The sequence below is a fragment of the Hypanus sabinus genome, chromosome 19, assembly GCF_030144855.1.
Source record: "Hypanus sabinus isolate sHypSab1 chromosome 19, sHypSab1.hap1, whole genome shotgun sequence".
Lineage (NCBI taxonomy): Eukaryota > Metazoa > Chordata > Chondrichthyes > Myliobatiformes > Dasyatidae > Hypanus > Hypanus sabinus.
The window spans coordinates 73,045,812-73,189,990 of record NC_082724.1 but is presented as its reverse complement, the minus strand read 5'-3'; the positions used below and the strand labels follow the sequence as shown (position 1 = coordinate 73,189,990).

The 144,179-nt window shown below is 45.9% G+C and overlaps 1 protein-coding gene and 1 long non-coding RNA gene across 2 annotated transcripts; one reads left to right on the top strand and one right to left on the bottom strand.

The window, feature by feature from the left end:
• Positions 1-35,077: 35,077 nt before the first annotated feature.
• On the bottom strand, positions 35,078-132,092 carry LOC132378055 (interleukin-17 receptor C-like). Its single transcript, XM_059944720.1, is given in 20 exon segments — positions 35,078-35,748; positions 35,751-36,326; positions 37,911-37,955; positions 41,197-41,292; positions 43,888-43,945; positions 47,434-47,484; positions 48,527-48,672; positions 51,015-51,060; positions 69,720-69,770; positions 70,405-70,589; positions 74,983-75,040; positions 78,425-78,481; positions 80,763-80,899; positions 81,184-81,228; positions 83,660-83,768; positions 88,861-88,973; positions 96,623-96,724; positions 97,726-97,863; positions 98,976-98,997; positions 131,959-132,092. Coding segments are annotated over 20 exon segments (2,247 nt in total). The 5' UTR covers positions 132,055-132,092; the 3' UTR covers positions 35,078-35,632.
• On the top strand, positions 128,932-132,603 carry LOC132378057 (uncharacterized). Its single transcript, XR_009506877.1, has 2 exons — positions 128,932-131,495; positions 131,969-132,603. It is a non-coding gene; the product is annotated as an uncharacterized LOC132378057 (long non-coding RNA).
• The last annotated feature ends 11,576 nt before the right edge of the window (positions 132,604-144,179 follow it).

Sequence of the window (144,179 nt, the reverse complement as noted above, 5' to 3'; positions counted from 1 at the left end):
TGCCACACCCACTGCCTCGAACCCTACAGTCCCATGACTCACCCACTGCCTCGAACATTACAGACTCATGCCTCACCCACTGCCTCCAACCCTACAGACCCATGCCTCACCCAGTGCCTCGAACCCTACGGTCCCATGCCTCACCCAGTGTCTTGAACCCTGCTGTCCCATGCCTCACCCACTGCCTCGAACCCTACAGTCCCATGCCTCACCTACTGCCTCGAACCCTACAGTCCCATGCCTCACCCACTGCCTCGAACCCTATAGACCCATGCCTCACCCACTGCTTCGAACCCTACAGACCCATGCCTCACCCACTGCCTCGAACCCTACGGTCCCATGCCTCACCCACTGTCTTGAACCCTGCTGTCCCATGCCTCACCCACTGCCTCGAACCCTACAGTCGCATGCCTCACCCACTGCCTCGAACCCTATAGACCCATGCCACACCCACTGCCTCAAACCCTACGGTCCCATACCTCACCCACTGCCTCAATCTTTACGGTCCCATGCCTCACCCACTGCCTCGAAACCTGCTGTCCCATGTCTCACCCACTGCCTCGAACCCTACGGTCCCATGCCTCACCCACTGCCTCGAACATTACAGTCCCATCCCTCACCCACTGCCTCGAACATTACGGTCCCATGCCTCACCGACTGCCTCGAACCCTACAGTCCCATGCCTCACTGCCTCGAACCCTACAGTCCCATGCCTCACCCACTGCCTCGAACCCTACGGTCCCATGCCTCACCCACTGCCTCGAACATTACAGTCCAATGCCTCACCCACTGCCTCGAACATTACAGACCCATGCCTCCCACTGCCTCGAACCCTACAGTCCCATTCCTCACCCACTGCCTCGAACCCTACAGTCCCATGACTCACCCACTGCCTCGAACATTACGGTCCCATGCCTCACCGACTGCCTCGAACCCTACAATCCCATGCCTCACTGCCTCGAACCCTACAGTCCCATGCCTCACCCACTGCCTCGAACCCTACGGTCCCATGCCTCACCCACTGCCTCGAACATTACAGTCCCATGCCTCACCCCCTGCCTCGAACCCTACAGACCCATGCCTCACCCACTGCCTCGAACCCTACAGAACCATGCCTCACCCACTGCCTCGAACATTACAGTCCAATGCCTCACCCACTGCCTCGATCATTACAGTCCAATGCCTCACCCACTGCCTCGAACATTACAGACCCATGCCTCCCACTGCCTCGAACCCTACAGTCCCATTCCTCACCCACTGCCTCGAACCCTGCAGACCCATGCCTCACCCACTATTTCGAACATTACAGACCCATGCCTCACCCACTGCCTCGAATCCTGCGGTCCCATGCCTCACCCACTGCCTCGAACCCTATTGTCCCATTCCTCACCCACTGCCTCGAACCCTACAGTCCCATGCCTCACCCACTGCCTCGAACCCTACAGTCCCATGCCACACCCACTGCCTCGAACCCTACAGTCCCATGACTCACCCACTGCCTCAAACCCTATTGTCCCATGCCTCACCCACTGCCTCGAACCCTACAGTCCCATGCCTCACCCACTGCCTCGAACCCTACAGTCCCATGCCACACCCACTGCCTCGAACCCTACAGTCCCATGCCTCACCCACTGCCTCGAACCCTACAGTCCCATGACTCACCCACTGCCTCGAACCCTACAGTCCCATGCCTCACACACTGCCTCGAACCCTATTGTCCCATGCCTCACCCACTGCCTCGAACCCTACAGTCCCATGCCTCACCCACTGCCTCGAACCCTACAGTCCCATGCCACACCCACTGCCTCGAACCCTACAGTCCCATGCCTCACCCACTGCCTCGAACCCTACAGTCCCATGACTCACCCACTGCCTCGAACCCTACAGTCCCATGCCTCACCCACTGCCTCGAACCCTACAGTCCCATGCCTCACCCACTGCCTCGAACCCTACAGTCCCATGACTCACCCACTGCCTCGAACCCTACAGTCCCATGACTCACCCACTGCTTCGAACCCCACAGTCCCATGCCTCACCCACTGCCTCGAACCCTACAGTCCCATGCCACACCCACTGCCTCGAACCCTACAGTCCCATGCCTCACCCACTGCCTCGAACCCTACAGACCCATGCCTCACCCACTGCTTCGAACCCTACGGTCCCATGCCTCACCCACTGTCTTGAACCCTGCTTTCCCATGCCTCACCCACTGCCTCGAACCCTACAGTCGCATGCCTCACCCACTGCCTCGAACCCTACGGACCCTTGCCTCACCCACTGCCTCGAACCCTATAGACCCATGCCTCACCCACTGCCTCAAACCCTACGGTCCCATGCCTCACCCACTGCCTCAAACTTTACGGTCCCATGCCTCACCCACTGCCTCGAACCCTGCTGTCCCATTTCTCACCCACTGCCTCGAACCCTACAGTCACATGCCTCACCCACTGCCTCGAACCCTACAGTCCCATGCCTCACCCACTGCCTCGAACCCTACAGTCCCATTCCTCACCCACTGCCTTGAACCCTACAGTCCCATGACTCACCCACTGCCTCAAACCCTACAGTCCCATGCCTCTCCCACTGCCTCGAACATTACAGACCCATGCCTCACCCACTGCCTCGAACCCTACAGACCCATGCCTCACCCACTGCCTCGAACCCTACGGTCCCATGCCTCACCCAGTGTCTTGAACCCTGCTGTCCCATGCCTCACCCACTGCCTCGAACCCTACAGTCCCATGCCTCACCTACTGCCTCGAACCCTACAGTCCCATGCCTCACCCACTGCCTCGAACCCTATAGACCCATGCCTCACCCACTGCTTCGAACCCTACAGACCCATGCCTCACCCACTACCTCGAACCCTACAGTCGCATGCCTCACCCACTGCCTCGAACCCTACAGTCCCATGCCTCACCCACTGCCTCGAACCCTATAGACCCATGCCTCACCCACTGACTTGAACCCTGCTGTCCCATGCCTCACCCACTGCCTCGAACCCTACAGTCGCATGCCTCACCCACTGCCTCGAACCCTACGGACCCTTGCCTCACCCACTGCCTCGAACCCTATGGACCCATGCCTCACCCACTGCCTCAAACCCTACGGTCCCATGCCTCACCCACTGCCTCAATCTTTACGGTCCCATGCCTCACCCACTGCCTCGAACATTACAGTCCAATGCCTCACCCACTGCCTCGAACATTACAGTCCAATGCCTCACCCACTGCCTCGAACATTACAGACCCATGCCTCCCACTGCCTCGAACCCTACAGTCCCATTCCTCACCCACTGCCTCGAACCCTGCAGACCCATGCCTCACCCACTGCCTCGAACCCTACAGTCCCATGCCTCACCCACTACTTCGAACATTACAGACCCATGCCTCACCCACTGCCTCGAACCCTGCGGTCCCATGTCTCACCCACTGCCTCGAACCCTATTGTCCCATGCCTCACCCACTGCCTCGAACCCTACAGTCCCATGCCTCACCCACTGCCTCGAACCCTACAGTCCCATGCCACACCCACTGCCTCGAACCCTACAGTCCCATGACTCACCCACTGCCTCGAACCCTACAGTCCCATGACTCACCCACTGCCTCGAACCCAACAGTCCCATGACTCACCCACTGCCTCGAACATTACAGACCCATGACTCACCCACTGCCTCAAACCCTACAGTCCCATGCCTCACCACTGCCTCAAACCCTACAGTCCCATGCCTCACCACTGCCTCGAACCCTACAGTCCCATGACTCACCCACTGCCTCGAACCCTACAGACCCATGCCTCACCACTGCCTCGAACCCTACAGTCCCATGCCTCTCCCACTGCCTCGAACCCTACAGTCCCATGCCTCACCCACTACCTCGAACCCTACAGTCGCATGCCTCACCCACTGCCTCGAACCCTACAGTCCCATGCCTCACCCACTGCCTCGAACCCTATAGACCCATGCCTCACCCACTGACTTGAACCCTGCTGTCCCATGCCTCACCCACTGCCTCGAACCCTACAGTCGCATGCCTCACCCACTGCCTCGAACCCTACGGACCCTTGCCTCACCCACTGCCTCGAACCCTATGGACCCATGCCTCACCCACTGCCTCAAACCCTACGGTCCCATGCCTCACCCACTGCCTCAATCTTTACGGTCCCATGCCTCACCCACTGCCTCGAAACCTGCTGTCCCATGTCTCACCCACTGCCTCGAACCCTACGGTCCCATGCCTCACCCACTGCCTCGAACATTACAGTCCCATGCCTCACCCACTGCCTCGAACCCGACAGTCCCATGCCTCTCACACTGCCTCGAACATTACAGACCCATGCCTCACCCACGGCCTCGAACATTACGGTCCCATGCCTCACCCACTGCCTCGAACCCTACAGTCCCATGACTCACCCACTGCCTCGAACCCTACAGTCCCATGCCTCACACACTGCCTCGAACCCTATTGTCCCATGCCTCACCCACTGCCTCGAACCCTACAGTCCCATGCCTCACCCACTGCCTCGAACCCTACAGTCCCATGCCACACCCACTGCCTCGAACCCTACAGTCCGATGCCTCACCCACTGCCTCGAACCCTACAGTCCCATGACTCACCCACTGCCTCGAACCCTACAGTCCCATGCCTCACCCACTGCCTCGAACCCTACAGTCCCATGCCTCACCCACTGCCTCGAACCCTACAGTCCCATGACTCACCCACTGCCTCGAACCCTACAGTCCCATGACTCACCCACTGCTTCGAACCCTACAGTCCCATGCCTCACCCACTGCCTCGAACCCTACAGTCCCATGCCACACCCACTGCCTCGAACCCTACAGTCCCATGCCTCACCCACTGCCTCGAACCCTACAGACCCATGCCTCACCCACTGCTTCGAACCCTACAGACCCATGCCTCACCCAGTGCCTCGAACCCTACGGTCCCATGCCTCACCCACTGTCTTGAACCCTGCTTTCCCATGCCTCACCCACTGCCTCGAACCCTACAGTCGCATGCCTCACCCACTGCCTCGAACCCTACGGACCCTTGCCTCACCCACTGCCTCGAACCCTATAGACCCATGCCTCACCCACTGCCTCAAACCCTACGGTCCCATGCCTCACCCACTGCCTCAAACTTTACGGTCCCATGCCTCACCCACTGCCTCGAACCCTGCTGTCCCATGTCTCACCCACTGCCTCGAACCCTACAGTCACATGCCTCACCCACTGCCTCGAACCCTACAGTCCCATGCCTCACCCACTGCCTTGAACCCTACAGTCCCATGACTCACCCACTGCCTCAAACCCTACAGTCCCATGCCTCTCCCACTGCCTCGAACATTACAGACCCATGCCTCACCCACTGCCTCGAACCCTACAGACCCATGCCTCACCCACTGCCTCGAACCCTACGGTCCCATGCCTCACCCAGTGTCTTGAACCCTGCTGTCCCATGCCTCACCCACTGCCTCGAACCCTACAGTCCCATGCCTCACCTACTGCCTCGAACCCTACAGTCCCATGCCTCACCCACTGCCTCGAACCCTATAGACCCATGCCTCACCCACTGCTTCGAACCCTACAGACCCATGCCTCACCCACTGCCTCAATCTTTACGGTCCCATGCCTCACCCACTGCCTCGAAACCTGCTGTCCCATGTCTCACCCACTGCCTCGAACCCTACGGTCCCATGCCTCACCCACTGCCTCGAACATTACAGTCCCATGCCTCACCCACTGCCTCGAACCCGACAGTCCCATGCCTCACACACTGCCTCGAACATTACAGACCCATGCCTCACCCACGGCCTCGAACATTACGGTCCCATGCCTCACCGACTGCCTCGAACCCTACAGTCCCATGCCTCACTGCCTCGAACCCTACAGTCCCATGCCTCACCCACTGCCTCGAACCCTACGGTCCCATGCCTCACCCACTGCCTCGAACATTACAGTCCCATGCCTCACCCACTGCCTCGAACCCTACAGACCCATGCCTCACCCACTGCCTCGAACCCTACAGAACCATGCTCACCCACTGCCTCGAACATTACAGTCCAATGCCTCACCCACTGCCTCGAACATTACAGACCCATGCCTCCCACTGCCTCGAACCCTACAGTCCCATTCCTCACCCACTGCCTCGAACCCTACAGTCCCATGACTCACCCACTGCCTCGAACATTACGGTCCCAAGCCTCACCGACTGCCTCGAACCCTACAGTCCCATGCCTCACTGCCTCGAACCCTACAGTCCCATGCCTCACCCACTGCCTCGAACATTAAAGTCCCATGCCTCACCCACTGCCTCGAACCCTACAGACCCATGCCTCACCCACTGCCTCGAACCCTACAGAACCATGCCTCACCCACTGCCTCGAACATTACAGTCCAATGCCTCACCCACTGCCTCGAACATTACAGTCCAATGCCTCACCCACTGCCTCGAACATTACAGACCCATGCCTCCCACTGCCTCGAACCCTACAGTCCCATTCCTCACCCACTGCCTCGAACCCTGCAGACCCATGCCTCACCCACTGCCTCGAACCCAACAGTCCCATGCCTCACCCACTACTTCGAACATTACAGACCCATGCCTCACCCACTGCCTCGAACCCTGCGGTCCCATGTCTCACCCACTGCCTCGAACCCTATTGTCCCATGCCTCACCCACTGCCTCGAACCCTACAGTCCCATGCCTCACCCACTGCCTCGAACCCTACAGTCCCATGCCACACCCACTGCCTCGAACCCTACAGTCCCATGACTCACCCACTGCCTCGAACCCTACAGTCCCATGACTCACCCACTGCCTCGAACCCAACAGTCCCATGACTCACCCACTGCCTCGAACATTACAGACCCATGACTCACCCACTGCCTCAAACCCTACAGTCCCATGCCTCACCACTGCCTCAAACCCTACAGTCCCATGCCTCACCACTGCCTCGAACCCTACAGTCCCATGACTCACCCACTGCCTCGAACCCTACAGACCCATGCCTCACCACTGCCTCGAACCCTACAGTCCCATGCCTCTCCCACTGCCTCGAACCCTACAGTCCCATGCCTCACCCACTGCCTCGAACCCTACAGTCCCATGCCACACCCACTGCCTCGAACCCTACAGTCCTATGACTCACCCACTGCCTCGAACCCTACAGTCCCATGACTCACCCACTGCCTCGAACCCAACAGTCCCATGACTCACCCACTGCCTCGAACATTACAGACCCATGACTCACCCACTGCCTCAAACCCTACAGTCCCATGCCTCACCACTGCCTCAAACCCTACAGTCCCATGCCTCACCACTGCCTCGAACCCTACAGTCCCATGACTCACCCACTGCCTCGAACCCTACAGACCCATGCCTCACCACTGCCTCGAACCCTACAGACCCATGCCTCACCACTGCCTCGAACCCTACGGTACCATGCCTCACCCAGTGTCTTGATCCCTGCTGTCCCATGCCTCACCCACTGCCTCGAACCCTACAGTCCCATGCCTCACCTACTGCCTCGAACCCTACAGTCCCATGCCTCACCCACTGCCTCGAACCCTATAGACCCATGCCTCACCCACTGCTTCGAACCCTACAGACCCATGCCTCACCCACTACCTCGAACCCTACGGTCCCATGCCTCACCCACTGTCTTGAACCCTGCTGTCCCATGCCTCACCCACTGCCTCGAACCCTACAGTCGCATGCCTCACCCACTGCCTCGAACCCTACGGACCCTTGCCTCACCCACTGCCTCGAACCCTATAGACCCATGCCTCACCCACTGCCTCAAACCCTACGGTCCCATGCCTCACCCACTGCATCAATCTTTACGGTCCCATGCCTCACCAACTGCCTCGAAACCTGCTGTCCCATGTCTCACCCACTGCCTCGAACCCTACGGTCCCATGCCTCACCCACTGCCTCGAACATTACAGTCCCATGCCTCACCCACTGCCTCGAACCCGACAGTCCCATGCCTCACACACTGCCTCGAACATTACAGACCCATGCCTCACCCACTGCCTCGAACATTACGGTCCCATGCCTCACCGACTGCCTCGAACCCTACAGTCCCATGCCTCACTGCCTCGAACCCTACAGTCCCATGCCTCACCCACTGCCTCGAACCCTACGGTCCCATGCCTCACCCACTGCCTCGAACATTACAGTCCCATGCCTCACCCACTGCCTCGAACCCTACAGACCCATGCCTCACCCACTGCCTCGAACCCTACAGAACCATGCCTCACCCACTGCCTCGAACATTACAGTCCAATGCCTCACCCACTGCCTCGAACATTACAGACCCATGCCTCCCACTGCCTCGAACCCTACAGTCCCATTCCTCACCCACTGCCTCGAACCCTACAGTCCCATGACTCACCCACTGCCTCGAACATTACGGTCCCATGCCTCACCGACTGCCTCGAACCCTACAGTCCCATGCCTCACTGCCTCGAACCCTACAGTCCCATGCCTCACCCACTGCCTCGAACACTACGGTCCCATGCCTCACCCACTGCCTCGAACATTACAGTCCCATGCCTCACCCACTGCCTCGAACCCTACAGACCCATGCCTCACCCACTGCTTCGAACCCTACAGACCCATGCCTCACCCACTGCCTCGAACCCTACAGTCCCATGCCTCACCCAATGCCTCGAACACTACGGTCCCATGACTCACCCACTGCCTCGAACATTAAAGTCCCATGCCTCACCCACTGCCTCGAACCCTACAGACCCATGCCTCACCCACTGCCTCGAACCCTACAGTCCCATGCCTCACACACTGCCTCGAACATTACAGACCCATGCCTCACCCACTGCCTCGAACATTACGGTCCCATGCCTCACCGACTGCCTTGAACCCTACAGTCCCATGCCTCACTGCCTCGAACCCTACAGTCCCATGCCTCACCCACTGCCTCGAACCCTACGGTCCCATGCCTCACCCACTGCCTCGAACATTACAGTCCCATGCCTCACCCACTGCCTCGAACCCTACAGACCCATGCCTCACCCACTGCCTCGAACCCTACAGAACCATGCCTCACCCACTGCCTCGAACATTACAGTCCAATGCCTCACCCACTGCCTCGAACATTACGGTCCCATGCCTCACCCACTGCCTCGTACGCTACGGACCCATGCCTCACCCACTGCCTCAAACCCTACTGTTGCATGCCTCACCCACTGCCTCGAACCCTACAGTCCCATGCCTCTCCCACTGCCTCGAACCCTACAGACCCATGCCTCACCCACTGCCTCGAACCCTACTGTCGCATGCATCACCCACTGCCTCGAACCCTACAGTCCCATGCCTCACCCACTGCCTCGAACCCTACTGTCCCATGCCTCACCCACTGCCTCGAACCCTACAGACCCATGCCTCACCCACTGCTTCGAACCCTACAGACCCATGCCTCACCCACTGCCTCGAACATTACAGACCCATGCCTCACCCACTGCCTCGAACCCTACGGTCCCATGCCTCACCCACTGCCTCGAACCCTACGGTCCCATGCCTCACCCACTGCCTGGAACCCTACAGTCCCATGCGTCACCCACTGCCTCGAACCCTACAGTTGCATGCCTCACGCACTGCCTAGAACCCTACAGTCGCATGCCTCACCCACTGCCTCGAACCCTACTGTCGCATGCCTCACGCACTGCCTCGAACCCTACGGACCCATGCCTCACCCACTGCCTCAAACCCTACTGTCGCATGCCTCACCCACTGCCTCGAACCCTACAGACCCATGCCTCACCCACTGCTTCGAACCGTACAGACCCATGCCTCACCCACTGCCTCGAACCCTATAGACCCATGCCTCACCCACTGCCTCAAACCGTACGGACCCTTGCCTCACCAACTGCCTCGAACCCTATAGACCCATGCCTCACCCACTGCCTCAAACCCTACGGTCCCATGCCTCACCCACTGCCTCAAACTTTACGGTCCCATGCCTCACCCACTACCTCGAACCCTGCTGTCCCATGTCTCACCCACTGCCTCGAACCCTACAGTCACATGCCTCACCCACTGCCTCGAACCCTACAGTCCCATGCCTCACCCACTGCCTCGAACCCTACAGTCCCATGACTCACCCACTGCCTCGAACCCTACAGTCCCATGCCTCACACACTGCCTCGAACATTACAGACCCATGCCTCACCCACTGCCTCGAACATTACGGTCCCATGCCTCACCGACTGCCTCGAACCCTACAGTCCCATTCCTCACCCACTGCCTCGAACCCTACAGACCCATGCCTCACCCACTGCCTCGAACCCTACGGTCCCATGCCTCACCCAGTGTCTTGAACCCTGCTGTCCCATGCCTCACCCACTGCCTCGAACCCTACAGTCCCATGCCTCACCTACTGCCTCGAACCCTACAGTCCCATTCCTCACCCACTGCCTCGAACCCTACAGACCCATGCCTCACCCACTGCCTCGAACCCTACGGTCCCATGCCTCACCCAGTGTCTTGAACCCTGCTGTCCCATGCCTCACCCACTGCCTCGAACCCTACAGTCCCATGCCTCACCTACTGCCTCGAACCCTACAGTCCCATGACTCACCCACTGCCTCGAATCCTACAGTCCCATGCCTCTCCCACTGTCTCGAACCCTACAGTCCCATGCCTCACCCACTGCCTCGAACCCTACAGTCCCATGCCTCACCCACTGTCTCGAACCCTACAGTCCCATGCCTCACACACTGCCTCGAACATTACGGTCCCATGCCTCACCCACTGCCTCGAACCCTACAGTCCCCTGCCTCACTGCCTCGAACCCTACAGAACCATGCCTCACCCACTGCCTCGAACATTACAGTCCGATGCCTCACCCACTGCCTCGAACATTACAGACCCATGCCTCCCACTGCCTAGAACCCTACAGTCCCATTCCTCACACACTCCCTCGAACCCTGCAGACCCATGCCTCACCCACTGCCTCGAACCCTACAGTCCCATGCCTCTCCCACTGCCTCGAACATTACAGACCCATGCCTCACCCACTGCCTCGAACCCTACGGTCCCATGCCTCACCCACTGCCTCGAACATTACAGTCCCATGCCTCACCCACTGCCTCGAACCCTACTGTCCCATGCCTCACCTTGGGCCTCGAACCCTACGGACCCATGCCTCACCCACTGCCTCGAACCCTACTGTCGCATGCATCACCCACTGCCTCGAACCCTACAGTCCCATGCCTCACCCACTGCCTCGAACCCTACTGTCCCATGCCTCACCCACTGCCTCGTACCCTACGGACCCATGCCTCACCCACTGCCTCAAACCCTACTGTCGCATGCCTCACCCACTGCCTCGAACCCTACAGACCCATGCCTCACCCACTGCTTCGAACCCTACAGACCCATGCCTCACCCACTGCTTCGAACCCTACAGACCCATGCCTCACCCACTGCCTCGAACCCTACGGTCCCATGCCTCACCCACTGTCTTGAACCCTGCTGTCGCATCCCTCACCCACTGCCTCGAACCCTATAGACCCATGCCTCACCCACTGCCTCAAACCCTACGGTCCCATGCCTCACCCACTGCCTCAAACTTTACGGTCCCATGCCTCACCCACTGCCTCGAACCCTGCTGTCCCATGTCTCACCCACTGCCTCGAACCCTACAGTCACATGCCTCACCCACTGCCTCGAACCCTACAGTCCCATGCCTCACCCACTGCCTCGTACCCTACGGACCCATGCCTCACCCACTGCCTCAAACCCTACTGTCGCATGCCTCACCCACTGCCTCGAACCCTACAGACCCATGCCTCACCCACTGCTTCGAACCGTACAGACCCATGCCTCACCCACTGCCTCGAACCCTACAGTCGCATGCCTCACCCACTGCCTCGAACCGTACGGACCCTTGCCTCACCAACTGCCTCGAACCCTATAGAACCATGCCTCACCCACTGCCTCAAACCCTACGGTCCCATGCCTCACCCACTGCCTCGAACATTACGGTCCCATGCCTCACCGACTGCCTCGAACCCTACAGTCCCATTCCTCACCCACTGCCTCGAACCCTACAGACCCATGCCTCACCCACTGCCTCGAACCCTACGGTCCCATGCCTCACCCAGTGTCTTGAACCCTGCTGTCCCATGCCTCACCCACTGCCTCGAACCCTACAGTCCCATGCCTCACCTACTGCCTCGAACCCTACAGTCCCATGCATCACCCACTGCCTCGAACCCTATAGACCCATGACTCACCCACTGCCTCGAACCCTACGGTCCCATGCCTCACCCACTGCCTCGAACCCTACAGTCCCATGCCTCACCCACTGCCTCGAACCCTACAGTCCCATGACTCACCCACTGCCTCGAATCCTACAGTCCCATGCCTCACACACTGCCTCTAACATTACGGTCCCATGCCTCACCCACTGCCTCGAACCCTACAGTCCCCTGCCTCACTGCCTCGAACCCTGCTGTCCCATGCCTCACTCACTGCCTCGAACATTACAGTCCGATGCCTCACCCACTGCCTCGAACATTACAGACCCATGCCTCCCACTGCCTCGAACCCTACAGTCCCATTCCTCACACACTCCCTCGAACCCTGCAGACCCATGCCTCACCCACTGCCTCGAACCCTACAGTCCCATGCCTCTCCCACTGTCTCGAACATTACAGACCCATGCCTCAACCACTGCCTCGAACCCTACGGACCCATGCCTCACCCACTGCCTCGAACATTACAGTCCCATGCCTCACCCACTGCCTCGAACCCTACTGTCCCATGCCTCACCCAGTGCCTCGAACCCTACGGACCCATGCCTCACCCACTGCCTCGAACCCTACTGTCGCATGCATCACCCACTGCCTCGAACCCTACAGTCCCATGCCTCACCCACTGCCTCGAACCCTACTGTCCCATGCCTCACCCACTGCCTCGTATCCTACGGACCCATGCCTCACCCACTGCCTCAAACCCTACTGTCGCATGCCTCAGCCACTGCCTCGAACCCTACAGACCCATGCCTCACCCACTGCTTCGAACCCTACAGACCCATGCCTCACCCACTGCTTCGAACCCTACAGACCCATGCCTCACCCACTGCCTCGAACCCTACGGTCCCATGCCTCACCCACTGTCTTGAACCCTGCTGTCCCATGCCTCACCCACTGCCTCGAACCCTACAGTCGCATCCCTCACCCACTGCCTCGAACCCTACAGTCGCATGCCTCACCCACTGCCTCGAACCCTATAGACCCATGCCTCACCCACTGCCTCGAACCCTATAGACCCATGCCTCACCCACTGCCTGAAACCCTACGGTCCCATGCCTCACCCACTGCCTCAAGCTTTACGGTCCCATGCCTCACCCACTGCCTCGAACCCTGCTGTCCCATGTCTCACCCACTGCCTCGAACCCTACAGTCACATGCCTCACCCACTGCCTCGAACCCTACAGTCCCATGCCTCACCCACTGCCTCGAACCCTACAGTCCCATGACTCACCCACTGCCTCGAACCCTACAGTCCCATGCCTCACACACTGCCTCGAACATTACAGACCCATGCCTCACCCACTGCCTCGAACATTACGGTCCCATGCCTCACCGACTGCCTCGAACCCTACAGTCCCATGTCTCACTGCCTCGAACCCTACAGTCCCAAGCCTCACGCACTGCCTCGAACCCTACAGTCCCATGTCTCACTGCCTCGAACTCTACAGTCCCATTCCTCACACACTGCCTCGAACCCTGCAGACCCATGCCTCACCCACTGCCTCGAACCCTACTGTCCCATGCCTCACCCACTGCCTCGTACCCTACGGACCCATGCCTCACGCACTGCCTGAAACCCTACAGTCCCATGCCTCACCCACTGCCTCGAACCCTACAGACCCATGCCTCACCCACTGCCTCGAACCCTACAGACCCATGCCTCACCCACTGCTTCGAACCCTACAGACCCATGCCTCACCCACTGCCTCGAACCCTACGGTCCCATGCCTCACCCACTGTCTTGAACCCTGCTGTCCCATGCCTCACCCACTGCCTCGAACCCTACAGTCGCATGCCTCACCCACTGCCTCGAACCGTACGGACCCTTGCCTCACCCACTGCCTCGAACCCTATAGACCCATGCCTCACCCACTGCCTCAAACCCTACGGTCCCATGCCTCACCCACTGCCTCAAACTTTATGGTCCCATGCCTCACCCACTGCCTCGAACCCTGCTGTCCCATGTCTCACCCACTGCCTCGAACCCTACAGTCCCATGCCTCACCCACTGCCTCGAACCCTACAGTCCCATGACTCACCCACTGCCTCGAACCCTACAGTCCCATGCCTCACACACTGCCTCGAACATTACAGACCCATGCCTCACCCACTGCCTCGAACCCTACTGTCCCATGCCTCACCCACTGCCTCGTACCCTACGGACCCATGCCTCACGCACTGCCTGAAACCCTACAGTCCCATGCCTCACCCACTGCCTCGAACCCTACAGACCCATGCCTCACCCACTGCCTCGAACCCTACAGACCCATGCCTCACCCACTGCTTCGAACCCTACAGACCCATGCCTCACCCACTGCCTCGAACCCTACGGTCCCATGCCTCACCCACTGTCTTGAACCCTGCTGTCCCATGCCTCACCCACTGCCTCGAACCCTACAGTCGCATGCGTCACCCACTGCCTCGAACCGTACGGACCCTTGCCTCACCCACTGCCTCGAACCCTATAGACCCATGCCTCACCCACTGCCTCAAACCCTACGGTCCCATGCCTCACCCACTGCCTCAAACTTTATGGTCCCATGCCTCACCCACTGCCTCGAACCCTGCTGTCCCATGTCTCACCCACTGCCTCGAACCCTACAGTCCCATGCCTCACCCACTGCCTCGAACCCTACAGTCCCATGACTCACCCACTGCCTCGAACCCTACAGTCCCATGCCTCACACACTGCCTCGAACATTACAGACCCATGCCTCACCCACTGCCTCGAACATTACGGTCCCATGCCTCACCGACTGCCTCGAACCCTACAGTCCCATGTCTCACTGCCTCGAACCCTGCTGTCCCATGCCTCACCCACTGCCTCGAACCCTACAGTCGCATCCCTCACCCACTGCCTCGAACCCTACAGTCGCATGCCTCACCCACTGCCTCGAACCCTATAGACCCATGCCTCACCCACTGCCTCGAACCCTATAGACCCATGCCTCACCCACTGCCTCAAACCCTACGGTCCCATGCCTCACCCACTGCCTCAAGCTTTACGGTCCCATGCCTCACCCACTGCCTCGAACCCTGCTGTCCCATGTCTCACCCACTGCCTCGAACCCTACAGTCACATGCCTCACCCACTGCCTCGAACCCTACAGTCCCATGCCTCACCCACTGCCTCGAACCCTACAGTCCCATGACTCACCCACTGCCTCGAACCCTACAGTCCCATGCCTCACACACTGCCTCGAACATTACAGACCCATGCCTCACCCACTGCCTCGAACATTACGGTCCCATGCCTCACCGACTGCCTCGAACCCTACAGTCCCATGTCTCACTGCCTCGAACCCTACAGTCCCATGCCTCACGCACTGCCTCGAACCCTACAGTCCCATGTGTCACTGCCTCGAACTCTACAGTCCCATTCCTCACACACTGCCTCGAACCCTGCAGACCCATGCCTCACCCACTGCCTCGAACCCTACTGTCCCATGCCTCACCCACTGCCTCGAACCCTACAGTCCCATGCCTCACACACTGCCTCGAACATTACAGACCCATGCCTCACCCACTGCCTCGAACATTACGGTCCCATGCCTCACCGACTGCCTCGAACCCTAAAGTCCCATGTCTCACTGCCTCGAACCCTACAGTCCCATGCCTCACGCACTGCCTCGAACCCTACAGTCCCATGTCTCACTGCCTCGAACTCTACAGTCCCATTCCTCACACACTGCCTCGAACCCTGCAGACCCATGCCTCACCCACTGCCTCGAACCCTACTGTCCCAAGCCTCACCCACTGCCTCGTACCCTACGGACCCATGCCTCACCCACTGCCTGAAACCCTACAGTCCCATGCCTCACCCACTGCCTCGAAACCTACAGACCCATGCCTCACCCACTGCCTCGAACCCTACAGACCCATGCCTCACCCACTGCTTCGAACCCTACAGACCCATGCCTCTCCCACTGCCTCGAACATTACAGACCCATGCCTCACCCACTGCCTCGAACCCTACGGTCCCATGCCTCACACACTGCCTCGAACATTACAGTCCCATGCCTCACCCACTGCCTCGAACCCTACTGTCCCATGCCTCACCCAGTGCCTCGAACCCTACGGACCCATGCCTCACCCACTGCCTCGAACCCTACTGTCGCATGTATCACCCACTGCCTCGAACCCTACAGTCCCATGCCTCACCCACTGCCTCGAACCCTACTGTCCCATGCCTCACCCACTGCCTCGTACCCTACGGTCCCATGCCTCACCCACTGCCTCAAACCCTACTGTCGCATGCCTCACCCACTGCCTCGAACCCTACAGACCCATGCCTCACCCACTGCTTCGAACCCTACAGACCCATGCCTCACCCACTGCCTCGAACCCTACAGTCGCATGCCTCACCCACTGCCTCGAACCATACGGACCCTTGCCTCACCAACTGCCTCGAACCCTATAGACCCATGCCTCACCCACTGCCTCAAACCCTACGGTCCCATGCCTCACCCACTGCCTCAAACTTTACGGTCCCATTCCTCACCCACTGCCTCGAACCCTAAGGTCCCATGCCTCACCCACTTCCTCGAACATTACAGTCCCATGCCTCACCCACTGCCTCGAACCCTACAGACCCAGGCCTCACCCACTGCCTCGAACCCTACAGAACCATGCCTCACCCACTGCCACGAACATTACAGTCCAATGCCTCACCCACTGCCTCGAACATTACAGTCCAATGCCTCACCCACTGCCTCGTACCCTACGGACCCATGCCTCACCCACTGCCTCGAACCCTATTGTCGCATGTATCACCCACTGCCTCGAACCCTACAGTCCCATGCCTCACCCACTGCCTCGAACCCTACTGTCCCATGCCTCACCCACTGCCTCGTACCCTACGGACCCATGCCTCACCCACTGCCTCAAACCCTACTGTCGCATGCCTCACCCACTACCTCGAACCCTACAGACCCATGCCTCACCCACTGCTTCGAACCCTACAGACCCATGCCTCACCCACTGCCTCGAACCCTACAGTCCCATGTCTCACTGCCTCGAACCCTACAGTCCCATGCCTCACGCACTGCCTCGAACCCTACAGTCCCATGTCTCACTGCCTCGAACTCTACAGTCCCATTCCTCACACACTGCCTCGAACCCTGCAGACCCATGCCTCACCCACTGCCTCGAACCCTACTGTCCCATGCCTCACCCACTGCCTCGAACCCTACAGTCCCATGCCTCACACACTGCCTCGAACATTACAGACCCATGCCTCACCCACTGCCTCGAACATTACGGTCCCATGCCTCACCGACTGCCTCGAACCCTACAGTCCCATGTCTCACTGCCTCGAACCCTACAGTCCCATGCCTCACGCACTGCCTCGAACCCTACAGTCCCATGTCTCACTGCCTCGAACTCTACAGTCCCATTCCTCACACACTGCCTCGAACCCTGCAGACCCATGCCTCACCCACTGCCTCGAACCCTACTGTCCCATGCCTCACCCACTGCCTCGAACCCTACAGACCCATGCCTCACCCACTGCTTCGAACCCTACAGACCCATGCCTCTCCCACTGCCTCGAACATTACAGACCCATGCCTCACCCACTGCCTCGAACCCTACGGTCCCATGCCTCACACACTGCCTCGAACATTACAGTCCCATGCCTCACCCACTGCCTCGAACCCTACTGTCCCATGCCTCACCCAGTGCCTCGAACCCTACGGACCCATGCCTCACCCACTGCCTCGAACCCTACTGTCGCATGTATCACCCACTGCCTCGAACCCTACAGTCCCATGCCTCACCCACTGCCTCGAACCCTATTGTCCCATGCCTCACCCACTGCCTCGAACCCTACGGTCCCATGCCTCACCCACTGCCTCATACCCTACTGTCGCATGCCTCACCCACTGCCTCGAACCCTACAGACCCATGCCTCACCCACTGCTTCGAACCCTACAGACCCATGCCTCACCCACTGCCTCGAACCCTACAGTCGCATGCCTCACCCACTGCCTCGAACCGTACGGACCCTTGCCTCACCAACTGCCTCGAACCCTATAGACCCATGCCTCACCCACTGCCTCAAACCCTACGGTCCCATGCCTCACCCACTGCCTCAAACTTTACGGTCCCATTCCTCACCCACTGCCTCGAACCCTACGGTCCCATGCCTCACCCACTGCCTCGAACATTACAGTCCCATGCCTCACCCACTGCCTCGAACCCTACAGACACAGGCCTCACCCACTGCCTCGAACCCTACAGAACCATGCCTCACCCACTGCCTCGAACATTACAGTCCAATGCCTCACCCACTGCCTCGAACATTACAGTCCAATGCCTCACCCACTGCCTCGTACCCTACGGACCCATGCCTCACCCACTGCCTCGAACCCTATTGTCGCATGTATCACCCACTGCCTCGAACCCTACAGTCCCATGCCTCACCCACTGCCTCGAACCCTACTGTCCCATGCCTCACCCACTGCCTCGTACCCTACGGACCCATGCCTCACCCACTGCCTCAAACCCTACTGTCGCATGCCTCACCCACTACCTCGAACCCTACAGACCCATGCCTCACCCACTGCTTCGAACCCTACAGACCCATGCCTCACCCACTGCCTCGAACCCTACAGTCGCATGCCTCACCCACTGCCTCGAACCGTACGGACCCTTGCCTCACCAACTGCCTCGAACCCTATAGACCCATGCCTCACCCACTGCCTCAAACCCTACGGTCCCATGCCTCACCCACTGCCTCAAACTTTACGGTCCCATTCCTCACCCACTGCCTCAAACCCTACTGTCGCATGCCTCACCCACTGCCTCGAACCCTACAGACCCATGCCTCACCCACTGCTTCGAACCCTACAGACCCATGCCTCACCCACTGTCTCGAACCCTACAGTCGCATGCCTCACCCACTGCCTCGAACCGTACGGACCCTTGCCTCACCAACTGCCTCGAACCCTATAGACCCATGCCTCACCCACTGCCTCAAACCCTACGGTCCCATGCCTCACCCACTGCCTCAAACTTTACGGTCCCATTCCTCACCCACTGCCTCGAACCCTGCAGACCCATGCCTCACCCACTGCCTCGAACCCTACTGTCCCATGCCTCACCCACTGCCTCGTACCCTACGGACCCATGCCTCACCCATTGCCTGAAACCCTACAGTCCCATGCCTCACCCACTGCCTCGAACCCTACAGACCCATGCCTCACCCACTGCCTCGAACCCTACAGACCCATGCCTCACCCACTGCTTCGAACCCTACAGACCCATGCCTCACCCACTGCCTCGAACCCTACGGTCCCATGCCTCACCCACTGTCTTGAACCCAGCTGTCCCATGCCTCACCCACTGCCTCAAACCCTACAGTCGCATGCCTCACCCACTGCCTCGAACCGTACGGACCCTTGCCTCACCCACTGCCTCGAACCCTATAGACCCATGACTCACCCACTGCCTCGAACCCTACGGTCCCATGCCTCACCCACTGCCTCGAACCCTACAGTCCCATGCCTCACCCACTGCCTCGAACCCTACAGTCCCATGACTCACCCACTGCCTCGTATCCTACAGTCCCATGCCTCACACACTGCCTCGAACATTACGGTCCCATGCCTCACCCACTGCCTCGAACCCTACAGTCCCCTGCCTCACTGCCTCGAACCCTACAGAACCATGCCTCACCCACTGCCTCGAACATTACAGTCCGATGCCTCACCCACTGCCTCGAACATTACAGACCCATGCCTCCCACTGCCTCGAACCCTACAGTCCCATTCCTCACACACTCCCTCGAACCCTGCAGACCCATGCCTCACCCACTGCCTCGAACCCTACAGTCCCATGCCTCTCCCACTGCCTCGAACATTACAGACCCATGCCTCAACCACTGCCTCGAACCCTACAGTCCCATGCCTCACACACTGCCTCGAACATTACAGACCCATGCCTCACCCACTGCCTCGAACATTACGGTCCCATGCCTCACCGACTGCCTCGAACCCTACAGTCCCATGTCTCACTGCCTCGAACCCTACAGTCCCATGCCTCACCCACTGCCTCGAACCCTACGGTCCCATGCCTCACCCACTGCCTCGAACATTACAGTCCCATGCCTCACCCACTGCCTCGAACCCTACAGACCCATGCCTCACCCACTGCCTCGAACCCTACAGAACCATGCCTCACCCACTGCCTCGAACATTACAGTCCAATGCCTCACCCACTGCCTCGAACATTACAGACCCATGCCTCCCACTGCCTCGAACCCTACAGTCCCATTCCTCACCCACTGCCTCGAACCCTGCAGACCCATGCCTCACCCACTTCCTCGAACCCTACAGTCCCATGCCTCACCCACTGCATCGAACATTACGGTCCCATGCCTCACCCACTGCCTCGAGCATTACGGTCCCATGCCTCACCCACTGCCTCGAACATTACAGACCCATGCCTCCCACTGCCTCGAACCCTACGGTCCCATGCCTCTCCCACTGCCTCGAACATTACAGACCAATGCCTCACCCACTGCCTCGAACCCTACGGTCCCATGCCTCACCCACTGCCTCGAACATTACAGTCCCATGCCTCACCCACTGCCTGGAACCCTACAGTCCCATGCGTCACCCACTGCCTCGAACCCTACAGTCCCATGCCTCACTCACTGCCTCGAACCCTACAGTCCCATGCCTCACACACTGCCTCGAACCCTACTGTCCCATGCCTCACCCAGTGCCTCGAACCCTACGGACCCATGCCTCACCCACTGCCTCGAACCCTACAGTCCCATGCCTCACTCACTGCCTCGAACCCTACAGTCCCATGCCTCACCCACTGCCTCGAACCCTACGGTCCCATGCCTCACCCACTGTCTTGAACCCTGCTGTCCCATGCCTCACCCAGTGCCTCGAACCCTACAGTCCCATGCCTCACCCACTGCCTCGAACCCTACAGTCCCATGCCTCACCCACTGCCTCGAACCCTACTGTCCCATGCCTCACCCACTGCCTCGAACCCTACGGACCCATGCCTCACCCACTGCCTCGAACCCTACTGTCCCATGCCTCACCCACTGCCTCGAACCCTACAGACCCATGCCTCACCCACTGCTTCGAACCCTACAGACCCATGCCTCACCCACTGCCTCGAACCCTACGGTCCCATGCCTCACTCACTGTCTTGAACCCTGCTGTCCCATGCCTCACCAACTGCCTCGAACCCAACAGTCGCATGCCTCACCCACTGCCTCGAACCCTACGGACAATTGCCTCACCCACTGCCTCGAACCCTATAGACCCATGCCTCACCCACTGCCTCAAACCCTACGGTCCCATGCCTCACCCACTGCCTCAAACTTTACGGTCCCATGCCTCACTCACTGCCTCGAACCCTGCTGTCCCATGTCTCACCCACTGCCTCGAACCCTACAGTCCCATGCCTCACCCACTGCCTCGAACCCTACAGTCCCATGACTCACCCACTGCCTCAATCCCTACAGTCCCATGCCTCACACACTGCCTCGAACATTACAGACCCATGCCTCACCCACTGCCTCGAACATTACGATCCCATGCCTCACCGACTGCCTCGAACCCTACAGTCCCATGCCTCACTGCCTCGAACCCTACTGTCCCATGCCTCACCCACTGCCTCGAACCCTACATTCCCATGCCTCACCCACTGCCTCGAACATTACAGTCCCATGCCTCACCCACTGCCTCGAACCCTACAGACCCATGCCTCACCCACTGCCTCGAACCCTACAGAACCATGCCTCACCCACTGCCTCGAACATTACAGTCCAATGCCTCACCCACTGCCTCGAACATGACAGACCCATGCCTCCCACTGCCTCGAACCCTACAGTCCCATTCCTCACCCACTGCCTCGAACCCTACAGTCCCATGACTCACCCACTGCCTCGAACATTACGGTCCCATGCCTCACCGACTGCCTCGAACCCTACAGTCCCATGCCTCACTGCCTCGAACCCTACAGTCCCATGCCTCACCCACTGCCTCGAACCCTACAGTCCAATGCCTCACCCAGTGCCTCGAACATTACAGTCCCATGCCTCACCCACTACCTCGAACCCTACAGACCCATGCCTCACCCACTGCCTCGAACCCTACAGAACCATGCCTCACCCACTGCCTCGAACATTACAGTCCAATGCCTCACCCACTGCCTCGAACATTACAGTCCAATGCCTCACCCAGTGCCTCGAACATTACAGACCCATGCCTCCCACTGCCTCGAACCCTACAGTCCCATTCCTCACCCACTGCCTCGAACCCTGCAGACCCATGCCTCACCCACTGCCTCGAACCCTACAGTCCCATGCCTCACCCACTGCCTCGAACATTACAGACCCATGCCTCACCCACTGCCTCGAACCCTGCGGTCCCATGCCTCACCCACCGCCTCGAACCCTATTGTCCCATGCCTCACCCACTGCCTCGAACCCTACAGTCCCATGCCTCACCCACTGCCTCGAACCCTACAGTCCCATGCCACACCCACTGCCTCGAACCCTACAGTCCCATGACTCACCCACTGCCTCGAACCCTACAGACCCATGCCTCACCCACTGCCTCGAACCCTGCAGTCCCATGCCTCACCCAATGCCTCGAACCCTACAGTCCCATGCCACACCCACTGCCTCGAACCCTACCGTCCCATGACTCACCCACTGCCTCGAACCCTACAGTCCCATGACTCACCCACTGCCTCGAACCCTACAGTCCCATGACTCACCCACTGCCTCGAACCCTACAGTCCCATGACTCACCCACTGCCTCGAACCCTACAGACCCATGCCTCACCCACTGCCTCGAACCCTACAGAACCATGCCTCACCCACTGCCTCGAACATTACAGTCCAATGCCTCACCCACTGCCTCGAACATTACAGTCCAATGCCTCACCCAGTGCCTCGAACATTACAGACCCATGCCTCCCACTGCCTCGAACCCTACAGTCCCATTCCTCACCCACTGCCTCGAACCCTGCAGACCCATGCCTCACCCACTGCCTCGAACCCTACAGTCCCATGCCTCACCCACTGCCTCGAACATTACAGACCCATGCCTCACCCACTGCCTCGAACCCTGCGGTCCCATGCCTCACCCACCGCCTCGAACCCTATTGTCCCATGCCTCACCCACTGCCTCGAACCCTACAGTCCCATGCCTCACCCACTGCCTCGAACCCTACAGTCCCATGCCACACCCACTGCCTCGAACCCTACAGTCCCATGACTCACCCACTGCCTCGAACCCAACAGACCCATGCCTCACCCACTGCCTCGAACCCTGCAGTCCCATGCCTCACCCACTGCCTCGAACCCTACAGTCCCATGCCACACCCACTGCCTCGAACCCTACCGTCCCATGACTCACCCACTGCCTCGAACCCTACAGTCCCATGACTCACCCACTGCCTCGAACCCTACAGTCCCATGACTCACCCACTGCCTCGAACCCTACAGTCCCATGACTCACCCACTGCCTCGAACCCTACAGTCCCATGCCACACCCACTGCCTCGAACCCTACAGTCCCATGACTCACCCACTGCCTCGAACCCTACAGTCCCATGACTCACCCACTGCCTCGAACCCTACAGACCCATGACTCACCCACTGCCTCGAACCCTACAGACCCATGACTCACCCACTGCCTCGAACCCTACAGACCCATGACTCACCCACTGCCTCGAACCCTACAGACCCATGCCTCACCCAGTGCCTCGAACCCTACGGTCCCATGCCTCACCCACTGCCTCGAACCCTACAGTCGCATGCCTCACCCACTGCCTCGAACCCTACGGTCCCTTGCCTCACCCACTGCCTCGAACCCTGCTTTCCCATGTCTCACCCACTGCCTCGAACCCTACAGTCACATGCCTCACCCACTGCCTCGAACCCTACAGTCCCATGCCTCACCCACTGCCTCGAACCCTACAGTCCCATGACTCACCCACTGCCTCAAACCCTACAGTCCCATGCCTCACACACTGCCGCGAACATTACAGACCCATGCCTCACCCACTGCCTCGAACATTACGGTCCCATGCCTCACCGACTGCCTCGAACCCTACAGTCCCATGCCTCACTGCCTCGAACCCTACAGTCCCATGCCTCACCCACTGCCTCGAACCCTACGGTCCCATGCCTCACCCACTGCCTCGAACATTACAGTCCCATGCCTCACCCACTGCCTCGAACCCTACAGACCCATGCCTCACGCACTGCCTCGAACCCTACAGAACCATGCCTCACCCACTGCCTCGAACATTACAGTCCAATGCCTCACCCACTGCCTCGAACAGTACAGACCCATGCCTCCCACGGCCTCGAACCCTACAGTCCCATTCCTCACCCACTGCCTCGAACCCTGCAGACCCATGCCTCACCCACTGCCTCGAACCCTACAGTCCCATGCCTCACCCACTGCCTCGAACATTACAGACCCATGCCTCACCCACTGCCTCGAACCCTGCGGTCCCATGCCTCACCCACTGCCTCGAACCCTATTGTCCCATGCCTCACCCACTGCCTCGAACCCTACAGTCCCATGCCTCACCCACTGCCTCGAACCCTACAGTCCCATGACTCACCCACTGCCTCGAACCCTACAGTCCCATGACTCACCCACTGCCTCAAACCCTACAGTCCCATGCCTCACACACTGCCCCGAACATTACGGTCCCATGCCTCACCGACTGCCTCGAACCCTACAGTCCCATGCCTCACTGCCTCGAACCCTACAGTCCCATGCCTCACCCACTGCCTCGAACCCTACGGTCCCATGCCTCACCCACTGCCTCGAACATTACAGTCCCATGCCTCACCCACTGCCTCGAACCCTACAGACCCATGCCTCACCCACTGCCTCGAACCCTACAGAACCATGCCTCACCCACTGCCTCGAACCCTACAGTCCCATGCCTCACGCACTGCCTCGAACCCTACAGTCCCATGTCTCACTGCCTCGAACTCTACAGTCCCATTCCTCACACACTGCCTCGAACCCTGCAGACCCATGCCTCACCCACTGCCTCGAACCCTACTGTCCCATGCCTCACCCACTGCCTCGAACCCTACAGTCCCATGCCTCACACACTGCCTCGAACATTACAGACCCATGCCTCACCCACTGCCTCGAACATTACGGTCCCATGCCTCACCGACTGCCTCGAACCCTACAGTCCCATGTCTCACTGCCTCGAACCCTACAGTCCCATGCCTCACGCACTGCCTCGAACCCTACAGTCCCATGTCTCACTGCCTCGAACTCTACAGTCCCATTCCTCACACACTGCCTCGAACCCTGCAGACCCATGCCTCACCCACTGCCTCGAACCCTACTGTCCCATGCCTCACCCACTGCCTCGTACCCTACGGACCCATGCCTCACCCACTGCCTGAAACCCTACAGTCCCATGCCTCACCCACTGCCTCGAAACCTACAGACCCATGCCTCACCCACTGCCTCGAACCCTACAGACCCATGCCTCACCCACTGCTTCGAACCCTACAGACCCATGCCACTCCCACTGCCTCGAACATTACAGACCCATGCCTCACCCACTGCCTCGAACCCTACGGTCCCATGCCTCACACACTGCCTCGAACATTACAGTCCCATGCCTCACCCACTGCCTCGAACCCTACTGTCCCATGCCTCACCCAGTGCCTCGAACCCTACGGACCCATGCCTCACCCACTGCCTCGAACCCTACTGTCGCATGTATCACCCACTGCCTCGAACCCTACAGTCCCATGCCTCACCCACTGCCTCGAACCCTATTGTCCCATGCCTCACCCACTGCCTCGTACCCTACGGTCCCATGCCTCACCCACTGCCTCATACCCTACTGTCGCATGCCTCACCCACTGCCTCGAACCCTACAGACCCATGCCTCACCCACTGCTTCGAACCCTACAGACCCATGCCTCACCCACTGCCTCGAACCCTACCGTCGCATGCCTCACCCACTGCCTCGAACCGTACGGACCCTTGCCTCACCAACTGCCTCGAACCCTATAGACCCATGCCTCACCCACTGCCTCAAACCCTACGGTCCCATGCCTCACCCACTGCCTCAAACTTTACGGTCCCATTCCTCACCCACTGCCTCGAACCCTACGGTCCCATGCCTCACCCACTGCCTCGAACATTACAGTCCCATGCCTCACCCACTGCCTCGAACCCTACAGACCCAGGCCTCACCCACTGCCTCGAACCCTACAGAACCATGCCTCACCCACTGCCTCGAACATTACAGTCCAATGCCTCACCCACTGCCTCGAACATTACAGTCCAATGCCTCACCCACTGCCTCGTACCCTACGGACCCATGCCTCACCCACTGCCTCGAACCCTATTGTCGCATGTATCACCCACTGCCTCGAACCCTACAGTCCCATGCCTCACCCACTGCCTCGAACCCTACTGTCCCATGCCTCACCCACTGCCTCGTACCCTACGGACCCATGCCTCACCCACTGCCTCAAACCCTACTGTCGCATGCCTCACCCACTACCTCGAACCCTACAGACCCATGCCTCACCCACTGCTTCGAACCCTACAGACCCATGCCTCACCCACTGCCTCGAACCCTACAGTCGCATGCCTCACCCACTGCCTCGAACCGTACGGACCCTTGCCTCACCAACTGCCTCGAACCCTATAGACCCATGCCTCACCCACTGCCTCAAACCCTACGGTCCCATGCCTCACCCACTGTCTCAAACTTTACGGTCCCATTCCTCACCCACTGCCTCAAACCCTACTGTCGCATGCCTCACCCACTGCCTCGAACCCTACAGACCCATGCCTCACCCACTGCTTCGAACCCTACAGACCCATGCCTCACCCACTGCCTCGAACCCTACAGTCGCATGCCTCACCCACTGCCTCGAACCGTACGGACCCTTGCCTCACCAACTGCCTCGAACCCTATAGACCCATGCCTCACCCACTGCCTCAAACCCTACGGTCCCATGCCTCACCCACTGCCTCAAACTTTACGGTCCCATTCCTCACCCACTGCCTCGAACCCTGCAGACCCATGCCTCACCCACTGCCTCGAACCCTACTGTCCCATGCCTCACCCACTGCCTCGTACCCTACGGACCCATGCCTCACCCATTGCCTGAAACCCTACAGTCCCATGCCTCACCCACTGCCTCGAACCCTACAGACCCATGCCTCACCCACTGCCTCGAACCCTACAGACCCATGCCTCACCCACTGCTTCGAACCCTACAGAACCATGCCTCACCCACTGCCTCGAACCCTACGGTCCCATGCCTCACCCACTGTCTTGAACCCAGCTGTCCCATGCCTCACCCACTGCCTCAAACCCTACAGTCGCATGCCTCACCCACTGCCTCGAACCGTACGGACCCTTGCCTCACCCACTGCCTCGAACCCTATAGACCCATGACTCACCCACTGCCTCGAACCCTACGGTCCCATGCCTCACCCACTGCCTCGAACCCTACAGTCCCATGCCTCACCCACTGCCTCGAACCCTACAGTCCCATGACTCACCCACTGCCTCGTATCCTACAGTCCCATGCCTCACACACTGCCTCGAACATTACGGTCCCATGCCTCACCCACTGCCTCGAACCCTACAGTCCCCTGCCTCACTGCCTCGAACCCTACAGAACCATGCCTCACCCACTGCCTCGAACATTACAGTCCGATGCCTCACCCACTGCCTCGAACATTACAGACCCATGCCTCCCACTGCCTCGAACCCTACAGTCCCATTCCTCACACACTCCCTCGAACCCTGCAGACCCATGCCTCACCCACTGCCTCGAACCCTACAGTCCCATGCCTCTCCCACTGCCTCGAACATTACAGACCCATGCCTCACCCACTGCCTCGAACCCTACGGTCCCATGCCTCACCCACTGCCTCGAACATTACAGTCCCATGCCTCACCCACTGCCTCGAACCCTACTGTCCCATGCCTCACCCAGTGCCTCGAACCCTACGGACCCATGCCTCACCCACTGCCTCGAACCCTACTGTCGCATGCATCACCCACTGCCTCGAACCCTACAGTCCCATGCCTCACCCACTGCCTCGTACCCTACGGACACATGCCTCACCAACTGCCTCGAACCCTACAGTCCCATGCCTCACCCACTGCCTCGAACCCTACAGTCCCATGACTCACCCACTGCCTCGAACCCTACAGTCCCATGCCTCACACACTGCCTCGAACATTACAGACCCATGCCTCACCCACTGCCTCGAACATTACGGTCCCATGCCTCACCGACTGCCTCGAACCCTACAGTCCCATGTCTCACTGCCTCGAACCCTACAGTCCCATGCCTCACCCACTGCCTCGAACCCTACGGTCCCATGCCTCACCCACTGCCTCGAACATTACAGTCCCATGCCTCACCCACTGCCTCGAACCCTACAGACCCATGCCTCACCCACTGCCTCGAACCCTACAGAACCATGCCTCACCCACTGCCTCGAACATTACAGTCCAATGCCTCACCCACTGCCTCGAACATTACAGACCCATGCCTCCCACTGCCTCGAACCCTACAGTCCCATTCCTCACCCACTGCCTCGAACCCTGCAGACCCATGCCTCACCCACTTCCTCGAACCCTACAGTCCCATGCCTCACCCACTGCATCGAACATTACGGTCCCATGCCTCACCCACTGCCTCGAGCATTACGGTCCCATGCCTCACCCACTGCCTCGAACATTACAGACCCATGCTTCCCACTGCCTCGAACCCTACGGTCCCATGCCTCTCCCACTGCCTCGAACATTACAGACCAATGCCTCACCCACTGCCTCGAACCCTACGGTCCCATGCCTCACCCACTGCCTCGAACATTACAGTCCCATGCCTCACCCACTGCCTGGAACCCTACAGTCCCATGCGTCACCCACTGCCTCGAACCCTACAGTCCCATGCCTCACTCACTGCCTCGAACCCTACAGTCCCATGCCTCACACACTGCCTCGAACCCTACTGTCCCATGCCTCACCCAGTGCCTCGAACCCTACGGACCCATGCCTCACCCACTGCCTCGAACCCTACAGTCCCATGCCTCACTCACTGCCTCGAACCCTACAGTCCCATGCCTCACCCACTGCCTCGAACCCTACTGTCGCATGCCTCACCCAGTACCTCGAACCCTACAGTCCCATGCCTCACCCACTGCCTCGAACCCTACAGTCCCATGCCTCACCCACTGCCTCGAACCCTACGGTCCCATGCCTCACCCACTGTCTTGAACCCTGCTGTCCCATGCCTCACCCAGTGCCTCGAACCCTACAGTCCCATGCCTCACCCACTGCCTCGAACCCTACAGTCCCATGCCTCACCCACTGCCTCGAACCCTACTGTCCCATGCCTCACCCACTGCCTCGAACCCTACGGACCCATGCCTCACCCACTGCCTCGAACCCTACTGTCCCATGCCTCACCCACTGCCTCGAACCCTACAGACCCATGCCTCACCCACTGCTTCGAACCCTACAGACCCATGCCTCACCCACTGCCTCGAACCCTACGGTCCCATGCCTCACCCACTGTCTTGAACCCTGCTGTCCCATGCCTCACCAACTGCCTCGAACCCAACAGTCGCATGCCTCACCCACTGCCTCGAACCCTACGGACAATTGCCTCACCCACTGCCTCGAACCCTATAGACCCATGCCTCACCCACTGCCTCAAACCCTACGGTCCCATGCCTCACCCACTGCCTCAAACTTTACGGTCCCATGCCTCACTCACTGCCTCGAACCCTGCTGTCCCATGTCTCACCCACTGCCTCGAACCCTACAGTCCCATGCCTCACCCACTGCCTCGAACCCTACAGTCCCATGACTCACCCACTGCCTCAATCCCTACAGTCCCATGCCTCACACACTGCCTCGAACATTACAGACCCATGCCTCACCCACTGCCTCGAACATTACGATCCCATGCCTCACCGACTGCCTCGAACCCTACAGTCCCATGCCTCACTGCCTCGAACCCTACTGTCCCATGCCTCACCCACTGCCTCGAACCCTACATTCCCATGCCTCACCCACTGCCTCGAACATTACAGTCCCATGCCTCACCCACTGCCTCGAACCCTACAGACCCATGCCTCACCCACTGCCTCGAACCCTACAGAACCATGCCTCACCCACTGCCTCGAACATTACAGTCCAATGCCTCACCCACTGCCTCGAACATGACAGACCCATGCCTCCCACTGCCTCGAACCCTACAGTCCCATTCCTCACCCACTGCCTCGAACCCTACAGTCCCATGACTCACCCACTGCCTCGAACATTACGGTCCCATGCCTCACCGACTGCCTCGAACCCTACAGTCCCATGCCTCACTGCCTCGAACCCTACAGTCCCATGCCTCACCCACTGCCTCGAACCCTACAGTCCAATGCCTCACCCAGTGCCTCGAACATTACAGTCCCATGCCTCACCCACTACCTCGAACCCTACAGACCCATGCCTCACCCACTGCCTCGAACCCTACAGAACCATGCCTCACCCACTGCCTCGAACATTACAGTCCAATGCCTCACCCACTGCCTCGAACATTACAGTCCAATGCCTCACCCAGTGCCTCGAACATTACAGACCCATGCCTCCCACTGCCTCGAACCCTACAGTCCCATTCCTCACCCACTGCCTCGAACCCTGCAGACCCATGCCTCACCCACTGCCTCGAACCCTACAGTCCCATGCCTCACCCACTGCCTCGAACATTACAGACCCATGCCTCACCCACTGCCTCGAACCCTGCGGTCCCATGCCTCACCCACCGCCTCGAACCCTATTGTCCCATGCCTCACCCACTGCCTCGAACCCTACAGTCCCATGCCTCACCCACTGCCTCGAACCCTACAGTCCCATGCCACACCCACTGCCTCGAACCCTACAGTCCCATGACTCACCCACTGCCTCGAACCCTACAGACCCATGCCTCACCCACTGCCTCGAACCCTGCAGTCCCATGCCTCACCCACTGCCTCGAACCCTACAGTCCCATGCCACACCCACTGCCTCGAACCCTACCGTCCCATGACTCACCCACTGCCTCGAACCCTACAGTCCCATGACTCACCCACTGCCTCGAACCCTACAGTCCCATGACTCACCCACTGCCTCGAACCCTACAGTCCCATGACTCACCCACTGCCTCGAACCCTACAGTCCCATGCCACACCCACTGCCTCGAACCCTACAGTCCCATGACTCACCCACTGCCTCGAACCCTACAGTCCCATGACTCACCCACTGCCTCGAACCCTACAGACCCATGACTCACCCACTGCCTCGAACCCTACAGACCCATGACTCACCCACTGCCTCGAACCCTACAGACCCATGACTCACCCACTGCCTCGAACCCTACAGACCCATGCCTCACCCAGTGCCTCGAACCCTACGGTCCCATGCCTCACCCACTGCCTCGAACCCTACAGTCGCATGCCTCACCCACTGCCTCGAACCCTACGGACCCTTGCCTCACCCACTGCCTCGAACCCTATAGACCCATGCCTCACCCACTGCCTCAAACCCTACGGTCCCATGCCTCACCCACTGCCTCAAACTTTACGGTCCCATGCCTCACCCACTGCCTCGAACCCTGCTTTCCCATGTCTCACCCACTGCCTCGAACCCTACAGTCACATGCCTCACCCACTGCCTCGAACCCTACAGTCCCATGCCTCACCCACTGCCTCGAACCCTACAGTCCCATGACTCACCCACTGCCTCAAACCCTACAGTCCCATGCCTCACACACTGCCGCGAACATTACAGACCCATGCCTCACCCACTGCCTCGAACATTACGGTCCCATGCCTCACCGACTGCCTCGAACCCTACAGTCCCATGCCTCACTGCCTCGAACCCTACAGTCCCATGCCTCACCCACTGCCTCGAACCCTACGGTCCCATGCCTCACCCACTGCCTCGAACATTACAGTCCCATGCCTCACCCACTGCCTCGAACCCTACAGACCCATGCCTCACCCACTGCCTCGAACCCTACAGAACCATGCCTCACCCACTGCCTCGAACATTACAGTCCAATGCCTCACCCACTGCCTCGAACAGTACAGACACATGCCTCCCACTGCCTCGAACCCTACAGTCCCATTCCTCACCCACTGCCTCGAACCCTGCAGACCCATGCCTCACCCACTGCCTCGAACCCTACAGTCCCATGCCTCACCCACTGCCTCGAACATTACAGACCCATGCCTCACCCACTGCCTCGAACCCTGCGGTCCCATGCCTCACCCACTGCCTCGAACCCTATTGTCCCATGCCTCACCCACTGCCTCGAACCCTACAGTCCCATGCCTCACCCACTGCCTCGAACCCTACAGTCCCATGACTCACCCACTGCCTCGAACCCTACAGTCCCATGACTCACCCACTGCCTCAAACCCTACAGTCCCATGCCTCACACACTGCCCCGAACATTACGGTCCCATGCCTCACCGACTGCCTCGAACCCTACAGTCCCATGCCTCACTGCCGCGAACCCTACAGTCCCATGCCTCACCCACTGCCTCGAACCCTACGGTCCCATGCCTCACCCACTGCCTCGAACATTACAGTCCCATGCCTCACCCACTGCCTCGAACCCTACAGACCCATGCCTCACCCACTGCCTCGAACCCTACAGAACCATGCCTCACCCACTGCCTTGAACATTACAGTCCAATGCCTCACCCACTGCCTCGAACATTACAGTCCAATGCCTCACCCACTGCCTCGAACATTACAGACCCATGCCTCCCACTGCCTCGAACCCTACAGTCCCATTCCTCACCCACTGCCTCGAACCCTGCAGACCCATGCCTCACCCACTGCCTCGAACCCTACAGTCCCATGCCTCACCCACTGCCTCGAACATTACAGACCCATGCCTCACCCACTGCCTCGAACCCTGCGGTCCCATGCCTCACCCACTGCCTCGAACCCTATTATCCCATGCCTCACCCACTGCCTCGAACCCTATTGTCCCATGCCTCACCCACTGCCTCGAACCCTACAGTCCCATGCCTCACCCACTGCCTCGAACCCTACAGTCCCATGACTCACCCACTGCCTCGAACCCTACAGTCCCATGACTCACCCACTGCCTCGAACCCTACAGACCCATGCCTCACCCACTGCCTCGAACCCTACAGTCCCATGCCTCACCCACTGCCTCGAACCCTACTGCCCCATGCCTCACCCACTGCCTCGAACCCTGCGGTCCCATGTTTCTTGCTCATCTTTTAAACTCAAGTGGTTTCCATTTCCCATCCTGATAAATCACTGTCAGGTCCTTTGAGCCAGCACAATATCATTCTTGTTGGTTGAAACACGAAGCTCCACACAATAGAAGAATTTTTCATTCCATGTTCTCTAGATAAAGCTAGTTTCTATTTAATGGGGTAAGGCTTTAACCCCTTATGAATGATTTCTCAGATCCATGTCGCCCTGAACAAAATTCAGTCTTTTCCGAGTGAAACACTTCCAGCCTTTTCTTTAATCCCTACTCTGAAATGCAGCAAATGAATATTGCGTGCAGACATGGTTCAGATCTGGTGTATTGCTGTTCCAGTATTAGACCTACACTCATCCCACAGTTACACACAGAAAAGACTTTCTCACAAGCAATAACGACACAACCACTATAAGTTTTTTTTTATTTCACATTATCCGAATAACACAGTTGACTTTTGTTTCTATGTTTGCAATGAAAGAAAATGCATTCATTAAGTACACCCCTGAATGAACAACTGATAGCCTCCAAATGGGTATTTCCAAGACCGCATCTTAGTTACTCCATTTCAGGACATGATTGTAGTTCATTTTACAAGGTTAAAGTGTTGCGTGGATATAAGTTATTGCAATTCTTGTACTCTTAAGTTAGATAACTTGCAGTCAGTGTACAATTGCCTCAAAGTAATCTGAAGCAACTGCTATTTAGCACTTTAAGCTTACAGTATTACACTGAGTATAGTGCACTCTTTTTGTATTAAGGCAAGAGAAATGTGTATTTATTTATATATATATATATACATATAGAATAATTTAATAGAACAGGTAAATAAAATCTCAGCATTTGCTACTTTGTCCACATGTATCCTTCCTGATCCACCACTGGCCGTTTACACTCTTTGAAAACTTATTGCTACCGTCCAGCCCACCACTGACAATTTAACACTTCATACTGATGTGCAGCAGCAGTTCTCCGTGGTCAATATGGAGGCTGCACACAATAAAGAGTGTAGAGAAGGGAACAATAGCAGATCAGGAAAACAAGAACATTGTTGGATAAGGTCACTTTTGAGAATAATTGACTAAGTTATGTTGACAAATTACATTTTAATTTAATTAAATTAACATAAATGTAATCAAAAGGCAAATAGGTGGGCTTCTGGGAAAAAGTGAACTAATAGTGGATCGACATCAACCAAAAGGTGGCCACACCCCTCAGACCACATAAATTATCCCATCTCAAGCTTAGATTTCTGTGCAAACCCAAGGAAATCTGTAGATGCTGGAAATTCAAACAACACACACAAAATGCTGGTGGAACACAGCAGGCCAGGTCTCGGCCCGAAACATCGACAGTGCTTCTCCCTATAGATGCTGCCTGGCCTGCTGTGTTCCACCAGCATTTTGTGTGTGTTGTTGTTTAGATTTTCTGTGACTGGTTTACAATCACATCTAAGAAATAATGGTATAATTATATTGCATACAAAATATTCAAAGTTATTTACATTGATGGACTATACACAAACATTTCGGTCACAAAATAACTCCTGTAGAAGAATGAAGAGGTCCATTTGTTCATGTTGGATTTTTTTTGGGAGTGAATGAAGTCTTTCTGAAGTCTTTTTCTATATTGCAAGCCTGAGCACCCTGAGATTGAGAACAGATTTTCATTACCTAGTACATGTACAGTTTATTTATTAACAAAATCTAGAGGATAAACAAATATATCTTCATTTCCAAAAGAACATATTAATTCTTTCAGTTTGTTGGTCCCTTCATTAAAGAATCAATCATTTAACATTGCATCACGTTGAAGATTGTTTCGTTTTTCAGATTGATGAGTGCTTTAGAAAGTATTATTTATCAAGTATTGGTTTAAAACATTCTAGCTCAGTAACCTTACCAAAACGAAGGTAGCCATCCCAAAGCTGCAGGAGTGACATCATCAGAATATGCTTATAGTTCTTACTTTTTGTATAATATACTTTATAACAACCTGCCTTTGCTATAATCTTTCACTCTTGGGTAATGTTAAGAAAGATTTTTCCTTAAGGGATCTTCAGACTGTAGAAAGCTTCTCAATTTTCATAAGTGGGATATTTATCATCGCATTACTTTCATGTTGTTCGTTGGATATCCCCTCTAATGTCTTGCATTTAAGGCACCCAACTGAGAACTTCGTTCCCACCTCTGACACTCCTTAATGACATCCCTGAGAGATCTGCTAATTGTTGTTAGAGAGCCATATTTCTTCTGCTCAGAGATGTGTTTGGTTGATAACCCAATTTCTTGAAGGAACTCAGAGATTTGTGAAGGTAAACTGTAGATGGGCATTTTATTAAATATCTCTGGTATGCATGTTCTGTTCAAAAGACCTTCGAAGTATGCGACAACGTATGTTCCAGAAATATTCCCTTTAGTGATATCAGGAAGCACACAGTTTAAGGAGGCCATAAATCCATCATATGGGTCATGCATGGTTTCAGAATTCCCTGTGGGGTTTAAGAATTCATTATATTTTATACTGGCACCCTTGGAAAAAAGGATGATGATTTTTCCACCTTCTTCTGAAATCTTAATCTTTTGAGAGTGGAACCATGCCAAAGGGCCTTGAATGCCGATTTCTCCATATTTCCATAGGTCCACAACTACTTTGACATTTATGCTGACCAGTGCAGAGGCAAAAGTGTTGACTAGTTCTTTAAACCTCCTGTGATCTGCTGAATACAGTAGAAGGATACTATCTCGAGAACCTGGAAAGAAGAAAGCATTATATTACTACAATACAATCAATGTGGAAGTGTATCTGCACTTCCAGCCAGATTTTGTTGGGTTGGCATCTGTGAAGGAACTTGTCTGGGTTCTTTCCTGGGTATGGTTAGACTCACCTTCCAATTTACTCCAAGCCCTTTGAGTCTATAAAATGAACACTATATAAAATATATGTCTTAGTTACGTGTGACACATCCTAAATATATTTTCTGTACAAATGTGGTCAATACTCTCTTGCAAGTTAATTTACCTAGAAAGAAATTCAATTTTTTGCATATCACAAAGTGTATTTATTCAGATGTGTTAATTGGCTTTGCTAGTAACCTTTTGGAATAACTTAATTGCAAAAGTAAATGGAATTGAAAGGCTCTAAGTTGCAAGGGTATGGGGAAATAACAAACACAATAAAATCTGCAGATGCTGGAAAACCAAGCATCACTGGGGGAACTCAGCAGACCAGGCAACATCTATGGAAAAGAGTACAGTCAATGTTTCAGCTGAGACCCTTCATCAGGACTGGAAAGGAAGGGGAGAAGTCAGAGTAAGAAGGTGGGGAGAACAGAGGAAGTACAAAGTGGCAGGTGATAGGTGAAACCAGGTGAAGTAAAGAGCTGGGAAGCTGATTGGTGAAAGAGATAAAGGGCTAGAGAAGGGGGAATTTGATAGGGGAGGATAGAAGAGCAAGGAAAAAAGGGAAGGGGTTGGTACACCAGAGGGGGATGATGGGCTGGTAAGGAAATAAAGTGAGAGAGGGAAACAAGATGGGGGTGGCAATTACTGGAAGTTCGAGAAATCAATGTCCATGTCATCAAGTTGGAGGCTACCCAGACAGAATATGAGATACTGCTCCTCAAACCCGAGTGTGGAGGTTGGGACACTGCTTCTCCAAGCACCTACACTCCACCTACCAGAGAAAGTGGGATCTCTCTGTAGCCACATTTCAATTTCACTTTTCATTCCCATTTTCATATGTCAGTCCACAACCACCTCTACTCCCACCATGAGGCCACACTCCGTTTGGAGGAGCAGCACCTCATGTTCCATCTGGGTAGATTTCAACTTGTTGACATGAACAACGATTTCTTGAACTTCCAGTAACTGTCCCTTTTCCCCCTCTCACCTTATCTCCTTACCAGACCATCCCTTCCCTCTGGCACTCCTCCTCCTCCCCCACCACTTCCCTTTCTTCCATGGTCTTCTATCCTCTCCTCCAGCCCTTTATCTCTTTCACCAACCAACTTCCCAGCTCTTTACCTCATCCCTCCTTCTCTCCTGGTTTCACCTATCACTGGCCACCTTGTACTCCTTACTCCCCTCCTCACCACCTTCTTACTCTGATGTCATCCCTTTCATTCTAGTGCTGACGAGGTGTTTTGGCCCAAAACATTAACTGTACTCTTTTCCATAGATGCTGCCTGGCCTGCTGAGTTCCTCCAGCATTTTGTGTGTGTTGCCATGGAAATAACAAGATAGGGAGTGGGTCTAATGGGATTTCTCTCCTGGAACTCGTACAGACATGATAGGCCAAATGGCCTCCATCCATATTGTTTAAGCATAAAATTTACCTGAAGTTGTTGCATTATAATCCCACTTGATCATCTTTGTGCAACCTGCAGGGAAAAGATCAGAATCTAGGTTAAGGTAGCTGGCACAAAGGGACCAAAAAGCACTGAATATAACCAAACGTATTTTGTGTTAGATGGAGGAGTCATTGTGTGTGTTTGTAATAACTACCATTGGTTGATATACAATATTAGGTACAGGGTAGTAAGGCTAACAACTAGATAGAGATGGATGAACCACTATTTCAATGAATGTGAAGTTACCTTGGAAGGGATTAAGAAGAGAACTGTAACACTAACACTATAAACTAAAGACAAGGTCAAAACAGATGTACTCTGAAGCAAGCGAGTGACATGGTCAGCAAAACACAATAAAATATTAAGATGGGGCCAGGAATTTTTCCCAACTCACTTTTCTTCTAACACATGACCACCAGCTTACAGCTACATTCTCACAATATGCAAATTTGCTCTGTTTTGTGTTACTGCACTGAGTTTCACAACGGATTGTTTACATTGTATGTTGTGGACTATCTGCCTTAGGTTTAGATTAGGAGATGGGATAGCAATCCCAGCATTTATTTATTTTCACTGATTGCTGTGAAGTAGCAATTCCATATTTATATACAGTGGATTCAGATTAATTGGAGCAGCCATTTATTTGGGACCCTACATAGTGCTTAAGTGAACCGTTCTTAAATAGCATCAGTTGTGCGTGTTTGTGTTCAAAAAACAGTGATTTTTGTCACTGATAGTTGGCGAGAAATAAGCAGTAAAACAACTTGGACAACACACACAAAATGCTGGTGGAACACAGCAGGCCAGGCAGCATCGAAACACTGTCGATGTTTCGGGCTGAGATCCTTCGTCAGGAATTGTTTTGCGCTCTACAGTTTCAAACACGCAGGCTTGGAAATACCAGAAGCAGCCAGGAGTGAAAATGAAAAGATTTCACTACTTCAACAAGTTAGGAACTATGAAGGTATTGGCGATCATTTTGAATGTTACAATGAAATGGAGATTTGGAGAATGCAATTGCAGATGGCATTGTATGAAAACAGTCCATTACCTGCATGTGCTGATTTTATTCATTTACAGTCAATCAAAAGAACAGCGCAGTGTACCCTGGATGAATTCCTCTGCCCATAGCTACTCAGAACTAATATAACGTTTTATAACTGAGGAAATGTTGGTAGAATTCTAATTTGTTCTGTATTTCATTTAAATACGTAAAATTGTTACTCAGTTAAACGTTAGTTTGCCTTATTTATACCTTTTAATTATTTCTATGAAACTTCAGCTAATTGTGGCAGCCGTCTAATTGGGCCAAAATGCACTGGTCCCCATGTGTCTCAGTTAACTGGAATCCACTATTTATTATATGACATTTATAGATTTAGCAAAAGTAAAAGTTCAAGTTTAATTGTTATTCAATCATACATGAGTACCCATAAATACAGCCAAATGAGACAGCATGACTCTGGGGCCAGTTTGCAAAACACAGAACCAACAGTCACACGCAGTACGGCACATATAAGATATCAGTAAAATACAGTCACACAATAAAACAAAGTCCAAGGCCCTGACCCCGTGAGCGTTGCAGGAGTCTGCAGTCGAACAGCTGGTGAACACGGGGAGGGGCAGCACCAACTTCAGCTTGGACGCCATGCCACACTGTCTCTATTGGAGTGTGGCGACTCTGATGCCTTCTCCTGGGCGGCTGTGAGCAGCTGACACTGCAGCTCGAGGTCATGCAGCTCCCCTGCCGTCCACCAGTAAATCAGTGAATCGGACTTGCAGCATTTCACATTATCCACGTTCAGCAGTGTCGTCTGATCACAAAAAAAGCAACTGAGACGGTCACTCGCTGTCAGACTTCACCACCTCCTCTGACACCTCTCGGACTTAGGCAACAGCACAGTCTGCACCTTCACATTCTCTGCCAACAAGCAACTCATTGATGGGGTAGGCCTGCAGTACTTTAAGTTCTTAATGTTCAGCAGGGTCTTGTGATCATAACAAATGTTAAAAAAAGGACAATATCACCTATTGTGACAATATCACAATATCACCCTCTGCCATCCAATGCACCACCGTCTTACCAAAGTGATGCTCTGAGCAAATCTTTTGTTTTCTGATGTTGTAAGGAAGAGACATGGAGATTTGCAACTCATGAAGGCTCACCTAATCATATTCCTAAGCCCTCATATTCATATAGCATCTTTCATGACAATTGCATGCCTCAGAACATTATGTAATTAATTTCTTATCAGGCAAAGCTATAGCTGTAATGGAGGAAATGCTGCAGCCAATTGGCATCGAATTTGGTGCCACGGACAAAGTTAAGCAAGTCGACACTCAATCTCAGTTATGTTGGGGGATTAATTAAATATTGTTAATATTAAACACTTCAAAGATCTCACCAGCTGCTTTTAGAAAGAGAGCCGCAGAATCGTTTAAATCCATGAGAAGTTCAGAAGGAGTCTTGATTTATCTAAAACATTCCCATACTGTACTGCAATGTTAGATTCTGTTTTGTGTCCAAGGCCCTGAACCCAGATTTGAATCCACCACTGGCTGACAATTAAATCTTAGAAGTGTTTGGCTGTCGAAATACCTTTGCACCTGAATTGACTTAACAATGTGAAGTGACAGAATGGTTTAACTGTGTCACTGCAGTGACAGGGAAGCCCTACAATGGGTATTCAACACTGCCCAGCACATGACTGGAAGCAGCCTGCCCACCAACAAGGATAGATACACAGAAAAGTGTTGGAAAAGGGCCAGTAACATCATAAAGGATCCACCCACCCTGCTCATGGACTGTCCGTCCCACTCCCAACAGGGAGGTTAAGCAACATCCATACAACCACTGCCAGACTCTAAAACAGCGACTTTCCCCAAACAGTAAGGATGATCAACACCTCCACCCACTAACCCACCCCTCCACACTCCCAACCATCATTACTTTATCAGTCACTTCAGTAAGGCGCTTCTGTGTCTAGTGTCACTTTATGGATATACAGTTGAAGATAATACCCAGCAATCTTCTGAGAGACACTTGGGGAGTCAAAATCCATTATGTTTTTAGGTGTTTCAGGGTTATATGACAGAAGATCAAATTCTAAGGTACACAGATAAAATTTAATTCCCGTTCTAAAGTCATGAATTCTGTGCTTATTTTCCTTCACGTGTTCAAAATGATGAGAAGGTTCTCATTGATGAGTTACATTCACATGATGTCCATGTTTAACCTTTATGCCAAGTCTTCATAGCAGACTCCGCTTACCTTTAAGAAGTACTTTTTTGACCATAAGTATGGCAATCATGATTATAACCAGTATTAGTAATAATACCATTAATAAAGTCCATCGCACTCTTGTATCTGCAAAATGAACAGAATAACCCAAAATAAGCGAGAAACACAGTTTAAAGTACTAATTAAAATTAATATAACTCTATGAACCCTGTACAGAGACCAAAGCACTGCCCAACTGAATGGTTTGGGGAAATATCTCTGAATATCTAGCTAGATTAATTGTGCACCTTACACCAGCCTTGAATACACGATGAAGGAAGGCACAAGGTATAAAGCCTATTTTGTGCAAAATCAACTGAGGTACCAGGCTGGAATCCATTTCAATCAGAGATTCTGCAGGTGCTGGACATCTGGAGCAACACACAGAAAATGCTGGAGGAACTCAACAGGTCAGGCAGCATCTATGGAGAGGAATAAACATTCGATACTTCAGCCAAGTATCTTCAACTACAGTGGACAGAACTGATTTTGGTTGTAATAGCCTCTTGACATTGTCTTCAAAAATGGAACGTCACAGGATTGCTACAGTGATGAACCTGCACTCCATATTTCTAAATATTCAACAAAAAGTAATGAGACAGAAATACTGTAGTTCACTTGATAGGTGGTCAGAAGAAATGTACCAAAGTAAAATCCAATGATATTTTATCTGCATACAATGAGAAAAATAATAACAAAGTATTTAGTGACCAAATGGACCTCAGCTCAGCTCACCTACAACTCTGAGGACAGTAAGACAGAGCAGAATTAGCCTATTCAGCACATACTGCTCTGCCATTCCATCATGGCCGATTTATTATCCTTCCCAACAACATTCTCCTGCCTTCTCACCATAACTTTTCACAACCTGACTGATCAAGAACCTATCAACCTCCACTTTAAATCTACTGTACACCATGACTTGGCTTCCACAGCCATCCATTAAATGAATTCCACAGATTCACCACCCTCTGGCTAAAGAAATTCCTCCTCATCTCTGTTCTAAAGGGATGTCCCTCTATTCTGAAGCAATGTCCTCTGGTCCTAGACACCCCACTGTAGGGAACATCCTCTCCATGTCCACTGTATCCAAGGCTTTCAATATTCAATAGGTTTCAATGAAATCCAACCTCTAATTCTAAAATCCACTGAGTACAGACACAGAATCATCAAATGCTCCTCATAAGTTAACGCTTTCATTTCTGGAATAAATCTCGAGAACCTCCCCTGGACCCTCTCCAATGCCAGCATTGGCTTTTCTTAGATACAGGGCCAACACCTGCTCACAATACTCCAAGTGCAGTCTGACCAATGCCTTATAAAGCCTCAGCATCACATCCTTGTTTTTATAGTCTAGTCATCTAAAAATAAATGCTAATATGGGATTTGCCTTCCTCACCATTGACTCAAACTGCCAATGAACCTTTCAGGAATCCTGCCCAAGATCTCCCGAGTCCTTTGATGAATTGCCAATGTTATACAATTGTTCAGAAGCAGAAGTGATAAATCAAATAAATATTAATCAATTAATTTAACCTCAATGAAGGGCAAGTTAAAGACTTGCAGTATGAACATGGGCCTTTCGATCCTGGTGTATGCCATTTGACATTCCCACCTAAGCTAGTCTGCTTTGCCTGTAGGTACTGAGTACACAATGGTTGTGAAATGAAATTGAGAGTAGCTCTGTGATACCATCACTAACCGAGCTGACTGGGTCTGCAAAGTCGGTGAAAGCACCGTCATGAGGGAGGAACCTAACTATCCTCACCAATGGCTCTACTTCATAAAGAGTTTGAGGAAATTTGGTCTGTTACCAAAGTATCTAGCTCACTTCTACAGATGTATAGTGGAGAGCTTTTTGACTGGCTATATCACAGTCTGGTATGGAGGATACAATCTGTAGGATTGAAAGAGGCTGCAAAGGGTTGTAGACTCAGCCAGCTCTATTATTTACACAATCCTCTCCACAATTGAGGATATCTTCAAAAGGTGGTGCCTCAAGAAGGTGGGATCTGTCGTTATGGATACTTCACCATCTAGGACATGCCCTCTTCTCATTACTACCATCAGGGCAGGGGGCACTCCTGAAGACACACCCTCATTCATTCAGAGACACCTTCTCTTCCACTGTCAGAGAGATCTCTGAATGCTCCATCAACAGTATTCTTCTATTTATTTTAGTTCATTTTTGCTAAATAGTATTTTAGCTATTTATTTAGTTTTTGTAACATAGTAATTTTTACGTCTTGCACTGAACTGCTGCCACAAAACAACAAATTTCATGAGATTTGGCAGTGATGCCCAACACCAGCACCATAACAGGCTTTATGGTTAGGTTAGGCCTGTGATAATAAACCTGTTTCTGATGCTAATATCCTTGAACGCTACCATTGTACACTGTTGTGTACAATGCAATAGTTTCAAAGCTGATCAAGCATTTTAAATAGGGTATCAATCCTGAAATATGGCCAGGCAAAGGATGAATGCTCTTCCACCATAATTTCCAACCTACTGGCCTGCATTGGCCTCATTCTAATATCATCAATGTCAGCGGACCTGGCCAGACTGCATGACAAGAGCAGTTATCTATAAAAACATCCAATGCTGCTAGCTGCAAAAACTTCAAAACTTGCATACTGTATCTTGCAATAAAATGTCGTTAATAAATTACATGATACTTACATATCTCAAAGGGACACAGAGTGATTCGTGGAGAGAACCTCACATCAGATCGCCAGACCTGGAAGATACAGACCAGTTTGGATAAAGCACCTCTTGGCAAATTATTCAGTAGCCCACATATTTGATAGAGATGTTGAAATAAGCTCCAGACTGCCTTAGCACCTTCTGGAAGAAAGCCACAATCTGCCTCCATCAACGATGGGGTACTGGAAGATGATTTGGGATGTTCTGATGAGAGATGATGAGGTGTTACATAAATTGGACACTTTCTATACTAGAAGCATCCCAGATTTCTGACCATGATGGAAACTTTACTCTAAATGGGAACAATTATATTTTACAATATAGGACTAGGGATAATAGACAATAGACAGTAGGTGCAGGAATAGGCCATTTGGCCCTTCTAGCCAGCACCGCCATTCACTGTGATCATGGCTGATCATACACAATCAGTACCCCGTTCCTGCCCTCTCCCCATATCCCTTGACCCCACTATCTATAAGAGCTCTATCTAACTCTCTCTTGAATGCATCCAGAGACTTGGCCTCCACTGCCTTCTGGGGCAGAGCATTCCACATATCCACCACTCTCTGGGTGAAAAAGTTTTTCCGCATCTCTGTTCTAAATGGCCTACCCCTTATTCTTAAACTGTGGCCTCCAGTTCTGGACTCACCCATCAGCGGGAACATGCTTCCTGCCTCCAGCGTGTCCAATCCCTTAATAATCTTAAATGTTTCAATCAGATCCCCTCTCATCCTTCTAAATTCCAGTGTATACAAGCCCAGTCACTCCAATCTTTCAACATATGACAGTCCCGCCATTCCAGGAATTAACCTTGTGAACCTACGCTGCACTCCCTCAATAGCAAGAATCTCCTTCCTCAAATTTGGAGACCAAAACTGCACACAATACTCCAGGTAGGGTCTCACCAGGGCCCTGTACAGCTGCAGAAGGACCTCTTTACTCCTATACTCAATTCCTCTTGTTATAAAGGCCAGCATGCCATTAGCTTTCTTCACTGCCTGCTGTACCTGCATGCTTGCTTTCATTGACTGATGTACAAGGACACCTAGATCTCATTGTACTCCCCCTTTTCCTAACTTGACTCCATTTAGATAGTAATCTGCCTTCCTGTTCTTGCCACCAAAGTGGATAACCTCACATTTATCCACATTAAACTGCATCTGCCATACATTTGCCCACTCACCCAACCTGTCCAAGTCACCCTGCATTCTCATAACATCCTCCTGACATTTCACACTGCCACCCAGCTTTGTGTCATCGGCAAATTTACTAATGTTACTTTTAATCCCTTCATCTAAATCATTAATGTATATTGTAAACAGCTGCGGTCCCAGCACCGAACCTTGCGGTACCCCACTGGTCACAGTCTGCCATTCTGAAAGGGACCCGTTAACCACTACTCTTTGTTTCCTGTCAGCCAGCCAATTTTCAATCCATGTCAGTACTCTGCCCCCAATATCATGTGCCCTAATTTTGCTCACTAATCTCCTATGTGGGACTTTATCAAAAGCTTTCTGGAAGTCCAGGTACACTACATCCACTGGCTCTCCCTTGTCCATTTTCATAGTTACATCCTCATAGTTATATAGTTAGCATTGTGTATGCATATACATTATGTATGATGCACATTCTGTGGCGACGTTAATAGGTACACCTGCATGGGTGCAGGAAGTGCCTAATAAAGTGGCCACTGAATCTATATACATACATCTAGAGCAAGATGACAACAAGGTTGGTCCATTCAAGGATAAAGGAAGGAGCATATTGTATGCTTGGAGGTGGAGGATGAGGATGAAAAACTAAATAGGAAACATAGAAAACCTACAGCACAATACAGGCCCTTTGGCCCACAAAGTTGTGCGGAACATGTCCCTACCTTAGAAATTACTAGGCTTACCTATATCCCTCTATTTTACTAAGCTCCATGTACCTATACAAAAGTCTCTTAAAAGACCCTATCGTTTCCACCTCCACTACCGTTGCTGGCAGCCCATTCCATGCACTCACCACTCTGAGTAAAAAACTTACCCCTGACACCTCCTCTGTACCTACTTCCAAGCATCTTAAACCTGTGTCCTCTTGTAGCAACCATTTCAGCCCTGGGAAAAAGCCTCTGACTATCCATACGATCAATGTCTCTCATCACCTTATACACCTCTATCAGGCCACCTCTCATCCTCCGTCGCTCCAAGGAGAAAAGGCTGAGTTCACTCAACCTATTCTCATAAGGCATGCTCCCCAATCCAGGCAACATCCTTGTAAATCTCCTCTGCACCCTTTCTATGGTTTCCACATCCTTCCTGTAATGAGGCGACCAGAACTGCGCACAGTACTTTGCATCAGTACTTATGAAAGAGAAGGATGTGGGCAATAGGGAGATCAGTGTGTTAATTTGCTACACATTTCAAGATAAATATTGGCTCTCTTAAAGAACGTGAAGGTGGGTAAGTCCCCAGGGCCTGATGGGATATACACCAGGTTATCGCGTGAGGCAAGAAATGAGATTACTGGGTCTTTAATGTCCTGTCTAGTCACAGGCCAAATCATGGAGGACAGGCGAGTAGCTAACTTTGTTGTATTATTCAAGAAGAGAAAAGGGGATAATCCTGGAAACAGGTGAGTCTCACAGCAATGGAAGGGAAGTTACTAGAGAAGATTCTTTGGTAAAGGATTTGGAAAACCACAGTTTAATTAGAGACATGGCTTTGTGTAGTGCAAGGTGTGTCTTAATTGATTGAGTTTTCTGAGGAGATGAAGGCAGAGTTGTAAATGTATGTAGTAAGATGTTTGACAAGGTCCATTATGAGAGACTCATCTATTGGATGATCCATATATTGGATCAGTAGTGAATTGGCTGTTTGAAAATCAGAATTGGCTTGCCCATGGAAGACAGTGGCTGGAAGGACTTATCATTACCAGAGGTCTGAGACCAGTGGTGATCCACAGGGATCCATATTGATGTCACCTGACCAGCTTAACTCTTCAGTATGTTCTATTTTTTCCCCCAGCATTTTCTGTTTGTTTCAAATTTCAACTGTCTTTTTTTTTATTTTCAGTGCTGTAACTGAGCTTTGTAAAATGATTAGAATTAACTTCTCTAACATTTGACAAAGGAAGTATTTGGTATGCTGTTCTACCAAAGAATGGTAGAAACTAAATAGAGGAGAATATAGAACATGATAAGATTAACAAAAATAGATACTTTTCAACAATATCTGCCATTGCAAGACCTTGCTTCCTTTCCTGTGCAGCCAGCTTTTAAACCATTTCATGAAAATATGAACCTAACATTTACTGGAAAGAGGAATTAAAATAAATCATACTGTTAACTAAGAATTTGTGCACCATAATCACTATTTCTAAGCACAAGCAAACCATTTATACAGGATTTACAAGTCAGTGAATCAATTCAGAGAATCTTCCATGTCTGTATGATTCATTTCTTTAACAGACATCCTCATGTCACCTTTAGCATGTTGCTGGTAAGGGTCAAGAAGATTTCAGATGAGCAAAGGCACTAACCTGCAGGCAATCCTGTGAAATTAAGTCTATTTGCTTCATCCATTGGTTAATCTTTATTAAATGTGAAAGAAAAATATGAATTAACAAAAACCAGAATGGCAAACCATATGAGCTCCCCAGTCCCCAACTCACAGACACTCTTACTATGCACTGGCCTTTTCCATCTTTTATTGCTGCTCTTTCGCGTATTTATAAGACTGTTTGTTTTATTATAACAGTGCCAGTAACATCATGCAGTCTTGCATAAGCATGCACTTCACACTGCATGTTAACCTGTTATCTACAGGCCAAGCCATACAGGCACTTGTGCTGATTTTATTTTGTGACTGTATCTGGCTGGATCGTAACTAGATGTGCTGTGTTTGACTAAGTATTGTGTATTGCACCTTGGCCCCAGAGGAACGATGATTTGTTTGGCTCTATACATGTTAAATGACAAGCTTGAACTTTAATTAATACTTACAAATTAGCAAGTTGTTTATACATCAAAAATCTCATAATTGATCACTTCTACCTCTTTTCTTTCATTGATTCTATATGGCCTGTAGATAGATGGTGCTAACATATAGAGACAGATTGTTGTCTGCTAAAACAAACATTTTCCCACCAATGGGAAAGATTTACATGAATCAAAACTATGTTTCCTCATGATGCCAGTGATTAAAATTCTGGGTTTTGATGCAGCACCCAGTTTCAATCATTCTGTTAGCATTATTGATACATGATGATGCAATCAACCAGTATTGTGTAATATACCAGAAAAGAATAATTATCTACCAGTTTTTCAAATGAATTTTTGATTTTGATTGGGTGTTTGACTTTGAGAGGTTGACTCTGATTAGTCTACCTTCTGGAGGTAACATACAAGTTTAGGACAGTCTGTAAGAATGCTGAGTTTCTGAAATGGAGGCCCCATTGTCTGCCTAATGACCACTTCTACCCCTTGATAACTGCTATGGGTTGACACAATGTCTTCTGTTTCCTATGATGTAACCACTGCCTGATTTTTGCTGATACTGTCAGGTTTATAAAGTCAGACTGCACCAAACTCAATTAAACAAGTTATGGGCAAGACTACCAGTTGCAAATTTACCTGCTGTATCTCCTGCAGAAAATGTTCACATTTGTTTCTTTTCTTAATGCAGATCGAAAAGTTCATTTGATTTCTTTCATGAAGTATCTTCACAGTAGCAATGTTCTGTTTAATTTTTGACTCCAATCTCCACAGGGGTGAGGAATCTGAAAACGATCAACAAAAATCAGATCCAACTGTGCCCAAACATATTGTGATCGTTGTGTTTTCATAGTTACTGATCCTATGAGTGGCTTTTGCTCTAGTCTCGATATAACATGGCTCCCTGATGCTACAGCTATCTCTAGATAGAGAGGTTTGGATATGTATATGGTTGAGAGGAGACAGAAGGCTATGGTCGAGGTGTAGGCCGATGGGTAAGTAACTAGCTTGGATTAGATGGGACAAAGGGACTGTTTCTGTGCTGTGGCCCTTTATGAGTCAAAGTAGAAGTTAAAAATTGTGGCCCCTGCAGTTCCCCATTTTCTCATGGCACAGTATCAAAACATGTAAAAATATCCATTACAAGGAATTAGTGCTATCACAACATGTCAGAAGCAATTACATGTAATCTGTATTTTGTATACATATGGTGGTGGGGACATTTTCATCCCCCCGACGGCCTCTCTTCACTTATCAAGTTTTCTCCTTCTGCCTTAAAATTACTCAGAGATCCTGATTCCTCTGACTGCTGGGGAAGAGTTCCTAAGATTCATCACAATCAAAATAAATCATCTCATCAATCTTAAATGGCATCCTTTTAGTTTTAAGCAGTGATCCCCTTATATTAAATTCTCCCAACAGAGGAAACATTTTCTCATATTTACCCTATCAAGGCCTCTCAAAATCTTATATACTTTGATTGTTCCCTCGCATTCATCTGAATGCCAAAAACTAGTCTTATAAGGAAACATTGTTCAGTCTACCTAGTCCACTTGGCAGACAAGCAAGTCTTCTCCAAACATCTTCTGATACTTTATAATCAAAACCAAAACTATCCACATTACTACAGATATGGTCTCAATAATGTACATTATAACTGTAATCATTACGATAACTACCTTTTGTGAATCATGCACTAGGATACCAAGTTAATTTCACCATTAAGACTTTGATGGTGAAGGCTTTGGTGATGTCAACTGGAATGTCTTTCATGCTGAGGAGGTCTCCAAGTTCATCCAGAAGTACATCGAGCAAATTGTCCCCCCAGAAATTGGTCAGGGTCTTTCCAGACCAGACACCCTGGATCAACAGTTGTGTGCGAGCAGCACTCGTTGCATGAGACAGGCGTTACACTGTCAGTAACCACCAGGAAATTTAAGGGGTTTGCAACAAAATCTTTACTTTCTAGTGAGTAACATCTTGCTTAAACAAGTCTATACAAAATGCCCGATCCTCAGGATCACTCTGCAGGTCCAAACATACAGCTGCTCTGTTTATGCCGAGCTCCATATCAATGGCAGCCAGTCAGCACTCTACCCAAACATCCAAACTTCCCTGCACTTTCTTCTCCAAACAATCTCCCTATCAAGCTGCAGTTTAGTTCCATCTGTTTTATACTTTTCTATCATTGCTTGTAATCTCTGGACCACTTCTCCCTGTTGCAAATGCTTTCCGATCTCTACTTGTTGTCCTCTTCCTTCATTTTCGTTTCTTCTTAAGCCCATCACCCCTACTGTGGCATGGGCCTCCGACAGCAGCTCAGCAGAATCATCTCTTCTGGGTTGATAGAAGGTTCATCAATCCTGTGGCTTCTGTTGTTACCACACAACCTCATATGTTTTCTCAGTGAAGATCCTTCCTCTCCCAGGAAAGAGTTGTTTGGAGTTTGGACTGGCATTTCTGTAGCTCTGGGGTTTTATGGGATGGGGTTGCCAGCCCCGTGCCCAGCCCTCCTCCTTTTTCAGCCAGGCATGTGACCCCTGTGCTGAAGTTTTTGTTTTAGGTCACTCATTCTCCAATTGCCCCTTATTAGCACTCTTCCTATTGATGCCATCCATATGTTCAACTTTACGATGTATTCAGTTACATCCTCACCTTTCCAACAGTATTCTTTATTGCTGCAGCTCTACTTCTCTCCTCAGTGTTCCTCAATAGCCAGTAGGAAAAGTCAAATTGCAGCTATTTTTTTTAAAAGGGACGGTATTGAAATTGCAAATAAATAAGGAAAATGAGTGAAACTAAAATAGAGACAAGTACAATAATGAAAAGAATTTGAAGTGGTGTGTATAAACAAAAGTGAAAGTAGAGAGTGATGAAAGAGTATACACAAAACAAAATCCAACAAGGAAGAGTGAATGATAAAAAAGGATTTTGAAAAAAAAACAGTGAAGGAAAATCAACCTGGAAATTCAAAGGTCTAAAAAGAAACATATTAGTTCACTGCTTTGAGTCTCAATGGTTCAGTACCATCAGGGTGTATACGTAATCTCAGCCAACATCTTTCATGTTCTAAACTGTAATATTTAATATATCTTCAAAAACACAAATGAATGACAATAATACTCACCACTGCCAAAAGGGCAACTAAGATTGACATGCTTCCCAGAGAGAACCTAAGTTAGAAAAAAACTATTTTAGAAGGGAAAAGAGTCAATTAAAAACACACTTGTCAAAAATTACTGGGTTGTGACTGTTCTCTCTAATGGCCTTTGAAGTATTATATATCAAGTGTTTAGTTTCATTACTTATTTACAAAGTCCCTTGGGGTTTCAAAGACCAGGTACACCCTGTTTAATTTTGTTCTTTCTATAGCAACCAAAAAGATAAACAAACACTGGTTCAAGGGAGTACCTTGTACTTCTATTTAAAATTGCATGATACACACTAAGACAGTAATAAGATGCATCTTGTATAAAGATTTATTCACTATCAAATAGTAAACATATTCAGATTCCCTGTAAGTGTTGCAAAGCAACCTCCCAAGGCACTTCCCAGGACAAAATATTGTGGCAAGCATTTGGTCCATAATGATGGACTAGGAAGCTCGTTAACTTAACAACTGCTTTATTGTGAGAAACACAAAACAGACAGGGCACCATGACAGGGAGTGAACCCAAACAGTGTCATACAGACAGGGGAGGTGACTTCACATACCAGGTATGTGACCCACAAATACACAAGTGAATAACTGTATAACCCAAGCCAAAATGTAACAATAAATGAACTGGAATTTCTCACCATAATCCCACTAAAGAAGTTTAATACATAAACAATAAACAGTTCTGATCATCAAAAATTATAGGGGCGGGTTGTCGATGACAACCCCCCCCCCCCCCCCCGGGCTTCACGCTAGAACAAAGAACACAACGCAGGACAGGCTCTTTGGCATAATATGCCTGTACCAGACACAATACCAAATTAAACTAAATCTTTTAACTGTACATGATCGCTGTCCCTGCATATTCAAGTGTCTAACAGGCTCTGAGGTGCCGCTACTGTCTAACATACACTGTACATGATCGCTGTCTCTGCATATTCAAGTGTCTAACAGGCTCTGAGGTGCCGCTACTGTCTAACATACACTGTACATGATCGCTGTCCCTGCATATTCAAGTGTCTAACAGGCTCTGAGGTGCCGCTACTGTCTAACATACACTGTACATGATCGCTGTCCCTGCATATTCAAGTGTCTAACAGGCTCTGAGGTGCTGCTACTATATCTGCTTCTATCACTACTCCAGCACATCCCACTGTGCTAAAAAAAACTAGCACAATACATCTTATTTCAACTTCCCCTTTCTCAGCTTAAATACCTAGCCAGTAGTATTTAACATTTCTACTCTTGGAAAAAAAGATTCTGTCTAACCGATCTACAATTCTCATAATTTTATAAACTAAAATCAGCCTCCAGTGTCCAAAAGAAAACAATCCAAGTTGTCTAACCTCTACTTACACAGTAGCATTCTGGTAAACCTCTTCTGCACCCTTTCTAAAACTTCCACATCCTTCCTATCATGTGCCAACCAGAATTGCACATCATAAAGTGCAGCTTACCCAGCTCAAAGTAAAGCTGCAACATTACTTTCTCATCTGTATACTCAGTGCCTCAACCAGTGAAAGCTAATATGCTGCATGTCTCACACTTGCTCAGATGAATGTCCATCTGCCATTTCTCCACCCACTGGCCTACTGTACATCCTATGAGCAAATAAAATTGAAACTGAGTCACATGTGCAGTTAGGGCAATCAAAACCTCAGTTGAAGTGGTATGTTTTCAGAAACTTTTTAAATAGATAAAGAGGTGGATATATTTATGAGGAGAACTCCAGAGCTTGGTGCATGGAAAACCAGAATTTGAAGAGGTCACAATCATAGCACATTACAGCCCAGAGGTGGTTGTAGCAAAAGGGAGGGAAGCAGGGCTTCCCAACGTTTTTTATGCCATGGAGCCTTACCATTAACCCCAGGCTGGGTGCCCCTGGAGGGGTAAGGGGGAACAGTTATAGAAGGATTATAGACCAAGGATAATTTAACATGCCAGAATTGATAGATGACAGGGCATTGTGATCAAGCAACAGAGTAGAGAAGAAGGTGTGGTGTGAGCTGTGGTGTGGCCGGCAGAGATTTTAATATCCTCATGTTGATGAAGGGGCCGACCAGGAGAGCATTGCAATGGTCAGATCCAGCAATAACAAAGGGGCATTTCAGGCACAGATGAGCTGAACGAGGAGTAGAGTCTATATGTTCATCTTCTGTGATCGCTTCAGTTTGTGTCCTTTATCATTGTCCCTCTACCTCCCTCCTCAGTTTCCCTTTGAAGAACATTGATGAAGTCTGTTCTTTTATTCTCTTTGGAATATTTATATTATGAGGATACTATATGGATAAAGGAACATTGTACTTCCTGTTTACATTAGCTACACTTCCATATACTTTGCAATAATTATCAGTGTTAGGTCATCTAGCCCATGCACATTTGTTAAATCCCATCAAATACACTTAATCTGAAATGTAAATATTCAGTGCAATGGCAACCGAAATGTAAACACTAATAGCAAATAGAGTAAATAAAAGAGGAAAATATTTGCGTTTCATGAATAATGGTAAAAATACTAGGAATAAATTTGAAACAGCTTGCTATCCTCACTGATTCTATTGTGCTATATTATAGAATTGTATTGCATAGAAATGGGCTCTGACCGCTCACTTTGTGCACACCAGTAATGCCTTCTATGTAAATCCCATATGCCTACATTAGGACCAGATCTTTCTCTGACTTTCCCATCTAAGTACCTAACCAAATGGCAAAAACACATCCCGAGATGAACACCACCATCTGTGAGAAGAACCTAGCCTTCAGAGATCTAATCTCTCTAGATCTGGACAAAAAGATTCTGACTTTCTATCCTATCCATGTCCCTCAATTTTATAAATCTCTCTCAAATCACTCCTTAGCCTCATAAGTTCCTGTGATTATAAACCCAGTGTATCCAACTGTTGTTTATAGTTACAGCCCTCTATCCGGGCAACCCCCTCTGCATTCTCTCTAATGCTACCATTGCAATGAGGTGACCAGACCTGTACAAAATATATCAAGTGTTTTATGCAGCTGCAACATGACATCCCAATTCCTATACTCAATGGAAAGCATATCAAACACCTTCTTCAGTACCCTGTCTCCTAAGCACCCTGCCTTTTACAAAACCTGCTTTACTGCAAATTGAATCAGAGTACCGCACCTCAACCGCTTCGATTGTGCCCCACTTTGTAGCTAATCTGCATTCCAATATCTATGACTTCACTGACATCCATCTGATCTGCAAATGAACTGAACATACCAATTCTCATCCAACTCATTTATATTTGTAAATTGGTTCATTATTGTCAAATATACCAAGGTACAATAAAACTATATCTTGTATACTATCCACACAGATCAATCCATCACAACAGCACACTAAAGCAGCAGAAAAGTAAATCAATAACAGAGAGCAGAATAAAGAGTTATATTACAAAGGAAGTGCAGTGCAGGCCAGCAGTTAGGTGGAGGGTCATAGAGTAGTTTTGTGAGTTCAAGTGTCCATATCATACTATAAGGAGTCATTCAATAGTCTTTGAACGGCAGGATAGAAATGCTTCTTGAGGCTGGTGGGACATGTTTTTAGGCTTTATTATCCTTTGCCCAGTGAGAGGGTGAAGGGGAGAGTGTCCAGGATGCTTTTCTGATGCAGTGGGAAGAGCGGACAGTCCATGGAGGGTGGGTGCTGGATGCTGCTGGCTGCAGTGATGTGCTGAGCTGCGTCTCCTCCTGCACCCTCTTGTGGTCATGGGCAAAGCAGCTGCCATACCAAGCTGTTACACGTCCAAGATAGCTTCCTTTCTATGGTGCATTGATAACAATTGGTGGGCATCAAAGGGGCCATGCCAAATGTCTTTGGTGAATTTTATTAGCCATGGCATCTAAGTGTTGGACTGGGACAGGCTGTTGGTGACGTTCACTCCCAGGACCATGAAACTCAATGATCTCAACCTATTAATGTCCACAGGAGTATGCTCATTGCCCTCGCTTCCTGAAGTCAATGACCAGCTCTTTTGTTTTCCTGACATGGTTGGAAAGGTTGTTGTCATGTCACTAGGCTTTGTATCTCTGTTTTGGACTCTAACTCATTATTATTTGATATACAGCCCATACAACTTGCAGATGGAGTTTGAGCGAAATTTGGCCACGTAGTTGTGTTTGCACAGGGAGTAGAGTAGGGGGCTGAGGACACAGACTTGTGGGAAGCCATTGTTGAGAGTAACTATGGTGAAGGTGTTGCTGCTGATCCTTACTGATCAGGGTCTGTAGGTCAGCAAGTCAAGGATCTTGTTCCAAAGGGTGGGGTTGAGTCCCAAGTTTAGGAGTTTGGTAATGAGTTTGCTTGGAATTAAAATATTGAAGGTGGAGCTGTAGTCAATAAACAATAGTCTGATGTAGGTACCTTTACTGTCCTGATAGTCCAGATATGAGAATAGGGCTAGGGAGATGGTGTCAGCCAGAGACCTGTTTTAGTGATGGGTGAATTGCATTGGATTGAATTGTCTGGGAGGCTGGAGTTAATGCATGCCATGGCCAGTGTCTTGAAGCACTTCCTGATGGTGGATGTCAGAGCCTTATAAACAACAAGTCTCAGCACTGATCCCTGCAATACACCAATGTTATGAATTTTCACTTCCAGCTGCAGAAGTACACATGCACTATTATCCTCTGCCTCCTATCACCAAGCCAGTTGTTGATCTTGATTTTTGGCATACCTTCGATACCCCATGCTTTAACTCTCTAGACTAGCCTACCAAGCAGAACCTTGTCAAAAACTGAAAGAGAAGTCCATTTAAACCATGTCTACCACTCTGGCTTCAACATTTTTAAGCTGCCTTATCAAAAAACTCAATCAAATTTGTGAGACACAACCTCCTTTGCACAAAAACATGCTGACTCCTCCTAAACAATCCTGTCATCTCTAATCAACCTTAGATGTATTCCCTTAGAATCTTCTCCAACTTCTCTGTCACTGACGTAGAGCTCAATGGTCCATAGTTTTCAGGATTATAGTTGTTGTCCTTTCAAATAGTTATCTTCCATTCTTCAGGCATTTCACCAAAGCCTAATGAAGGTGCAAAAATCTCCTTCAGATATCTATCTCTCCACTGACATCAACTAACCTAAAAAAACCTTAAGAATACCTTGGACCATCTCTTTCAATCTTGCACTGGTTGTTGTCTATTGTATCTGATGATGAGTCAAGTTTGTGCAGTTCTGTTGTGTTTTTGTAGGTGGCTGCTGAATGACTTAGCCGTCCGCAACGAGGACATGGAAACTGAGCTGGGTCTGGAAGTGCCGCTGTTGCTTTTGTCTCCCTTCTTCATCCGGTGGTTATTAGTACTGCTTGCTATCTCTCCTCCAGGTTGTTATGAGCAGTTCTTCCCAAGGCTTGCCAGCCGCTCTAGTCTTCCGTACTCTGTTCCAGCCATTTTGGTACAAGTCCAGCATGCGCAACATTAGCTTTTAAACAGTCTTTGAACCTCTTACGGGGCCTGCCTTGATTCCTGGTGCTCAGCTGCTGGGGATTCAGGAATGCTTCACACATGTGACCAGTACTGTCCACCAAAGTTGTGCATTTACAGTCATGGTCTCAGCACTCGTGGTCCCTGCCCTGCTGAGGACCTCTGGGTTTGTGACCCAGTCCTTCCAACGGATGCCAAGCTTTGACTTCAGACTACGCACATGGAATCCCTTTAGCATTTTGAGATTTCTTCTGTGTATGGTCCAGGTTTCACATCCATTATGGAGATTGCTGAGGACAACAGCTTCGTATCCCTTTAGTTTTGTGGACAGGCAGATGTTCTACTGGTTCAACACATGTGATCATGGTCAACCAAGGCTCTGGCTGTCCTTGCAAATCCTGGGTCTGATTTCTCTGTCCTATGAGCCATCACTATAAATGACACTGCCGAGATACTGGGACTCTTCCACTGTTCTCAGTCTTGTCCCCTTGATAGTGGTAGTAGCTGATCCAAGAGCAGGTTGAAATAGGACTTCTGTCTTGCTTAGGCTTACGGTAAGACCAAAGAGACACAAGGTTTCGGCAGAAGGGCAAACTCAGGATGAGCCATCAGAGCACAGTTGTCAGCATAGAGGGCTACAAGAATGAGTTTTTTGACAATCTTTGTTCTGGCACTCTCATGATAAAGGTCGAAGAGGAATCCATCAAGTCTGCACATCAAATAGACACCATGTTTGAAGTCTTCGATTGCATGGTTCAGCACATATGTGAAGAAAAAGCTGAATGTCACAGAGGCCAGCACACACCCTTGCTTTACTCAGTTTGAAATATTAAATAGTTGTAAAGTGTCTCTGTTTGAGAGGACTTGGCCAGTCATACTGTCAGGAAAAAGGCAGATGAGGTTGACAAACTATGTGGGCATCCCAGTGTTGACAGGATTGTCCAGTATACCTTTCTATTTGTCTTATCAAATGCTTCAATCAATCTTGAACTAGGGTCATTTATTTTGTTGTTCAATTCGCACATGAAGATGCTGTGTAAATTTTGTATAATCTACGTTAAATTAGGTTTATGTTAACTCATGTTTATCCTTGTGTTGTACTGTGTTGCTGCTGCAAGATGCTAATTTTTACTCACTTATTGAGATCCAGCGCAGAATTGGCCCTTCCAACCTTCGAGTCACATGCCCCAGCAACCTCTGATTTAATCCTAGCCTAATCACGGGACAATGACAAATTAACCTACTGATTGGCACGTCTTTGGACTGTGGGAGGAAACTGGAGCACCCAGAGGAAACCCACGCTGCAGTCATGGAGAGAGTTAACAAATTCCTTACAGGTAGTGTCAGGAATTGAACCTGGGTCACCTGTACTATAAAGCCTTGTGTTAACCCCTATGACAACAATAAACTTGAACTTGACTTGAAACTAAATTTGCCTCAGCATCCTGGGGATGATCAGATCAATGTATCCAAAAGAATAATTAATTATAATCAGAACCTGATTTTATATCGCTGACATATGGCATGAACTTTGTTGTTTTGTAGCAGCTGTACAATATAATACATAATAATAAAAATTATAATTTATAATAAGTATATACAATAATAAAATATATATAAATTAAATAAGTAGTGCAAATAGAGAGGGAAAATAGTGAGGTAGTGCTTATGGGTTAATTCAAAAATCTGATGGTAGAGTGGATGAAGTTGGTTCTGAAATATTGATGAAGTGGATGAAGAGTAGATGAAGTCTTCAGGCTACTGTAGCTCCTTCTTGATGGAAGTTATGAGAAGAAGGCATGTCCTGAGTGATGGGGATAATGAATGATGAATGCTGCATTTTGACGCATTGCCTATTGAAGCTCTGCTCAATGCTGGATAGGCTGGTGCTCATGATGGAGCTGGCTGGGTTCGCAACTTCCTGCAGCTTTTTCTGATCCTGTGCAGTGGCCCCTCCATACCAGATGGTGATGCAACCAGTTAGAATTCTCTCCACAGCACAGCTGTAGAAATTTGCAAGAATCATTGGTGACATACCAGGACCTTCAAACTCCTAATGAAATATAGTCACTATCATGCCTCCTTTGTAATTCCATCAATATGTTGGACCCGAGATAAGTATTTAGAGATATTGACACCCATAAATTTGTAACTGCTCACTCTTTCCACTGCTGATCCCTTGATGAGGACTGGTGTGTGTTCCCTCGACTTCCCCTTCCTGACGTCCACCACCAATTACTTTGTTTTATGGATGTTGACTGCAAAGTCATTATGACACCACTCAACCTCACTCCAGTAAGCCTTCTCATCATCATCTGAAATTCTGCCAACAATAGTTGTGTCATTGGCAAATTTATAGTTGGTGTTTGAGCTGTGCCTAGAAAGTAGAGCAGGTGCACCAGTGTTGATTGTCAGTGAGGAGGAAATTTTATTTCTGATCCACACTTCTGCTGAGGAAGTTGAGGATCCATTTGCAGAGGGATGTATAGAGGCCCAGGTTTTGGAGCTTGTTGATTAGAACTGAGGGTATGATTGTATGAAAGCTGAGCTGTAATTAATAAACAGCAGCCTGACGTAGGTGGAGAAGCCCAGTGAAGAGTCAAAGAGATGGCATCTGCTGTAGATCTATTGCAGAAGGTCCAGGTCCTTGCTTAGGCAGGTGTTGATTCTGGCCAAGACCAACCTCTCAAAGAACTTCATCACAATAGATGTAAGTGCAAGTGGGTGAAACTTCTTGAGGCAGCTCTCCCTGTTCTTTTTGGGCTCTGGTAAATTATAGTTATCCTTCTGATGCAGATGGGCATCTCTGACTGCACCTGTGAAAGATTGAAGATGACCTTGAACACTCCAGCCAGTTGGTTGGCCCAGGGTAGATCTTCAATGAAAAATTAAACTCTTTGTCCAATTTGGGCTATCAGCAAATTGACATTTGAATTATAACATAGGACAGAGAGGAGACATTGAACTTTTGGAAGATGCAATTACAAGGTGACCCCAGGTTTAGAATGTAAGGTATGGTGAAGGGCAGAAGAAGCGGTAATGTAATGGAAATTTACAAAACTGTTAATAATATACAGAAGGTAAATACAAAGGTATTGGAATCACATAGTAAAAGGAATAAGGTCAAGCATAGCAGAGATATCTACTTCACGGAGAAATTATTTTAAAATGAGATACTGAAACTCATATACACTGAGTGGCCGCTTTACTAAGTATTCATGTACACCTGCCTGTTAATGCAAATATCTAATCAGCTAATCATGTGGCAGTAACTCAATGCATTAAAACATGCAGTAATGGTCAAGAGATTTTGTTGTGGTTCAGACCAACATCAGAATGAGGAAGAAGTGTGACTGAGTGTGGAATAATTTTGATGCCAAAAGGGGTAGTTTAAGTATCTTAGAAATTGCTGATCTCCTGGGAATTTACAGAGAATTTGTGCAAAATTTACAGAGAATTGTGCAAAAAAAAAAAAAAAAATCCAGTGAGCAGTAGTTGTGTGAGTGAACTTGCTTTGTTGATGTGGGAGGTCAGAGGAGAATGGCCGGAGTGGAACAAGGCAACAGTAACTCAACAGTGGTGTGCAGAAGAGCATCTCTGAGCACACAACACCTCAGAGTGGATGGGCTGCAGCAGCAGAAGTCCACGAACATTGGAGTAACTTATACACTGCTACACTAAGTATGCCAAAATGGATCAAACATCTTTCCTCATCCTGGTTAAACTTGTAAAAAGTCATGTGTAGAAATTGGATTGCACTCTTATACTGATGTGCGGAACCACAGCTTAATTTACTTGTAACACTCATTTTGTTTTCCTGTGGTGGGGTAGTGATTAAAATATGGACAAGCTAAGTCCAAATCATTAACTCAGAAACATGACTTTGAAACTCTTCAAAGCAATTGAGGAATTTAACTTCTGGTCATTCATTAAACTTGAACTTTAATAAGAAAAGCTAACCAACATTCAGAGTAAGAAGGCTGGAGTGAACGGCTGATTTTTCGGAGTGAAGTTTACTACTTGAGTTAAAGTGAGGCGAGACTGCCCTGGTGCGTGTCGTCAGCCAGTAGAGTGCGAAATGTTTAAAAAGGCAAGGAATCTTCAACGGTTTTTACTTTGGAGAAAGAAGGCTGCACTGAACTACTGATTTTTCAGAGCGAAAGGAGATTTTTAACTACTCAGGTTAAAGAAAGGTGAGACTACACAGGCATGTGACATCAGCCAGTAGAGCAAGAAAGGTTTAAAAAGGAGGCCACCATATCCAGCGGGTAGTGTCAGAGCGGGCAGCAGAGTGACGGTGCTTTGGCTCAACAGGCTTAGGCTGTAACGGGATGAGGCGAGGTAGGAAGTGTGGTGTGTGAGGCCAGTTTTCTGTGCTCGGTGTCAGAAGTGGGGAGTCCTGGAGTCTCCCAGACTCCTGGACGGCCATATCTGCACCAGGTGTGTTGAGTTGCAGCTCCTGAGGGACAGAGTTAGGGAACTGGAGATGCAGCTCGATGACCTTCGCCTGGTCAGGGAGAGCGAGGAGGTGACAGAGAGGAGTTACAGACAGGGGGTCACACCGGGGCCATGGGAGATGGACAAGTGGGTAACAGTCAGGAGGGGGAAGGGGAAGAGTCAGGTGCTAGAGAGTACCCCTGTGGCTGTACCCAATGACAATAAGTACTCCTGTTTGAGTACTGTTGGGGGGGACAGCCTACCTGGGGGAAGCGGCAGTGGCCGTGCTTCTGGCACAGAGTCTGGCCCTATGGCTCAGAAGGGTAGGAAAGGGAAGAGGATGGCAGCAGTGATACGGGACTCATTAGGGGGTCAGATAGACGATTCTGTGGACACATGAAAGAAACTCGGATGGTAGTTTGCCTCCCAGGTGCCAGGGTCCGGGATGTTTCCGGTTGCATCCAAGATATGCTGTGGTGAGAGGGAGAACAGCCAGAGGTTGTGGTACGTATTGGTACCAATGACATAGGTAGGAAAAGGGAGGAGGTCCTGAAAAAAGACTACAGGGAGTTAGGAAGGAAGTTGAGAAGCAGGACCTCAAAGGTGGTAATCTCAGGGTTTCTGCCTGTGCCACACGACAGTGAGAATAGGAATAGAATGAGATGGAGGATAAATGTGTGGCTGAGGGGTCGGAGCAGGGGGCAGGGATTCAGATTTCTGGATCATTGGGACCTCTTTTGGGGCAGGTGTGACCTGTACAAAAAGGACAGGTTGCACTTGAATCCCAGGGGGACCAATATCCTGGTGGGGAGGTTTGCTCAGGCTACTGGGGAGAGTTTAAACTAGAATTGATGGGAGTGGGAACTGAACTGAAGAGATGGAGGAAGAAGTGGCTGGCTCACAAATAGAGAAAGCTAGGAGACAGTGCGAGAGGGAGGATAGGCAGGTGATAGAGAAGGGACGCAGTCAGACCGAAGGCTTGAGATGCGTCTATTTTAATGCTAGGAGTGTTGTGAACAAAGTGGATGAGCTCAGAGCGTGGATCAGTACTGGGAGATATGATGTGGTGGCCATTACAGAGACTTGGATGGCTCAGGGACAGGAATGGTTACTTCAAGTGCTGGGTTTTAGATGTTTCAGAAAGGACAGGGAGGGAGGCAAAAGAGGTGGGAGTGTGGCACTGTTGTTCAGAGATAGTGTCACAGCTGCAGAAAAGGTGGACGCCATAGAGGGATTGTCTATGGAGTCTCTGTGGGTGGAGGTCAGGAATAGGAAGGAGTCAATAACTTTACTGGGTGTTTTTTATAGGCCACCTAATAGTAACATGGATATCGAGGAGCAGATAGGGAAATAGATCTTGGAAAGGTGTAATAATAAGAGTTGTCATGATGGGAGATTTTAATTTCCGAAATATTGATTGGCATCTCCCTAGACCAAGGGTTTAGATGGGGTGGAGTTTGTGAGGTGTGTTCAGGAAGGTTTCTTGACACAATATGTCGATAAGCCTACAAGAGGAGAGGCTGTACTTGATCTGGTATTGGGAAATGAACCTGGTCAGCTGTCAGATCTTTCAGTGGGAGAGCATTTTGGAGATAGTAATCACAATTTTATCTCCTTTATAATAGCATTGGAGAGAGATAGGAACAGACAAGCTAGAAAAGTGTTTAATTGGAGTAAGGGGAATTATGGGGCTATCAGTCAGGAAATTGGAGGCTTAAATTGAAAACAGATGTTCGCAGGGAAAAGTACAAAAGAAATGTGACAAATATTCAGGGGATATTTGTGTAGAGTTCTGTATAGGTACATTCCAATCAGATAGGGAAATTATGGTAGGGTACAGGAACCAGGGTGTACAAAGGCTGTAATAAATCTAGTCAAGAATAAAAGAAAAGCTTACGAAAGGTTCAAAAAACTAGGTAATGATAGAGATCTAGAAGATTATAAGGCTAGCAGGAAGGAGCTTAAGAAGGAAATTAGGAGAGCCAGAAGGGGCCATGAGAAGGCCTTGGCAGGCAGGATTAAGGAAAACCCCAAGGCATTCTACAAGTATGTGAAGAGCAAGAGGATAAGATGTGAAAGAATAGGACCTATCAAGTGTGACATTGGGAAAGTATGTATGGAACCAGAGGAAACAGCAGAGGTACTTAATGAATACTTTACTTCAGTATTTACTATGGAAAAGGATCTCAGTGACTGTAATGATGACTTGCAGCAGACTGAGAAGCTTGAGCATGTAGATATTAAGAAGGAGGATGTGCTGGAGCTTTTGGAAAGCATCAAGTTGGATAAGTCGCCAGGACCTAATGATATGTACCCCAGGCTACTGTGGGAGGCGAGGGAGGAGATTGCTGAGCCTCTGGCGATGATCTTTGCATCATCAATGGGGACGGGAGAGGCTCCGGAGGATTGGAGGGTTGCGGATGTTGTTCCTTTATTCAAAAATGGGAGTAGAGATAGCCCAGGAAATTATAGACCAGTGAGTCTTACCTCAGTGGTTGGTAAGTTGATGGAGAAGATCCTGAGAGGCAGGATTTATGAACATTTGGAGAGGTAAAATATGATTAGGAATAGTCTGCATGGCTTTGTCAAGGGCAGGTCATGCCTTATGAGCCTGATTGAATTTTTTGAGGATGTGACTAAACGCATTGATGAAGGTAGAACAATAGATGTAGTGTATATGGATTTCAGCAAGGCATTTGATAAGTTACCCCATGCAAGGCTTATTGAGAAAGTAAGGAGGCATGGGATCCAAGGGTCCTTGCTTTGTGGATCCAGAACTGGCTTGCCCACAGAAGGCAAAGAGTGGTTGTAGACGGGTCATATCCTGCATGGAGGTCAGTCACCATCAGAGTGCCTCTGGGATCTGTTCTGGGAGCCTTACACTTCATGATTTTTATAAATGATCTGAAGTTGAAGGATGGTTTAGTAAGTTTGCTGATGACAAAGGTTGGAGGTGTTTTGGATAGTGTGGAGGGCTGTCAGTGGTTACAGCAGGACATTGATAGGTTGCAAAACTGGGCTGAGAAGTGGCAGATGGAGTTCAACCCAGTTAAGTGTGAAGTGGTTTATTTTGGTAGGTCAAATATGATGGCAGAATATAGTATTAATGGTAATACTCTTGGCAGTGTGGAGGATCAGAGGCATCTTGGGGTCCGAGTCCATAGAACGCTCAAAGCAGCTGCGCAGGTTGACTCTGTGGTTAAGAAGGTGTATGGTGTATTGGCCTTCATCAATCGTGGGATTGAGTTTTAGAGCTGAGAGGTAATGTTGCAGCTATATAGACCCTGGTCAGACCCCACTTGGAGTACTGTGCTCAGTTCTGGTTGCCTCACTACAGGAAGGATGTGGAAGCCATAGAAAGGGTGCAGAGGAGATTTACAAGGATGTTGCCTGGATTGGGCAGCATGCCTTATGAGAATAGGTTGCGTGAACTCAGCCTTTTCTTCTTCGAGCAAAGGAGGATGAGAGGTGACCTGATAGAGGTGTACAAGATGATGAGAGGCACTGATCGTGTGGATAGTCAGAGACTTTTCCCCAGGGCTGAAATGGTTGCCACAAGAGGACACAGGTTTAAGGTGCTGGGGAGTAGGTACAGAGGAGATGTCAGGGGTAAGTTTTTCCACACTGAGAGTGGTAAGTGCATGGAACGCACTGCCAGCAATGGTGGTAGTGGTGAATACAACAGGGTCTTTTAAGAGACTCTTCGATAGGTACATGGAGCTTAGAAAAATATTAGGCTAAGTGGTGGGAAACTCTAGGCAGTTTCTAGAGTAGATTACATGGTCAGCACAACATTGTGGGCCGAAGGGCCTGTAATGAGCTGTAGATTTCTATGTTCTTTGAACCATGAGGCTGCTAGATTGTTTTAAAGGCCTATCTTATTTCTTAATTCCCTCATGGGTGGGGGAGAGAGCAAGAAAATCTGCTATTGTTTCCAGTTTAGTTGATACGTGACACCAAACTGACCATTTTGATTAGGGATGGATAATAAATACTGGATTGTCCCTATCTCACAAATGAAGGAATAAATCAAAACAATATTGTAACATTAAGGAAAGACTTTAAAAAACACATTATAATGGCTGGAAGCAAGCACTAAAATGGGTACTAGATAATTCCAAATGGAATGTTGTCCAATCCATTACATGTCGAGGGTGGATTACATCAGTCACACAGTCATAGGGATGATTATCTCTTAAAGACACATTCTACGTGACTGCCAGAATGAAGAGATATTATATATATAAAATATAATAATGGCCATCCAGCTGGAGAAGGGATGAGCTCTCAGATTCATACTGCTGGATATGAAGGTCCAAATGAATCAGAGCAAAACAATGTTTCAACAAGTACTCAGAATGTGCCTGGACCAGATGGACTGCACCCCAGAGTTCTGAAAGAGGTGGCTGAAGAGATTGTGGGGGCATTATTAATGATCTTTCAAGAATCATTAGATTCTAGAATGGTTCCACATAACTGAAAAATTGCAAAATTCACTCCACTCTTTAAGAGGGCAGGGAGGCAAAAACATAGAAACATAGAAAACCTACAGCACAACACAGGCTCTTCAGCCCACAAAGCTGTGCCAAACATGTCTTTACCTTAGAAATTACCTAGGGTTACCCATAGCCCTCTATTTTTCTAAGCTCCATGTACCTATCCAGGAGTCTCTTAAAAGTCCCTATCGTATCTACCTCCACCACCCTTGCCTGCAGCCATTCCACGCACTCACCACTCTTACCCCTGACCTCTCCTCTGTACCTACTTCCAAGCACCTTCAAACTGTGCCCTCTCATACAAGCCACTCCAGACCTGGGAAAAGGCCTCTGACTATCCACACAATCAAGACTAGTTCATCCACCCAAAGAAAGGAAATTACAGGCCAGTTAGCCTGACTTCTGTGGTTGGAAAGATGCTGGAGTCCATTATTAAGGATTAAGTTTTGGGGTATTTGAAGGCACATGATAAATAGGCCAAATTCAGCATGGTTTCCTTAAGGTAAAATCTTGCCTGATAAATTTGTTGGAAATATTATAGGAAATAACAGGCAAAGGAGAGTCAGTGGATGTTGGCTACTTTGATTTTCAGAAGGCCTTTGACAAGCTGTTGCACATGAGGCTGCCTAACAAGCTAAGAGATTATGGTATTACAGGAAACATACTAGCATGGATAGAAGATTGGCTGACAGGCAGGAGGCAGAGTAGCAATAAAGGGGGCACATTCTGGTTGGCTGACAGTGACCAAGGTGTTCCACAGGGATTGGTCTTGAGGTTACTTCTTTTCACGTTTTATTTCAATTAGATGACAGAATTGATGGCTTTGTAGCCAATTTGCATAAAATAGGAAGATAGTTGGAGGGGCAGGTAGTATTGCGGAAGCAGAAAGTCTGCAAGGCGTAGACAGATTAGGCAAATGGGCAAAGAGGTAGAAGATGGAATATACTGTAGGGAAATATATAGTTGTGCCCTTTGGTAGGAAGAATACAAATGCAGACTATTTTCTAAATGGACAGAAAATTCAAAATTCAAAGGTGCAAAACGACTAGGCAATCCTTCTGTGGAATTCCCTAAGGGTTAATTTGCGGGTTGAGTCAGTGGTAAGGAAGATAAGTGCATTGCTAGCATTAATTTCAAGAGGATTAGAACAGAAGAACAAGGATGTAATGCTGAGGCTTTATAAGGCTTTCGTCAGACCACACATGGAACATTGCAAGCAATTTTGGGCCCCTTATCTGAGAAAAGATGTGCTGGCATTGGAGAGGGTCATGAAGAGGTTCACAAAGCTAATTCTGGGAATTAAACGGTTAATATATAAGGAGTGTTTGGTAGCTCTGGGCCTCTTGTTGCTGTAATTCAGAAGAATGGGGGGGGGGGGGGAGAAATCTCATTTAAACCTATTGAATATTGAAAGCCCTAGACAGATTGAATGTGCAGAGGATGTTTCCTATAGTGAAGGAGTCTAGGACCAGAAGACACAGACTCAGAATAGTAGATTGTCTATCTAGAACAAAGATGAGGAGGAATTTATTTAGCCAGAGGGTGGTGAATCTGTGGAATACATTGCCATGAATGGCTGTGGAGGCCAGGTCACTGGGTATATTTATAACGGAGGTTGATAGGTTCTTGATTAAAGAGGGTGCCAATGGTTAAGGGGAGAAGGCCCTTAATGGAGTTAAGAGGGATAAATAATCGACGATGAAGGGATAGCGATATCGACTCGATGGGCTAAATGGCATAATTGTGCTCCTATGTCTTATGGTCTTCTGGTCTAGCGTGCTTTGTACCAAAAGTTTAGAGATCGACCAGTTCTGTCATTGGAAGAGCCTGGTGGAGACATCAAAAATATTGCTGCTTAGAAGTAAAAATTCCCCACAATAAGGAGCTTGATAGAAGTGTTCTGATGAGTACCACAACAATAAAAATGCCCATTTTTGCAATCATTCATATTCAGACATACAATATTAGTCACATATTGAAAGGATCATTCCATGTTTTGCATCTTCCTCGTTCAGGCAAACTGCAAGGAATTGGGAGGATTTGGCCCTGCACAAGTGAGGAACAACGCCTCAGCCTCATGGAGAAGACAAACCTACAACTGATGGGCAACTCAGCCTCCGAGTGTGATCCATGAGAGTAAACAAATTTTGTCAGTGTGATTAGTACATTCCTGCCAGTTTTATCCATAGTAGACACCAACACCTGTGTGGCTACATCACCCTGCTGGGCTAGAGTCTAAATTGTTACTGTTCTTGTAGTTTAACATGGTTTTCTGCTTGCTGATATTTTTTATATAATCACCTGTTTGTGAAGATGGAGCTTAAAAGGGTTAATGGCACCTCCTTTGGTGCATCTTCGGAAACAGCTCTATGTCCATTTTTAATATCTCTATTTTTCCCTTTCAGGGTTCATTTGAAGACCCTGACCTGGAGTTACACCTGGAGCTACAGTCTTTGCAGGAATGGGACCCACTTTCGGGGATTCACAACCGACTGTTGTTGGTCGGCACACCAAAGGCTCGGCCTGAGAGTCCAGCTCGGATTCGGAAGCCTGGGATCTCGGGGCTCTGGAGACGAGCGGCTCGCGGGTCAGAGTCACGACAGGAGACCCGTGTGTCATCGGGGGAGTTGGAATACCTGCGGTTGTGTGCCCAGTTTTTTGGGTACAGAGCTCAAAAAAACAACGTAATGGACTTTTAACATGGTAAACCAGTGAGTTGTTTGTTATGTCTCCACACTCACTGGGAAAACGGAGACACCTCTTTCTCCCTTATTAGGGGGAGAGTGCCTGTGGTATGTCGAACACTGGGTGAACGAGTACTCTTTGGGGTACTGCAAGTCTGTGTCACTCAGAGGTGGTCGCTGTTGCTTTTTTTTGTCTATGGGGTGGGGGGGGAATTACTTCTGATTACGCACAGGAGGGGGGAGATGGGGGGACTTTGGGTTCTAATATTTAACTCTCGTTCATTCTTTGGGGGCACTTCTCTGTTTTCGTGGATGGTTGTGAAGAAAAACCATTTCAGGATGTATATTGTATGCATACTATATCGCTGACATTAAATTGTACCTTTGAACTTTTGTTTGTCTGTACTTGTTCAGTGACTTTTCTGTTGTTGTAGTGTAGCTAATTCTGTTTTTTTTTCTACAGCTTCTCTGCAGACTGTGTCACATCACTAAACCTGACTGTCTCCATGGTTGTTCTTTATCAATGGAAGTTAGCTTTTAGTAAAAGATGACCATGACTTCTTGTTCTTTGCTCTCCCGCTCCCCCCCATTCACCCTACAGTGAAATAAGTTGGGGTTATTGTTATTTTGTTGCTGTGAACACCCACTAAAAGACCACAACCACAAATGTTATGCCTCATTCTTGATGTCCAAAGAATGATCACATCTCCAGATCAAACAACCACAAAGGGTTTTTTGCTGTAATTTACAGACACAATTTAATTTTGTTTTGTTCTTGTGGAGTATCCGGAGAGCTCACATTTATATTAGTCCAGAAAAGAGGAGGTAGAGTAGGAGGAGTAGGAAAGGACACTAAGTGGGCAGATAGAAAGGCAGTCCACAAACTCGTGAATGAGTGTAGATTGATAGATTTCCAAAGCTTGTCTATCTTACAATGTTTAAAACATTTCCATTACAAAGTACATTTATTACCAAACTATGTATCCTATATACAACCTTGAGATTCAGGCAGACATAAAACAAAGAAGCCCAAAAGAACCCATCAAATAAAGATGGTCAGACAGCCAATGTGCAGAAAAAGAAACAAATCGTGCAAGCAATAAAAGTAAGCAACTAATGTTCAGAACTGAAGTTTGTGAAAGTGAGTCCACAGCTACGAAGCCTGTCATCACTGCCGCTGATTCAGGAGCCCATTAGGCACAGGCCTCACCCTCCGTTCAGCAAAGAGACCAGTAAACCTCGTCGAGTGACAAACTGAACTAGCCTGCCCCTTGCCTCCGGCCCAGATACCCTGACCTTTTCAATCTGACCCAGTGCTTAAATTCCCCAAACTTTGCGTTATTCCTCCCTCTCGGACTTGGACCTTGCTGCTTCAATGTGCCCTCAGGCCTGGGCCTCACCACCTTGATATGCTCGTGTGCCTAGGGCCCACAGCCTCAATTCAGCCTTTCCAGTATTTGCCCAGCTCTTAAATCGATCAAACCTCGGGTCTTTCTTCGCCCAAACAACATGCTTTTTATCACTTATACACATCAACATCTAACCTACTAATGCAATCTATGTCTACATATTTGTAGTTCCTTCAGTACGTGAAGGTGATAGAAACTTTACCTTTACACAGAGTGAAGGGTGTGGGTCCACACTTCTGAATTCCCTCAGTTCCTGAATTGAACAGAAAATGGATGAAGTGAGACAAACATTTAGAAATCTATTTAAATTTGTTCATGTTTAGTATTTGTACTCAATCTAGTGTTAAATATCCAGACCAAAATCAATATTGGTACTAATTATAACAAGACAACTGATTACCAATAAAGCATGCACATCAGTACCAATTGTTACGTCATCAACAACAGAACTTCTGAAAAATCATCTTCACTACATATTCTCCTTCCTAATTTTACTATGACTTGATATCAATTATTCTTCAGATGTCTTGCTATATTAAGGTAACTTCATCAAAAAACATAAAATGAGTGCCTCAAGGGGACATGCAAAAGGACTAATTTTATAGTCTGGGTGTGGAGTCATACTGCATGGGATCAGGCCCTTCAGCCCAACTCACCCATGCTGACCAGCCTGTCCCTCTAAGCCAGTCCCATTGCCTATCTCTGACTTACTTCTAATGAAGGCATCCTATTTCTAGGATGGCTTGCTGGACAGTGCGTCTCAAAGGGCCAGAAAGGCCTATGCCCTAATTAAAAACAACAATAAATAAAAATCAAAGTGACAGCAAGTTCTCCTCAGTCCTGAGGGGCTGCCTCTGAAAACAGTAATGATGAAATAAAGGACTCACATTAACTTGAATAATCTGTCTGGAGTGAGGGATGGCCTGACAAAATTCGCCATCTTCTGATTTGGAACAAAGTGAGATGTCCCCAGTCAGGCTGCAAGGGGACGACAGTGTCCACTGTAGTGCATTCCCCTTGTACTCCACTGCCAAGCTGCTCAGGCTCCAAACATTCTCTCGAAACTCTTCCTCTAAAACAATTTAACAAAAGAGGAAGTAAAATTACAGCAACAATGAATACATTTTGATACTGAGGTAGTGCTTCTACAAAGAAAAGGGCATTTCAAAATTCTCTTAGGGCCTTTCACAATCTTAAAACACTTCATACTCTTAACTGTCCATTGAGTTCTGTGTAAGAAATAAAACTACTGTTGTAATTTATTTTTTATTTAGTGATAGAGCGCGGTACAGGAATTTCTGGCTCTTTGATCTGCACTGCCCTGCAAACCCCCCCCCCCCCCCAGGCAACCCCAATTTCACCACAATTTACAATGGCCAATTAACCTACCCAGTATGTCTGGTACGCAATGTAACGTGGGATACACCGAGGTCATTCAGCACAAAACAAGCTTCCATGAACAGCAATATGAAAATGACCAGATAATTTGATTAAGATTGAGAAATTATGTGTTGGGAAACCAGGAATATCTGCCCACCACCCCCCTTACAATGTGTCACCACTTTAATCAAGACTAATGATAAAATTGATCAGATGACTGGATCAAAAGTGGAGCAGAAATCTCAGACAAACAAGAAAATAGTAATATTCCCGAAGTTCCTTGAAATAGTTTTTAGTGATGCCTGTCAATGAACTGACACTCATTAGATTAACAATTGTTGCATCATCGACTGAAGTAGTCTTTGTTTCCAAAGATGGTGATGTTCAACAAAAATGGAAATTGTGTGGTTTGTACTTTGATCGGGAAAAAAAACTTCAGCATTCCAGATTGTTCGTGCCTGTGGAGGGCAAGTCATTGGGTATATTTAAAGTAGAGGTTGATACATTCTTGATTAGTAATATTAATGGTTAAAAGGAGAAGACAGGAGAACAGGGTTGAGAGGGTTAATAAATCAGCCATGATGGAATGATAGAGCAGACTCAATGAGCTGAATGATCTAATTTTGTTCCTATGGCAAGAGGCAATTACCAGAGAGTACCCCTGTGGCAGTCCCCCCTTAACAATAAATACTCCTGTTTGAGTACTGTTGCGGGGGGGACAGCCTTCCTGGGGGAAGAGGCAGTGGCCATGCCTCAGGCACAAAGTCTGTCCCTGTGGCTCAGAAGGGTAGGGAAAGGAAGAAGGCAGCAGTAATAGGGGACTCTATAGTTAGGGGGTCAGACAGGTGATTCTGTGGATGCAGGAAAGAAACTCAAATGCCAATTTGTCTTCCAGGTGCCAGGGTCCGTCTCTGATCATGTTCATGATACTTTGAAGTGGGAAGGAGAATAGCCAAGAGGTTGTGGTACGTATTGGTACCAATGACATAGGTAGGAAAAGGGAGGAGGTCCTGAAAAAAGACTACAGGGAGTTAGGAAGGAAGTTGAGAAGCAGGACCTCAAAGGTAGTCATCTCGGAATTACTGCCTGTGCCACGTGATAGTGAGTATAGGAATAGAGTGGGGCGGAGGCTGAGGGATTGGAGTAGGGGGCAGGGATTCAGATTTCTGCATCATTAGGTCCTTTTTTGGGCAGGCATGACCTGTACAAAAAGGACGGGTTGCACTTGAATCCCAGGGGGACCAATATCCTAGTGGGGAGGTTTGCTAAGGCTACTGGGCAGAGTGTAAACTAGAATTGTTGGGGGGTGGGAACTGAACTGAAGAGACTGGGGAAGAGGCAGATGACTCACAAATTGAGAAAGCTTGGAGACAATGTGTGAGGGAGGATAGGCAGGTGATAGAGAAGGGACGCACACAGACCGATGGTTTGAGATGCGTCTATTTTAATGCAAGAAGCATCATGAACAAAGCGGATGAGCTTAGAGCGTGGATCAGTACTTGGAGCTATGATGTTGTGGCCATTACAGAGACTTGGATGGCTCAGGGGCAGGAATGGTTACTAAGGGTGCCAGGCTTTAGATGTTTCAGAAAGGACAGGAAGGGAGGCAAAAGAGGTGGGAGTGTGGCACTGTTGTAAATCTAGGCAAGAATAAAAGAAAAACTTACGAAAGGTTCAAAAAACTAGGTAATGATAGAGATCTAGAAGATTATAAGGTTAGCAGGAAGGAGCTTAAGAAGGAAATTAGGAGAGCCAGAAGGGGCCATGAGAAGGCCTTGGCTGACAGGATTAGGGAAAACCCCAAGGCATTCTACAAGTATGTGAAGAGCAAGAGGATAAGATGTGAGAGAATAGGACTAATCAAGTGTGACAGTGGAAAAGTGTGTATGGAACCAGAGGAGATAGCTGAGGTACTTAATGATTATTTTGCTTCAGTATTCACTGCAGAAAAGGATCTTGGTGATTGCAGGGATGACTTGCAGTAGATTGAAAAGATTGAGCAAATAGACATTAAGAAAGAGGATGTGCTGGAGCTTTTGGAAAGCATCAATTTGGATAAGTCAACGGGACCGGATGAGATGTACCCCAGGCTACTGTGGGAGGTGAGGGAGGAGATTGCTGAGCCTCTGGCGATGATCTTTGCATCATCAATGGGGATGGGAGAGATTCCAGAGAATTGGAGGGTTGCGGATGTTGTTCCCTTATTCAAGACAGGGTGTAGAGATAGCCCAGGAAATCATACACCATTGAGTCTTACTTCAGTGGTTGGTAAGTTGATGGAGAAGATCCTGAGAGACAGGATTTATGAACATTTGGAGAGGCATAATATGATTAGGAGTAGTCAGCATGACTTTGTCAAGGGCAGGTCGTGCCTTAAGAGCCTGACTGAATTTTTTGAGGATGTGACTAAACACATTGATGAAGGAAGAGCAGTAGATGTAGTGTATATGGATTTCAGCAAGGCATTTGTTAAGGTACCCCGTGCAAGGCTTATTGAGAAAGTAAGGAGGCATGGAGTCCAAGGGGACCCTGCTTTGTGGATCCAGAACTGGCTTGCCCATGGAAGGCAGAGTGGTTGTAGACAGGTCATATTCTGCACGGAGGTTGGTGACCGGTGGTGTGCCTCAGGAATCTGTTCTAGGTTAGTAAGTTTGGTGATGACACAAAGGTTGGGGGTGTTGTGGATAGTGTGGAGGGCTGTCTGAGGTTACAGCGGGACATTGATAGGATGCAAAACAGGGCTGAGAAGTGGCAGATGGAGTTCAACCCAGTTAAGTGTGAGGTGGTTCATTTTGGTAGGTCAAATATGATGGCAGAATATAGTATTAATGGTAAGACTCCTGGCAGTGTGGAGGATCAGAGGGATCTTGGGGTCTGAGTCCACAGCACACTTAAAGCTGCTGCACAGGTTGACTGTGTGGTTAAGAAGGTCATACTGTGTATTTGCCTTCATCAACCATGGGATTGATTTTAAATGCTGAGATGTAATGTTACAGCTATATAGGACCCTAGTCAGACCCCACTTGTACTGTGCTCAGTTCTGCTCACCTCACTACAGGAAGGATGTGGAAGCCATAGAAAGGGTGCAGAGAAGATTTACAAGGATGTTGCCTGGATTGGGGTGCATGCCTTATGAGAATAGGTTGAGTGAACTTGGCCTTTTCTCCTTGGAGTGACGGAGGATGAGATGACCTGACAGAGGTGTATAAGAAGATGAGAGGCATTGATCGTGTGGGTAGTCAGAGGCCTTTTCCCCGGGCTGAAATGGCTAACATGAGAGGACACAGTTTTAAGGTGCTTGGCAGAAGGTACAGAGGAGATGTCAAGGGTAAGATTTTTTTAAACACAGAGTGGTGAGTGCGTGGAATGGGCTGTCGGCAATAGTGGTAGAGGCAGATATTATAGGGTCCTTTAAGAGACTCCTGGATAGGAGCTTAGAAAAATAGAGGGCTATGGGTAACCTTAGGTAATTTCTAAGTAAGTACATGTTCGGCCCAGCATTGTGGGCCGACGGGCCTATATTGTGCTGTAGTCTAATGGTCATAATCCCTTCACGGGTATGCTTGGATTTTTGTTTAGAATGCAGGACGCCAGAGAAGTAACAGCCATGGGTAGGTGCACAAAGAGAGAGGACGGTATCACAGATGGAAAAGTGGGGGGTTATATGGGAGGCAGGGTTTAGGAGTCAGCACAGCATTGTGGGCCGAAGGGCCTGTACTGTGCTGTATTGTTCTATATGTTCTATGAAAAGATGCATAAGTAGGCAACCACTTCACTACAACCTGACTTGGGCCCCTGGGAATGAATCTATTAACCATACTTTTAGAGAGATGATGCCTTTAGGTGGTTCCTGTCATCATATTCAGTGTGGCTCAGAGTAAAGAACAAATCAGTGGAATTGTGTTGTTAATTGAAATTAATAAATTTTTGTTTCTGAAAAATTACTAGCGCTCTTCCCTCTGTGTCACTTAATATAATAACAAATTACCAAAGGAGCAACAATGTTGGCAAGATAGATTCTGATAGTGAATATAAATCGATGCAATGATGCAAAGACAGTTAAAGACAAAAGGACACAAACTCACTCTTTGTAAACGGGCATATTTTACGTCTTCTGGCATCTTCTATTGTTGCAGACCACATCTATTAAAACCAAGGGAAATGTGTTAGCAAATTCAATAATGAATCACAGTTGTCACAGTTGGTCCCTTTAAGAATGAACTGTGATTTCAGTTCTTTGGAATATCATACTTTCTCCACCCCAAATAAACATAATAAAGCTGCAACTGAGGCAACCTAACAAAGAAAGTAAACAGCTGATTAGTAAATCATAAACCTGAGAAATTCTGCAAATGTTGCAAATCCAGGGAACCAAACGCAAAATGCTGGAGGAACTCAGCATCTGTGGGAATGATAAACAGTCAACATTTCTGGCTGAGACCCTTCTTCAGCACTGGAAAGGAAGGGGAGAGATGCCAGGATAAATACGCTGAGGGGAGGGGAAGCAGTACAAGCTGGCAGATGACGGGTGAAGCCAGGTGAGGGGGAAGGTAGGAGGGTGGGAGGTGACAGGTGGAAGAGGTAAAGGGCTGAGGAAGGAATGTGGTCGGAGAGGAGAGTGGAGCATGGGAAAACGGGAAGGAAGATGGGCACCAGAGTAAAGTAATAAGCAGATGAGGAGAAGGGGTAAGACAGACTGGGGAATAGAAGAGGGAAAGGGGTGGTGGGTGGAAATACTGGAGAAGTCGATGTTCTTGCTGTCTAGTTGGAGGCTACCCAGACAGAATGAGGTTTGCTCCTTCAACCTGACAGTGGCCACAATATGGCAGTAGAAGAGGCCATGGACCAACCTGTTGGAATGGGAAGTAGCATTAAAATGGGTACCCATTGGGAAATCGGGCCCATTGTGGCAGATGATGCAAAGGTACTTGATAAAGCAGTCACCCAATCTACATCAGGTCTCCTTGATGTACAGGAAGCCACACAGTAGATGACCCCGACTGACCTGCAGGTGAATTGCCTCACCTGGAAGGGCTCTTTTGGTGAGGAGGTTGAAGTGGCAATTGTAGCATTGGTATTGCTTGCAGGGATTAGTTTTTGATTTATATCAGTGAAGGCAAACACATAATTTCAATCTTTTGCATGTTGGGTCATTCTAACGCAGTGAAAATATTGTCCCAAGATGCGGCAACTATTGGAGAACACGCGTTGTTAACAGCGGTCATTAGGTATATGTTTACATAACCACTTCTTACAGAAGTATCACTGGTGCACGATCTAACATTTCCCCAAGAAAGTGGGGCGCCACGGTTGCCTAGTGGTTTGCACGATGCTTTTACAGGTCAGCGTGTCAGAGTTTGGAGTTCAATCCTGTAGTCCTCTGTAAGGAGTCTCTTCACACTCTCCCTGTGGACTGTGTGGGTTTCCTCCCACAGAACAAAGACATACTGGGTAGGTTAATTGGTCACTGTAGATTCTCCCATGATTGGGTTAGGGTTAAATTGGGGTTGATGGGAGTTATTGGGTGATGTGGCTAGGGAGCCTATTCTGTGCTGTATCTCTAAATAAATAAAACATTAAAATTAAAATAAATAAAACAAGTTGTGACACCACTGAGAAGTGAACTCCCTGTTTTATTGGATTAGTTGCCTATCCTTGTTCTCGTTAGCTACAGAGGGGATGTTTGTTGCAATAACACACATAGAGGATTATTAGCAGCATCACTGGATTATTCATAATTGGAGAAAGGCTGCTGCTGCCCGTAACCTGCTCCGCGTGCTGGCAGACCAAGCTGTGGAAAGATGAAGCAGGGCCTTCATTTGGCAGAAGGAAGAAGGTGCTGATGAGCACAGCACAAACAACTTGCGGATTCTCAGGTAAACGCGTAGGGCTGCACCTGCCTATGCTCAGACGCTAAAAGGCAAACCTATTTTAAGAGATGGCTGAACTATTTAGTGGGGTATTGAAGAAGCAGTCAATAAAACCAACAACCACCGAGTGTTGGTTGTGGGAGGTTGCTCTGGAGGCCGTGTCATTGGGTAGTTTTAAGGCGGAGGAACAAAGATGAGGAGGAATTTCTTCAGCCAGATGCTGATGAATCTGTGGAATTCATTGCCACAGATGGCTGTGGAGATCAAATTATTGGGTACACTTAAAGCAGAAGTTGATATGGCATCAAAGGTTGCGGACAGAGGTCCGTACCTGTAATGGGCTGAGAGATATAATAGAGGAGCCAGAATCGAATGACAAAGCAGACTCAAAGGGCCTAAAGGCCTAATTCTGCTCCAATGTTTTACGTACAGGTCAGAAAGGGACACAGTGGCCTCGAAAGGAGCCCCAAGGTAACGTAAAGGATACTGTTGACAATCCATATTCAGATACCACTGAATGAGCTTTCACACCCTTTTATTCCTGTCATTCCTTGGAGGTTACAGAACTTTACCAAATAAGGATGCAAAGGACGATCTTGCAAGTCGAAGCAAACTCATTATTATTTATACAATTACATAGCTACACTGGGTTCTGTTTGTCTTGAGGAAAATCCATTTAAATTTAGAGAGAGGAGGACCAGATGTCAACGTTGGCCAGAAACTCAAGTAGACCAGCCATATAATTATTGTGGCGAGGGAGTTGTGTATCTCCTGTTGAGGGACTCACCACTATATAACCCAAAGTTTTTCCACCATCTACAAGATATATACAAACTTATGAGGCGTACGCTGTAGATAAGGTAAATGCAAGCAGGCTTTTTCCATTGAGGTTGGGTGAGACTACAAATAGAGGCCATGAGGGTTAAAGGTGAAAGATGAGATGCTTAGAGGGAACATAAGGGGGAAATTCTTCACTCACAGAGAGTGTGAGAGTGGAACAAGCTGCCAGGAGAAGTGGTAGATATTCAATATTTAAGAGAAATTTGGTAGGTACATGGATGGAAGGGGTATGGAAGTCTATGGTCTGGGTGCATGTCAATGGGACTCAGCAGATCAATGTTTCAGCACAGACTAGATGGGCCAAAGGGCCTATTTCTGTGCTGTAATGTTCTATAACTCTATGACATGTCAGGAGTAAAATGAAATGCTCTCCATTTTTCCAGATTAGTGCAACATTTCGGAAGGTCAACATCATCCAGGCCAAAACAGCCCACTTGATTTGCATCTTCGTCTCTATACTGAGTATTCATGCTCTCCGGTATGTACAATACACTGCATTAGACCACCCAAATCCACAACTATTAACACCAAGGAGAACAAGGGCAGCAGGCACATAAGAACATATCCAAGCTAACATCACTGTGACAAAAATATACCTTTGTGGCTGAGTCTAATTGCTGAAACTTTATACCATTGTAGCATTGTAGGAGTACCAGCATCGGAAGGGCTGCTTCTAGAAACTGGTTTGCCACAACATGCTCAAGGACAATTAGGACATGTCAATAAAAACTGGTTCGACCTGCGATGATGACATTCTTCAGCAATATCTTTCAGTAACACGTCTTAAATCTTTGTGTAGATCTTGGAAGACACATACCTCCATACACAAACACGGGACAATATCCGAGAAGTTGCGATACATATTGGTCGTATTCTAGCCAAACAGAAAGAAAGAACAATTACTTGATTTAACAAAATTATAATAACACATATTTTGTCATCTGTAAAAGAGCAGAATCAGAATTAGGTCTATTATCACTGATATGTGTCATCAAATTTGCTGTTTTGCAGCAAAAGTACAATGCAATACATAGGTTATAACAAATAATAAGTATTATAAAATAAATAAAGAGAGCAAAATAGAATGGTAGAGTCCTTGGACCATTCAGAAATCTGAAATTGGTGGGGGGGTGGGAGAAGCTGTCCCAAGTGCACGTATTCAGGCTCTTGTACCTCCTCCCCGATGGTAGTAATGTACAACTATTTACAGCTGACTTTTTGTGGGAATGTGGTAAAGTGCCGCATAGAGACGTATCCATAAGATAAGGATGTATAGAGTTGGGGGTGATGTATTAGCATGGATAGAGGATTGGTTAACTAATAGAAAGCAGAGAGTTGGGATACACGGGTGTTTCTCTGGTTGGCAATCAGTGATGAGCGGTGTGCCACAGGGGTCGGTGTTGGGCCCGCAACTGTTCTTGATACACATTAATGATCTGGAAGAGGGGACTGAGTGTAGTGTATCTAAGTTTGCTGATGATACTAAATCAAGTGGAAAAGCAAATTGTGCAGAGGATACCTGAAAGTCTGCGGAGAGATATAGAGAGATTAAGTGAATGGGCAAGCATCTGGCAGATGGAGTACAATGTTGGTAAATGCAAGATCACTCACATTGGAAGGAAAAATGAAAGAGCAGATTATTGTTTAAATAGTAAAAGACTGCAGCATGCTGCTGTGCAGAGGGACTTGGGAGAGCTTGTGCATGAATCACAAAAGGTTGGTTTGCTGCTGCAGCAGGTTATCAAGAAGGCAAATGGAACATTGGCCTTCATTGCTAGAGGGATTGAATTTTACAGCAGGGAGGTTATGCTGCAACTGTACAGGGTGCTGGTGAGGCTGAACCTGGAGAACTGCGTGCAGTTCTGGTCTCCACACTTGAGGAAGGATATACTGGCTTTGGAGGTGGTGCAGAGGAGCTTCACCAGTTTGACTCCAGAGATGAGGGGGTGAGACTATGAGGAGAGATGAGTCACCTGGGACTGTACTCACTGGAATTCAAAAGAATGAGAGATCTTATATAAAGTTATGAAAGGGATAGATAAGATGGAGACAGGAAAGTTGTTTTCACGAGTAGGTGAGGTTAGAACTAAGGGACATAGCCTCAAGACTCGGTGTAGATTTAGGACGGAGATGAGGAGGAACTGCTTTTGCCAGAGAGTGGTGAATCTATGGAATTCTCTGCCCAATGAAGCAGTGGAGACTATCTCAGTAAATATATTTAAGACAAGGTTGGATAGGTATTTGCATAGTTGGGGAATTAAAGGTTATGGGGAAAAGACAGGCAGTTGGAGATGTGCAGATCAGCCATGATCTTATTGACTGGCGGGGCTGGCTCGATGGGCCGGATGGCCGACTCCTGCTCCTGTTTCTTATGTTCTTATGCTCAAAATTAATTTCACTTTCAACGAGACTCTGTAGTAATCACTTATTAATTACATATTTGTAACTCACACATTCCTCACTCGAGTCCGTTTCCCCAAGGTACAAAATTCTTGCCCCTAGGAGTTTACCTTAGTAGACTACATAACTAACTAAATACCCCGGTTTGAATATAATTTGAACTTTGGCTTTCTGTAATACAGACTAATGGTAGGTCACATTTGCTGTCAATTTATTATTACAATTAGGTTAAATTTCAGGTTATTTAGGAAAAGAAATAAAATTGCACAACAAAAATTAAATCTGTCTATTAAGCAGGCCTTGATTTCAAGGATGAGGTAGCTCAGCTAAAATTTAGGGAACACTTTCAGCATCCAGCTTGAAACCTCCAAAATTCGAAGCTGACCATTTGTAATTCAGACAACATCTATCTCAAACTTACAAAGTAGTTCGGATGAATTATCTCAATAATGTCTGGTAAGCTGTAATTTCTGGATTGCCATAATGAGTGTCCTAGAGTCAGTTTGCTTATCTGGTAGGGAGGTATACTTTCACCAGCGACTATCAGGAGCAACTGCCATTTAGGTCAACCGTCTCCTCTTGGTTCATCATTAGTGTGCCAGCAGCGTGAGTACGTACTCAGCTTCATGGAATATGGGAGGCTAGCTATCGATTCTCGGCAAGAATGGCAGGAAAACTGATGTTTACGAAGTCTTTATACTGCAAAAATCATATTATAAACTGACACACCCACAATAATTTCACATGTTACTTACCAATTTGATCAAATCCAGCGGGTTTTTGCTCTCAAAGGATGGTGTAACATCATACTTGAACATTGTGTAGTAATTCTGTGGTACGTTAAAAACAGCCATTTGCAGCTTTTTTTCCAGCGTCATATTAATTTCTGGGACTGTCATGCAAGAAATAAGTTTGATATGAGAAAATTTCATTTGTGCTGCCATCACTATGTTGAAGGTATAACAGATATGAAGACTATTGTTACAACCTTGTACAGTTCCCAGAAAGCATTAGGTACATTATTCTGTATTCTGATTTTTTTTTTGCTCACTCTCCCTGGATGCTCCATATAACTTTAGAAATGATTTCTTGTCATTTATAAAATTAAATTCTTCTTATTTCCAGTACAATTTCCTTTATCATTTTCACATCACCGGTAACTCTGTTTTCCCTCACCTTTGCACCATTCAATGTTCTCTAGAAATTCTTTCCAAGTGCAATCTGTAAACAGAAGCACAACAGAATCATTAGGAATTTCGATACTAGCAGATACAGTCTTGTAGAAACAGAGGGAGAACTATCGTCCATCTGTCACATGAATTCTTTCCCTCTCTCCATAGAAATAATACAGTGGATTCCAGTTAATCAGGACACATCAGAACCAGTACATTTTGGCCCAGTTAAGCAGCTGTTCCAATTAGCCAAAGTTTCATGGAAGTAGTTAAAAAGTACAGTTCTGTGCAGAAGTCTGAGGCACATATATATATAGCTAGGTTGACTAAGACTTTTACACAGTACTGTAAACTTTTATGTATCATTTCCTGTATGATTAATTTTGAATTGATTTGAAGCACATGGTGGAAAGGCTTCTATGTCCACCCCTCTTTATTTGCCCTTGAAACAGCAATATCCATGAGCTTTAAGTTTTTGTTAAGATTGATAAACATTTAGTCAATACTGTACTGGGCAAATATGTTAGGCACCCTAGCTATATACATATACTTGTCTAAGACTGTATAAAAAGCTAGACAGTAACAAATTAGGTATTTAAATGAAATACAGAACAAATTAGAACTACAGGACTATTCCTTCCTGTGTGTTCCTTCTAGTTACCCTAGGAGTGTATGCAATGAACAGACACCCAGTGCAGATAATAGACTGTCTACGTATGATGCTGTCGATGATTGCATCCTCCAAATCTTCATTTTCATTGTAACATTCAAGATGATTGTTGCCACCTTCAAACTCTTTGAAGTGGCAGATGGAGTTCAACCCAGTTAAGCATGAAGTGGTTCATTTCGGTAGGTCAAATTTGAAGGCAGAACATATTAATGTTGAGACACTTGGCAAGATGGAGGATCATCGAGATCTTGGGGTCTGTATCCATAGGACACTCAAATCTGCTGTGTAGATTGACAGTGTTGTTAAAAAGGCGTATGATGTATTGGCATTCATCAACCGTGGGACTGAGTTCAAGAGCCATGAGGTAATGTTACAGAGATACAAGACCTTAGTTAGACCCCACCTGGAGTACTGCATTCAGTTCTGGTTACCCCATTACAAGAAGGATGTGGATACTGCAGAGAGAGTGCAGAGGAGATTCACAAGGAAGTTATCAAGATTGGAGAGTGTGCTTTATGAGAATAGGTTGAGTGAACTTGGTCTTTTCTCCTTGGAGCAACAGAGGATGAGAGGTGACCTGATAGAGGTGTATAAGATGATGAGGGGCATTGATCATGTGGATAGTCAGAGGGCTGACATGGCTAACACAAAGAGGCATAGTTTTAAGGTACTTGGAAGTAGGTACAAGGGGGATGTAAGTGGTAAGTTTTTCCCACACAGAGACTAATGGGTGCAGGTACAATGGGGTCTTTTAAGGGACTCTTAGATAGGTACGTAGAACTTAGACAAACAAAGGGCTATGTGGTAGGGATATTCTAGGCAGTTTCTGGAGTAGGTATGGTTGGCACAACATTGTGGGCCAAAGGGCCTGTATTGTGCTGTAGATTTCTATGTTTCTATGTATTTTTTATTCCTTTCACCAAGGTGTAAGGCCTTACACTTCCTAGCACTGTATTCCATCTGCCATCTCTTTCCATTCTAATCTGTAGTCTTCCAATTTCCTCAACACTACTTGCCCCTCCACCTATCTTAATATCATCTGTGAACTTGGCCACAAAGCCATCAATCCCTTCATCCAAATCATTGGCATACAGCATGAAAGGAACTGGTCCCAACACTGACCCCTACGGCACACCGCTGGTCACCAGAAGCCAATAAATAAATGGCTTTATTCACGCTCTTTACCTCCTGCCAGTCAGCCAATCTTCTATCTGTACTAGTATCTCTCCTGTAATCCAATGGGCTTTTATCATGTTAAGCAAACTCATGTGTGGCACATTGTCAAAGGTCTTCTTAAAATCCAAATAAACAATATCCAGTGACTCTCCTTTGTCTATCCTGCTTGTTATTTCCTCAAAAAATTCCAATAGTTTTGTCAATGTATCACCCTGAGAAAACCATGTCTTCTGAAACCAAGTAATCTGAAACCTCATCCTCAATAATAGACTCCAACAGCTTTCCAATCACTGAAGTCAGGCTAACTAGCCAAAAATTTCCTCCCTTTTCCTTTTTCCCCTTTTAAAAAAGTAGGGTGACATTTGCAGTTTTCCAGTCCTCTGGAACCATTCCTGAATCTAATGACATGCACAGTGCTTCCTGTCCATTCCTTCCCTGCTTGATGGAGTGGCCACCATCTGAAACCCCCATCCTGTAATTAATGAGCTAAACAGAGCTCAGGTCAGGCACGGCCCAGAAAACGGGTGGGTAACAGGCTCATTCCTCTCACCCTGCCCCTACTATTCCCATCGAAGCCCACTTCCTCATTTCTGGATCACACCTTTGAAAGGATTAACAATGTCGTTCAACTCACCTTCCACTTTATGGGTGTGCTCCAAAATCTTGTTTTCAGGTTTTGTGAAAGCCTTTACCTGAACCTCACTGCTCATGGCTGCTTTAAAGCAATTCAACTTCACTGTAGCCTGGTGAGAAAAATAAAGCCAATATTTCAATTCAGTCAGTGGATGCCATGACAATTGTTAGGCCTATCTTTTCTAAACTAAAATCTTGTGGTATCCTTTAACCAGAAGACCATTATCTTCATGGGTTTGTTCTCAATGGAGATAGTGCCCCCCCAAGCAGAAGACCATTATCTTCAAGGGTTTGTTCTCAATGGAGATAGTGCCCCCCCAAGCAGAAGACCATTATCTTCAAGGGTATGTTCTCAATGGAGATAGTGCCCCCCCAAGCAGAAGACCATCATCTTCATGGTTTGTTCTCAATGGAGACAGTGCCACTCCCCTCCCCTCCCCTTCTCCTGAAAGTCTTGCACATCTGCTTCCCATGCTGCCACTTTAATTTGGAACTAATTTATGGTCTAGTTTCCAAAGATCATTCATTTTGTAAATGACCATGACACAGTATTCCTTTCAATGGTCTCTTTCCGTTTAAAAAGAAAATCATTGTATCACATTTTGAGTTTCTTTTTGAAAACACATGGACACACTACTCCCCAGCAATAAGGACACCTTTAAAAGGTAATGCCTCAAAGAGATGACATCCGTCATTAAGGACCCCCACCACCCAGGACATGCCTTTTTATTATTACTACCATTGGCAGGAGGTACAGCAGCCTGAAAACTCTTAAGCATTGTACTACCACAAAACAACACATTTCAGGACATAGGGCAGTGAAAATAAACCAGCAACGACCTAGCATGCCATAGGAGCATTTGTAACAAGGTGGATGAATTGAATGTGCAGATAGTTACTAATGAATATGATATAGTTGGGATCACAGAGACATGGCTCCAGGGTGACCAAGGATGGGAGCTCAACATCCAGGGATATTCAATATTCAGGAGGGATAGACAGGAAAGAAAAGCAGGTGGGGTAGCATTGCTGGTTAAAGAGGAGATTAACGCAATAGAAAGGAAGGACATCTTGGAGGATGTGGAATCGATATGGGTAGAGTTGCATAACACTAAGGGGCAGAAAACGCTGGTGGGAGTTGTGTACAGGCCACCTAACAGTAGTAGTGAGGTTGGGGATGGCATTAAACAGGAAATTAGAAATGTGTGCAATAAAGGAACAGTAGTTATAATGGGTGACTTCAATCTACATATAGATTGGATGAACCAAATTTGTAAGGGTGCTGAGGAAGAGGACTTCTTGGAATGTATGCGGGATGGTTTTCTGAACCAACATGTCGAGGAACCAACTAGAGAGCAGGCCATTCTAGATTGGGTATTGAGCAATGAGGAAGGGTTAGTTAGCAATCTTGTCTTGCAAGGCCCCTTGGGTAAGAGTGACCATAATATGGGGGAGTTCTTCATTAAGATGGAGAGTGAGATAGTTAATTCAGAAACAAAGGTTCTGAACTTAAAGAAGGGTAACTTTGTAGGTACGAGACGTGAATTCGCTAAGATAGACTGGCAAATGATACTTAAAGGGTTGACGGTGGATATGCAATGGCAAGCATTTAAAGATTGCATGGATGAACTGCAACAACTGTTCATCCCAGCTTGGCAAAAGAATAAACCAGGGAAGGTAGTGCACCCGTGGCTGACAAGGGAAATTAGGGGTAGTATCAAGTCTAAAGAAGAAACATATAAATTAGCAAAAAAAAAAGCGGCACACCTGAGGACTGGGAGAAATTCAGAGACCAGCAGAGCAGGACAAAGGGCTTAATTAGGAAAGGGAAAAAAGATTATGAGAGAAAGCTGGCAGGGAACATAAAAACTGACTGTAAAAGCTTTTATAGATACGTGAAAAGAAAAAGATTGGTCAAGGCAAATGTAGGTCCTTTACAGTCAGAAACAGGTGAATTGATCATTGGGAACAAAGACATGGCAGACCAATTGAATAACTACTTTGGTTCTGTCTTCACTAAGGAGGACATAAATAATCTTCCGAAAATAGTAAGGGACTGAGGGTCTAGTGAGATGGAGGAACTGAGGGAAATACATGTTAGTAGGGAAGTGGTGTTAGGTAAATTGAAGGGATTAAAGGCAGATAAATCCCCAGGGCCAGATGGTCTGTATCCCAGAGTGCTTAAGGAAGTAGCCCAAGAAATAGTGGATGCATTAGTGATAATTTTTCAAAACTCCTTAGATTCTGGATTAGTTCCTGAGTTTTGGAGGGTGGCTAATTAACCCCACTTTTTAAAAAAAGGAGGGAGAGAGAAACCGGGGAATTATAGACCGGTTAGTCTGACATCGGTGGTGGGGAAAATGCTAGAGTCGGTTATCAAAGTTGTGATAACAGCACATTTGGAAAGAGGTGAAATCATCGGACAAAGTCAGCATGGATTTGTGAAAGGAAAATCATGTCAGACGAATCTTATAGAATTTTTTGAAGATGTAACTAGTAGAGTGGATAGGGGAGAGCCAGTGGATGTGGTATATTTAGATTTTCAAAAGGCTTTTGACAAGGTCCCACCCAGGAGATTAGTGTGCAAACTTAAAGCACATGGTATTGGGGGTATGGTATTTATGTGGATAGAGAATTGGTTGGCAGACAGGAAGCAAAGAGTGGGAGTAAACAGGACCTTTTCAGAATGGCAGGCAGTGACTAGTAGGGTACCGCAAGGCTCAGTGCTGGGACACCAGTTGTTTACAATATATATTAATGATTTAGACGAGGGAATTAAATGCAGCATCTCCAAGTTTGCGGATGACACAAAGCTGGGCGGCGGTGTTAGCTGTGAGGAGGATGCTAAGAGGGTGCAGGGTGACTTGGATAGGTTAGGTGAGTGGGCAAATTCATGGCAGATGCAATTTAATGTGGATAAATGTGAGGTTATCCACTTTGGTTGCAAGAACAGGAAAATAGATTATTATCTGAACAGTGGCCAATTAGGAAAAGGGGAGATGCAACGAGACCTGGGTGTCATTGTACACTAGTCATTGAAGGTGTTCATGCAGGTACAGCAGGCGGTGAAAAAGGCAAATGGTATGTTGGCATTCATAGCAAAAGGATTCGAGTACAGGAGCAGGAAGGTTCTACTGCAGTTGTACAAGGCCTTGGTGAGACCACACCTAGAATACTGTGTGCAGTTTTGGTCCCCTAATCTGAGGAAAGACATTCTTGCCATAGAGGGAGTACAGAGAAGGTTCACCAGATTGATTCCTGGGATGGCAGGACTTTCATATGAAGAAAGACTGGATTGACTAGGCTTGCAGTCACTGGAATTTAGAAGATTGAGGGGGGATCTTATTGAAATGTATAAAATTCTAAAGGGATTCTAAAATTCTAGATGCAGGAAGATTGTTTCCGATGTTGGGGAAATCCAGAACGAGGAGTCACAGTTTAAGAATAAAGGGGAAGCGTTTTAGGACCGAGATGAGGAAAAATTTCTTCACAGAGAGTGGTGAATCTGTGGAATTCTCTGCCACAGGAAACAGTTGAGGCCGGTTCATTGGCTACATTTAAGAGGAGGTTAGATATGGCCCTTGTGGCTAAAGGGATCAGGGGGTATGGAGAGAAAGCAGGTACAGGGTTCTGAGTTGGATGATCAGCCATGATCATACTGAATGGTGGTGCAGGCTCGAAGGGCCAAATGGCCTACTCCTGCACCTATTTTCTATGTTTCTATGTCAATCAACCTGGGTATTTCGCAGGGAAACTAAGAATTAAAATTCAGACATCCCCTGTTCTCTCTTGGGATCTGCAGTTCTACATTTTGGGATCCATATGTACAGTATATCACCTCTGGCATCAAGGTTGCTTTCATTTCAGTACTTTCCACTTTGCTCTGCTCACATTGGCGTTTAGTCACTGTGTCTAAGGGGAGTAAGAGGGAACCATGACTGGCAAAGGGACGTCAAAGACAATATAACAGTAAAAGAGAGGGCATACAATATTGCAAACAGCAGCAGGGACCTAGCACATTGGGAAGCTTGTAACATCAATAGAGGCCAGAGAAACTCTGTATTTCAGGCAACACAGGGGAATCAACAGTTGTTATTTCAGCCCAAGACTCTTCACTGGGACCAGTACATGGATCAGATTCAATATCACCCACACATCGTGAAATTTTGTTGTTTTGCAGCAGCGGTACATTGCAATGAACAATAATAAAAACTATAAATGACACAAAGAAATATATTTTAAAAATCAAGTTAAACAAGTAGTACAAAGAGAGAGGAAAAAATTATTGAGGCAGAGTACATGGGTACACTGCCCATTCATAAATCTGATGGTGGAGGGGGAAAAGCTGTTCCTAAAGCATTTAGTGTGGTTATTCAGGCTCCTGTAACTGCACTTTGATGGTAGTAATGAGAAAAGGGCATGTCCTGGGTGCTGGGATCCTGAGGAGTCCTGATAAATGGTCTCAGCACAAAACATCAACTGTTTATTCCCCTCCGTAGATGCTGCCTGACCTGCTGAGTTTTTCCAGCAATTTCTGTGTGCTGCTCTGGATTTCCAGTGTCTACAGAATCTCTTGCCTTCATCATCAGGTAGAATAATAATTTGTTACTGACTCAGTGCACCGAAGGGCCTGTTTTTGTACCGTTCTGCTCTGTGATTCTATGACTTTATAACAAGCTTCTGGGGTATATTTTACATTTGTTAATTTATTTGTGGTAATATTATTTTATATGCAGTCTGTATGAGTTATATGTACTGTGTTGTGAACCTTGGTCCAGAGAAACATTGTTTTGTTTGGTGATATACACGTATACAGTTGAATGGCAATGAACTTGAACAGTCCAGTGCATCCTACACTCTATACGTTCCTACAGTTTTCTTACCTGCTCTTTGGTATTTAACCATTTCACTTTTGAAGATTGCTATTAAATATGTATCTAATACCTTACCAGACAGTGCATTTGAAATTCTGACTAAGAAAATGCTAAAGACAAGCCTCATGCTTATAACATTTAGAACTAGGGGTTTTAAGTGAAAATAAAGTGTTGTCGATTCCTTAATGAATAGTCACTTTATAAGGAATCTAGATTTTCAGAGCCAACAGGGAATCTAAGAAATATTACCATGAAGGAATGCTGCTCTGAATTTGGCTGCTTGCCCATTAGATACGTTTGTAGTTCCAGTTCTGTTTATTGTACTTACCACTGATGTGGACCTTGATAATGTGTTATAGTCAGTGAATTGAATCTTGAGTTGTACACAATTGCTTATCCCACCTTCGGGTTGGTGGGTGGAAATATATATCCACCCACTTACTGTAAGAGAAAAAAAAGACTTCTTTGTTTCCAAAATTCCTCTACATGTTTATTAGACAACCTTGTATAGCTGGTAGTCAAATGATGAATCTTTCCACATTGCTTCAGAAAATACCATTGAGTTGCAACACTCAGCGCCATCTTTTCCTCATGAAAGACTGTCCTGTTCACCTGCCTGAGGAACGACCTGGATCTGCTCCAATTTGCCTACTGTCACACTGAATTTTGAATACACCTTTTATTCACAAATCGCTTGGGTAATAGCCTGCATGAAATGTCATCAGAAGTCAGCAAGAAAACTGTAGATCCAGTGAGGTGCTTTCCCCAGCAGATTGTCAAAATCACTTGGGTAATAGCCTGCATGAAATGTCATCAGAAGTCAGCAAGAAAACTGTAGATCCAGTGAGGTGCTTTCCCCAGCAGATTGTCAAAATCACTTGACAGAATGTCTCATCAACAAAACTTTCAGATGAGCACCCACGATCTTAGTCACAGAGTGTCATACAGTCTACCTTGCAGACCCAGTTAGACTTCTCTTTCGTAATTGGACCCATTGCATGCTGTCTTTATGACTGATTGGCTGCGTTTTTTTTTCCTGTTATCCATCGGGTTGTTACGGGAGGACATGCACATTCAGATTTATTGGTCACGTGTACATCGAGACAGTGAAATGCATCGTTTGTTTTAACAACCAACACAATCAAAGGATGTGCTGAGGAGGGCAAGTGTTTCCACACGTTGCAGCACTCGCAGAGCAAGCCCACAGCATAACATGCAGGGCTATTTTTTGAAATCCACGCTGAACAGCCACGTAAAGCAGGACTCTGTAACTGCATTGTTGTCAGGGCTAATTGCTCAAGACAAATATCATGAGGTCATAGAGCATTGGAACAGGCCCTTAAACCCAACCAAGGTGTCCACTCACTCTCATATTGTTTGCCTACACCCCTCTAAACCTTTTCTATCCATGTACCTCATCAAATAACTTTGAAACATTGAACATATACGCACCACTCTCTATGTCAAAAATATCATCCTCAGGTCCCATTTAAATCTTTCCCTTCTCACTTTAAATGTACGTTCTCATGTTGTAGACTCTCCCAAGAAAAAGACTGTGAACATCCACCTTCTCTTCCACTGCCTTATCCACTGCTGACTAAGAGACCATCAGAAGTGTGGAAAGCACTCTCCACTGTGTCTGAAAGTCACATCTTCCCGAGCGAGGTGCTCACAACAAGGTGTAGCAAACCAGCACACCCAACATCCAGATTCTGTGCTGTGAACACCCGGAGGGTGGGTGCAGCCATCATAGTGCTTGATCAAGAGGGGCCACAGTTTTAGGCCCTGTTTACCACTTCACTCTAACTACTGGAATTCTGTGTTAAAAGGCTGTACATGAATGATAACTGATGACATACCAAGGGAAATCAAGAAGACAAAATGAAAACATAACTTGAAAGATTTGTTTTTGATATATTTTAAATTTTAATGAACGAATTATGTTCTAATATAAATAAAATTCCTGTTTAAAGCTTTGCGTGTGTATCACCCACTGTTTATGACATGGGATACAGCCAGAGTACATTACAATGACTTCAGTTCTAAGGTTCAAAGGTTCACTTTTTACCAAAGTAAACAACTCTGAAATTCTTCTTCAGAGAACCATGAAACCAAGCAAGAAAAGACAGGCCAGCACTATCATCAACGCCCAGATCCCTCCACCCCACAGATCAGGTGAAAGCACAGAATATAAAAAAACTACAAAGCTGGAAATTGATGAACAGTTGTTCACTTGGTGAAAATCCTTTCAGCTTTGACCCCGTGCACAGTAAAATTCTGTGTGGTTAAGCCCATGACACATCACTAGTTTAAAGTACCTTTGGAGAGACAGAACTATTTCTAGACCCCAATATTTTATGTCTAAACCCAATATCCAATCTAAGTCAATTCTGCTTGTCTTTTTTTCTTTTTTCCCCAATATTTTTATTACAAATCTCATTTCCAGAAAAGTTGGGATATTTTCCAAAATGCAATAAAAACAAAAATCTGTGATATGTTAATTCACGTGAACCTTTATTTAACTGACAAAAGTACAAAGAAAATATTTTCAATAGTTTTACCAACCAACTTAATTGTATTTTATTTGTATTTATACTCAAATTTAGAATTTGATGGCTGCAACACACTCAACAAAAGTTGGGACAGAGGCATGTTTACCATTGTGTTACATCACCTTTCCTTTTAATAACACTTTTTAATCATTTTGGAACTGAGGATATTTGGAATTGGAAATTTTGTCCATTCTTGTTTGATATAAGACTTCAGCTGCTCAACAGTCCGTAGTCTCCGTTGTCTGATTCTCTTCTTCATGATGCGCCATACATTTTCAATAGGAGATAGATCTGGACTGGCAGCAGGCCAGTCAAGCACACACACTCTGTGTCTACAAAGCCCCGCTGTTGTAGTCCATGCAGAATGTGATCTGGCATTGTCCTGCTGAAATAAGCATGGATGTCCCAGGAAGAGACGTCGCCTTGATGGGAACATATGTCTTTCTAAAATCCTAATATACGCGTCAGAGTCAATGATACCTTCATATACATGCAACTCACCCATGCCATGGGCACTGATGCACCTCCATACCATCACAGATGCTGGCTTTTCACCTTATGCTGATAACAATCAGGATGGTCGTTTTCATCTTTGGCACGGAGAACTCGACGCCCGTTTTTTCCGAAAACTAGCTGAAATGTGGACTCATCTGACCACAGCACACGGTTCCGCAGTCTTTCGGTCCATCTGAGATGAGCTCGGGCCTAGAGAACCCGCCGGCGTTTCTGCATAGAGTTGATGTATGGCTTCCTCCTTGCGTAATACAGTTTCAAGTTGCAGTTCTGGATGCAGGAACGGACTGTGTTAAGTGACAATGGTTTTCTGAAGTACTCCCGAGCCCAGGTGGCTATAATTGTCACAGTAGCATGACGGTTTCTTAGGCAGTGCCACCTGAGGGCTCGAAGATCACGCGCATTCAACAGTGGTTTCCGACCTTGCCCTTTACGCACTGAGATGCCTCTGAATTCTCTGAATCTTTTCACAATATTATGTACTGTAAATGTTGAAAGACCTAAATTCTCTGCAATCTTGCATTGGGAAATGTTCCTTTTGAACTGACTAACAATTCTCTCATGAATTTTGGCACAAAGGGGTGAGCCATGACCCATCCTTGCTTGCAAAGACTGTGCCTTTGATAGACGCTACTTTTATACCCAGTCATGATACCTCACCTGCTACCAATTAGCCTGCTTAATGTGGAGTCTTCCAAACTGGTGTTACTTGAATATTCTGTGCACTTTTCAATCTTATTTTAACTCTGTCCCAACTTTTATTGAGTGTGTTGCAGCCATCAAATTTTAAATTTGTGTATATTTACAAAATACAATTAAATTGGTCAGTAAAACTATTGAAAATCTTTTCTTTGTACTTTTGTCAGATAAATAAAGGTTCACATGAATTAACACATCACAGATTTTTGTTTTTATTGCATTTTGGAAAATATCCCAACTTTTCTGGAAATGGGGTTTGTAGTTTCTACATAGAATACAGAGTACAAGAAAGTGTATATAAGGTCAAGAAAGATTTTTAAAATCTATCAGTTACATCATATCTGTTCATAATAACAATTACATTACCTGTATTCACGTAAGTTAATCAATAGTTATATTGAACTATACTAATTTATTACAAAAAAGAATCTAACCCCTACCAAGACGGAAGCTGTTCATTAAGGAGAAAAGGCGGTAGAATACACTCTTATATAATAAAAAAATAATTAATAAAGGAGATTAGCATTAATTGATAACAAATTATTTAAAGGAAATAATTCACTCTTATGTAGGTTCAATTTATATCCTGAAAACTGGCTAAAACGGGACAGTAAAGAAAGTAGGCAAGGTAATGAGATCTCAACATTAGAGATAAACAGCAATATATCATCAGCGTAAAGCAAAACTTTGTGAGTACTACCTCTCCATAAAATACCACAGATATCATTAGATTCTTGAAAAGTAATGGCAAGAGGTTCTAAAACTAGATCAAAGAGCACAACAGACAGCCTTAGCTAGTTCTGCGATGACGTTTAAATGGTTTGGAATTTTGAAAATTAGTAACAACTTGGGCAGAAGGAGGTAGGTAAAGTAATTTAATCCATTGAATAAAATCTGGTCCAAAATTAAATTTCTCTAAGGTTTTAGAAATTCCATTCAACCCGATGGAAGGCCTTCTCAGCACCTAAGGATATCACATATTCTGATATCTTCTGGGAGGGAGAGTAAGTAACATTTATACATGGCGTATATTAAAATGGGAATGTCAGTTTTTAATAAATCCAGTCTGATCATCAGAAATAATAGAAGGTAGAATATTTTCAATCCTACCAGCCAGAACTTTAAAAAGGATTTTAGTATCAACATTGAGTAATGAAATTGGCCTATATGAAGAGCATTCAGTTGGGTCCTTGTTCTTCTTTAGGATAAGTGAAATAGAGGCTTCATAGAAAGATTGAGGCAAGCTACCCATTTTGAAAGAATCCAAAAAGACTAAGTGTAACTGCGGTATAATTAATGAAGAAAATGACATAAAATTCTCCAGAAAATCCATCTGCCTTCCCTGAGTGTAATGAACATATAGCCTTGGCAATTTCGGCATTAAAAATGTGTTGATCCATTTGTTTACAGTTCAGGGATATTTAATTGATCTAGAAAATTATTCATTGCAGTATTATCTTTAGGGGAATCAGAACTATAAAGTTTAGATTAGAATTCTCTAAAGTTATCATTTATTTCAGAGTGATCAGTTGTCCTATCACTATTAGTTCTGCAAATTCCTTTAATTTGTCATTTAACTACAAAAGTTTTTAAACTGGTTAGCCAATACTTTGCCTGATTTATCTCCGTGAATGTAAACTTGAGTTTTATCTTTGAGTTTCAATTGGATATGTTAACAGAAGATCATATTTAGTTTTAACTTCAACACATCTTTTATATAAAACAGGATCTGGAGCTATAGAATATTTTTGATCTAATTGTTTCAATTGATTGGCTAATTCATTCTTTCTTTATTAGCTTTATTCTTAACAGTTGCAGCATAAGAAATAATTTTTCCTCTAATGTAGGCCTTGAAAGTGTCCCGTACAATAAGATTAGAAGTCTCTTCCTCTTCAGTCTCTTCAAAAACTAAAATGCATCTCCAGAAATTTAAAAAATTCCTTATCAGATAACAAAGTTGTATTAAAATGCCAAATTTTGTTTGTTTGAGGAAGACCAAGGAGATTTAAAGATAGAAATACAGGAGCATGATCTGAACATGAACAGCCACTCTTTATATTCACAGGAACAAACTGATGAAATCATTTGACTATCAGTCCTGGAATATGTATGATGAACATGGGAAAAAACAAGTACTTCCTATCTAAAGGATGTAAGAAACACCAAATATCAACAATACCACATTTCAATTAAAAAAAGATTGAATAAGCAAAGCTGATTTGTTAAGAGATGCTGGTTTAGAAGATGATTTGTCTAAAATTGGATCTAGCCAGCAGTTAAAATCTCCTCCCATCACCAAAGAATGAAGACTCAGATCTGGTTCTGTTCCAACGGCTAAAAAGAATGTAGATTATCACATTTGCATATGTGAGTTTCTTGTAAAAAAATAATAGTGACCTTAATATAAGCAAAAATCTAATTATGTTTGATTTAACCCTTTCACGTTAAAATCGAGTAGATTAATAGTTTGGTCCATTTTTAGAATAATTTAAAAAAGGGTTAAAATGCAAGTTAAAACCAATCCATAAACCTTGAGAAATGGTAACCAAGCACCAAGTTGGCTAAAAAAAAATTCAAAAACAGCTCCTGAGAAAAATCAACCTCTCCCCACCGTCCACCTCCTAAAGAAGGAAAATCAACCAATAGAAAGCCGGCATCTACAACTACAGACAACCCCCAAAAAAACCTGGTGATTGCTCCAATTAGTTTCAAGGTGTTTATATTCCAACCAAGACTAAACAATATCCAGACAAAAAATTCAATTCTCGTATATCAAAAATGCAGTATTTTAAAAAAGGAAATTAGTTACAAAGGTTTACCAAAAGTAAAAGATACCATTATTCATACAGAAAGACATTAAACATTTAATCTTATATCTTCATGAAAAAACAAGCTAAGCAGATAGCTTTCAAATTAAAAAAAATCTTTATTCTTCAGCATTCCAATGAAACCATTCGAAGAGTCCATCTTTAATGAGATTCTCAGTCAAACTAGGTAGCCAAGGGACGGGTTAACCCTTAATAAAAAAAATTCCAACAAAGCTTGTTTAAACTTAACACAATCCTGCATAACCTCAAGCAAATAGTCTTTGAGAATCTTAATGATGATAACGAATCATGCCCCTTCGACAGGATTTGCGAATTAAAAGTTTCTCATTTAATCTTGTGTTTTCATGCAAGGACAGACTAAACAGCTAGCCTTCAGATGTTAAAAAGCTTCGTGCTTCAGCAGTCGAACAAAACCATTCGAAAGAACCATTTTTAAGTGAGATTCGGAGACGAGCTGGATAACGAAGGGAGGGTTTAAAACCCTTGTTAAAAAACTCGGGCATAACTTCTTTGAACTTGGCATGTTCCTGCAAATCCTTTGGCGGGTAATCTTCCACAATTCTGATCTTACCACCACGATAGTCAATTATGTCTCTTCGACTAGATTCACGTATTAACAGTTCCTTTGTTTTAAATTCATGAAAGCAAATTATTACGGATCTTGAACTACCTCTGTTAGGAGATCTAAATATGGGAAACCTGTGAGCTTGATCAATCATAGGCAATGATGCCAAAATTTCCAGAAATAATTCTTGCAGAAAGTTTGCGAAGGATTCCATAGGATTAATTCTTCGAGACCCAGAACCCGTAGGTTGTTCCTTCTACTTCTATTTTCTACGTTGATAATCTTTTGTCTTAACTTTTCGTTGGACTTCGATTGCTTTTCACAAAGCTTTTGCAGTTCATCTACTCCTGTTTCCAGAGACGACAACGTTGCTTTATTAGTTTTTATATACGTTTGTTGTGTTTATTAAGAGTTTGTTGAATAGAATCCAATTTACCCTCTATTTGTTTAAATTCAGAGCTGAATTGTTGAAACTTCTCAGAGGCTTCTCGTGTATGACTTTGCAGCAAATCCATAATAGAATCCAAAGAGCAGGGGGATCATCCTTCTTCTGCCACTCCTTGATGTAGCCATAATGAAAAAATATCACACTTAAAAAGGAAGTTTCAAGACAGGTTGGAAATAGTAAAATAATTAGAGTTGGAGCAACGGGAGTTTGCTGCTACTCTATCATCCATCACCAGGAAATCTCACTTCCGTCTTTTTTTTTTGAAAGTAAATTGGACACTTTTTACACTTTCTGACCCTTGAGATGGAACACATTCCTATGTGAAAACCATTATATCCAGAATTAGAAAAAAATATGCTAACAGTCTGAGAATTTGAGTAAGTTCAATGTTGGATAAATAGTGACCAGATCGCAACAATTCCTACAAAGCTAGACCCCTGATGATTGCAGTGTGATTGATGTGTTTGGATTGGTTTCACCATTACCTTCATTATAGTCCTCTTCACTGCTTTCTTCATCTGTGTTATTGCCTTTGCTTCTCATGAATCCACTTGCACTTCCACCAAAACTCCTGCTTATCTCTGATGCTGGGCAAAATTGTCATAGTTACAAGTTATTCAATTCTTATAGTACTTTAAAAGAAATAAACCCTGCCTTTGGGGAAATCTGAAACCTTTATTGCCAATTAATTACTTCTGAGTCACTGTCTTGCTACTTAGGCCAACCTACATTGCACTTGTTCTGAATGGCCTTTTAAATTATGCAGTAGTATCATCACCACAACGCTTAAAGCATGGCCGACATTGAAATGTAATTAAATATATATTGAATCAAACACAATGAAATTCACCTTCAGCAGTTCGTGTTAAATGTGCATGTTTGGTACTGCAATCTCCTTTCCAAGCTGCCTAGAACTGACCATAAGATCGCAAGACACAGAAGCAGAACTAGTCCATTTGGCCCATTGAGTCTGCTTCATTACTGTATCATTACCCCCTCAACCCCATTCTCCTGCCTTCTCCCCATACTGATGAAGAACCTATCAACTTCTGCTTTAAAAATACCCAATGACTTGGCCTCCACTACCATCTGTGGCAATGAATTTCACAAATTCACTACCCACTAGCTGAAGAAATTTCTCCTCAGCTCCGTTCTAAAGGGTTGTCCCTCCATTTTAAAGCTGTGCTATCTGGTCCTAAACTCTATCTAGACTTTTCAATAGGAGCTGAATTTTGGAAGTGAATACTGAGCCTCTGTCAGATATCTACCCTTTGAGAAACGCTCCCAAAGACAAACATCTAAAATATATCAAGCAACAACACACACAAAATGCTGGTGGAACACAGCAGGCCAGGTAGCATCTATAGGGAGAAGTACTGTTAACGTTTCGGGCCAAGACCCTTCGTCAGGACTAACTGAAAGGAAAGATAGTAAGAGATTTGAAAATATATCAAGCACCAAGCTTTTTTTTATTGCCCCCTTCCAAGTTCTCTGACCTTTATTAAAATAAGTTTTTATTTCCCTGTATTTGTGGTCATGGCTCCTGAAATTTTTGGGAAGTTTGGCTGTTTTAATATTCAAGCTTTACCTGACAATGATGCTGTTAATTCGACGCTTATGCACGGGAAGCACGAAGTGTTCTGATCACAGTAGAGTATAGTTGAGCTTGTTAAATTAATCGGAAGGAGTCGTGGCACCTCTTCATTGACATTCCCAGAGCCACAGTCTGTTGGGCAGAAGTTATAAATCAAGACTACACGGTCATTGCATGTCACAAAGAAATACTAAGTACAAGGGTGGTAAAGGAAAGTTGAAATAAAGGCTTAAATTGAAACCACTAAGTTCAATAAGATCATAGCACATAGGAGCAAGTTAGGCCACGCAGTCTATCGGGACTTCTCTACCACTCTATCATGGCTGATTCATTACCCCTCTCAACATCATTCTCTTGCCTTCTCCCCATAACCTTTGACACCCTTACTAATCAAAAACCTTTCAACCTCCACTTCAAATATACCGTTCCCAATGATTTGGTCTCCACACGTCAAAGGTTCAATTTGTTTGTGCAAAGGATTTCCACAGATTCACCACATTCATGCTGAAGCAATTCCTCTTACCTGCATTCTAACAGGATATCCTTCTACTTTGAGTTTGTGCCCTCTGGCCCTAGACTCCCCCAGAATAGGAAACATCCTCTCCCCATCCACTGTAATTAAGCCTTTCAATATTCAGTAGGTAATTACATCTTCTTGCTCTGCTGACTTATCATAGTCTTAACAGTGATGGTAGAAATCTGCTTTTGCAGTTTCTGCCGGTAGTGATATTCAATTGGAGAACATGTGCTAAAGTCTGTAGTTCTAGGACACCGCCCAGGTTCTGATATTTATACACCAGAGTTAGGATGAAGCAGAGGGTACTGGGGGAACAGGAAGCAGAAATGGTGGTGGGGGAGGGGGGGAGACTGCAGAGACTTATACCAGTCTATCTAGCCCCATGGCTGCATGATACCCTGAGCAGTCCTGGGATCCTTGCAACCCTCCACTCTTTAATCCAATAGACAAGTGCTGATATATCTGAGATAGAAGGGGAGGATTCCATTCCCAAATTTACCAAGCTATGGACTCTGAGACTCCGAGCCCTTAGCACCATTGACAGTCTCCTCAAACTCATTTTTACTGCTGCTGTACCTTGCAAAACTTAATATGCTTTAGCTGACTAGAGAGTCAAGTGAAATAGAAAACTCAACATGCAATTCACAGCTAGATGATCAGTAGGTCAAAGATACCAAAGCAGTTCTCTTAGTATTAAGCAAAATGTAATTGAAAGGATAAAACTTACACATAGCTTCACATGAGGTGCCCTTTAAAGAAAGGAGAAAGATTATTACATTATAATTACTACATTATTTCAGACATTCCTCCATTTATCGTGAGTAAACACTTGAAATTCTAGTACAGCATTTTCTTACATAACTCACATTGTAAGAACAGTTGGAAAATTATTCTCTTCTAAATTCAATATTGTGCAAAAATAATTTTATTTGTAATATTTCCTTTAATGTTTTACAATTACCCAGTGCTAAATAGTGCAGACGGTGAACAGTGGGAGGAGGAAGAGCTACATAAAGAGGGTTCTATGAAGTAAAGCTGATGTTTAGGAAGAAAGATGTTATCTTTAGTCTCTGGAACAGGGTAGGAAGCGAAGGACTGGAGGAGGTTATAAAGTTAGGTAGGAATGAAGGAAAGAGAGCTTCACAAAGATTAAGATTAATTTATTGTGACAGCAAGCTAAAATTCAAAAAGGATGTTGTTACCCGAGTGGAATTGAATGCAGAGTAGGAAGAAGTTTAACTTTTTTTCCCCCAAACACCCTGAAGGTGAAATTTATTTTATTTTATTTAGAGACACAGTGTAGACAGGCCCTTCTGGCCTAATGAGCTGTGCCCCCTGCAGTCCACTAGCCTAATCACAGGAAAACTTACTATGACCAATCAACCTACTGACTGGCACGTTTTTTAGACTGTGGGAGGAAACAGGACCACCTGGAAGAGATCCAGACAGTTCACGGGGAGAACGTACAAACTCCTTTCAGACGGCACTGGAATTGAACTCAGAACTTCAGAATGACCCAAGCTGTAATAAGATCGTACGATGCCACTGTGGTGCCATAAGGATGGAGAATGTGTTAACACAGCTTTCCTAATGGACGAGACTCAGTTCAGGATGAAACCTGGCAGTGACTATACACTCCAAGCAACCTGGAACAAGGACTGAATCACTGTGGGAGAAGGCTTCAATGGCTTCCACCTTCCATGGTTTAAATCATAAGAAATGTTGTTATCATTGGCAAAGGAGCAATCTGACAGCAGGGCAATGTTTTTGAATAGGCTGCAGCATTACCCGCATTCATGTAGTACATAATTGCACATACCCCTGTCTGTACAAACCATACATACACTCAAATACATTTTACACAGACTTTTTTACCTAAAGGCCTACATTTCAGATTATTCACTTGAAACAGGGTAAGTTACTGCTGGGCCTGGATTGTTCAAGTCATATCTGAAGTGAAAAGTCTAGCCAGTTAGTTCCTGTAATACAGGATTCGAAGGTTAGCAATGAAATAACAGTAAAGATTGTAATTATTACTTAACTTTCAGGAGATAATGTAGAGTATCTCTTTAGAACATACATGAATCATACTTACTACCTTTTGTATTTTTCAAGAATTGTTTAAAAATTTTAATCAGAGATTAACTTTTCAAAGGATGAAGAAATATTAAAGAAGGCTTTCCTGCTAAGAATTTCAAGAGAGCCAACATGTTAAGATGAGTGAGTGATCAGATTTCAATAATGAATGCAGCACGATAAATGTATGAAGGATAAATGGGGGAAAGATACCCCAAACTACTGCAGTAATAGTTAAGTGCTAGAATGCCAATAGTTCAGTAAGCACAGTGTTATATTTTCTGGACAGACCGTCTGCAGCTGGCAAACAAAAAATTAAACCCAGGTTTATTCTAAACACAAGTGATTCTGCAGTTGATAAACATGAAAAATTCTGCAGATGCTAAGAATTCACAGCAACACACACAAAATGCTGGAAGAACTCAGCCAGTCAGGCAGTATCTGTGGAAATTAATAAACAGTCAACGTTTCAAGCCAGACCCTTCCTCTAGACTAAAAAGGCAGGGGGATAATGCCAGAATAAATAGGTGGGACTGGAGGTGGGGGGGAGGGGAGAAGGAGGATAGCTGGGAGGTGATAAGTGAAGCCAAGACGGGTGGCAAGGTAAATGGCTGGAGAGGAAGAAATCTGACAGGAGAGGAGAGTGGACTGTGGGAAGTGAAGGGTGTGATAGGCAGGTGAGAAGAGGTAAGAGGCCAGAGTGGGAAATAGAAGAAAACGGAAGGCAGAGGGTAAAAAAAAGTTTTATTCTGCTTTCATTGTTCACATTCCAGGCAGTCTCACCTCTTCCTATTCCGACTATTCAAAATCTGTTGCATCACAAAGTTCCTTCCCTTTAATATGGTGTAAGAATATTTACAAGAAATGAAATCAGTAGTATTTTTGCATCAACTGCTGTTTCTCTTAATTTAAAAAAAAATCTTTAAGTAAAGAATGGAAGGTGAGTGGGGGTCCAGTGCCAGCTGCCTGTGTTTGACCAGCCTCTCTCTGCCTTCCTCTCATTTGCTGCTGCTCAGCATTTGGCCGGTTTCTCAGAATGCTGACAGAGGGTGATGCCGGATTATTGGGTCTTGGGCAAGGTTTAGCTGACGCAGATTGTGGATTAAACTCTGCAGTTCATGTTGTACCTGTTTCTGGTTACTCTTTTATTTAATCGCTATTTTGTACAATTTTGATCAGAGTGGACTGGCTTTGCGGTCTGCAGTCAGTGAATGAGAGAGCACTAAATTGAACTGAACTAAACTGTACAATCCTGGACTGCCTCAATGACTCGGTGATTTGGTATTTTAACGTTCTGTGGTTCTTCCACTCGATTTTGGTCTTTTGTACAACTTGTTCTTTTTCAGTGCATTGGGTGTTTGGTGTTTTCTTTGAACAGGTTCTATGGTGTTACTTTGTTTTGTGGCCGTCTGTGGGAAGACGAACCTCAGGGTTGTATACTGGATAGGTACTTTGATAATAAATGTACTTTGAACTTCATTTGTATGAACAATATGCACTGTATCTCAGTTCGTGACCATAATAAACCATTTCCATTCTATGAGCTCATCTCCATACTGTCAATCTCCTTAGACCAGTCACCCAGTTACAGTTTACAACCAGTTGTTATCAGGATTTAATCTGTACTGTCACCCCACCTAGCATGTTTCTAAATGCTGAGATGCAATCCCACATCCCACTCAATGCAAAGAAACTGAAGAAATGATCCACCAGGGCACTCCTTTGAGATTAGCAGCCTGCAGTTAGCGCAAGAAGTTTTTATTCAGGTCAGAGCACGGTTAAGGTCATACTTTGTCAAGCCCCTTCACTCTGTCCACAACATGTAGGATTCCTGATGGCACACAATTTAAATTCCAATCCTCATTCTCATTCCAACATGGCCTCCTATACTGCCACAATGAGGCCACTCTCAGGGTGGAGGAGCAACACTTCATCCTCCATCTGGGCAGCCACCAACCTAACAGCAGAAACTTCAATTTCTCTGACTTCTTCCCCCCCCCCCCCCCCCGCTTTCTCTCCTCTTCCACTCCCTGTTCCGGTTCTCTTCCTACATCTTTTTGAGGCTTGCATGCCTCAATGACCCAGAGAGCTATGCTGCTGGTCTTTATGCTTTGGGTCTTTGTAGGGTCACTCATGCCAAACAGGTCAAAGGGTAGAGGCCAGATCAAGAGAGAAGACTTCAGTCTTCCAAGTTTGGGGATTCATCTCAAGGCTAACAACACTGGCTGGCCAAACAAAGCTATTACAGAAACAGCAATGAAGAGTCCTTCCACATCGGAGGGTGACAGTGTTCCTGAGTCTCCACCTGGAGACTGCATGACTGGTGGCAGTGAAAACTGTGAGCAAGTTACTGACACGATGAAGGAAGCCGGAACACTGTCGGAGTCCAAGGACTTTCACTGCTGCTCTGTAGTGTAACAGCAGTTTGATCGAACCAATCCTTCCAGAGGAACTATCATACTCGCAGGGTGGAAAATATCAAATACCAGAAGGCATACATAGAAGGTGAAGGGGGAGAGATTAAAGGAGAATTGGGAGGCAAGTTTTTCCAATACAGAGAGTAGTAAATTCCCAGAAAGCAGAACCAGGGAAGGTGGGTAGAAGGTGACACAATACCACATTTTAAGAGGCAGATGAGTAGGCAGGGGAAAATTGAGGGAGATACACTCAGTGACCACTTTATTAGGTACAACTGTACACGTGCTTATTAATGCAAATATCTAATCGGCCAATCACGTGGCAGCAACTCAATGCCTAAAGCATGCAGACATAGTCAAGAGATTCAGTTGTTGTTCAGTTCAAATATCAGAATGGGGAAAAATTGTTATCGAAGTGATCTTGAATGTGTAATGATTGTTTTGTGAGTGAAAAAGTCTTGTTAATGAGAAAAATCAGAGGAGAATGGACAAACCAATTCAAACTGACAGGAAAGCGACGGTAACTCAAATAATATGGGTTACAACAGTGGCGTGCAGAAGGGCGTTCTGAATGCACAACACATCAAACCTTGAGGTGAATGGCCTACAGCAGCCGAAGACCATAGATATACACTCAGTGGCCACTTTATTAGGTACAGGAGGTATCTAATAAAGTGACCACTGAGTACACACCAGGTTTTAGTTTAAATTAGAATCCTGGTCGGTTGACACAGGTGTTGTGAGCTGATCCTGTGCTGGACTGTATTTTAGGAACTGTCCCATTAAGATCAGCTATCACTGTAATGTGATTAACTAGGATAACCTGGTTGGTTTATTCATTAATTAATCATCAACTGCTGTGATTGCTTTCTTGTCTTATCTGTTTTGTGCTGAGCCAAAGAAAGGAATGCATTTATCCCAAGGTATACCTAGAGAAGCCATTTTGATGACGGCATCTTTCTTGGATGAATTCACTTCAGAAGCTCAGCACAGACCAAAAATGGACATGTGCCAGTGGAGTTTTGCAACAGTTGACATCAGGATTTTGCAACTGTTAACTCAAGTTGAAATTAGTGGACAAGAAAGTGTAATAAATACATTTCTGGTTTTCCTTTGAGCAATGTGAAGCCCACGTGATGGTTCAGAGCTCCTCTCAAAAAACCGTTTAACTACAATACTGGATTGTTCTCCTCTGTGAGGAGAATATTGTGTAATTAATATTAGCAGAGCAAATAACGTTATTTAAGAAAATAGTTCATCAATCTCTCTGATTTGAGCACAAATGGAACTACATCCAAAGGCTTAATATTCTACATCCCTCCTGGGATTTTGAGTTTCCCGTGGCAAAAACTGTGAGCAATATCTATGTTTTAACCGAGTGCATTCATTCCACGTCAAAGTTCTCAGTACCAGTAAGTCAGGCAGCATTCTGCGGCCAGAGATGCAGAATTAAATATTCAGTGAAACACACTCATCAGTTAAACTTGAAATGTTACAACTTTCACTTTTGCTGCCTGACCAGTTGAGTACCTCTAGCACTTTCCATTTCCATTTTAGGTTTCCAGTATCTGCAGTTCTTTTTGTTAACTTTCATTTTCCATTCTTTATTTATCAACCAAAAACACAGACAACTATCACAGTGAGACCAGGAAGGGTTCAGAGTGGAGATGGTGAAATTGCCAGACTATCACTTGATATGTTCGGGTTCACAGATTAACAGTGAAATATTGCCATCAGAATGGTCTGGACACAATATACATTTGATGGAAAACATGACTCAGCTGGTGATTGGGCCACCTCAAGGGAATGACTTTAATGAAAATGTAACTTTCATTTTAAAATAGCAGCAACACTTTAAATTTAAACTTGGTTTACAAAATTAAAATTATAAACACAAGAGATCCTGTAGATGTCGGAAATCCAGAGCAAAACACACAAAGTAAAAGAGGAACTCAGCAGGTCAGGCAGTATCTACGGACTGGAACAAACAGTCGGTTTCAGGCTGTGACCAGTACTAATGAAGGGTCTCAATCCCAAATGTTGACAATTTATTCCTCCTGACCTGCTGAGATCCTCCAGTATTTTGTGGTGTGTTACAAAACTAAATGTTGCTATTTAAATATTAATTACTTTTAAAAGCAGCAAGACCTTGCCCATTAAATTCACACCACATTTTCAGTGCAAACAAAAGAAGCCTGAGTGCAAAGTAGGGACTTCTGAAAGTATTTCTCTGCTGTCCTTATCACTAGCAGTGTTATTGATTAAAACACTGACATAAACTTCTTCCAAAGGTGTATGGCTCCAAAGTCCAAGCAACGTCTGTTTTAGTCACAAAAGAAATGTCCAAACTTCACCCAGTAAATCTATTAGTCAACCAAACACAATCACAGCTAGGCTTACTCTTTCCATACCTCCCACCGCCCCATCCACAACTGCTCACTTCTATTTGTAATTTAGACAAATTTCCCTTGTATCACACATAATACCTATAAACAGCCTGTGTTCAAGGCTTTCACAGATAACTGTAAATGGCTGCAAGATTGATTACAATACCAAAGGACACACTAGTCGTCAAACATACACCTTTGCAATGTTGTTCCACTCCAATGCTGCCCTGATATATGAAAGGATTGACAGTGACATTCACAGACAATCCAATGTACTTGGGAGCAACTCTTAGTGAAGGCAAACTCTTTTTGAAAACATCAGAGATTCAGACAACACAATCAAAAATCTGAGTCCCAAGTGTTCAGCACTTGTCATCAATCATGGGGTAGAGGTACAGTGTAACTGGAAAAGTTAATGCTTGATGCACCATCAATAACTCACACTGAGACGTAAGGCGAGATATCCGCTTTTATTGACTGGAAGAAGGAACCAGGAGTGAGTGTCTATCATACAAGGTCTTGGAGACTGAGGCCGAGCGTCAGGCCGCAGATCTCCTTTATACAGGGGCCTGTGGGAGGAGCCACAGGAGCAGTCAGCAGGGGCGTGTCCCGACAGGTACATAGTTCACCACAATGTTGTCTTAAACAGAGCAATGAGAAAGGTAATATATCCCCTGTCAACATGTGGCCAATGCCATCTGGAACACTTTTTCCACATCAAACAGTACAGAATTCAGCCCACTATCAGTGCTGACCAGAAGTGTAACTAATTCCACTTGCCTACACATGATCCATTTCTTTGCGCTGCCTACATATTCTAAGTACCTCCATTTCTACTGTTTCATGGGCTTCCACCACCACCCCTGGCAGTGTGTTCAAGGCACTGACTACTGTGTAAAAATTAAACTTGTTCTGAACTTTCCAACTCTCATATTAATGTTTCGCCCTGTAGTATTTGACATTTCTACTTGGGAAAAAGACTCTGACCATCTATCCAATGGATATCTTTCAAACTTTTATATTCTTCTATTAGGTCACCCCTCGGTCTCTGACCTTCCATAGAAAACAACCTCTAGCTAGTATTTTGATTCCTGGTGAACCTCTCTACACCTTTTCCAAAGCCTCCTCATATTTCCTGTAATGGGAATTGCACACAATACTTGTACGGCACAATATGACTTCCTTACTCTTGAATTCAATCTTTAACCAGCAAAGGCAAACATGTAATACACCTTCCGTACCACTCTCTCTATTTCTGTTGTCACCTTCAGGAAGCTATGGACCTGAACGCCTAGATCTCTCTGTATCAATACTCTTAAGGGTCTCGTCATTTCCACTTACCTTTGATCTTCCCAAGTGCACACCTCACACTTAGCAGGATTAAACTCTGTTTGCCATTCTCCACCCATATCTGAAACTTTAACCTTTGACAACCCTTTCCACTGCACAACTCACCAATTTGGGAGACATCTCAGAAGATGGAAGACAATCCTTGACCTTGCTCAGTGTTAGCAGCAAAACTCAAGTGGAAGTTTTGGAGTAACAACCCAGTGCGACTCATCAAGAAGCTCAGACAGGAGGCATGGGTGGTGTTACTGTAGTGTACACATGGGAACAGTTTCGTATCGATGCTTTTTCACCACCAAAAACAATAGGGGTGTAATGGTCTCCTTTTCAGCACTTCATAAGCAGGCTGGGGTCAACCCAAAAATCATGGCCAAACTAAACTGCACACTACAAAACCGATGCAAATAACAGACATAGGATAAGGTTGCTGTCATGCCACAGACTGCTGATCACCCCACATGGCAATGCCACGAGCGAAGTACAGAAGAGGGAAAGGTGGCTTCTGTGAGAAGTGACAAGCTGATATCTGCCTTCTCTTAGATTATTCTCCTTATGCCTGTATTTGTCAAACTTCCCCCTATAAATGTGGTCACAATGTAGGACAGACAGAATATCATTTGATTTTGGGAAATGCACCAGCAGTTTTTCCACTGACTCAGCTGTCTCTTCAATATATATTCATTGATACTGGTTTCCACTGACAGGCTCACCCTTACCCCAATGTGTGACAGAGTCAAAGGAGAAGACCTTTCTCCTGAGAAACCTCTAGGCTGAGAGTGATCTTGCAAAGTAAGTTTGATTTTTAATTACAGGTATGATTAACTTTTGAATTGTTTGTACACAACTCCAGGTATCATGGCAGCAATGTTCCTATTGCACAACAGACTACTCTCTCACCTGATACCTTATCAACAAATCACTTTTACTGATTCATAGAACATGGAACAGTACAGCACCGACCCTTTGGCACACAATGTTGTACCAATCTTTTAACCTGCTCCAAGATCAATCTAACCTATCGCTCCCACATATCCTCCATTTATATTCAACCATATGCCCATCTAAGAGTCTGTTAAATGCCCTAATGTATCTGCCTCCTTCACCAGCCCCCGCAGTGCATTCCATGCCCAGCACTCTGTAAAAAAACATACCTGACATTTGCCCTGGAAATCCAATCACCTTAACAGTATATCCTCTTGTTTTAGCTAATTCCACCCTGGGGAAAAGGCACTGACAGTCCACTCTATCTATGCCTCTTATCATCTTCTACACCTTCATCAAGTCTGCTCTTGACCTCCTTCATTCCAAAAGGAAAAGGCATAGCTTGTACAGCCCTTCCTCTTTAATCCAGACAGTATCAGATTAGTCATTCTCCAGACCTCTTCATCTAAATCACAATACACATACCCATCTTCTTCTGGATACATAGGGATGTGAAATAAAGGTTGACATTAGCAGCAAGACCCGCATCTTGCAAGGAAATAGAAACGTAGAAAACCTACAGCACAATACAGGCCCTTCGGCCCACATTGCTGTGCTGAACATGTCCTTACTTTAGAAGTTACCTAGGGTTACTTGTTGCCCTCTATTTTTCTGAGCTCCATGTACCTATCCAGGAGTCTCTTTAAAAGACCCTATCATATCCACCTCCACCACCGCCGTCAGTGGCAGCCCATTCTACACACTCACCACTCTCTGCTTAAAAAACTTAACCCTGACATCTCTTCTGTACCTACTACCAAGGACCCTAAAACTGTGCCCTCTCTTGCTAGCCATTTCAGCCCTGGGAAAAAGCCTCTGATTATCCACATGATCAATGCCTATCATCTTATACACCTCTATCAGGTCACCTCTCATCCACCGTCGCTCCAAGGAGAAAAGGCCGAGTTCACTCAACCACTCAATCCCTAATCTCGGGATTACTGCCTGTGCCATGCGACAGTGAGAGTAGGAATAGAATTAGGTGGAGGATGAATGTGTGGCTGTGGGATTGGAGCAGGGGGCAGGGATTCAAGTTTCTGGATCATTGGGACCTCTTCTGGGGCAGGAGTGACCTGTTCAAGAAGGACGGGTTACACTTGAATCGTGGGGGGACCAATATCCTAGCGGGGAGGTTTGCTAGGGCTACAGGGCGGACTTTAAACTAGTAAGATGGGGGGGCGGGAGACTATGGGAGAGGAGGTTAATTCACCAGTGGAGCAAGTAAATAGACAGTGTGTGAGGGAGGAAAGGCAGGTGATGGAGAAGGGATGCGCTCAGCCCGAAGATGTAGGGGAGAAGAAAGAAAAGGATAATAAATTTGAATGCATTGTTAGGGATGGAAAGAGAGGAGGAGATGGAGAGTATCTTAAATGTATCTATTTTAATGCTAGGAGCATTGTAAGAAAGGTGGATGAGCTTAAAGCGTGGATTGATACCTGGAATTATGATGTTGTAGCTATTAGTGAAACATGGTTGCAGGAAGGGTGTGATTGGCAACTAAATATTCCTGGATTTAGTTGCTTCAGGTGTGATAGAGTAGGAGGGGCCAGAGGAGGAGGTGTTGCATTGCTTGTCCGAGAAAATCTTATGGCGGTGCTTTGGAAGGATAGGTTAGAGAGCTCCTCTAGGGAGGCCATTTGGGTGGAATTGAGGAATGGGAAAGGTGCAGTAACACTGATAGGAGTGTATTATAGGCCACCTAATGGGGCGCGTGAGTTGGAAGTGCAAATGTGTAAGGAGATAGCAGATATTTGTAGTGAACACAAGGTGGTGATTGTGGGAGATTTTAATTTTCCACACGTAGACTGGGAAGCTCATTCTGTAAAAGGGCTGAATGGTTTAGAGTTTGTGAAATGTGTGCAGGATAGTTTTTTGCAACAATACATAGAAGTACCGACTAGAGATGGGGCAGTGTTGGATCTCCTGTTAGGGAATGCGATAGGTCAGCTGACAGATGTATGTGTTGGGGAGCACTTCGGGTCCAGTGATCACAATAGCATTAGCTTCAATATAATTATGGAGAAGGACAGGACTGGACCTAGAGTTGAGATTTTTGATTGGAGAAAGGCTAACTTTGAGGGGATGCGAAGGGATTTAGAGAGAGTGGATTGGGTCAAGTTGTTTTATGGGAAGGATGTAATAGAGAAATGGAGGTCATTTAAGGGTGAAATTATGAGGGTACAGAATCTTTATGTTCCTGTTAGGGTGAAAGGAAAGGTTAAAGGTTTGAGAGCACCATGGTTTTCAAGGGATATTAGAAATTTGGTTCAGAAAAAGAGGGATGTCTACAATAGATATAGGCAGCATGGAGTAAAGGAATTGCTCGAGGAATATAAAGAATGTAAAAGGAATCTTAAGAAAGAGATTAGAAAAGCTAAAAGAAGATACGAGGTTGGTTTGGCAAATAAGGTGAAAGTAAATCTGAAAGGTTTCTACAGTTATATTAAAAGCAAGAGGATAGTGAGGGATAAAATTGGCCCCTTAGAGAATCAGAGTGGTCAGCTATGTGTGGAACCGAAGGAGATGGGAGAGATTTTGAATGATTTCTTCTCTTCGGTATTCACTAAGGAGAAGGATATTGAATTGTCTAAGGTGTGGGAAACAAGTAAGGAAGTTATGGAACCTATGACAATTAAAGAGGTGGAGGTACTGGCGCTTTTAAGAAATTTAAAAGTGGATAAATCTCTGGGTCCTGACAGGATCTTCCCCAGGACCTTGAGGGAAGTTTGTGTAGAAATAGCAGGAGCTCTGACGGAGATCTTTAATATGTCATTAGAAACGGGGATTGTGCCGGAGGATTGGCGTATTGCTCATGTGGTTCCATTGTTTAAAAAGGGTTCTAGAAGGAAGCCTAGCAATTATAGACCTGTCAGTTTGACATCAGTGGTGGGTAAATTAATGGAAAGTATTCTTAGAGATAGTATTTATAATTATCTGGATAGACGGGATCTGATTAGAAGTAGCCAGCATGGATTTGTGCGTGGAAGGTCATGTTTGACAAACCTTATTGAATTTTTTGAAGAAGTTACGAGGAATGTTGACGAGGGTAAGGCAGTGGATGTAGTCTATATGGACTTCAGCAAAGCCTTTGACAAAGTTCCACACGGAAGGTTGGTTAAGAAGGTTCAGTCGTTAGGTATTAATGCTGGAGTAATAAAATGGATTCAACAGTGGCTAGATGGGAGATGCCAGAGAGTGGTGGTGGATAATTGTTTATTGGGATGGAGGCCGGTAACTAGCGGGGTGCCTCAGGGATCTGTTTTGGGCCCAATGTTGTTTGTAATATACATAAATGATCTGGATGATGGGGTGGTAAATTGGATTAGTAAGTATGCCGATGATACTAAGGTAGGAGGTGTTGTGGATAATGAGGTGGATTTTCAAAGCTTGCAGGGAGATTTATGCCGGTTAGAAGAATGGGCTGAACGTTGGCAGATGGAGTTTAATGCTGAGAAGTGTGAGGTTCTACATTTTGGCAGGAATAATCCAAATAGAACATACAGAGTAAATGGTAGGGCATTGAGGAATGCAGAGGAACAGAGAGATCTAGGAATAACTGTGCATAGTTCCCTGAAAGTGGAGTCTCATGTAGATAGGGTGGTGAAGAGGGCTTTTGGAATGCTGGCCTTTATAAATCAAAGCATTGAGTACAGAAGTTGGGATGTAATGCTAAAGTTGTACAAGGCATTGGTAAGGCCAAATTTGGAATATTGTGTGCAGTTCTGGTCACCGAATTATAGGGAAGATATCAATAAATTAGAGAGAGTGCAGAGACGATTTACTAGGATGTTACCTGAGTTTCAGCAATTAAGTTACAGAGAAAGGTTGAACAAGTTAGGTCTCTATTCATTGGAGCGTAGAAGGTTGAGGGGGGATTTGATTGAGGTATTTAAAATTTTGAGAGGGATAGATAGAGTTGACGTGAACAGGCTGTTTCCATTAAGAGGGGGAGATTCAAACTAGAGGACATGATTTGAGAGTTAGGGGGCAGAAGTTTAAGGGAAACACGAGGGGGTATTTCTTTACTCAAAGAGTGATAGCTGTGTGGAATGAGCTTCCTGTAGAAGTAGTAGAGGCCAGTTCAGTTGTGTCATTTAAGGTAAAATTGGATAGGTATATGGACAGGAAAGGAGTGGAGGGTTATGGGCTGAGTGTGGGTAGGTGGGACTAGGTGAGATTAAGGGTTTGGCACGGACTAGGAGGGCCAAGATGGCCTGTTTCCGTGCTGTGATTGTTATATGGTTATATGGTTATATTCTCATAAGGCATGCTCCCCAAACCAGGCAACATCCTTGTAAATCTCCTCTGCACCCTTTCTATGGCTTCCACATCATTCCTGTAGTGAGGCGACCAGAACTGAGCACAGTACTTCAAGTGGGGTCTGACCGGGGTCCTATATAGCTGCAACATTACCTCTCAGCTCTTAAACTCAATCCCATGATTGATGAAGGCTAAAGCACCGTATGCCTTCTTAACCACAGAGTCAACCTGCGCAGCAGCTTTGAGTGTCCCATGGACTCAGACCCCAAGATCCTTCTGATCCTCCACACTGCCAAGAGTCTTACCATTAATAATATATTCTGTGATCATATTTGACCTACCAAAATAAACCAACTCACACTTATCTGGGTTGAACTCCATCTGCCACTTCTCAGCCCAGTTTTGCATCCTATCAATGTCCCACTGTAACCTCTGACAGCTCCCCACACTATCCACAACACCCCCAACCTTTGTGTCATCAGCAAATTTACTCATCCATCCCTCCACTTCCTCATCCAGGTCATTTATAAAAATCACAAAGTGTAGGGGTCCCAGAACAGATCCCTGAGGCACTCCACTGGTGACCAACCTCCATGCAGAATATGACCCGTCTACAACCACACTTTGCCTTCTGTGGTTCAGCCAATTCTGGATCCACAAAGCAATGTCCCCTTGAATCCCATGCCTCCTTACTTTCTCAATAAGCCTTGCGTGGGGTACCTTATCAAATGCCTTGCTGAAATCCATATACACTACATCTACTGCTCTTCCTTCATCAATGTGTTTAGGTACATCCTCAAAAAATTCAATCAGGCTTGTAAGGCACGACCTGCCTTTGACAAAGCCATGCTGACTATTCCTAAATATTTTATGCTTTCCCAAATGTTCATAAATCCTGCCTCTCAGGTTCTTCCCCATCAACTTACCAACCACAGAAGTAAGACTCACTAGTCTATAATTTCCTGGGCTATCTCTATCTCTTTATTGAATAATGGAATAACATCCGCAACCCTCCAATCCACTGGAACCTCTCCCGTCCCCATTGATGATGCAAAGATCATCGCCAGAGGCTCAGCAATATCCTCCCTCCCCTCCCACAGTAGCCTGGGGTACATCTCATCTGGTCCCGGTGACTTATCCAACTTGATGCTTTCCAAAAGCTCCAGCACATCCTTTGTTAATATCTACATGCTCAAGCTTTTCAGTTCACTGTAAGTTATTCCTAGAATCGCCAAGATATTTTTCTGCAGTGAAAACTGAAGTATTCATTAAGTACCTCTGCTATCTCCACCGGCTCTGTACACACTTTTTCATGGTCACACTTGATTGGTCCTATTCTGTCATGTCTTATCCTCTTGCTCTTCACGTACTTGTAGAATGCCTTGGGGTTTTCCTTAATCCTGTCTACCAAGGCCTTCTCATAGCCCCTGCTTGTACTCTAATTTCATTCTTAAGCTCCTTCCTGCTAGCCTTATAATCTTCTAGATCTCTATCATTACCTAGTTTTTTTGAACCTTTTGTACGCTCTTTTCTTCTTGACTAGATGTACAACAGCCTTTGTACACCATGGTTTCTGTACCCTACCATCCTTTCCCTGTCTCATTGGAACGTATCTATGCAGAACTCCACACAAGTATCCCCTGAACATTTGCCACATACATTTGCCACATCTTCCATATGTTTCCCTGAGAACATCTCCAATTTACGCTTCCAAGTTCCTGCCTGATAGCCTCATATTTCCCCTCGCTCCAAATAAATGCTTTCCTAACTTGTCTGCTCCTATCCCTCTCTAATGCTATGGTAAAGGAGAAAGAATTGTGATTACTTTCTCCAAAATACTGAGACACCAGACACCTGACCAGGTTCATTTCCCAATACCAAATCAAGTACAGCCTCTCCTCTTGTAGGCTTATCTACATACTGTGTCAAGAAACCTTCCTGAACACACCTAACAAACTCGACACTATCTAAACCCCTTGCACTGGGGAGATGCCAATCAACAGAAATTAATATCTCCCACCATGACAACCCAGGATCTGTTTTCCTATCTGCTCCTCGATGCTCCTGTTACTATTGGGTGGTCTATAAAATACACACAGTAAAGTTATTGACCCCTTCCTGTTCCTGACCTCCACCCACAGAGACTCCGTAGACAATCCCTCCATGGCGACCACCTTTTCTGCAGCTGTGACACTATCTCTGTTCAACAGTGCCACACCCCTCACCTTTTTTGCCTCCCTCCCTGTCCTTTCTGAAACATCTAAAGCCTGACATTCGAAGTGACCATTCCTGTCTGAGCCATCCAAGTCTCTGTAATGGCCACAACATCATAGCTCCAAGTACTGATCCAATATGAATAAATTTCCTGCTAGGCTGTATTTATGCCAGCTCTCAGCTACTGCCTCCACTAACGACATATGTTTTAACTGTCTGTCTTATTTTACGATGGCAGCATGTCAAAATCCTTTCACACAATTGCTTTTCTGATCTAAAGTTTTGGTGTGTATTGGGAACAGTGTAGCGTCACATTAGAAGGAAATTAATGTGTACATTGGGTAATGGACCACAGTAATGAGCAAAGATGCACCAGGGTGTAGTGGTGAAGAGGATGGGAGAAGGATAGGGTTGGAAGGAGAGGGACAGAAGTGCAAGGAAAATCCGATGATTGTCCAAAACTTGTTCTATCATTGATAATAATACTCCATTTATGTTTGAACATGGGTGACAATAGTTCAGCATCAACAAACCTTTGTACGGGGGGTGTGGGGTGGTGCTCAGCAAAATTCAATGCTGCCCAAGTGCATTGATCAGCTTTTGCTGTTTCCATTGCAGACAGCACCAGTGTGGAGCACAGGGAGGCTTCTCTCACTTCTGTTTGACGGCGGGCTGGTAGTTGGGACAGATGAAAGTTGGGGAGATTAACCTATTAGTCAAAACTTTGAGATTCAAGTCAAGCTGGGCCCTTGGGTAGGAGGCAGGAATGTGTAATGTTGCCCCAAATCAGGGGTCTGGGCCTGGATTCGGATCATAATCATGAAAGATGATTGGTGGTGTTGGAGAAGTTAGCACTTCTCCCACAGTCTAGGATAAGGATCAAATTCAGACAATGGGGCTTTGGGGGTAGACTTGGTGAATGGGGCTTTGTCAGTATGGGGAGTGAAAATTTTTGAAGTTACGCTAGTGCCCAAAGACAAAGTGTGAGCAGACGGAGTTGTGGTACATTGATCTTTAGATGCTTGGGAGTGTTCAAGGAGACAACTACACAAGTAAAGCATTCAGTGGTATACTCAGACCTTGCCGAGGAGCAATGTCCTTAGGCATGGTTACTCAGTAAGACATGAATATCCCAGAATCCCTTTGAACATAGGGGAATGACATCATCCCATGGGGCGTCTGACATAAAGCTTGTATCTCCTATGCAAGCACCATTTATAACTGAAAGTACTTGGTTGAGTTTCTGGAGGCATTTTAACCCACAGAGTAGAGACGTAGTGTGGAGAGGAGGTTAGTAGGAGAGTCCAGGATCTAAGGACACAACCTTTGAATTAAAGGATGTCCCTTTAGAATTGAGATGAGGAGGAATTTCCTCAGTCAGGAGCGTGGTGAATCTGTGAAATGTTTTGCCAATGGAGGGTTGTGGAAACCACATTATTAGGTATATTTAAGGTAAAGATTGATGGGTTCTTGATTGGTAAAGGGTATAAGGGTTACACAGAGAAGGTAGGAAAATGGGGTTGAGAAGGAAAATGATCAGCCATGATTGAATGGTGGAATAGCCTAATTCTGCTCCTATTTCTTATCCCTATCCTCTTACCCCTAGGTATCTTTGCAATTGCAATCCACACTACAAACAGATAATAGTTGCATATTTTGCCAAGTAAGAATTCCAAAAGACTCCTCCCATCCTATGCCCCAGCTCCTGCAGACACAACTTGTGAGGTAAATATATTTAACAGTACCCCTTAAAACTCGTGTTGGATAAAATTCTGATATCTCTGTTTACCTGGCAATGATAATACCTGGGATCGTGATAACCATGCTCATTGCAACACTTCCAACTGAAAAAATAACAAATGAAGTTCATGAAAATACTTAGATCTTGTCTGTGCGTTTCACCTCTCACTCTCACAACATAACATTATTTAAATTACATTTACAATCTTTTTACTCTTCGTGTTAGGCCAACAAAGAATGTCTCTCAGTTCACAACACTTGCACAGTAAGAGAGTTCAACAGTAACACTCATACAGTATGAAATCTCTAATTAATTTCTTTCAAGAAGACTTTTGTTTTATCTTCCTCAGTGTGGCTGTGCTGAAGTAGATAGCAGCACTCCAGCAAGATGCTAGTTTGATGCAATGAATTTCAGCATTTCATTTAAAGCGATAACTCCATTTGGTTGAATTGAATATGTTTTGGTGAGCTGTAATAATGCTGTACAGTATATTGTATATTCCTGTTACTTAACTATTTCAAGTAGGATTACAGGAAATGTTGCTAATTAAAAGAATGATTAATCACATCTTGCATATACATGTTGAATTTCTTATAGATTCATTGAGTTATACAGCACAGAGTAGGCCATTCGGCCCATCTACCTCATACTGAACAAGATGCCTCTCTAAACTACTCTCATTCGCCTGTGTGGCTCATGTAACTCTCAGCCTTATCTGCCCAAATATCTGAACTAACGTTAATGGGTGGACAGAAAAGAAAATGAAGGAAAGAATAAGAGGACAAGCACACAGAGAGGGATGAAGAAATGAAGAAGAGGGAATGGTAAAGGGAAAGAAAGGCAGAGAAATGGAGCAGAAGAAAAAGATGCGAGAAGGGAACAAGGACATTGTAACTGGGAAAATTCGAAGTCAGGGAGAAAGGAACATCTCAAGATAGGCCTCAACAAGGCCTGGTCATTCTACTTAAATGTGTGTGCTATTTTATACATCAGTTTCTGTATTTCTCCAATAATGAGTGTTAGGGTTGGTCTTACCTCAGGCTGGAATTGTACTGATACTTTGGGTAGCCTGGCTGAATCTGACAGAGAGAACTTTGAAATGTAACAAAGAAATAAAGAAACATATTCACCTTATTAAGGTTCCTATTTTAAAACTGAACTTAATAAAGTAAGGCACTTCTCAAATTCTCAGTCTTTTAACCAAAAAATGGAAGATCCCAAGTACGAAAACTTAACATTGGGCATTTCACAACAAGTTGCATTCACATATGACATTCCCACAGAATCAAAAACCATGCGAAAAAGTTCCAAATTTTTCCTCAGAATTGGCAATGTGCTATCTGAATGGATTGTCAATGAACCCTATCCAACTTTGTCTGCGGTGTCTATGAATCCTGTTCAACTTGGTCTGGAGTGTTCATGAACCCTTTCCAATTTTGTCTGGAGTCTCCATAAACTCTATCCAACTTTGTCTACAATGTCCATGACCCCTATCCAACTTTGTCTGCAGTGTCCATGTACCCCGTCCAACTTTACCTGAATTATGGTATGAACCCTATCCAAGTTTACCTGGTCTGTGTTATGAAGCCTACTTCTACACTGAACAAGATTCCGATATATATCTACAAAGTTACAACAGTGGGTCAGGGCCAAACTGGCAGTAGCTTATGGTTCGTGTCGCATTTTGGAAATTATCGAACTACTACAGGAATATCTTAAATACTCAGACATGTTTATTTCATCTTTGAAAATCCATCAAAAGTGATGTTTAATTTTAATCCTACTTTCAATTTAAATCTACTTCCCATTCCAACATGTCAATGGCCTCCTTTATGATGATGCTACTCTTAGTTTGGAAGAGCATTTTCTATCTGTGTGACCTCCAACATAATAGCATGAAAATCACTATCTCTACCCTTTGGTAATTTCTCCCCCATCCACTTCTCTGTCTATCCATTCCTCTTACCATTTCTGTTCCCCTTCCCATTTTTCTCTGGTCCACTCTCCTCTCCTATCAGATTCCTGCTTCTTTGTTCCTTTACCTCTTCCACCTCCCAGCTTCTCACTTCATCCCCCTCACCTGGTTTCACCTATCACATGCTAGCTTGTACTCATTCCCCTCCCACCACCATCTTCTCATTCTGGCTTCTGCCCCCTTCCTTTCCAGTCCTGATGAAGGGTCTCAACCTGAAATGTTGATTGCTTGCTGACCTGCTGAGTTCCTCTAGCATTTTGTGTGTGTTACTCTGGATTTAATCTGCAGTACTTCATCTTCAAAGTTAAATATATACTCAGTGGCCACTTTATTAGGTACAACTAGGTACGCTTGTTAATACAAATATCTAATCAGCCAATCATGTGACTGCAACTCAATGCATAAAAGCACCCAACATGGTCAAGAGGTTCATTTGTTATTCAGACCAAACATCAGAATGGGGAAGAAATGTGATCTAAGTGACCTTGACCTTGGAATGATTATTGGTGCCAGGTAGGTGGTTTGAGAATCTCAGAAAATGCTAATCTCCTTGATTTTCCTGCACAACAGTCTCTAGAATTTACAGAGAATGGTGTGAAAACAAAACACATCCAGTAAGCAGCAGAACTGCAGCTGAAAATGCCTTGTTACAGAGAGAGGTCGGAAGAGAATGGCCAGACTGGACCAAGCTGGCAGGATGGTGAATTTACCTCAAATAATCACGCATTGAGCAGAAGAGAATTTCTGAATGCACAACATGTCGAACCTTAAAATGGATGGGCTACAGCAGCAGAAGACCATGAACATAAACTCAGTGGTCACCTTACTAAGAAGTTTCTGTACCTAATAAAGGGCACACTGAGTGCACGTTCACAACTTCTCAATTGTATTCATACCGCAATCAGCTCACTGTCACTGGATTTTTTGATTGACTGTATCAAGCTTCTGGTCTGGATTTTTTTTTTATTAATTTCTCTCCTAGAAATAGCCCCAGTTATTTTCATCAGTGTAGTTGTGATGAAGTTCCCAAAGCAGAGGCATCATAAAAATATTCTGTCTGATGGAAATGACTCCCAATGTTTAAAGTGAAGAAGGAATTCAGTAGATTCTGATTAATTGGTTCATCAGTTAATCAGGATGGGGATTTATTTGGGACAACTCTAAAAGAACAAAAAAGTAATCCAGAAAATATCCAGAATTCCCTTTGTTTATTTGGAACACCGTACCACTTAATTGGGGCAGGAAACTGGTGCAGAACAACTTCTAGATAACATCAATCACATGTAATCGTGCGGACTTTCGACATTACACTGTGCTTGGAGTAAACAATTTTTAAATAGCATCATTTGCGCGTGTTTGTGTTCAAAAATCAGTGACGGATGGTTGGCATGAAATAAAAAGTAAGACAGTTCAGAGCTGTCTTGCTCACTGTGGTATCAAGCATTCAGGTCTGGAGATGCCAGAAATGTCCGGGAATGAACAACTTCAACAAGTTAGGAAATACAAAATAACTTGAATTATATTGAAAATCATCTTGAATGTTTCAATGAAAATGAAGATTTGGAGGATGCAATTATCAGTAGCATTGTATAAAAGCAGTCTCTCATCCGCATCAGGTGTCTGTGCTGATTTTGTTCATTTATAGTCACACTGTACAATGGATGAATTCCTCTGTTTATAACTATTAGGAACTAATTCACAACTTTATAGTACTGTAGTAGTATTGATGGTGTTCTAATTTGTTCTGTTTTTCATTTCAATGCATAATTATTAAAAATCTGAAAGGCAAAGGGACTTGGGAGTTCTTGTGCAGAGCACCCTGGAGGTTAACTTGCAGGTCAAGTCGGTGGTGAGGAAGACAAATGCCACGTTGGCATTCATTTCAAGAGGTCTAGAATATTAGAGCAGGGATGTGATGCAGAGGCTTTATAAGGCACTGGTGAGGCCTCATCCTAGGCATTGTGAACAGTTTTGGGCCCCTCATCTTAGAAAATGGAGTTCAACCCGGAGGACAAAGTAAATGGCAGGATACTTGGGAGTGTGCAGGAGCAGAGGGATCTGGGGGTACATGTCCACAGATCCCTGAAAGTTGCCTCACAGGTAGATAGGGTAATTAAGAAAGCTTATGGAGTGTTAGCTTTCATAAATTGAGGGACAGAGTTTAAGAGTCGTGGGGTAATGATGCAGCTCTGTAAAACTCTGGTTAGACCACACTTGGAGTACTGTGTCCAGTTCTGGTCGCCTCACTACAGGAAGGATGTGAAAGCATTGGAAAGGGTACAGAGCAGATTTACCAGGATGCTGCCTGGTTCAGAGAGTATGCATTATGATCAGAGATTAAGGGAGCTTGGGCTTTACTCTTTGGAGAGAAGGAGGATGAGAGGAGACATGATAGAGGTGTACAAGATATTAAGAGGAATAGACAGAGTAGACAGCCAGTGCCTCTTCCCCACGGCACCACTGCTCAGTACAAGAGGACATGGCTTTAAGGTAAGGGGTGGAAAGTTCAAGGGGGATATTAGAGGAAGGTTTTTTACTCAGAGAGTGGTTGGTGCATGGAATGCACTGCCTGAGTCAGTGATGGAGGCAGATACACTAGTGAAAATTAAGAGACTCCTAGACAGGTATATGGAGGAATTTAAGGTGGAGGGTTATATGGGAGCCTGGGTTTAAGGGTCGGCACAACACTGTGGGCCAAATGGCCTGTACTGTGCTGTATTGTTCTATGTTCTAAAAGATGTGCTGGCATTGGAGTGGGTCCAGCAGAGGTTCACAAGGATGGTTTCAGGAATGAAAGGATTATCATGCGAGGAACATTTGATGGCTCTGGGTCTGTACTCACTGGAATTCAGAAGGGTGACAGACAGACAGACATACTTTATTGATCTCGAGGGAAATTAGGTTTCATTACAGCCGCACCAAGAATAGTGAAGAAATATAGCAATATAAAACCATAAATAATTAAATAAGTTAATCATGCCAAGTGGAAATAAGTCCTGGACCAGCCTATTGGCTCAGGGTGTCTGACACTCCGAGGGAGGAGTTGTAAAGTTTGATGGCCACGGGTAGGAATGACTTCCTATGCCGCTCAATGTTACATCTCGGTGGAATGAGTCTCTGGCTGAATGTACTCTTGTGCCTAACCAGTACATTATGGAGCGGATGGGAGTCATTGTCCAAGATGGCATGCAACTTGGACAGCATCCTCTTTTCAGACACCACCGTCAGAGAGTCCAGTTCCACCCCCACAACATCACTGGCCTTACGAATGAGTTTGTTGATTCTGTTGGTGTCTGCTACCCTCAGCCTGCTGCCCCAGCACACAACTGCAAACATGATAGCACTGGACACCACAGACTTGTAGAACATCCTCAGCATCATCCGGCAGATGTTAAAGGACCTCAGTCTCCTCAGGAAATAGAGACGGCTCTGACCCTTCTTGTAGATAGCCTCAGTGTTCTTTGACCAGTCCAGTTGGATGGAAACAGAGGTCACTGGTGCCTTGGCCCTCCTCAGGTCCACCACCAGCTCCTTGGTCTTTATCACATTAAGCTGCAGATGATTCTGCTCGCACCATGTGACAAAGTTTCCCACCATAGCCCTGTACTCAGCCTCATCTCCCTTGCTGATGCATCCAACTATGGCAGAGTCATCAGAAAACTTCTGGAGATGGCAAGACTTGAGTGGGGGATCTCATTGAAACCTTTTGAATGTTGAAAGGCCTATACAGGGTAGATATGGAAAGGGTGTTTCCCATAGTGGGAGAGTCTAGGACAAGAGGGCACAGCCGCTGGATAGAGGGGGAGAAAGAGATGTGGAGAAATTTCTTTAGCTAAAGGGTGGTGAATTTGTGTAATTTGTTGCCACATACAGCTGTGGAGGCCAGGTCACTGGGTGTATTTAAAGCAGAGATTGATAGGTTCTTGACTGGACAAGCAAAGGTTACAGGGAGAAAGCTGGGAACGGGGGTTGAGGAGGAGAAAAAAAAAAGGATCAGCCATGATAGAACAGCCGAACAGACTCAATGGGCCAGGCAGCCTAATTCTGCCTCCATGTCTTATGGTTACTGAATTTGTTACTAATTTGTTATTGAATTAAATGGTAGTTAGTCTTTTAATACCTTTTTATCTATTTCTATGAAACCAGCTAATTTGGGCAGCCGCTTACTTGGGCCAAAATGTATTGGCCTCAATATGTCCAATTAACCAGAGTCCACTGTATTGCAACACTTACTTGGTGATGTACAATTTCATTAGTTGAACAGGCTATATGAAATTGTACTACACACAACTCACATAGTGTTGTGCAATATGACCGAGTGAATCATGCTTTCGTCAATCCTTCTATAGTCACTCATATACGCACTGTAATTAAATATAATGGGAGTCAAACAGTAAGTTCCTGTAATGGTAACCACAACACCACTCCTTTGGATTCACTTCAGTGGAGTAAATCTGCCACGCTTATCTAACCTTCCGTGTGATGTCTGACCCAACACGGTAGTTGTCTCTGAATTACCTCTTTGACTCCAGAGCAATTGGGGATGAACCATAAAAAGCAAAAAATAAATAAGCAGAAAAAATATGCCAATAGACAATAGACAATAGGTGCAGAAGTAGACCATTCGGCCCCTCGAGTCTGCACCACCATTCTGAGATCATGGCTGATCATTCACTATCAATACCCAGTCCCTGCCTTGTCCCCATATCTCTCGATTCCCCTATCCATCAGATATCTATCTAGCTCCTTCTTGAAAGCATCCAGAGAATTGGCCTCCACCGTCTTCCGAGGTAGTGCATTCCACACCTCCACAACTCTCTGGGAGAAGAAGTTCTTCCTCAACTCTGTTTTAAATAACTGACCTCTTATTCTCAATCCATGCCCTCTGGTACTGGACTCTCCCAACATCTGGAACATATTTCCTGCCTCAATCCTATCAAATCCTTTAATTATCTTAAACGTTTCAATCAGATCCCCTGTCAACAAAACAAGTAACAAGTAACAAAACCCAGGGTTTGTAGAAGAGGATATTTTACTCTGCTGGAATGTATCACAAACCACCAAGTGTTTCTCCTCTCTTTCAACAGCAGACCAAATAAGAATTATATTTGACTGAGACTCAAACTCAAACAAAAATTAGACATCTTTTGTACCTGTGGATTTTAACCATTTCTGGTGTAAACAGTTCATCATCATTGATTTAATAGACATGAAGCCAGTTGTCTTATTATTGGTAACCAGCTTAATTTTACTCCCTTCAATTAGATCATAAGATATAGGAGCAAAATTAGGCCACTCAGCCCATCAAGTCTGTTCCACTATTTCTTCATGGCTGATCTATTTTCCCTCTCAACCCATTCTCCAGCCTCCTCCCTCTTACCTTTCATACCCCCACTAATCAAGAGCCTGTCAAGCTCTGTCTTAAATACACCCTATGATCTGGCCTCCACAGCAGCCTATGGCAATGAATACTACAAATTCACCATCCTCTGGCTAAAGAAGTTCCTGCTGATCTCCATTCTAATGGGCCAAAACTGTTCACAATAATGCAAGTGAGGGCTCACCAGTGCTTTATAAAACCTCCGCATTATATTCTTGCTTTTAAATTCTCTCGAAATGAATGCTAACACTGCATTTCCCCTCTTCACCATTAACTCAACCTGCAAATTAACCTTTAGGGAATCCCGCACAAGGATATTACAAGTAGAATAGATAAAGGGGATGTAGTGGATGTTATATATTTGGACTTTCAGAAGGCCTTTGACAAGGTGCCACACATGAGGATGCTTACCAAGTTAAGAGCTACTGGCACGGTTAGAGCATTGGCTGATACATAGGAGGTAGCGAGTGGGAATAAAAAGATTGTTTTTTTGTTGGCCGCCAGTGACTAGTGGTGTTCTGTAGGGGACCATGTTGGGACCACCTCTTTTTATGCTGTATATCAATGATTTAGATGATGGAATAGATGGCTTTGTTGCCAAGTTTGCAGATGATATGAAGATTGGTTGAAGGGCAGGTAGTGTTGAGGAAACAGGTAGGCTGCAGAAGGATGAAGACAGATTAGGAGAATGGACAGTAAAGTGGCAAATGAAATACAATGTTGGAAAATGCATGGTCATGCCTTTTAACCTTGGATTTTTCAATTTTCTGCCTGCCTGTCTATGCTTCTGTTCCTTTTACCAAAGTACATGACCATACACCTACTGACACAGTATTCCATCTGCCACCCCTTTGTCCTTTCGGCTAATCTACCCAAGTCCTTCTGCAGCCTCCCTACTTCCTCAACACTACCTGCTCTACCACAAAGCCATCAATTCCATCATCCAAATCATTAACATATATATAAAAAGTAAGTGGTCCCAACACCAACCTCCGTGGAACAACTCTAATCATTGGCAGCCAACCAGAAAAGGTTCCCCTTACTCCTACTCTTTGTCTCCTGCCAGTCACCCAATTTTCTTCTCCATGCTGGTACCTTTCCTGCAGTACCATGACCTCTCATCTTTTTTAGCAGCCTCATGTTTGGCACCTTGTCAAAGGATTTCTGAAGATCCAAGTACACAACATCCACCGATTCTCCTTCTCTATCCTGTCTGCTATTTCCTCAAAGAATTCCAACAGATTTGTCAGGCCTTAAGGAAACCATGCTGCATTTGGCCTGTTTTATCACGTGCTTCAAGGCACCCTGAAACTTCATCCTTAACTATCGACTTACTCAAATATAACACCTTCACACCTGCATTTGTCACCCTTTTGATTTTGTCCCCATTACACTGCAATTCATCCCACTGACTGCAATGTTGCCCTATTCTTGCAGTCTCACAACACACTGCATCCAGTTGTATACCAACTGTCCCATGCACAGACCTACCACTGCAGTTTCCATCTTTAGCCAAATTAATTTAAACCCTCCCCAATAGCTCTAGCAAACCTACCCACAATGTCCTCCTTGGGTTCCGGTGTAACCTGTCCTATTTGTAGAGGTCATGCCTTCCCCAGAAAGGATATTTCCTGTTGTATAATATTTGTGTAGGCATCAAAATGACCATCTTAAACAGAATCTGCTCCATCACATATTAAAGCTTGCATCAATGGATTGCATCATGCCTCGAAAGTCCAGTTAAAACACATTGACCCCAAAATCTAACATGTTTTTTTCAGCATTTTCACGTGACTGCTTATTTTCCATAAATAATGGCTATTTCTTTGTTGTCCCACAATACTCTGGAAATTTGACCAGTATGAGTTGCCCATGCTCATCTGATGTAATTTCTATACTACATGCATACAGATTGAAATCATTCACTTTACAATGCTCCATTTGGGGAACTGAGTCCTTGTAAGCCCAGGAGTACCAACCACTGCCCATCTTCTGAACAACCTGCATTCCCTGTACAATGCTGGACTGGCACTCTGCTGAAGGTAAGATCCATCACTTATCTTCTATCCAAAAGGTCCTCCCAACTTATCAGAACTCCTATCCTACCAATCTCATCATAAAGCCTCCACATCAACCTGGACCCCAATACCCAACTGTCCAGCCTCTGACAACCCCAAGATCCCTGTTGTGAACATACAAAGGAGTTAACCACTTGGCCCTTCCAATCTACTCCACCATTGGTGCTGATCTGATTTTACCTCAGTTCTGCATTCCTTCCTAATCCAGTCCCTTTGCTACTTGTTGATAAAGAATCTCCACTTTCAAAATATTCAAAACCTCTGCTTCCACCACCATTAGAGGAAAGGAATTCCAAACATACATGACCATCTGACTGGGAAAAGCAGATTCCCTTACCCATCTTAACTTGACAGCTCTGTTTTGTAAGCAGTGACCCAAAGGCCTAATCACTTCCTGTAGAGACATTCCTTCAGTCTCCTCACTCTCCAGAATCAGGTTTAATATCACTAGCATATGAAATGAAATTTGTCATTTATGGCAACACTACATTGCAATGTATAAGAATTAAAAAACTAAGTGACTATATATATATTTTATTGTCACTTATAGGTTATGTAATTTTATATAAAATTATGTACTTTGTTATCAAAGAGCAAAAGGAGAAAAAAATGAGTAAGTGTTCATGGGTTCACTGTCTATTCAGAAATCTAATGGTAGAGGGGAAGAAGCTGAAAACGAAATGTAGTGTCTCCTGCACCTCCACCTTGATGAGAAGGTGGGAGAGGGCACATGCTGGGCGATGCGCTTGGTGCATGCTCCATTTTTGAATTTTCAAGCCTTTGGTCATATACCAAGTTTCCTCAACCTCCTTACAAATAAAAATAAAAATAAAAATCACTGTCATCACTGTCATGCCTTCTTTATAATTGCATCAGTATGTTAGGCCCAGGATAGATCTTCAGAGATGTTGACACCTGGAGCTTAAAACTGCTCACCCTTTCCACTCCTGATCCCTTGCTGAGGAAGTCCCCCAACTTCTCCTTCCTGAAGTCCACAGTCAATTCCTTGGTCTTTGTGACTTTGAGTGTAAGGCTGTTGTTGTGTCAGCACTCAACCAGCCGATCTACCTCACTCTTGTAAGCCTCCTCATCACCTTCTGAAATTCTGCCAACGTAGTTATGACATCGGTAAATTTATAGTTTGAGTTGTGCCTAGCTATACAGTCATGGATGTAAAGAGAGTAGAGCAGTGGGCTAAGCATGCATTCCTGAGATGTGCCAGTGTTGATTGTCAGTGAGGAGGGGATGCCATTTCCAATCCCCACAGACTGTGTTCTCCAGATGAGAAAGTCAAGCATCCAGTTACAGAGGCCCAGGTTTTGGAGCTTGTTGATTAAAACTGAGGGCATGATTGTGCTGAATGCCGAGCTGTAATTAATAAGCAGCAGCTTGATGTAGGTGTTGCTATTGCCCAGGTGATCCAAGGCTGATGGAGGGCCAGTGAGATTGCATCCATTGTAGACCTATTGTGGCAGGTAAAAGGTCCTTCATTAGGCAGGAACTGCTTCTGGCCATGCCCGACCTCTGAAAGCACCTCATCACAGTCGATGTGAGTGCCAGTGGGCGATAGTCACTGAAGCAGTCTCACCCTGCTCTTCATGGGCACTGGTATGATGGTTGCAGGTGGGAACCTGCAAAGCAGTAAGAGATTGCCGACAAACACTCCCACCAGTTGATTGGCACAGGTATTCAGTGCTCTACTGGGTACACCATCTGAGCCTGATACCTTGCAACGGTTTACTCTCTTGAAAGATGCTAGGATGCTGGCCTCCGAGAGAGAGAGAGTTCACAGCATCACCAACGCTGCAATGATTTGCACAGGAGTAGGTTTGTTCTCCCTTTCAAAGAATGCATAAAAGGAGTTCAGCTCATCTGGGAGTGAAACATCACAGCCATTCTTGATGCCTTGTAGGAGCTACTGGCTTGCAAACCCTGCCAGAACCCTGCAGCCAATTCCACCTCTAACTTCAATCACGTTGGTTTAGTCACTGTTTAGACAGCATTCCGTAGGTCATACCTGGATTTCTTATATAGTTCTGGGTCGTCAGTTTTAAATGCCTTCAAGGGCATACCAGACACACCCAAACCAAAAGCCTTGGATGAACCAGGAGACTTGTAGTCTGCTGAGGGCTGGAAGGCACACACTCATCCATACAAGTTTTATTAAGTTGGTGACAACTAGGCACATTATTTCAGATCTGAAGATAAATCCCTGAATATTGTCCAGTCCACCAGCTCAAAGCAGCCCTTTAAGACTCCTCCAGCTCCCTTGACTATAATTCTTTTGTCTTCACTGCCAGTGCTGCAGTCTTTAGAATCACTGGGAGTAAAAGTACAGTCAATTGATCAAAGTGTGGGCATAGGATGGCAGGGTACATGTACTTGATGGTGGTGTAACAGCAGCCAAGTATTGGGTCCTCGGGTTCCACAGATGATACATTGGTGGTGAGTGTTCAGAGACTTCTTCAAGCTGGTCTGGTTGAAATCCCTTGGAGTGATAGGGAAGGCGTCTGGGTGCACTGTTTCACGACTGCTGATCCTGGTGCTCAGTTTCTCCAGTACCTAACTGGCCTGAGGCGCAATGTACATCGCTACCAGGATGATGGCGGAAAACTCCGTCAGTAGATAACATTTGACCAATAGACATTCCAGGTTGGGTGAGCAAGACTAAGTCAGAACCACTATGTGCACTATGCACACTAACACACTGTGCACGATGATAAGTTAATATAAAGCATACTTCACCACCTCTACCTTTAAAGGACTGAGCTGCCTGGTTTTTGCAGAGAGTGGTGAAGCCATCGGGCAAACTGACCTAACTTAGTTGCTAAAGTCCCCTATTTCAATGCTCCAATGGATGACCCTCTCAGCATCTGATAACACTCCTATTCCCTCCCAAGACTTATCAGAGATCCCAGTGTAGGCTCCTTACAGGAACAAGAGGGCAGAGTATTGTCTGAACGGTGTAGAGTTAGGTAAGGGAGAAATGCAAAGAGACCTAGGAGTCCTAGTTCATCAGTCAATGAAGGTGAATGAGCAAGTGCAACAGGCAGTGAAGAGGACAAATGGAATGTTGGCCTTTGTTACAAGGGGAATTGAATACAAGAGCAAGGATGTCCTTTTGCATTTGTACAGGGCCCTGGTGAGACCACACCTGGAATATTGTGTACAGTTTTGGTCTCCAGGTTTAAGGAAGGACATTCTGGCAGTTGAGGAAGTGCAGCATAGATTCACTAGGTTGATTCCTGGGATGGCAGGGCTGTCTTACGCAGAGAGATTGGAGAGATGGGCTTGTACACGCTGGAATTGAGGAGATTGAGAGGGGATCTGATTGAAACGTTTAAGATAATTAAAGGATTTGATAGGATTGAGGCAGGAAATATGTTCCAGATGTTGGGAGAGTCCAGTACCAGAGGGCATGGATTGAGAATAAGAGGTCAGTTATTTAAAACAGAGTTGAGGAAAAGCTTCTTCTCCCAGAGAGTTGTGCAGGTGTGGAATGCACTACCTCGGAAGACGGTGGAGGCCAATTCTCTGGATGCTTTCAAGAAGGAGCTAGATAGATATCTGATGGATAGGGAAATCAAGGGATATGGGGACAAGGCAGGGACTGGGTATTGATAGTGAATGATCAGCCATGATCTCAAAATGGCAGTGCAGACTCGAGGGGTCGAATGGTCTACTTCTGCACCTATTGTCTATTGTCTATTATCATATCCTGCTGTATGTGTAACACCAATTCAATACTGCCTAAAGTTTGCAGCGTTAAAAAGTTCAAAGCAAATTTTATTATCAAAGTACATGTACATCACCATATACAACCCTGGATTCATTTTCCTGGGGGCATACTCAGCAAATCTATAGAACAGCAACTATAACAAGGTTGTAACTGTTCTTGAACCCAGTGGTGCAAGTCCTGAGGCTCTTGTATCTTCTACCTGATGGCAGCGGTGAGAAAGAAGCATAGCCTGGGTGGTGAGGATCTCTGATGATAGATGCTGCTTTTCTCCAGCAACATTTCATATAAATGTGCTCAATGTCTGGAGAGCTTTACCCGTGATATACTGGGGAAAATCCAGTTCCTTTTGTCGGATTTTCCCTTCAGAGACCTTGGTGTTTGCATACCAGGTCGTGCTGCAGCCAGTAAATAAATTCTCCACAACACATCAGTAAAAGGTTCTCAAAGTTTTAGATGTCATGCCAAAGCTCCACAGAAATCCTAAGGAAGTAGAAGCACAGCAATGCTGTTCTTGGAATTGCACTTGTGTTGGGTGTAAGACAGGTCCTCTGAAATAGTAACACCCAGGAATTTAAAGTTGCTAACCCTTTCCTCCTCTGATGACGACTAGCTCATGGACCTTTGGATGCTGTATCCTGAAGTCTACAGTCTGTTTCTTGGATTTACTGACATTGAGAGCTTGCTATGACACCACTCAGACGAATTTTCAGTCTCCCTCCTGTATGATGATTTGTCACTACCTTTGATTTGGGTCACAACAATGGTGTCGTCAGCAAACTTGATTATGGTGTTGGAGCTGCACTTAGCCACACGTTAACAGGTGTAAAGTGAGCATCCAGCCTTGTGATGTACATGTGCTCATGGAGAACATAGAGGGATGTTATTGCCAATCCAAGTTGACTGGGGTCTACAAGTGAGGCAATCTAGGATCTAATTGCACAAGGGTGTATTGAAGCCAAGACCTTGGAGCTTTTTGATGTCTTTGGGATGGTGGTAGCAACTGCTATTGATAAAGAACATCCCGATGTTTGCACCTTTGCTGTCCAGATGTTCTGGAGTTGAGTAAAGAGCCAATGAGATGGCATCTGCAGCAGACCTCTTGCAAATTGGAGCAGAACTAAGTGGCCTCTCAGGCAGGAGCTGATATGTTTCATCACCAGCCTCACAAAACACTTCATCACTGTAGATGCAAGTGCAACTGGGTGATAGTTTTTCAGGGAGATCATCTTTAACCCAATAACATGTCTTATTGGATTTACCATTTAAGTCATTGCATCACCGAATAACATTCCAATCTACCTTACATTAGAGGGATTGTAAATTGTGTACTGCTGCCATGACAATATAGATTGACACACCCTACAAGTATAAGAGAGACATAATTCCTCAAAAATACCTGTAAGGTAATTATAATGAGGCATGTACGAAGTGTGGAGCAATCTAAAATAACTTCCAGTGAACGGAGAGATAGGGAGCAAGGGCCCAGTGTGGCGCTCCTCTCCAGCAGAGGCAAGGGGCCAGACTAGATCCTTTTTCTCATCCTCTTTTCACTAGTTGTGCTACTTTGAACTTTTTTTTACATGAAGTAGCTATTAAATTTTCTTAAGATCAATGCATTACAAACATTTTTAAATGAATTATTTTTTTAAAGCAGCATCCGTTAATGACCTCCCAGCATCCAAGCCATGCTCTCTTCTTACTGCTGCATTTGGGAAGGAGGTACAGGAGCCTCAGGACCAGTTGTTATCCTACAACCATCAGGCTCCTGAACCAACATAGATAACTTAGCTTGTCTCAACCCTGAACTAATTGCATGACCTATGAACTCACTTTCAGAGACTCTATACGTTTTGAATTTTTATTTGTTCACTTATTTGTTTTTTTTTGTGTGTATCTGCACAGTTTGTCTTCTTTTGAACATTGGTTTTATGTCCTTTGTTTATGAGTAGTTTTCATTAATTCTATTGTGTTTCTTTGTACTAATTGTGAATGCTGGCAAGAAAATGAAGCTCAGGGTAGTATATGGTGACATATACTGTATGTACACTGATAATAAATTTAACTTGAACTTTATCCAATATAGTTTAACCTTTTCAGTTAGGTCTGCGGACTCCTTGCATATTGGAGCCAGGCGAAGTGTGATTTGGGTGTTGCCTCGTTTCTTCAGCATTAAACAGTGAGGTTTGAGATGGCGTTTACACTTTCTGCTGCCTGGAATTTCCCCGTGGACCCTGAACATCACATGTCACATTTACTGATATATTGATTACACCCATTGAACCAGCGCAGCCCTAGAGGCTGGCACCAGTATAAAACAAATGATTTTGTGTACAATTCATGGCCCCTGATATCAGTCCCTCCACTAACCTCCGGGTTCAAATACTCAGCATCAACGACAACTCAGTTCCTCAGAGTCAGAATGACTCCAGAGACTTGTCTAACAAGTTCATGGGTTACATTAAATGATGAAGGAATTACTTTTGATGGAATATAATTCAGAATGCATGTCGGGCGCAGTACAGGTCAACAGCTGACTGTCGTAGTGATCAGGCCGCGGTGGTGGCAGAGTTTTCCATTGTCTCATTCACAAGGGGACAACGCTTTGGAATTCCCTGCCCCGGAGGACCGCTTACTGAGAATATTCATACGCAGGTGAATGTTTTTATTTAAATATTAAGGGAATGGAGAAAGAAAGGCAGAAATAATATTTCAGGTCACACACCCTTCATCAACCCGCTGATGTTACTCCTTTCTCTGCCCGTAAGTGCTGCCTGATCTGCTCAGTGTTTTGATTTCAGATTCCCAATCGGTTTCGTTTTATTTTGAATTTCAAGCAATCGTGTCAGCGCTGGAAATTGGCTTTGTGGTACAATTCTCCGGATTGCTGGAGAGGGCTGAACAACTGGCTAATGTTTCTATTTCTAATGCGCTTCTGCTTTCCCCACACACATTTCTTCGACAGCGGGAGACAGAAAAACTCTGGAGTTACGGGTGTGAGTGGAGCGATTGAGAGTGAAGGATAGAGAGACAGTGGTGGTGGGGGGGGGGTGATAAAAAAGTACAACATTCCGTATAAGTTTCAAAAAAGTAATAATACACCATATTAAATTCTCACCTCTTGACAGGTGACCTTATACAGAGGTCCTTGGAACTTCTCCAGACCGTGGACACCAACGAGCCAGAAGACGCAGAAGAGGTAGAGCTTCATCATTAACACTGGGCTTCTGTAAGCAGGGGTGCCGTTCGAACCGATCACTTTGCCCACGTCCCATTCCACTACGTGACTGTTTCCATAAAACCCGAATCCGCAGGGACTTGCTGCCCAGACATGCTAACGGCCGCCGAGAAAGCCCACCATAAGTGTTTTTCTCCCTCTCCAGCAGTTCCAGTTTCCCCTCCGCCTGTCTGCCGATCTTGGATCGAGAGCACTGAGACCGCAACTCACCTCTCAAGCAGGTGCCAGCGCTTCCGCCCAGAGAACAGTCGGTTCCGCTGGGTCCTACCGCCCGGCTTGAGAAAGAGGTCTCGGCTGACGCTAAATCAGCAGTCGAAAGGAACAATCCAGAGTCCAAGTGTAAAAATGTTTCCCTGGTTAGTCTACAGCTCCCTGTTGAACCTTCTCCAAAAAGCCAAACTTTTAACTTTTAAACGCCTTTCACGTTCGCAATGGGTCCCGAAGTATCTGCCAATGGTAAATTATTTTTGGAATGCTGTTACTCACTGGCGCTGAAACTTTTAATAAAAGCAAGGCCGGCCCTTATTTGGAATTGTACTGTTACGCAATTCTGTGGTTAGGACCGGAAAGTAGTTGCCCGACTGCGTGGGGAGTGGAGATCCGGCGTTAGCTGGCAGGGAGGGGAGGAAAGAGAATGGGATAACTGGATCGGGACAGCGGGCGAAATATTCCTTGCTGTACTGTTATCCGGCATCATCAGTAAGGAAATTGTACATTCTCCCCGCGCAATGCGTGGGTTTCCACCAGGTGCTGCGGTTTCTTCCCACATTCCAAAGACAAACGGGGCAGTTGTAAATTTTCCGTGTTTAAGCTGGGTTAAATTGGCGGGTTGCCGGAGCAGGGCTCAAAGGCCCAATTTGGTGTTGTATCTCCAGATAAATCGTGGGTGATTTATCATCCCTCTCAACCACATTCTCCTGTCTCCTCTTTATAACCTTTGATGCCCTTACTACTTAAGAACCTATCAACCTCTGCTTTAATTATACCCAATGAGCTGTCCTGCACAGCTGTCTGTCCAGTGAATTCCACAGAGTGGTAGCATTGTTACAGGACTGGAGGAGGACATTCACCCATTCAGTTAGTGATGGGAGCATGTATGGAAAAACAAAACTGACTGCAGATGCTGGGAATGAAATGTGCACGTGGGCAGGGAAACTGGGCAAATCTAACATTGCGGGGAAAAGGGAGGGTTGTAAAGAAAAAATGTGATGTCTATGAAAGGTGGTGATGAAAACAACAAGGGGTTGTGAGATTCTTAATGTCACAGATGCTGGAAATCCGAATAAAACTGAAAATTCTGAATATCGCACAGAATGTTAGAAGAACACATCTCAACAATTTCATCATTTTTGCCTCAACTTATGCCCTGCACTTATATTCACTTGGTCCATTTCTGGCACCTTGCTCCCCTTTCTTTATCTCTCCATCGCCATCTCTGGAGACAAACTGTAAACTGACGTATTTTATAAAAGTACCAACTCCCACAGCCATCTTGGCTTACCTCTTCCCACCCTATCTCCTTTAAAATGCTATTCCCTTTTCTCAGTTCCTTCGTCTGTCACATCTGAAAGTTTACCATTCCAGGACATCAGAAATGTCCTCCTTCTTCAAAGAACGGGGTATCCCTTCCTTCACCATTGATGCTGCCCTCAACCGCTTTTCCTCCATTTCCCAGACATCCGCACTCACTCCATCTTCCCACCACCTTAATAGTGATAGAGTTCCTCTTATCCTTAACTACATCCCATAAGTCTCCACATCCAACACACCACTCTCCACAACTTTCACCATCTCCCAAGAGATCCCACCACTAAACACATCTTTTCTTTCCCCTACTCTCTGCTTTCCACAGGAATGGCTCCCTCCATCATTCCCTTGTCTATTTGTCCCGCCCTGCTAGTCTCCATCCCAGCACTTATCCATGCAAGGGGCCAAAATGTACACCTGCCCATTCACCTCCTCCCTCCCCCCCCCCTTCAGGTCTCCAAACAGTCCTTCCAGGTGAGGCAACACTTCACCTGCAAATCTGCTGGGGTTGTCTATTGTGTCTGGTGCTCCCACTGCGGCCTCCTCTATATTCATGAAGCCCGCCGTTAATTGGTAGACAGTTTCTGTTCCACCTGCCAAAAGCAGAACTTTACAGTGGCCCAACATTTTAATTCTGATTCCCATCCCAGTTCCGACATGCTAGTCCATGGCCTCCTCTTCTGCCATGATGAGGCCACCCTCAGGGTAGAGGGGCAACACCTTGTATACCATCTGGGTAGCCTCCAACCTGATGGCATGAATATCGAATTCTCCTTCTAGTAAAAAATATTCCCTGCCCCTACCCTCTTCTTCTATTCACCACTCTGGCCTCTTCTCACTAATGTATCACCTCTCCTACATCCCTTCCTCCTATCAGATTCCTTCCTCTCTAGCCCTTTACCTTTCCTTCCCCCCCCCCCTTGCTTCACCTGTCATCTTCTAGCTATTCCTCTTCCCCTCCCCCACCTCTTTATACGTTATCTTCCTCATTCCTTCCATTCCTGAAGAACAGTCTTGACCTGAAATGTCTCGACTGTTTATTCATTTCTATGGCTGCTGCCTGACCAGGTGAGTTGCTCCAACATTTTGTGTGTATTGCTTTGGATATGTACCTGAAAGAAAAGCATTTGAAGGGTTACGAAGAGAGGTCTAATTAGAATACTCCACACAGAACTCAGTGGGCTCTAGTGTGAAACTTGAAATGCTAAAACTTCACATTTTGGGCAACTTTCTTTTACTTTTTAAGAGAACTAATAATATAGAAATGAAGAGACATTCTCTATTGATATTGATTTCCTTTGGCTTAAGAAGTCTTAAAATCATTTTAAAATGATGTTATGAAACACTCAAATACATGAAGAGTGGAAGATATGTTTGACTTTCACAAATAAAAGTACAATTCATTATTTTAAATACAATAGTAATTTAAAATCTCAAAATGAAAAGATGTTTGTTAACTAAAAGTATGTAAGGTTATAGGGCAAAGGTAGGTGTATTGAGTTAAATCACAGATCTCAGTATATGGTAGAACAGGTTTGAACTGCTTCCACATTCCAGTAATACAAAGGTATTGAAAGAATGGTATGGCTATTATACTGTTGTGTTATCAGAATGTGGGTGATCACTTTTGAAAGCATAACCTCCAAAAAAGTCTGTTTGATTGTTTTCTGAAGAAAAAAGCACATGAAGTATTTGCTTTGCCAACCAGTCAGTCAGACCCCATACTCTATTGGTCAGCTCCTTGTTAGATTAAATGTTTTAATTAGTTTGGGATAAAACGACTGATATTTTTGTGGTCTGAATTCCAAAATTTGGCGGTTTCCGTTGTTTTTCTGTATTTAACTTTATGCAGTGAAGTGAATTTGATCAGACCATTTTTCAATTTGAATTCCTCAGGAATTATTTTATAGTTTTATATAATCAGTACCCTGTTCACTCTGTTTCCAGATGTCCTAATTTTGCAGTTACACAGTTATCTGTTTTCATTTTCAGTAAATTTGTGGGAATCTTTTTTTAACAGTTGAAGAGTACAGCTGGAAGTCTTACTAACGAGTGATTCGCTGCTCTGCTGCAACAGTTCAGTCCCTCAGTTCTAACCTCCGATTAAATCAAAGGCAATTGCAAATTTCCTACTGCTTTTTTCTTGCTCCTCGGATCATTAGAGGATGGTTCTGCAGAAAAAATACGTTAGAAAATGGTACCGAGGAGCTTGTCAGTTTGTCATCATTTATCATAAACTTGACATGCAATTGGTACACTTTAAAGCACAGTAAATGGTTTTCTTTAAGTGCATAGCAGTGTATCCAGTCATGAGAGACATACACATTTCCCTGGGAAAGTAGGGGGCGTAGATGTAAGGTCAGAAGGGAAAGGTTTGAAAGGGACTTCAGGGCGGACTTCTGCGCACAGAAGCTGGTACATATATGGAAGCAGACACCAGAGGAAATGGATGAGGCAGGTACAATGCCAAGATTTAAAAGACACTTGGACTGTTAATAAGTAAGGTTTCGAGGAATGCGGAACAAATGTGGGCAAATACAGTCTAGGTTAGATTCTGCAAGATCAAGTTGGTCGGAAGGGCCTGTTTACATGCTATGTAACTCATTGACTCCATGAATCTTAATTAAATTAAGGGGTCAGAATCAGAATTATTATCACTGACATATGATGTGAAATATGCTCTTTAGAGGTAGCAGTACAGTGCAAATTCAGAAAAATCTGTACGTTACAAATCTGTACAAAATCTGCATAAAAAGTATAACCAAATTCTTGAGTTCATGGGTCATTCAGAAATCTGAATGCAGAGGGGAAGAAGTTGCTCCTAAATCTGAGTATTGGTCTTCAGGATCCTGTACTGCCTCCTTGATGGAAGTTCTGAGAAAAGAGCATGGCCTAGAATACAATAAGCCATAAGGCGTAGGAGCAGAACCAGGCCATTTGGCCCATTGAGTCTGCTCTGCCATTCAACGATGGCTGATCGTTTTGTTTTCCTCTTCAGCCCCACTCCGCAGCCTTCTCCCCGGAACCTTCTCCCCATAACCTTTGATGCCGTAGCCAATCAAGAACCCATCAATCTCTGCCTTAAATACACCCAATGACCGGACCTCCACAGCTGCACATGGCAACAAATCCACCATCCTTTAGCTAAAGAAATTTCTCTACATCTCTGTTTCTCCCCCTCTATCCTGAGGTTGTGCCTTCTTGTCCATCTTTCCCACCATGGGAAACACTCTTTCCACATCTGCTCTGTCTAGGCCTTTCAACATTCAAAAGGTTTCAATGAGATCCCACCCCACCCTTCTAAATTCCAGTGCAAAGAGCTATCAATTATTTCTTGTATGATAATACATTCTTTCCCAGAATCATCCTTGTGAACCTCTTCTGAAGAAGCCCAAAACTGTTCACAATACTCAAAGTGAGGCCTCACCAGTGTCTTACAAGGCCTCAGCATCACATCCCAGCTCGTGTATTCTAGACCTCTTGAAATGAATGCTAACATAGCATTTGCCTTCCTCACCACTGGCTCAGCCTGCAAGTTAACCACAAGGACTCCCAAGTCCCTTTGCATCTCAGATTTCTGGAATTTCACCCCCATTTAGAAAAATGTCTGCATATTTATTTCTTCTACCAAATTGCATAATCATGCATTTTCCAACTGTATTTCATTTGCCACTTTATTGCCCATTCTCCTAATCTTTTTAAGTCCTTCTGCACCCTACCTGTCTCCTCAACATTACCTGCCACTCCACCAATCCTCACATCATCTGCAAATATGGTAACAAAGCTATCTATTCCATCATCCAAATCATCCATATACAGCATAAAATGAAGCAGTCCCAACACTGACCACTGTGGGACACCAGTGGTCACTAGCAACCAACCAGAAATGGATCCTTTTATTCCCATTTTCTGCTTCCTGCCAATCAGCCAATGCTGTAACCATGCCAGTAAATTTCCTGTAATACCATGGGCTTTTAACTTGGTAAGCAGCTTCATGTGAGGCACCTTGTCAAAGGCCTTCTAAAAATCTAAATATACAACATCCACTGCACACCCTTTATCTATCCTACTTGTAATCTCCTCAAAGAATTCCAACAGGTTTGTCAGAGAAGATTTTCTCTTAAGGAAACCATGCTGACGTTGTCCTATGTTGTCCTATGTCATCAACATAAACTCATCCTTAACAACTGACTCCAACATCTTTCCAAACACTGAGGTCAGGCTAACTGGTCTATAATTTCCTTTCTGCTGCCTCCCTCCTTTCTTAGTCGAGTGACATTTGTGATTTTCCAGTACTTCAGAACCATGACAAAATCCAATGATTTTTGAAAGATCATTGCTAATGCCTCCACAATCTTTACTGCTACCTCTTTCAGAACCTTAGGGTGCAGTTCATCTGGTCTGGGTGACTTATATACCTTTGGGTCTTTCAGCTTCCCGAGCACCTTCTCCCTTGTCATAGTAACTGCACTCACTTCTCTTCCCTCACACCCTTCAACATCTGGCACACTGCTAGTGTTTCCACAGTGAGGACTGATGTAAAATACTCATTTAGTTCATCTGCATTTTCACCCATTATTTCTCTGGCCTCATTTTCTAGTGGTCCTATATCCATTCTCATCTCTCTTTTATTTTTATATACTTAAAAAGCTTTTTCTATCCACCTTGACATTGTTTGCAAGCTTGCTTTCATATTTCATCTTTTCCCTTCTAATTCTTTTGTTTCCTTTCTGTAGGCTTTTAAAAGCTTCCCAATCCTCTATCGTCCCACTAATTTTTGCTTTGTTGTATGCCCTCTCTTTTGCCTTTACATTACAATAGTATAACCTCATCAGCCACGGTTATACTACTTTGCCATTTGAGTATTTCTTTGTTTTTTGGAATACATCTAGCTTACACCTTCCTCACTTATACCCAGAAACTCACACCATTGCTGCTCTGCTGTCATCCCCACCAGCATCTCCTTCCAATTTACTTTGGCCAACTCCTCTCTCATAACACTGTAATTTCCCTTACTCCATTGAAATACTGCTACATCAGACTTTACTTTCTCGCTATCAAATTTCAAGTTGAACTCAATCATATTGTGATCACTGGCTCTTAAGGGTTCCTTAACCTTAAGCTCCCTAATCACCTCCAGTGCTTGACATAACACCCAATCTGGTCTAGCTGATCCCCTAGTAGGCTCAATGACAAACTACTCTAAAAAGCAACCTTGTAGGCATTCAGCACATTCACCCTCTTCGGATCTATTACCAACCCGATTTTCCCAATCGATCTTCATGTTAAAATCTCCCATGACTATCATAACATTGCCCTTTTGACTTACCTTTTCTATTTCCCGTTGTAATCTGTAGTTAACATCGCAGCTACTGTTTGGAGGCCTGTATATAACCGGTATCAGTGTCCTTTTACCTTTGCAATTTCTTAACTCAACCCATAAGGATTCAACATCTTTCGATTCTATGTCACATCTTTTTACTGATTTGATGCCATTCTTTACCAGCAGAGCCATGCCTTCCCCTCTGCCGACCTTCCTATCCTTCCAATACAACGTGTAACCTTGGACATTCAGCTCCCAACTGCAACCATCCTTCAGCCGTGATTCAGTGATGGCCACAACATCATACCCGACAATCTGTAAAAGTGCATCAAGATCATCCACCTTATTTCTTATACTCCATGCATTGTGATATAACATTTGAGTATTGTATTTGCTCCCTTTTTTTGCATCCCTAGCGCTCTGAAACTCACCCTGCTGGCTGCAATTTTGTCCTATCATCTGCCTGTCCTTCCATACAGTCTGACTGCACAGTATCTTTGGTTTTTTCTTATCATCTGTCCTTTCCTGAGTCCCTCCACTCCAGTTCCCATTCCCCTGCCAAATTAGTTTAAACTCTCCCCAACAGTTCTAACAAACCTGCCTGCAAGAATATTGGTCCCCCTCAGGTTCAGGTGCAACCCGTCCCTTTTGTATAAATCACACCTGCCCAAAAAGAGATCCCAATTATCCAAGAACCTGAAGCTCTGCCTCCTGCACCAGCTTTCAGTCATGCATTTATCTGCCAAATCATCCTGTTTCTACTCTCCCTGGCACGTGACACAGGTAGCAATCCAGAGATTACAGCCCTGGAGGTCCTGCTTCTCAGCTTTCTGCCTAGCTCTCCAAATTCTCTCTTCAGAACCTCATTGTGAGGTTTCTTAATGATGGATGTCACCTTCTTAAGGCACTGCCTCTTGAAGATGTCCTTGAAAGTGGAAAGGTTGTGCCCATGTTGGAGTTGGCTGAGACTATATCCCTGGGCTTGGTTTCATACCAGACTGATGCAACCAGTCAGAATACTCTCTGGCATACATATGTAGAAATTTGTAAGTCTTTGGTGATATATCTCAAAGTCATAACAGTGAGAGCTACTGTTGTGCCTTCTTTACGTCTGCTTCATGTGCTTGGATCTGTCATTCAAACTGTGCACAACCTCTAAGCACATTTAATTACTGGTGAAATCCAAGCCTGGATACCAGTTCAATAAATATAATATAAATATATTACCAGTCATAGAGAATGCCAGATGGTGTAGCAATTATTTTACTGAGTAATCAAACAAATAGGCAATAACTTTAAATAAATATTTATAGTAAAAATATTAAAAATAACTAATCAGTATGTGAACCTTGCATAACAAAAGAAATCAAGCTGTTGAGTGGCCACCTCACCAGGCACCCCCTGTACCTAATGAAGTGCCCTCTGAGTGTACGTCCATAGTCTTCTGCTGTGATAGCCCATCACTTCAAGGATCAACATATTTTGTGTACAGAGATGCTCGCCTCCCACACCACTGTGAGTTACTCTCACCTTCCTGTCAGCTCGAACCAGTCTGACCATTCTACTCTGACCTCTCTCAGCATTTCCACTCTCAGAACTGATGCTGACTGGATGCTTTTTTCACCATTCTCTGTAAGCTCTAGAAACCGTTGTACATGAAAATCCCAGCAGATCAGCAGCTTCTGAGATTCTTGAGTACCATCATGTCTGGAGCCAACAATCATTCATTCCACAGTCAAAGTCACTTAGATCATACTTATTACCCTTGAGCAACAACTGACCCCCGTGACCACGTCTGCATGTTTTATGCATTGAGTTGCTGCCGCATCATTGACTGATTGGATATTTTCAGTAACAAGCAGATGTGCAGGTGTACCTAATAGGTGTACCTGTGTGTAAGTAAAATCCTCCCATCTAATTAAACTGGAGTTAACCAGAGCACCCAGAGGAAACGCACACGGCCATGGGGAAGGAGTTCAAACTTCTTACAGACAGTGACGGGAAATGAACCTGGGATGCTGTATGGTAAAGCATTGTGCTAACTACTACGCTGCTGTGCTGCCCTGGTGTGACTGTAGTTATGCGACCACTGACGCCAGGTAGACAATCTCTGAAGATTATTAATAATGACTAAGTTCACCCATCTTGAGAAGACACTGTCCAGAAGAAGGCAAACAACTTTGTAGAAACGTTAGCCATGAACATTCAGGATCATGGAAAGGCCATGATTGTCCATGTCATATGACATGGCACAGAATGAACAAATGATTTTATAAATCAAGAATGGCTCTAGTTCTGGATTTTAATCTCCTCAGGTCTCAAACTGATAATCTCTCTCTATCAAAATAAAGAAAACACAGTTAGAGGGTATCTGTCTAATTTTTCCCCATTTACTTCACTCATCTACAATTGTACTTATTAAGGCATTCTTTATGTTTAAGGTAACATAAGAAATATGACAGTCTGCAAAGGATGAGAGACTTTGCAATGCTTCAGTTGCTTTAGAATTCAACTTTACAGTTTACAAGGACCCATTGTAACCAGGAGGGTAACAGCAGTTGATTGTCATGTATACTGATCCTTAGCCAGATTTCAAACTCGTTACAGCATATCCTCCTGAATCAGATAGAACACTACAGCAAACGACAGGCCCTTCGGTCCACAATGTTGTGCCAACCTTTTAACATACTGCAAGATCGCTCTAACCCTTCCCTCCTACATAGCCCTCCAATTTCCTATCATCCATGTGCCTTCCTAAGAGTTTCTAAAATGTCCCTAATGCATCTGCCTCTGCCATGACACCAGTAGGGAGATCCATGCACTCACCACTGTCTGTGTAAAAAAACTTACATCTGACATCCCCCCTATACTTTCCTCCAATTCCCTTAAAGTTATGCCATTTCAGCCCTGGCTATCCACGTGATCCATAATCCTTATCATCTTGTACACACCTATCAAGTCTCCTGCCATCTTCCTTTGCTCCAAAGAGCAACTATACATATTACCTACCTCTCACTGCTGTTCTGTTTCTGAACCTCTACTGTTTTGCTGCCGCACTGTCATCTTGCACATCTTATTTACAATGCATCATTTCAGGTTTCAGTCTAATATTTTCAAAATTGAGGATAACAATTGGAAACCAAATACATGTTATGAGCTTTGTCAAATCAAATGTATAAATACTCCACACAATGCAGAAAGAAAACATGCTAGAAATATGGAATTCTGCATGCAAAGTAGACTTAACATAATCCTCAGAAACAGCCTTTCCCCCCAGGGCCATTAGACCTTAGGGGTAGGAATAAACTAGAGTTGCGGAGAGATAGGAACCAGAGGGGTGGTTAGTTCTAGAGAAAGGATCAAAAGGTCAAGCTAATGCTCTGAGTTGCATATATTTCAATGCAAGGAATATTGTAGGAAAGGCAGATGAGCTCAGGACATGGATCAGCATGTGGAATTATGATGTTGTAGCCGTTAGTGAGACTTGTTTGCAGGAGGGGCAGAACTGGCTGCTCAGTGTTTTAGGCTTTCGTTGTTTTAAACGTGACAGAGCATGAGGGATTAAAAGGAGATGGGTGGCATTACTAGTCATAGCAGTGCTCAGTCAGGACAGAGCGGAAAGCTCATCTTGTGAGGCTTTATGGATAGAACTGAGGAATAGGAAAGGTATGACCACATCAGTGGGATTATATTATAGACAACCTAACAGTCCGCGGGACTTGGAGGACAAATTTGTAGAGAGATTGAAGACTGTTGCAAGAAACCTAAGGTTGTGACAGTAGGTGATTTTAACTTTGCACATATTGACTGGGGCTCCCATACTGTAAAAGTGCTGGATGGGAAAGTTTGTTCAGAAAAGTTCCCTTAATCAGTACATAGAAGTCCCAGCTAAAGAGAGGGCAATACTAAATCTCCTATTAGGGAGTGAGGCAGAATAGGTGCCAGAGTTTGTGTAGGGGAAAACTTTGCATCTAGTGATCATAATGCCATTAATTTCAAGATAGTTATGGAAAAGCATAGGCCTGGCCCTCGAGTTGAGATTCTAAATTGGAGAAAGGCCAATTTAGATGGTATTAGAAAGGATCTGACAAATGAGGATCGAGATTGATTGTTTTCTGGCAAAAGTGTACTTGGTAAGCGGGAGGCCTTCAGAAGTGAATTTTTTTAGAGTACAGTTTGTATGTTCCTGTCAGAATAAAAGCCAAGGATAACAGGTTAATGGAACCAGGGTTTTCGAGAGATATTGATGCACTGATTAAGGAAAAAGAAGGAGGCGCATAGCAGGTATAGGCAGGCAGGAACAAATGAGGTACCCATGGAGTATAAGAAATGCAAGAACATACTTAAGAAGGAAATCAGGAGGGCTAAAAGAATGCATGAGGTTTGTCTTGCAGACAAGGTGAACCAGAGTCCTAAGGGCTTTTACAGATATATTAAGAGCAAAAGGATCTGTACTTACTCAGGAGATGGGCACGGGATGGCCAGAAGTGAGGCAAAGTGGCATCAACTTCGTGGACTCTACATAGATTACAGAAGAGGAGGTGCTTGCTATCTTGAGGCAAATTAGGGTTAATAAATTCACAGGTCCACAGGGTCCGACAAAGTGTTCCCTCAGACCCTGTGGAGGCTAGTGCAGAAATTGCAGGGCTCTAGCAGAGATAGTTAAAGCATCCTTGGCCACAGGTGAGGTGCCGGAAGATTTGAGGATAGCTAATGTTGTTCCATTGTTTAAGAAAGGCTCTAAGAATAAGCCAGGAAATTATATGCCGGTGAGCCTGACATCAGTAGTGGAAAAGTTATTGGAAAGTATTCTAAGGGATTTGATATATGTATAAATAGCTGGATAGAAAGGAACTGATTAGGGATAGACAATCTGGCTTTGTATGTGGTACCAGGAAGTTGGTAAGGCAGTAGATTAGTCTACATGGACTTCAGCAAGGCTTCTGACAAGGTCCATGTGGGAGGTTCATCAAAAAGGCTCGGTCGCTTGACATTTAAGATGAGGCAGTAAATAGGATTAGAATTGGCTTTGTGAGAGAAAGCAGAGAGTGATAGTAGATGGTTGTCTCTCTGACTGAAGGGAGGCCTGTGACTAGTGGAGTACTGCAGAGACAGGTGCTGGGTCCTTTGTTATTTGTCATCCATATCAATGATCTGGATGATAATGTGGTAAACTGGATCAGCAAATTTGTGGATATCACCATGATTGGAGGCACAGTAGACAGCAAAGAAGGATATCAAAGCTTTCAGC